This window comes from Lycium barbarum, chromosome 10 (genome assembly GCF_019175385.1).
Source record: "Lycium barbarum isolate Lr01 chromosome 10, ASM1917538v2, whole genome shotgun sequence".
NCBI classification, from domain to species: Eukaryota; Viridiplantae; Streptophyta; class Magnoliopsida; order Solanales; family Solanaceae; genus Lycium; species Lycium barbarum.
The window spans coordinates 113,970,898-114,115,076 of record NC_083346.1 but is presented as its reverse complement, the minus strand read 5'-3'; the positions used below and the strand labels follow the sequence as shown (position 1 = coordinate 114,115,076).

Genomic DNA, 144,179 nt, shown 5'->3' with positions numbered 1-144,179 from the left:
TCCTTGAGGGTGAAATAGTTCAGAAAGCTAGAATATAAGTTTGAAAGAAACAAGTGAGAATAGTAGATGAGCAAGAACATTTTTCTAAGTCACATTCATTCTCTTAGACCCCTCTCTCTAAGTGAGTTTTATCGGATTGGATAATTGTGAGTTCTCCAAAGTACAGTAACCCGAAGATAAGCAAAAAATTCGGAGGAATATGAAACGAGAATCATAAAAGAGTGAGAGTGTAGATCTGTACCATTTTTCCTCGAAATAAAATCTAGCTATATGTCTTATTGTCTCTATAAGTTCCACTGAATAAAAGAATAAGGAACAACAGTCTTCGATCCGTATGCAATTGGTTTCTTTAGGTGATCTCGTGTCTATCATATCAAGCTTACTTTTAGTATACATTCATGCCCTTTATGTAATCTCAAGAAGGTAGCATTCATCTTCACGTGGCTGTACAGAGCCCTTCAGGTCTAGTGAAAATGACAGTTTCCATTATGTTAGCAGTGTGTATGTTCTAACTGCATTAGTAAACCAGTTCCTCAAATGAACGGTAGTGTAAGAAGTAAGTTAAATTCTTTCCGAAGCCAATGGGTAAAGATTCCATAAATGCTTATGTCATATGAGAGGTCATATACATTTGTATCATGTTCATTACTTGTTCGGAGAGTATATGACCTATAGGCGGGTTACAAAATGCACAGGGCAAAATTATGGTTGACTGCGGGCGGTCCAAAATGAGGATACCTCATGCCTTGCAGAATTATTCGAAGGATGGGAAAAGTGGCGTATGAGCTTGAGATGCCGTCGAAATTAGACTAGGTTCACGCAGTTTCGTATGTCTATGCTACAGAAAAGTATTGGAAACCCTCATTGAGGTGTTCTAGTAGATAATATTCAGATTGCAGAGGGTTTATCTTATGAGAAGGTCCCAATTGCTATCGTAGATCAACAGGTCTGTAAGATGAGAACCAAAGATGTGCCTTTTGCAAAGATGTTGTAGAGAAACAAGAATGCTGAGGACATGACGTGGAAAGCTAAGAAAGAGATGAAATCTAAGTATCCTCGTTGCTCTGGACTGAAGGTTCTAGTCCCTATTTTATGACTAGATAATACTCGATTTGAGAAGTTATAGCGTGCCCAGAGTAAGAGACATGTATATTAAAGATGAGTTATAACTTCGTAGTTTATGTTTAAAAGACACTCGAGATGAAGCGACATGATTCGAGACAATGTTATTGATATCTGAGGTAAGTTACGGTTTATGACACTTACATTTGACATTGATGGTAGTGTGAGGCCAATAAGTTATTGTTTTTTGTTTATGGCCCTGTGTGGCATATATACTTTTTTTTTTGCTGCGTGACAAGTTGGATATTGTCGAGTTCACAGAGGAGACTTTGTCAAAATTTATATAGAATTCTTAATAGCCAGTTTCTTCCGGTACGCCCCTACATTTATACAATCAACCAATGAATTATAACTTAATTATTCCCTCGCTAGGACTCATCTAGCTGAAATAACTAAGAACTTCGGATTTAAGTAAAAAGATTATTGAATCATCAGAACTACTTCGATATATCTTTTTAACCTTTTAGCCACAGAGTCTTTGTGAACCTATACGACTTTTGTTCTTCCATTTCTTGTTCTTGGTTCGAACTGTTAGTTGAATTATTTTTTGATTTCATCCGTTTATTCATTCAATTCACAGTCACAAAAGGCCGGAAGGACTTATAGTCTATTAGAATCCCCTAGAGTAGTAACATATATCTTTAGTTCATTTCATATATAACTAGCACTAGTTAATATCTAATATCACATATACATCTGACGAATGTTCCTTAGGGGGGAGTGTTATACCCCATTTTAACCGAGTTGAAATTAGAGTACAACATATTGGAGATTCCTATTTTGCTTATTTTAAGGAGTCGCCAGCTAATTGATTTCAAGGTGAATTAGGGCACCTAATTATTAACTAAGGTAAAGCTAACTAAACCTCCGTTAATAGTCTGCTTAATCAGTGTGATTCTAGGTAAGGGTTCTATATTATCCTAAAGGGAAGGGGTTAGGCATCATTTAAAATCCGTTAACTTACGGTTATCTGGCCAAACTTAGGTTAATTAATTAATGCTAAATAAGGTGCTTTGAATTTTAAGAAAAAGGGCTAAGAAAGGTTGTTAAGGTTTTAAGGAAAATATAAGAATGTTGCTTAAAATAAGATTTAGAGAAAATATAATAATTTGCATAAAAGAAGACTTTAAATAATTTTAACATAAGAAACTGAAACCTAGGGAATTAAGTATTGGTTTCCCCTTCAAATTTAACTACCCGTTACTACTAACATTATCCCCACTAATCCGCTAGGATTCATCTAATGTTAAGAAAAAGAAACAAGGCAAAGCGTTAGTCATTCAATACCAAAGCAAAAATGCACAACGGAGCATAAAATAGAGGAGGAAAGGAATTAAATGGATCGGCCCATTTCAGGCCAATTGCTGTGCACTGTTGCTGCTGTTATGGGCCTCAACCCAGAATCGTTTTACACAGCTGATGGGGCTGACTCGATAGAATATTTCGTTGGGCTTTAGCCCAGCATCGAATGCGGAAGAAGACGAGTTCCTCGGACTCGCACGCGGTGGTCATGCATAAAAAACGAAAGGAAAGAGATTAGTATGTAATCGATAAATATGGCTAAACATATAAGATACATACTCAAAACAGATCGGTAAGTTAAATATATATACTGTGTATATTTAAGTATATATACACAATTCGGCCAACACACATTTATGACACATGGATCACCGGTAACAATAATTGCATTTGCAACTCGAGGGCCATCATTGTCGCACAATTTATTTTGTTGCACGCTTATCTTATCCTTTTCAATCATGTTCTGGATCTTATGCTTAAGTGCTGGGCAATTTTTTGTGTCATGACCTGGAATATTAGAGTGGTAAGCACAACTGTTGGACCAATCAAAATCTGGCGGTAGGCTTTTAGGGATCCATCCTTTCTTTGGCTTCAGGAGTCCTTTGGCTTTCATTCTCTCAAATATGCTAGTTAATGACTCTCCAAGAGCAGTAAAAGTGCGAAATTTTACGTGTTCTGATTGTCGTAAGCTAGACTGTGCTTGATCGGGTTGATATTGAAAACCTTTTTGATGAAGAGATATATGATCACGCGAAACTTGATAGTTCTGTCATGATTGCGGCTGATATGTAGACCTGACAGCTGAGTCGTTTCCTCTCTTTTTGCCTTGCAAATTGTTGAATGTCTCAGCTTGAAAAGTTGCTTGTACTGATGAAGTGTCAACAATTCTTCCTGCTCGAACGCCCGCTTCTACTTGCTTTCCAACTTGAATTAGATCAGAAAAGTCACGTAACCACGCACATAACAACTTTTCATAATATATGCCCTTTTGCGTTTGGATGAAAGTTGAAATCAACTCATTCTCGGGCAATGAAGGGCGTATTTTTGAAGCTTCCAATCTCCATCGGATGGCATATTCTTGAAAAGACTCATGTGGCATTCTTTCTATCTCACGCATATCATAAAGATTTGGACTAACCCCGATGTTAAACTTGAATTGTTCTACAAAGTCGCGGGCCATGTCCTCCCATGTGTACCATTTACAAAAGTTTTGTTCTGTGTATCAATCTAATGCTAACCCTAATAGGCTCTGAATGAACAATTTCATTCGTATGGCTTCATCTTGTCCAATTCTCATTAATCTGCTACAATAGTCCTTTAAGTGCGTAACAGGATTTCCTCTGCCATTGAAGGTGTTGAATTTTGGCACTTTGAATCCTGGCGGCAACTCAACATTTGGAAGCATGCACAAACTTTCATATCTTAAACTTTGGACATTTCTTGCCCGCATCTCTTCTTCGACAATTCTCCTTAAATTGTGAAGCACTCTATCTGAGTCATCCCAATTGATTGCATTCGTTTCATTTCTCAATCTCTTGTATGGGCATACCGCTAGCTGATTTTGCTGGTTTTCTGTGAAGGGTGCTGCAAGTGCAGGCTTTTGGACATTAGGCATCAACGTGAGTTGCAAAGCTTCTGGTTTAATAGAGTATCTTGGCGGTATATATGTAGGAGCTGGGTGAGGAGAAATAGTGAAGGAAATGTTTTGGGTTGAGCTGGAAGCTGAACTTGTGTTAGGAAGAAGGCTAAAGGTATTTCCTAAATTGACCAACACGCTTCTTTATACCACATTCTTCTCGCTATCCTCATTTTGCGCTTGCACCAATCCTACACCGATGTTGAATGATTCAAATCTTTTTGCCATTGTATTTTGTCCTTAACGCAGATTCGCAGCCAACACAATGTTCAATGCTAGACAACCTCTAAAGAATTAAAACTAAACAAGTAGAAAATAAATTCAAGTAATTCTCTTAGCATCAAGTAATCGCAAATAAATTCAAAAGCGAGCATATTACAAATAAATTCAAGTAAATCACTTAGCAAGTAAGCAAGCAAACGACTTACAAAGTTTTAACACCAGCATTAATAACACGTCCTAATATGCAGGGACCTCTTTATGCCAGAGGTAGGCCTAACGCCACATATTCGAGATTATGATAGAGGGATCCATGCCATTTGAATAAGACACTTGAGTTTGGGAATAAAAGGCCCAAGTGTAGCATCATGTTCAAATTAGGGTGTTTTTAATCAAGTGCAGCCTGAAACATATAGCAACAGCTATTTCTTCAAATAAGCATCTGTTCCTTTTTTAAATAGGCAGTAACTCAGTCACCAAAACATAACAGGAACTCAAGGGCGGGAACTGATTTTGTTCCTCATCTCCTATTGAAATGTCGCAACTGGACACTACGATACAACAAGTTCCTACCTTTAAATGCTATAATAATAGGCTTGGCACATCAGCTATCCGCCAACGTATAACAGTTGCAAGAACGCAGCAAAATGAGTTCAGAAACCATCAATTGTATACCTCATCAAGTGTAGTTATTTGTTCGTTTTTCAGCAAAAAGTGGTAACAATAGGCAGCCACAGACAGCAGCTGCTAGATAGCAGCAAAATGCAGTAATAAAAGAAACTGTAGGCAGTCACAAATGGCACCAAGGATAGCATTAAAACTTTGAGAGGACAGCCACTATTTTCATCAATATGAGGCCACGAGTTGACCCGAAATACCGCAGAGATGAGTCGGAATATAGAAGCAAACAACAGCTGAAAGTTTAGCACATTCCCTCAAAATGTTTACCAGAAAATTGATTCATAAAAAACTACCCAACCAGCTTGATATGCAGCAGTTGTTTCATCTTAACTGTAGCATTGGGACATCAATTATAACATCTGTTTCGCCTCATAAAATGCAGCAAACACACAGCAGCCATTCTAGCTAAATGAAACAACTCCGTGACAGCGAACTGAGGCTTGTTGTCGTCTCGAGTCTCCGAATCCTCATGACATCCGCTGAAATCGCACATAGAGCCCAGATCACAATACTTTAAAAGCATTGAAAAACGCAGCAGTCGTCGTCCTCAAATCACAACTGCAGGGAGTGCAACAAGTGCAGCAGAGTAGCAACAATAGCTAGCAGCAGTTTCCCTCGAAGGTGACAACAAGGTGACCTCAAAGTTTAGCCAAAATTCGGCTCAACAGTGCAGCAAATTTGCTTCAAGTGTAGCAATAACGAATAGCAGTAGTAGTTTAAGCGGCCCGACCACATTTCAAGTTTCAAAATATGCCAGCTGCTCAGTAGCACAATCAACAACCCAACCTTGGTAAGAAGGCAAGCAAAACAGTATAGCAGCCAAACACAACAGTCTTGTATAAATATGCAGCCACAAGTTGGCTCAAAATGCTGGCGATATATCACTACCGAACTGAGGTATGAATTGCCAAAATGCGGTGTCTCCTTGCCACAAAATATAGCAGCAATTTAGGTTCAAAGGCAGTAGCAATTCAGGTTTAGAATATAGTAACTCGTGGCCAAAACAAATCAACGGAATGGCCAAAATGCAGCTAGAGTAGTATCTGTTACTTTCATAAGGAGAAAGATGACATTATCAGAATATAACAGCTAAGGTGTAGCAGACTTTAGTGCAACATAGCAGCTCCAGCTTCAGTTTAACAACTCAAATGCAACCTTTGTTCTTTAAAACCCGAAACTCAAAAGGTAACAGCAACAGAGGGGTAAGTGCAGCAGCTGAACATGGCAATTGTCCTCACAATATATGATAACAACTTAGTCAACAAATCATGGCAACAAACGCATCAAGTAAGAAATCAAACGTAGCAACTCAAGGAGGTTTGTGGACTCCCCGGTCATGCAAAGAAGAAAGGGGTGAAGAATGAGTATCAAGAATTCCCTATCAGCTTAAAAGAATACTAAGTAGCCAATCACTGGAAATAATTATCAGAGAGTCAAAACAACCTCAACACTTTTCAAAAATAAAGTAAACCTAAAGACTGACCATGAACATCAAACTACATCATCAAACTCGAAAGACAAAAAAAGAAAGCAAAGGGTTTCACGTCAATTCCATTTATCATGACAAGGGTGCTTATTTACTACTTTACAGTAATCAGTGATACTTAACAGATTCCTTGGATAATAGGGAAAAAGATGAAAGAATCATGCATACTGACAGTTAGTAGTTTGATCCAACTTAATTCATGAAAATGACATTTTCACTGGTTTCAATTGGAGATTATCAAGGCGCACATAGCAGTCGAAGTTTATGCATATTGAGTGCAGACTTGTAATTTTAAAGAAGACATGATGATACTTGAGTCATTTTAGCACAATTCAGGCAAAGGGCAATTTCAGAGGGTCAGACAAGGCATGCTTCAAAGTATTAGAGAAAAGACAAGCTTCAGGCTACTTTACAGTCTTATATACAGATTCTAGGACATTATTTCCCAACACACCAATCATACAGACATTATCAATGTAGCTTATGTTTCTTTAAACTCAACAGCACCAACAGTGTATCTTTTGTAAAACAAAGCAATAACTCAAGTCACAAAAAAATGCATCTGTTTTTTCCAGAATTCAAAGTATAGCAAGTGTGATTTCAATGCTCAAGAACACAACAACAATTTTACCCCTAGAGCAGCACTGGTATCAAATAGGGTAACCACTTTTTTTTTTCCAATGTAGCATATGATTCCTTAAAGTACAACAGCAAGTCCATTCAAAAGGTGGTTAACAGGTGTTTTATCATAAATACCAGCAATCAGATAGCAACAGTCACAGAGAGCAGAAAACTGTCAATAATTCAACACACAACCCTGGTTCCTCAAAAGCAACCAAAGTACGATATTCTCAAAGGCAATGAAACAATTCGCTTCATCTTAGTCAAGTAATACATGGTGGCCCCTTGTACAGCCACAGAGAAAACAACAAGAACTAGTAGCAGCTATTCATAGCAAGTGCTTGCCTCAGGAGGACAACAACTTGTATTAGTGGTCCCAGGTTCAGCAGAAACTCATGATCATTTTGGGATTGGGATATTCCCCAAGTCATGCAAAGAAAGAGAGGGGTAAAGAAGGAGTATCGAGAATGACACATTTTTAACAAGCTAACAACAAGTGGAGTATCAAGTAATTCACTTTGAAGGATTTTCATGACTTAAACTAATTTTGAAAATAATTAAAATGACAAAAGGGGTAAACTCAGATTTCAAGAGTATCCAAGCAGGTTCAAAATATAGCCAAAATGATTAGGGACAAGAAAGAGTCTGGGAACTTATATCAAAAGAACAACTATTAAGATGCACCTTTATGCTAAACATGGGTTAATATTTTTTTTTGTTTTTTGAAAATGTAACATTAAAACATGGGTTAATATTAATGACAAGGAACCAAACATCTTCACACAATCACTCCAACACTTCAAACAAACGACATCTCTTAATCTACCTTCAAAGGAAATCACTCAAACAATTATTATTTAGAAGTGGAGAACCTTCCACCCCCTAGTCACCTTATCCTTTTTACATCCCTTGAGCAGTTTAACATAGGAGATAAGACTTATTATGTTGTTTACGTTTGGCCAGTGGAGAGTAAGCAAGGCATGGCTTAGACAAGTTTTCAAAGCTGAAGGAGGTATGAACAGACAAGATCAAAAATCATTTTTTTTATTAAACAAACAACCATACTATAATGCAATAAACAAAGCCAGCAACTATATAAAGGAAGAAGAGATTAAAAGACTAACACCTCTTATTGCAAATGATAGAGGCCAACAAAAATATAATGAAGTAGAAACTGATTGTTTCTTTTAACTAACATCATAAATAATTTTTCAGCCATGATACTTGAAATCAGAGAGGGAGGCATTGTAACAAACATTTGAGCATATACTGTAATGTCAAACAGCAGAGGTAACAACTTATGCTTTCTAGATGAACAAAACTCATTCAAACCTTCAAACATAGTTCAAATACAAATTTGAAACAAAATCTCAAACTTTCCTAAGAACATCAAACTTGATTCCTTCAAACTTAGATTCCCAAACTCGACATGTCATGATTAAGCTTGGATCCTTCTATCATTATCGCGTTACACATAATATGCTTGTTGGTCGTTGGGTTATGAAACCCGTCGACAATTTGGTAGGTTTCCTAATTGTGGAGTCGATACCAAGGACCGACCCACCTAAGGCTTATGCATGCATGACTTAATAAAATTGGTGGCAAAGCTCTATCTTAAGGTTTTCTAAGATTTGGCTTTCTAGACACAGGGTCCCGAGCGGACTACTCGAGTGAGAAGGCTACGCGATCACCGTTATTCGGACACCCCGCGCATACGCCAACTCTCCTAAAATTTGGATTCTACGAAGAAATTTGCGGGTGCGCTAAACACACCTCGCGTGTACGTGTGATAGTGTGAGTTTTTCAGAAATGGAGGAAATATAAACGGAATGCCAGTTTAAGGAAAGCAGTAACATAGAAAACTTGTCATAATAAAGCAGCCATTTAAAAGCACATAAGAAAACAACAAAGCAAAAATAAAGGCAAAACACCCAAAACATCCAATTAATTAATTATAAACCTAAGTTGTTATGGTTAAGAACCTAAGTTTCCCCAGCGGAGTCGCCAAGATGTTATACCCCATTTTAACTGGGTTGAAATTAGAGTACAACATATTGGAGATTCCTATTTTGCTTATTTTATTCCTGACAGATTAATGCTTCAAACAAATAACAGATTAATAGTTCAAGCTGCTCTGAACTACATTACTATACTTGAATAATAGACATAATGGGATAAAGACTAGCAGCTAAATATACATGAAACTAACACCTCAAACTACCTTAAAACATTAACACGAAACATGGAGGCAAATCATCTAAGCAGCTAACATGAGATCATACTGTTGAATACTAACCACTATATTAAGCGAGAAATCGAAACAAACGAGTAAGAATTAAAACACACATAGGAAAACAATAAAATTAAAAGGAGATGAAGATTACCAACTAAACAATACAATACGGCTGGACCCGAAACAATGCTAAAACGCTAATGCACCTAAACATGCTTGCAACAATTAACAAACATAACGAAATAAGAACGACAACCAACACACATAAGCAGATATTGAACTAGTAATTAAAAGTTACCACAATACCATCCTAGAACACAGCTAAGCGGGGAAACAACTATAAATTCAAGATAACTAAAAAAAGAGAAGCTTCACTAACCTTCTTCGGGTGCAGCGAAGTGGGTGCGGAGGGTTTCCAATCTACTCGAACACTATCAAATCCAAGCTTGCGATGTTCGGATTCAAAGCAGTACCAAAGCAAACGAAAACAACAATTGATTTGGGTATTCTTGACCCGATATGCGGAAGTAAAGCTGATGTACTAATATTGCTTAGGGGATTTTGCTACTGGAAAAACTTCTTTTTCAGAACTTTAATTTTCAGGGGGATTTTTGCGACCTCCAACCTCTACGATTCAACTAACCACTATTTATAGGGTTTTTGCTCTTTTGGCGTTGAAGAAAGAGGGAGGGGCGGGAGAGAGAGAATAACGGGGGACAAAGGGAAGTGGGGGATAGCGGGAATTGGGGGGAAAGAAGAGCGAGAGAGAGGCGGCTAGGGTTTTCGAAGGAGAGGAGAAGGGAGAAGAGAAGAGGAGCGTGGGGGGGGGGGGGGGGATGCGGCTCTAGGAAAATGAGAGGAACCCTAGTGGTTCCTTTTTGTTCAAATGGAATTGGGTCGGGTCAAATGATTTAATGGATTGGGTCGATTTTAAATGTGGGCTGGGGTGAATTAAAATGGGTAGTGGGCTATGAAAATTGTTTTGGGTTAATCCGAAAATATTGGGGGTGAATTGGGCTCGTATTTGGACTAATAATTTGGCTGATGAAAGAACCAATTTGGGTTTCTAATTTCAAATAAAAGATCCATTTTAATTAAATATATACTAAGTGTGTTAAAATATAAAATATGTAATTATTAGTGCTCAGGTAATAAAATTATATGACGTTGTAATAGCCGTGCAATAATGTTTTGAAAACAAATAAACGCTATCATTTAATTGTGCGAAATAAATGCGATGCGTATGCATGAGGTGGTAAAAAAAATGCTGAAACGCAAATTATGATAATACTGGTAATAATAATAACAAATAATAATAATAATAATAATAATAATAATAGTAATAATAATAATGGTAGTAGTGACGGTAGTAAAAGATAATGACAGGATAATGAAATGCCGGTATTAATAAAAGCTAATAATTATAGGAAAAAATGCATATAATTATTTTTTAAAGTTGCCAAAATATTGGAAGCGAAAAATAGGTATTTCGGAGGAAAGGTGGGACAAAATTGGGTGTCAACAGGGAGGATGTTACATTCGTACTTTTTTACGTTAAGTTTCATCGTAAGTTATTGACGTACGCTCAGAGAGTGAGATTATCTTTGAGGTTACAAGTGCTTAAACCATGTTTAACAAGTGTTAAACAAGTGTTGTGAAGATTAGAGGTTAAACAAATCAAAAGGATTAAGTTCCAACGAAGTCCTACGTTTGGTCATGAGTTACTACAGGGTTTGGCCCAACTTTCTGTGGGTGTATCTCCAATTGTATGAAGAGTTATGAGATTCTTGACCTATCCCAATTCAATTTCATCGAGTCTAGTTTCCAACACATCAAACCGTTCGCCAATCGCAGCCCTGTACAGAAAGTTATGCCTGTTTTAAGAAAACGCTGCAGAGCAGTCCCTATTTATAGCCAAATGTACGAACCGCGAATAAGAACTATGGCTCATAGATTTGGACGTGAAATTAAGGTATGGAAGTTGTATTTGGATGTATAAATTGGTGGTTCACCTTTCACTTCATTTTTCAAGTTTTCCAAATCTAAAACACTCCAAAATCCTCTCAGAGTGTCCCTATATGATCTAAGAGTAAAATCCAAGGTAAACAACGTGAATCAAACATCGGATATCTCGTGGTGCTAGTTAGATTATTTCTCTTCTTCTTGTGGCTGATTTGAAGGATTCTTCAAAGTGAAGAAAGCTCAAGTTAAGAGCCATTCTTGATGTTTTAGGTAAGATTATAACTCTTCTACATGTACTTAAGCTTATAGAGGTCGTAGCTACATTGTTAGATAAGAATATACGTGAGGACTTGTTTGGTCGTTATAGGTATTTTACCTCTTTTACCCTTATTGACCATTTCCCTACCTTTTTTAGAGTGGTTTTGACTTATGGGGATGGGTAGCGCTGTTTTCAAGGTAATCAGGATTGGTTTGAGGAGTTTAGAAACCCTTAAGTTGAGTAAGCGAAAAAGTGTTGACTAATAATTGACTTTTAGGTATTAGTATCTTTTTGGGATTTCTGACGGTTCCAGCGGGTCCGGATGGGTGATTTTGACTTGGTAGGATGGTTGGTTCAGTTCCCGAGCACTCGGGGGTATTTTAGGCCTTTGGTTGGAAAATTGGTTTTGGGAGTTTGGGGTTGACCGGGTCAAGATGACCTCTTTTGGAAAATTCGAGTACGCAAGCGGTTCGTAGAGTATTCTACGATAGAAATGCATATTTGGTTTGTGTGCGGGGGAAGAGGGGGGGGGGGGGCAGGGGGTCTTGAGTGATTTTCGCGTGTTTGGTTGAAATTCGAGGAAAACCAGATTTTCTGGTGTTTCAGGCATTTGGTTTCCTTCTTCGCGTTCGCGAGAAGAGAGACCAGGTGGGGTCACGCGAAGAAGGATCGATCTGAAACAGTAAATAAATCCCAACTTTGGGATTTAGACCTCATTTTCTCATAACTTCTTCTCTAGAGCTCGGATTTGGGGGGAAGTTCGGATTTGAGGGGAAGTCAAGTGCTAAATTGAAGAATCATTGTTGGGGTAAGATGCTAACCTTTATTTCATCTTTTTCCTTTGATTCAATCCATTAGTTAGTGATTACTTCATACTTGGGGTTTAGTAATTTGGGGGTTTTAGCCTTAACTTAGAAATTAGATAATTCTTGTAATTGGAGACTAAATCTTGTGGGGTTTTGTGTGATTTCCTAGATTTAGCTTGTTTAAGCTTTGAGTAAACTATTCTTAACATCAAATCTCCTAATCAATCCACGTTTTGATGAATTGATTTTTGGGTTTTATCACCTTTTGAGATTAAAGTAATTAACGGAATTGAAGGCCTATATAGGGTTAGAATTTGATGATATTAAGGATTATAACTAACTAGATTATGGGTAACGTAATTTTGCCCTTAATTTTCGATTTCTCCCTTAGGGCTCGGTATAGGTTATTTGGGGTTCCGTACTAAATCTTAGTAATATGGGTGTCATTGAAATTGTGTGACCGCGTAGAATCTTATTTGATATTATTAATCTTGGACTCTTGATAAATTATCGTTTTGACCCTCGGGGTTTAGAAAAGGGTTTCCGAGTTGATTTTTTTGAGCCAAACTTCTTCTATAGCTTTATGGGTACCTTTAGAATCGTGTGTTAACGTAGAATTCATGATTTTTAGACTTTGCTCATTCTGAGGCGCTTCAGAAGGGGAAGGCTCAGGTCTGATTGTTCGTAGCACCCACTCCACATCGAGGTAGGTTACGGCTTACTTTTGTTAGGCTCCAGTTAGAGAATCACATATAGTAGTAGAGATTGACGAGGAAAGCATGATAGGCCTTCGGGCATGGTATGGAGGTGAAATCCAATTAGGTTGGTATTGTCAGCTGTTATGTGGGCTTGTCGACATATGTGTTTATATTGTGATTATTGCTTACCCGTATCTTCATCTCATAATAACTCACTTATCTCATGAAAAGGAAGGTTAATACGAACGATTAAGCCGCGATCAGTACTATGACTTGTGTATGTTGATTTCATGATTTGTGGAAATTGTTGAGTGTTTAAGGACATAGTTATGTAAATCCATCTCATTCTATCATGTCATCGATTATGCGTGATTATTGATGCATTCACTCATACATTCATGCATGATCACTTATTTGGAAAATATTATGAAGGAAAAAGGGTAAGTTGAGGTAACATATTAGTGGATCGGGTTGCACGCTGCAACAGTGGATCGGGTTGCACGCCACAATAGGTACATGGACTTAGCGAGTCCCCTATGAGTCATAACTATTGATGGCGAGATTCCCTTAGCATGTGTGTACGTTATTTGAGAGAGATGGCCATTGCACTGCATCTCATACATCCATTCATATATCTTTGTGGAACTGATGATTTAACTGTTACTGGGTAGAGTTCATGCTTCATTTGATCCTTTATCTGAAATGTGACTACGTGGTTGTATCTGGTCGTCTTATCTGTTTTGCTTGTTGATTTTTATTTCTTATATGCGTTATCTAATCGTTGTCGGCCTATGACGCTTACCAGTACTAGTGTTGTACTGATATGCACTTTTGTTGAGTGTAGAGTACGATCCAAGCTCCAGTTCTATGGCCCGTGACTGATACGCAAGGATGACATCCTTCGGTCATTCAGTGTGAGCTACTTGGTCATCCGTGGCTCCTGAAGGACCCTCTTTTATTTACTTCTGTATTTGCATTCGACATTCAGTATATAGCCTTCGGGCACTTTCAGACTTGTATTCCATATTGTATTTAGCGCTCTTGTACCCCTTGACCAGATTTTGGGGATGTTGGGATAATTCTAGTTATGTTAAGTGTTTAAGACTTGATAACTTAATCTTATTTAATTTTTCCGCGTGTTTAACTTGTTTCTACAATTTGGGAATGTGGTTCGCCTACTCGGGGGATAGTATAGGGGCCACCACGACCCGCGATTTAGGTTGTGACAGTATTCGTCATTCTTTTAGTGTAAATATCAGTTATATGTATTTGACTGATTGTATTTTTGGGGAAAACCAGATGTATTTGACTGTATGTGTTGTTTGAATGATCTCTATACACATGTTTGTATACAATTTTTTCGAGTAAATACAGTGTATTTGAAATTTTGTTGTTTGTATACAAATTTACCCCTGTCATTGTTTGATATTGCCGATTTACATTTTTGAATACACCCGAATACACTCTATAGCAGTGAAATACTAGCCAGTGACAACACAAATACATTCAGATACAGTCGAATACATTCAATCTTGCAACATCCGGCAGCGACCTTGCTGATCGGAGCTCGAATACATTCAAATACAACCAAAATAAAATGATAGATCAATATATAAATACACTGGAATACACAGCTCCGTCGTGTATTTAAATGCATTGGAATACAATCATTTTGAATACAGATGTATTCATGAAATTAAGGTTGTATGTATTCAAATACATTCAAATACACGCAACATCAAATAAGGTTAGATACAATTGAACAATGTATTCAAATACACTCAAATACACACGAAATGTCCTGAACTAGCTATGAACCGTATATTTATAAAAGATAGCTACGATTCGTTAAGAGTTTCTGAAATATAGCTATTTGTGTAAGTTACCCTTATAAAATTTCGTTGATCTAAATGGGCCGGCAGTATTTAGGCCTGAAATTCAGTAGGCCAGACTCCAGAGCAAGTCACAAACTGGTTCTGCAACGTTGGTCCATAAATGGCTGAATTCGATAACATTCACACAACCATGTTTCTTTGATCAGAAATCTAGATGCTCACAACTTGGGGTGTCAAATATCCTTTCAATAAATTTTCAAACACTTGACAATTTATTTTAAAAAACTGGTCTAAAAAGTGGTAGTCTATACAATTTTTACCACAAATTTAAATTAATTGGAAAGCTAAAGCGGACGCCCACCAACGAATAAAAAATCAAAAAATATATCCCAATTAATTACTCTAGGAGATAATTAAAGTTAAAAGTACTTCACTAGTCATATTCATCTAACTAAAACCATTGATCTTCATAAAGATAAACATTCCGCATGAAGCCACAAACAAAGTCATGCAAATGAGACCCAAATAGGATAAACCCCACAAAAATCCAATTGAAACCTAATAACAATAATTGCATGATCCAAACATAGGGGTGAGAATCTAAATTCATCAAAGAGTTTTTTTTTTTTTTTTGTATGAATTGAATCTTTACATACTGTGACGACACCTTAGCCACTCTTAGTGATAAATCCACTTAATCAAGAAGTGCATTTGAGAGTAAAATGGAAAAGGAAAATGCATAAAGTTGGGAAAGTATGACGTATTTTTCCATATATTTTTACAACCAAACAGAGAATATGAAAGGGAAAATCACTAAGGAAAATCATAAGCTATCCATTGAATTTATATTTATATATAGGTAGGCACCACCATGTTGTTATTGTATCTTTACACATAATTTCAGCACCATGACCAAATTAAATTGGTATCCTTAATCTTATCTACTGGCTAAGTGGAAAATTATACTTAGGTTAATTTTGACTTTTAAAAAAAAAAAATTATGCACAACTTTAAAACGTGAAATATTTAATCTAAATGTGGAATTAGTTCTACTGGCTCTTGTTTTCAAGGGCCATTTGCAAGAATGGCTTCTTTGAACCCACTTAACAAAAATTTTAAAAATGGTATTTGTTGCTCATCGGGCATAAATTGTGGGTATAATTAGATTTGCAAGTTCGCAATATTTCAATACAGTGAAACCTGTTCTGTTGGCCACAAGTTATGCCTATTAAGCAAAAATTGCATGTGTTGATCAATTGTTATATAACTGAAACTCATGCCTTATAGGCAATACATTACACCATCTTCACTTTTGTAACTTTTTGTTTGGTACATTAACGTGTATCTAGAAAAAGAATGTTACTATTAGTTCTTTGGAAGCTTCTATACTTTAGGCATCTATATCTTTGGATATATCACATTCTATTTGTAAAGACAGGATTGGGTTTGACGGGTGGGAGGGGATATGGGTATCTGGAAAAGTAACACCCAATAAAGCCCACTTGCAAGAAATATTCATCACTTTGTCTAAGAATAACTAATTTATATGTAATTAAAGTAGATGTGGACCAACCTCCACACAAGCCTGAATAGCAAAATATCAACATGAGGAAAAGAACTGAAAAGAAAAAAGAAAAAAACAAGAGGAAACGAAAGGAAATTTATCAGACAATCAGTGTTTAAAGACAATTAGTGTTTAAACCAAACTAAGTTTAACTTTAGCATATAAAAATTAAAACGAGAATATAGATTGTTTGACCATACATAATTAAGTGTACATATAAAATATAGATGTTATCTTATATTTATTGATTTGATTTGAATGTCGTGTGCAAATTAATTTTTTCCCACTGTGATTATGGAGCATAAATGGAAAGTGACTTGTCAGAAATTTTTGTCAGATCTGCGCATAATATTACAAAAGGCCCTGTTGGACTAAACAGCTTCAATGTGGTGCATTGTCCCTATGTATTCCAACTACAAATCACAATATTATTATTCTTTTCTGTTCTAACCTTTATTTCCTATAAATAAATAAATAAATTGTTTAAAGCATGAGTTGTTCTTTGGTACCAAGCAAAGGACCAAGTATTGAAAACCAAGCTGAGCAACCCCAAGTGAGACAATCTTGAATTAGTTAGTCGCTATTAGAAGGCGGAGTCAGAATTTAAAGTTTATGAGTTTAGGAATTTATCTTTTTAAAATTATATATTGAGTTCTAAATTATTTTTTAAGACAAATACAATGCTTAGGCCAAGAATACTGAATTCGGCCAAACTCATATCTTGGTCTCCAGCTCCACCCTTGATCACCATAATTTATAATAGGGACAATACCACTTTTAATCTAAAGTTCTTGGTAAATTTTATTTTTAGTCCATGTGATATACGATTTTAACACATTTAGCTTTCACTTAGTTAAAGTGCATGAAGAAAAAAATATTATATTTGACTATTTATAAAGTTATATTTACCGTCAAATTTAAAGTAACAATAATAACTTAACATAATAACTGAGTAATTAGGTGGTGGAAGGGTAGTAATTATGATAAATTTGTGAATATTCAAAAGCAAAGGGGTTAAAAGGGCACAATTTAATTAATGGAAGGTTAATGTGTTTAGTTAGATATCATAGGGTCTAAAACCATACTTCACCAATAACTGAGGGACTAAAAGTTCTACTAACCCTTCACTATAAGAAGGTTGACGTAATTAAATTTAGAACTGCATGCACATATTGATTCATATTTTTAAATTAAAATTTACATATGTAAAAATTACACAAAATTATAATTAATAATTTTTTTGTAATTTAATTAATTAGTACTATCCCTGAAAGTATGTCGCAATTTCTTTGATGACTCATTGAAAGGTAGTAACCTCAATTATGTGACAACGTTGTTTGCAAAGTCCATATTAAACTTGACATCATTGTCTAAGTCATTATCATCACTTCCTTCACTTATGGAAAGGAAATTAATGGGCATTTTCACCAGGGAAGTTTCTTTCATTCTAGCTCTCTTAGCTCCACATTGAAAGTTTATAATTAAAAAAAAAAAAGTAAAGTGTAGTGATATTCTTAATGGTGGGAGGCTCTCTAGGAAAATCAAGTGAACTTGGCCAAACCTGATAATATCCCATTATATTAAGAATATCTTTGGGTTGGATAATTAACCCAAAACTACTAAAACTCTCGTTACCAAGGAATATAATTTAGGAGCTCGAATTTGAAACCTAATGACCGGACTCCAACCATCCATGGTGTAATAAAATGGAGTCATCTACACCTCTGAAAACTCAATATGAAACAAAAGGTATCTTAATATATTTCCACTGCCCGGATTGCATGTTTTGAGAAAAATTGCTTCAAAGTCATAGGTATCATGTCACGCCCCAAATCTGGAGTGGCGTGACCGGCACTCGATGCCAACCTAGGTCCGAGCAAACCACTCTAAATCTGAAACTCTGGGAGTAACACCCAACTTAAACCAATAAGGCTTACCTGCACACAAACAATACCAATAAGCCAGCGAGGCTGTAATCTGAATATATATATATATATTGACCATCTCGTTTGAACTGGGCACACGCACCTAAAATATAAATACACAACTGAGCAAGCCGACGAGGCTGCCATGTATGTTGTACAACAAAATGAGAGCCAACAAGGCTACATAACACCCCAACTACATACAACTGTCTACAGACCTCTAAGGAACACGAGCTATAGAAGGACAGGGCATGGCCCCGTCATACCCATATAAACATGTCAAAAAATCATACCACAAATGGACTGCAGCTCCGGACCAAGTGGAGCGCACAAATTCCGGCTGAGTGGAAGGCCTACTGAGCTGGATCGTCTGTCCGATTACCTGAACATGCAGGCATGAACACAGAGCCCCCAAGCAAAAGGGATGTCAGTACAAAACAATGTACCGAGTATGTAAGGAAAGATAACAACTGAAATGAAATAACAAACTATACTCTGGATATCTCAAGAAAGCATCTGGAGGTACTCTACCTGGGTTGCCTTTCACTTGAGGCAAGATAACATAATTCTATAGATATAACTCTGTGACTTGAAGGTCAGGCATAGATAACATAACTCTATAAATATAACTCCGGGACTCGAAGGTCAGGCATAGATAACTCCATGACTCATAGGCCAGGTATAATCAACTCCATGACCCGTTAGTCAGGTATAAGAAACTCGATGACCCGTAGGTCAGGTATAATAAACTCCATGACCCGTAGGTCAGGTAACAACTCCATGACTCGTAGGTCAGGTAACAACTCCATGACCCGTAGGTCAGGTAACAACTCCATGACCCGTAGGTCAGGTGTAATTAACTCCATGGCTCATAGGCCAGGCAACAACTCCATGGCTCATAGGCTAGGCATATGCAAACATATAATGATAACTTAAAGGCAACATAATAGCCTGTAAACAACATGTACACTAGTTATTGCTTTTATCATTCTATCATCGTATATAACCCAACTATTCTTATAGCCGTCCTTAACTGGAGAGAATTATTACAATAGGGTTATGGTAACCTGAGTATAATCTTCATGAATAGCACATCTTGGTGCGACTAGTCAAAGTGTCTCAATAGTAGAAATCATGCCAAAGAAAAGAAGGAACAACCTTAACATACCTGGGAGCTTATTTCTTGACTTTTCAACTTACTTCCCGTCTTGCAATCCACATAAGATCATTAGTGATCTCGTAATCTACACATAAAGCCAGTCATACTATTGTTAGGCTTATCGTCATATGTTTGTCTTAAGCCTTCAAATTAAATCCCCTTAAAATTTGCCGAAATTCGGGCAGCATCTCTCCTGTTTATATTCCTAGCCCGAAATCACAATACCAACAGCTAACACAACAACAACAACAACACTAACACTAACATCATCATCATCAATACCAAAATATTCCATAAAAAATCCCACACGATGTTTATCAATATACAATAACAATATACACTTCCTTTCTTCCCAATCAAGAAGCATAATCTCATCAACACACCAACAAAATTAGATACCATCCATAAACATGGAAATTAGCCCAAAAACACTGCCACAACATGCTCAAAATAGTCCATAAATTCAACAACCACAACATAACACTTTATGACCTTTCCTCCATAACTATTTTCACTTTTAAAACTTGCTAAACCTTCAAATCAGCTCAACATAAGAGACAGGATGAAGAACACACCTTATATTTGAAGAACTTTAGCCACACCAACTTTCTTCAAGACCAAACCCACCACAACATCAAGTAGAAACAAGAACAATCACTTTTTATGAACTAGTTTGGTGTAATCTTGTTGGATTCTTGATTTAAGAGGCTATAGGTGTTTAAGAGAAGTGTATGGAGGTGTCTAGAACTCCCAAGAAGTGTAAATGATGAAAAATATGGAATAATAGGGTATTTATACCCCTTGAGGGTTGGTTCCACCGACTTTCCAAGTGGGGCCCTGTTACACCTCGTAGTCTTGTACGTGAAATCTATTAGGCATTAGTTGTTTAAGTGTAGACGTGGAGCATTTCCTAGGATATGGGAGATTGTATGCATCTATATCATGGTTACGAGGGTTTAAGTTCATATAATAAGCTATGAAAGACTCTGAGACCAAGCAAATCAAGGAAAATAAGTTTGTCGAAAATTTGAAAAAAAAAACCGAATCAAGGATATAGAATTTTGGATCAACTTTGGAGGGGTATATCTCCATGTATATTAGGAGTTTTAAGGTATTTCAAAATCCTAAAATGAAGTTCGTAGAGTCTAGTTTCCAATGCAACAACCCGCTCGTCGATAGGACATCGAGTACAAAATTATGAACGTTACAAGTTAGGCTAACAGAGCAGAAACATCACTGCTACAGTGCCGCTACAGTACTACCGACTTTTAGCCACTATAAAAGGGTTAAAAACCCCATTTTTCTCCATCATAAACTTCTAAAAATTTCCAGAAAATTCGGCAAGTAAGAGACTCTTATATCACATAAAAGGTGAGGATTTTGAGTAAATTTCAAGTTACGGCGTATTAATCCAGGTCCGAACAATGTGTAGTCTCGATTATAATTTCATTCTGTGTTGGAGTTGGCTTGGAAACAAAGTAAATATTGAAGATCTTGCTACTCTAGTAAAGATAAGGTATGAATCATTGAATCTCTCTCTTTATTAACATTGATTTAGGAATATTTATGAGAATAAAAGTTATAGTTTGTTGTGTTGATGTTGTTGGCTTATGGATTGAGCTTTGAAGAGAGTTTTGGATGAAAATCTACATATTTATCTTGTAGAATATTGAGGATGTTGTTGTTGGTATTGTTTTGGTATTTGGAGGAAGTCGATGATATAGGGGAGATGCTACCAAATTTTCGTAACCCAAATTAGTCTTCCATAATTAGTGCTTATAAGTTGATGGAAATATGATGAAAGTATGATTAAAGATATATTTCTCGATATATAGGCTTAGGTGAAGGTCAAGCGTCGGTGTAAGGAATTCTTTAAGTTGTGGCTTGACGGATAAGGTATGTAAGGTGTCCGTTTCCCTCTTTCTTTGGCACGAATCCAACTAGAATATAAACACGAGCGTTCCATAATAAATCCACTCCATTCCCATGTTTTGTATTTCAAATCTTAATTTCTTGTTATTTTATTGATTCTTAAAATATTATTTTACTTATCATCATCGATTACTTCTTTGGACTCGATACGAATTCCATAAGCTATTCGGAGGCTACCGACCTTATCTCACTCCGAAAGGCCAAGGTCAGATCATTGACTTCTCATACATGGTATATACAAATAAATAAATGTATTGCACTATTTTACTACACCGTGCCGCGCTATAGTCGGTCGGGCATGGCGCGTAAATGCGCACACCACTGCAGTGGGCATGTTATGATATTGCCCCGGACGCAGGAGGACCGGACGCGGGCTAATGATGATAACACCGAGCCTTAATGGCCGGGCATGATTTTATACATATAACACCGAGCCTTACGGCCGGGCATGGATACTATCTGTTACGTACATATATATATATATATATATATAAGCATACCAATGATTTTATCCTGCATTGTATTTTGTGCTACTTCCAGATGTTCGGTTTTCTTTTGCCTTTATTAATGTTACATTATATCTTAATTATGAGGTTACCCTCCTGCCTTACATACTCAGTACTTTTATCCGTACTGACGTCCCATTGCATGGGATGCTGCATTTCGTGCTGCAGGCTCTGATAGAGTTATCGAGTAGCAACCGCAGTAGAATTTTTCAGCTTCAGCGGTGTTAGCAAGTGCCACTACTCCGGGCTTGCTATCTTTTGATACTTTTCTGTTAGTATAATATATGTTCATATGTATACTCTTAGAGGCTCATGGACATAGTGGGATATGTAAATATTATGTATGGCCTTGTCGGCCTTGTTTTGGGTTCTTGATATTTTCTGATAGCCTTGTCAGCTTCATGATATACGTTATGTTATGACGACCTTGTCGGTCCGCATATGTACATATGTGTTGAATTATCGGAGATTTCTATGTTGGGCCTTTTCTGCGTGCAGGTGTTCTCTAAGTTATGATATGTGATGTTCAAAGTAACTATTAAGTCAGGTGGTTTCGACCTACGGGTCGGAGCCCGTCATACTCCTCATTAGGGGTGTGACAGGCCCGCGGGGATCCATTTAGCAGCTTGGAGACTTATCTTGAAATGCCCATAACTCCTTACTCTGATGTCGTTTTGACGAACGGTTTATTGCATCGGAAACTAGCTTCCTGAACTTCAATTTAGGCTTTTGTTTCACTTCAAAACTCTTGATATACTAGGAGATATGTCCCTCTAAAGTTGACCCAAAATTTCTGTCCAAAATTCTGCCAATGTTTTTCTAAATTTTTGACAAACTTATTTTCTTTGATTTGCTTGGTCCGGAGTCTTCCGAAACTCTCCATACATGATATTTATCATTAATCATACTTGATAATGGTCATGTCCTTTGGTTCCAAGATTGTCCTTCCCGGTTACGACCTACGAGATCGTAATTCATCTTTACTTCATTGTTACGTACTTCCCATGGCTTGTACCTTTCAAAACTTCATGGGACGTCTCCGATACTCTATTAATACGGTGAAGTACATGGCGTGATTATGCTCTGAAAGTGCGAGGTGTAACATCCTTCCCCCATTAGAAACATTCGTCCTCGAATGTTGTAGCTTGCGAGCTTACGATGCTATCATTAATTTCTTTAAATGATTTTCCTCATTTAGTTCCTGATCTCCTAGTTCTTATACTATGAGCTCATTAGTCTTCTTTCATATTCTCCCAATTCTTTGTCGAACTCATTCATTAGTTCCATATTCTCATGTTCTTATGTATGTACCCAGTGGTCAACTGGTATCTAGCTACCGTCCTGGGACCTGTTGCCATTAAAATGGTCTTAATTCATGATTGCTATGGCTCCTTGCCAATTTGTGAGCACTCTTAATTATTGTACTCTTTTTCCTTGCTCCTTATTTTGCTACTAGTAAACAAATTCTCTTGTTCAGATATGACATATTTCCTTGCTTGCTTCTTTGGTGCTATTTTGAAATTATCCCTTTTTGTACCAGCCGACCTTATATACATAACATATCGTCTCCTTTTAATACCTTGGTCGGACCCCCCTTAATTCCTTACAATATCATCATATTCATATTTGAACTTTACCTCAAATTTCCTCTTCTCAATTTTAGCATAATTACAAAATAAACTCATAAACATGGAACTAAGATTAAATTCTAGTTAGTCATAATTTCCTTTCAATACGAGTATGCTTCCCTCCTTAAGTCCTCGGCTCTCTAATGCCGGTGACTAATTGAGACCTAAACTAACCTCCATTTTTCTCCGACTCCTTATCGTCGTTCTTGCACCATTCTGTTGGCCATCTCATCACGACGATTGTTTATATAGTTCTATGTCATACACTCTCACAATTGGTATAATCAGTAACTTGGAATTTCACGACTTACGAGGTACTTCCTAATCTCAGGCAAGACTGCTGTCTTGCTATCCATAGACACACTATCTTCCTTTCCTTTGAAGATTATTGAACTTCCTATAAATATTTCTCTTTTAAAGCTTTCATCTCTTCTAGTGCTACAAGTTCTTTTTAGTAATCCCGATTGTCCCTTATACTTATCCCTGATCACATGCGGCCTTTCTCACTCCTTCTGCTACCCCTTGGAGTACTTTACTGCATATCTAAATGTATCTAAAATTTCTTTGGCGCGAGCTATTCGAGTCATAGTCCGGAATACAACGTATCGCATTGGCGAAACTTATTCTCCTTCCCATATTGGGCTCACGATATACCCGCCTTTAATCCATTCTCACTTTTCTTTAGCACATTCTTGACATATCGGTTCATCTCGAAATTTGACTCCTTCAATCCAGTATATTTTCCTCTTTTGAGCTTAGGAATATTGTAGCTCATCTTAGAACTGAATTTGTTCTTCCCCCCTTTTAAAGGATTTTCTCATATACCCATAACCTTTGAGTGTTAACCGTCTTTGATAGTTATCTGGCCGACCTTAGCAATCCTTTAACTCCTCTATTCCATATAATGCCGAAGTTCTTTTCATCACATGGTTTACTTATGTCCTTTTTTGCTGGTTGAGTTCTTGTATCAAATCAAAATGCTTATACATATCGGATACAATTCATATGCCTTATTTATTGTCTTTTCACGTCTACCTTTCATAACTAGTAATCCTCTAGGCTAATGAATTAATGGGGACATCGGAATTCATTAGGCCTCTTTATGGAGTGTCCGACTATACCACGCTCCTTTAGCCCTAGTCTTTCTCCACGACTATCTTCCTTTATGATACTACAACTTGTACACACACACACACACACACACACACATATATATATATATATATATATATATCTCGAATTTTCTCAATTTTCTTCATGATCGCATCTTTGCATCTTCCACACAACCATTGTCTTCTAATTTCAATTTGTTTTCCTTTGGGTAAGCCTACTGACTTATTAACCTTCTCCTTGTTGTCGGCGACCACATAATTCCCTCTAACCATTTCGTTGACACCTCCTTCTTCATTTAGTCCTCATAGTCCCTTTCGTTTTCTTTTACTCGTAAAATGTATGTTTTCATTAGTCATCCTTTACTCTTAGGTTAGGAAACTTTGGAGTGTTTCGTTATGGGTGCGAATCCCTTTTGACGCTGAAAATCTCTTCTTGGGGTACTTTTTCCCCCCTTAAATATGTGTACCAATCATGGGTTCACATCCATCCTCCTAGTTAAATCTCAGGAGTTTAAAATTTCCTCGTCGCTCTCCTAAGACCTGTTTATTTCTTCTCAAGGATGCACCTTTGTCCATTATTTACAACCTTCTTGGTTCTGGTTATGAAGACGTATAGGTTGGTTCTTGGGTCCTCACGTTCACCCTTTGTCACGTACAACATTACTCTATCCCCCGTTGATTTATTTAAATTTGATCCTATCGATTGCTTTCCTGCTTTCATCCTAACCTTTTCCTCAAATATATATATTATCTGACCCTCAATGGGTATATTCTTTCCTTGTCCAAGTTTCTCTCCCCTTCATGATATCATAACCTTTTTTTTCGTAATGCTCATACTTACATATTTGGTCGTGTTACTGCTATCTGACTTTAATCCCCGAGGAAGCCCAATCCTGATTCTCTCTGTAGCGCTTGCTACCTCAATTTTGACATACATCACAATCAATACTTTTAACATGTCGTAAAATCAATCATAAGGGTATACATAATACTCGATGTAGCTACTTGTGACTTATCGTTTTATCGCTTTTTAACACTTTTTCTTATGAGATATCCCGTTGTCATTTGATTTTGTCCTGAATCTGTGGTTTTAATGCATCTCCCCTTTGTTTTTGCCCAGCTAGCCAGAGAATTCTAATTATAAAGCTCGTATGCTCCTAATTTCCCTCGGGCTATTCTGGTTTCTCATATTCTTTTTCGTATGTCTAAATCTGCAGGTCTTCCTAGCATACCTATCTATGTCCTAACTGTGAATCCTGGCGATATAACTTTACTTAAAAATCTTTACTCGTATTTGTACCCTGTCTCTTTGTCTAAGATAATAAACCTCGCATCCTTTACTTTTCTATAGCAACTGAATCGATCCATACGATATTTTATCTTCACTTGTACACCTACTCTCTTCTCTCCTTACACATAAGCCGACATCACACCTAATTTCTCTATCGTCAAATAATATTCACAATACCCGTCTGGAAAAAATTGAGGTAAGTAAAGCCTTCTTATAAGGATTAGCTAGAAATACACCATATATTCCTAAGGTTGATACAATCTCTACTTCCTTCGTCGGCCAAGTAACATCACATTTAGAAGTTATATATGCAATCCAGAAGACAATCATAATTGCAATCCAACTTACCTAACCATTTCTCATTCTTGAGTTTAAGGTCGTCATTAATACCCGAAGTAACTCGGCCATAATAATTCTCAGAATAGTACCAACTATCAAATACTCAGAATCCCCTTGAAGTTGAATGACTGGCCCAATGTAAACCCACATCATATAGGAAAGTTTGATAAATTGAGTCTGTGTGCCTGTCATCAAACCGTCCTGATCTTATGTATGTATATAAACTTCTAGAGTAAACCTTTCCCCTACTCGTTAACTTCCTTTCCCATGTCAGTATCTCTTACTCACCAATCTATAAATCGTAATACTGCATTTGAATTCTTAGTGTCAACTTTCCCTATATCTTCAATAAATCTCAATTCTCCGAAATCTCGAATGCAACTCATTCTAGTTCCTTTAATTACTAATCAGTTTTCCCTACAGGGTTCGTCCCTTAAATTAAATTAAAATCTCTAAAACTTCTCTTTGAAAGAATCTCATAATTGTTCATTCAATCATGACTTACCAAACATCCGATTGTCACATATTCCCTTAATTATTTCTCTATAGCATAGACATTCAAACAATTCAATTTGTAAAAATTTCGGCAGAGTTTCCTCTATACTTCTTACTGCCTCATTCCTGCACACAGCCTAGAAAACACATCTGATGCCTCGCGGAGTGATCTCTATTTCCCGTAATATCTAGCTCAAGTTCTTAGATCAAAGTCTATCAATATCAGTAAGGCAGGAAACATAACTTTCGGAGTATCAACATCAATTCTCATCAATTACCTCATAGCGGCATAACCAACTGAGTATCCATGATCAAAACATTTAGGGTTAGAATCAGGGACATCACATCCTATAATTTAGCTCTATGACAAGATCTAAGATGAGAAAGAAAGGTCAATCATTCCTAAATGCCCTGCAGCCTCTTGTTTATAAGTGTGGCGCGCTTCACACCCATAAACAAGACTTTACTGAACACGGTCTGTAGATAACCCTAGGACAAAAATGCTCTGATACAAGGTTTGTCACGCCCCATATCTGGAGTGGCGTGACCAGCACTCGATGCCAACCTAGGCCCGAGCGAACCACTCTAAATCTGAAACTCTGGGAGAAACCCCCAACTTAAACCAATAAGGCCTACATGCACACAAACAATACTAACAAGCCGGCGAGGTTGTAATCTGAATATATATATACTGACAATCTCGTCTGAACTAGGCACACGCACCCAAAATATAAATACATAACTGAGCAAGCCGACGAGGCTGCCATGTATGTTGTACAACAAAATGAGAGCCAACAAGGCTACATAATACCCCAACTACATACAACTGTCTACAGACCTCTAGGGAACACGAGCTATAGAAGGACAGGACATGGCCCCGTTATACCCATATAAACATGTCAAAATAGCATACCACAAATGGATTGCAGCTCCGGACCAAGTGGAGCGCACTGATTCCGGCTGAGTGAAAGGACGATTGAGCTGGATCGTCTGTCCGATTACCTGAACATGCGGGCATGAACGTAGCGCCCCCAAGCAAAAGGGACGTCAGTACGAAACAATGTACCGAGTATGTAAGGCAAGATAACAACTGAAATGAAATAACAAATTGTACTCTGGATATCTCAAGAAAGCATCTGGAGGTACTCTACCTGGGTTGCCTCTCACTTGAGGCAAGATAACATAATTCTATAGATATAACTCCGTGACTTGAAGGTCAGGCATAGATAACATAACTCTATAAATATAACTCCGGGACTCGAAGGTCAGGCATAGATAACTCCATAACTCATAGGCCAGGTATAATCAACTCCATGACCCGTTAGTCAGGTATAAGCAACTCCATGACCCGTAGGTCAGGTATAATCAACTCCATGACCAGTAGGTCAGGTAACAACTCTATGACTCGTAGGTCAGGTAACAACTCCATGACCCGTAGGTCAGGTATAATCAACTCCATGACCAGTAGGTCAGGTAACAACTCTATGACTCGTAGGTCAGGTAACAACTCCATGACCCGTAGGTCAGGTAACAACTTTATGACCCGTAGGTCAAGTATAATCAACTCCACGGCTCATAGGCCAGGCAATAACTTCATGGCTCATAGGCCAGTCATATACAAACATATAATGATAACTTAAAGGCAACATGATAGCCTATAAACAACATGTACACTAGTTATTACTTTTGTCATTCTATCATCTTATATAACCCAACTATTCTTATACCCGTCCTTAACTGGAGAGAATTATTACAATAGGGTTATGGTAACCTAGGTAAAATCTTCATGAATAGCATATCTTGGTGCGAATAGTCAAAGTGTCTCAATAGTAGAAATCATGCCAAAGAAAAGAAGGAATAACCTTAACATACCTGGGAGCTTATTTCTTGACTTTCCAACTTACTTCCCGTCTTGCAATCCACATAAGATCATTAGTGATCTCGTAATCTACACATAAAGCCATTCATACTATTGTTAGGCTTATCATCATATGCTTGTCTTAAGCCTTCAAATTAAATCCCCTTAAAATCTGCCAAAATTCGGGCAGCATCTCCCCTGTTTATATTCCTAGCCCGAAATCACAATACCAACAGCCAACACAATGACAACAATGCTAACACTAACAGCATCATCATCAATACCAAAATATTCCATAAAAAATCCCACACGATGTTTATCAACATACAATAACAATATACACTTCCTTTCTTCCTAATCAGAGAGCATAATCTCATCAACACACCAACAACATTAGATACCATTCATATACATGGAAATTAGCCCAACAACACAGCCACAGCATGCTCAAAATAGTCCATAAACTCAACAACTACAACACAACACTTTATGACCTTTCCTCCATAACTATTTCACTTTTAAAACTTGCTAAACCTTTAAATCAACTCAACATAAGAGATAGGATGAAGAACATACCTTATATTTGAATAACTTTAGCCACACCAACTTTTTTCAAGACCAAACTCACCACAACATCAAGTAGAAACAAGAACAATCACTTTTCATGAACTAGTTTGGTGTAATCTTGTTGGATTCTTGATTTAAGAGGCTATAGGTGTTTAAGAGAAGTGTATGGGGGTGTCTAGAACTCCCAAGAAGTGTAAATGATGAAAAATGTGGAATAATAGGGTATTTATACCCCTTGAGGGTCGGTTCCACCGACTTTCCAAGTGGGGCCCCGCGGGGAGCCATTTGGCAGCATGGAGACTTATCTTGAAATGCCCATAACTTCCAACTCCGATGTTGTTTTGACAAACTGTTTGTTTTGTTGGAAACTAGACTTCCTGAATTTCAATTTAGGCTTTTGTTTCACTTCAAAACTTTTGATATACTAGGAGATATGTCCCTCTAAAGTTGACCCAAAATTTCTGTCCAAAATTCTACCAACTTTTTTTCGAATTTTCGACAAACTTATTTTCTTCGATTTGCTTGGTCCCAGAGTCTTCCGAAACTCTCCATACATGATATTTATCATTAATCATATTTGATGATGGTTATGTCCTTTGGTTCCAAGGTTGTCCTTCCCGGTTACGACTTACGAGATCGTAATTTATTCTTTACTTCATTGTTACGTACTTCCCATGACTTGTATCTTTCAAAACTTCATGGGACGTCTCTGATACTGCATTAATATGGTGAGGTACATGGCGGGATCATGCTCTGAAAGTGCGAGGTGTAACATATCACCATCTCTTAATGGATCCAACATGATTTCTAAGGGTTATTTCAAGCCTCATAAGTACTTGTTGTAGAATTGCTCAATACATGCATGATACAGGGCTGGCTGGACTATAAGGTCAATAAATTGGGGTCTCATTTTTTCCTTAAAGATATACTGTATTTTATATATAAACTGTTGCCTCAACTGAAAGAAGTTTTTCAAAAGTTAAAATTGATCAAATCTTATTTAAGATTATTAATGTTTCAAGAGAGACTGAATGAATTTAAACATATTATCAATCGAAAAAGAATTGTTAGAACAAATCAATTATAAAATAGTAATTAATGACTTGTCATCTGAAAAAACTAGAAAAATAGACGTTAAATAAAAATATATATGACGATCTTTGTTTTAAAAAAATAAAATAAGATCTTTGTTTGAAGTTTGACTTTAAGCCTCTAATGTTATTGAGATAGCCCGGATACGATGATCCCTAAAAATAGTACTACAAATATGATTCTATCTAAGATGAACAGATAATGTACTTCAACAACTAATTAAACTTATATTATAATCTAACTCAAAATCTTTATTAAGTTGTGTACATTTACAGCAGGTTTATATAGTTTCTCTTTTTAAAACCATTCGCCACCCCATATCTTAGTTAACTTTTAATACTAAGAAATTAGGAAACCCAAAGTCCTTAACTTATCCACCTCTCCAACATAATCATTGGGTGGAATATTTTTGTCCACATATTTTGACCCTCGATTAATACGATGTCTGGTCGGGTGGAAATTAGAGATAAAGTTGGAGTATGAAAAAGTAAAATTAGGTGGGTAACAATTATTTCCATTGTTTGATAAAAGAAAATGTAAAAGAGAAGGAAAAGAAATGTAGATAGGCAAAATAAACTCTTCCATGTCAACTTTTTTAGCTGATCCTCATTTGGATGTTGTTATTGCAATATACTATCTCCCATTCATATTGTCTGAAAAAATACGTACTATCTGTGTATAATACTATCATTTATTCCTCCTCGAAGGCCTCGCTGAATTAACATTTAATTCAAAGGAAAATTATAAAAATACACGGACAACAGGCGGTTGAGTTCGAAAGATGGTTCACTGTGAAATTTGCATTAGGTGAATCTCACATCAAAACGAAACGGAAAAATTGTGGTCATATAAAGGCATGTTCGGGATCAACTTTAGAGAGGTCCTGTGTGTTGATCAAAACCTAAGGGCATAAAATCGCGAGGCTCAAAGTGGTAGGACCAAAACAGATAATACCTGGGCAGTTGAATTTGGAATGGTACAGGTAATGTCAGAGTGATCGATATAATACGTACATCTAGGGCTGTTCACGGTTTTGGTTAAAATCAAAACCAAACCGAAAATTTAACCAAACTGAATTAAAAAACCGACATTTGGTTTGATTTGGTTTTAAATTTTAAAAACCGATAATATTTGGTTTGGTTATGGTTATATTAAAAAATAACCGAATAAATAATCGAACCAAACCGATAAATTATATACATAAATTTTATAATTATTTATATGTATAATATTAGTTTTTCATAAATAATTATAAATATTTTATACCTTTTAATCATTAATTTGATTTCTGATCTACTTATTTCTAAAGTTTGGGATCATTACACAAACTTTTTTTATTTCATATATTTTCATTTTAATTTTAGGTAGTCTTTATGTTTAATTAATATGTATGTTTGTAACAACAACTAAAAGCTCCTATGCTCTACTTTATTTCCAGGTATGTATATTAAGATGACAAAAATGGTGCAACCACTACTTAGTTAGTTTTTAGCTTTATATGTAATAGTTTAGCAACTTTGGGTAACTTGAGTACGACACTATCACTAATAGTGAAAATGTTTCTATGATGTATGTTCCACCTTAAACTATAAATAAAAGATATCGATTGAACAAAAAAAAAGACATGTCTTTTTCAACTTTTTAATGTTTACTGATAAGTCTTATGGCTGCTAGTCATAAACCGAAAAATCCAACCAAACCGACAATAACCAAACCGGTGGTTATTATTTTATTTGGTTTGGTTATGGTTTTAGACATTTAAAAACCGACTAAATTGGTTTGGTTATGATTTTAATCAATAACCGACTCAAACCGAACCATGAACACCCCTACGTACATCCCCTAATATGGTTGTACGGCAAGCATCAGTAAGGACAATGTTGATCACTAAGGAGGGTGACTGTTGTTGGCAACTGAACTCAAAAGTGTTTGACTATGAAACTTGCCTTAATTAAACAAATCTCACATCAGAATATATAGGAAAGGGGAGGGTTAAAGATCATATAAGGGAAAATTTAGGATTACGCTTTTTGATGAGTTAAAGTCCAAGGGGACGAAATCGTGAGGCCAAGCCTTCAGTTGGTCATGGGGAGTCGAGTTAAAGCCTACAATACCTTGGCAGTTGATCTTGGACCATGACAAAAAATTATGGGCTATATGGAAAAAAAGTAATGCTTTTTATTTTTCTATAAGGTCAAATATTCTTGAGCCAATTTAATTTAGTGCGATGACTAATATTTGAGATCGAAGTGATGATTTTTCTTTTTTCACCCAAGAAGTATGGACTACCTTTTTTGTGGAAATTAAAATAGTACTAGTGTAAATCCTTTGGCTACTCGTCAAAAGTTATAAATGATTCGATTGGGGTCTATTTACTCAAATTAAGCATAATGCTTGCTGACGTAACAAAAATGCATGGAACACAAAACACCAGTGAAGGAAACTTTTTAGTGTTCGGTATATGACCACCTTAGAGCTGGAGGGTTACTAATGTTTATATGAAGACTAATTAAAACCTAATAAGAACTAAGAAGTACCTCTTCGTACATTTTCGAACACTTCTCTTAACTCAGAACTTACATATAATATCTAAATTTTGAATTCCTTGTTAAATATACCAATCTTTAAATATCTACTTGTTGCAAATTGCTTCTATAGAGAACAAGAACATGACATCAAATGTTGTGTGCAAAATTCTTAAGACGGGCGGTGTCGATATTTAAAAGAATAAATAAAGGAACAAATCATCATAGCTATCATATTTTGTGAAGTTGAGAAAATATTCAAATCAATTCCTACTAAAAAGCGGAAATAAATAAAAGGAAACTTTTTTCTTTGTTGGTCTTCGAGTGTTATTGGGATTTAGATCCTTTCTAGGAAAGGATTAGATCTAGTAGTATAAATACATGCTAGCTAGGATTTATTAAGTAGAACAGAACATATGACCTAAGAGTATTCAATCGTGTAACTTACCTTCTCCCTTGATATTAATAAAAGTGCCCTCCGCTCTCCGTGGACTAGGATCACATCAATCCGAACCACGTTAATTACTATGTTTTTTATCGTTTCCACGCTAACAATTGGTATCAGAAGCTTACAGGTCGTGAGATCTAGGAGACGAGGAGACTATGGAATCTCTGAAGTTTGAGGTAGCGAATTTTGATGGGCGAAGTATAACTTCAACATCTAGAAGATCAAGATCATGGCATTGTTACGGAGAGAAGGATCAGTCTATGCTTTAGATGACTTGTATCCTGAAAATACGAAAAAGGACGAGAAGCATAAGATTGAGATGGATGCGTTTAGCGCAATTCAATTATCCTTATCAGACAACGTGTTATATGAAGTCAGTACCGAGAAAACAGCTGCGAGTTTGTGGAAGAAACTTGAAGATCTCTACCAGAAGAAAGCAGTAACAACTAGAATGTTGTTAAGGCAGTTTACACACCTTCAAGATGAAGACATGTATAACTTTACAGGATCATCTTGATGCTTCTAATAAATTGGCTATGGATCTTACTCATGCTAATATTAAAGTGGGAGATGAAAAATAGCGTGCACTCTACTGTTTTCATTCTCACCGGTGTACAAAGACATAGTTAATTCAATTATGTATAGTAAGGAGGTGGTCACGTTACAGATGGTAAGACATGCATTGAATTCGGATGAATTAAGAAACCATATCAACAATAGTGAGAAAGAGGACCATGGTGAGGGTTTGACGGTTAGAGGTCGCTCGAGCCAAAGAGAGAGAGGCAAATCAGTAGCTAGGTCAAAGTCGAGGAAAAGGATAAGTAGGAAGGATGCTGAATGTTGGGATAGTCATCAAAAGGGTCACTTTGAGAGGGATTGCCTGAATAAGAAGATTGATAAAACAATAGCCAGTGCATCTACGGTTCAGGTAGCTCAGACATTTGGAGAAGATTATGTGCTAATTGCTTCAACAGATGACATTCAGACACACAAGTGGATTTTAGATTCAGTTGGTACCTTTCTCATGTGCTTCAGAAAAGATTGGTTTACTAGCTACGAGCAAACGAGTGGGACTATACTTATGGGTAACGATGCAATATGTGAAATAACAAGCATTGGTTCAGCCCGTATAGGGTGTCATGACGGCATCATAATAACATTGTCTAATGTTTGACATGTTCCTGATATGAAAAAGAATCTGATCTCTCTTGGTACTCTTGATAAGCTCGGATATAAGCATGCGGGTGAAGGTGGAATCTGCAAGGTCACCAAGGGTTCTCTGGTCATATTAAAGGCCAAACTGGAGGGTGGTCTTTAAGTACTTATGGGAAGCACCATTCTAGGTATTACGAATACTGCAACCTCACAGTTATCAAATAATGACAAGGCTAAGATGTGGCATATGAAATTAAGTCATATGAGTGAGAGGGGGTCGACAATTTTGAGCAATCAAAACCTTTTGAAAGGTGAGACGATTAATACACTTGATTTTTGTGAGTATTGTGTCCTTAGAAAGCATAAACGGATCAGCTTTAGCACGAGTAAGCACAAAATCGAAGGGGTACTTGACTACATTCATTCAGATTTATGGGGTCCATATCACGTTCTATCCAAGTGTGCAAAGAGGTATTTTCTTACTTTCATTGATGATTTTCACGCAATATTTGGGTATACTTATTAAAGGCTAAATATGATGTCTTTGAGAATTTCAAAAACTAGAAGACATTAATTGAAAATCAGTGTGACAGAAAGATTAAGTATCTTCGAATAGATAATGCTTGGAGTTTTGAAATGAAGAGTTTGATAATTTTTGCAGGATTCATGGTGTATTGAGACATAGAACTGTTAGGCGTACACCACAATAGAATGGAGTAGCTGAAAGGATGAATCGCACTCTTATTGAGAAAGCACGATGTATGTTGTCTAATGCCAAGGTGCCTAAGGAGTTCTGGTCGGAAGCAGTAAATACTGCTTGTTATGTTGTTAATCGTTCTCCAGCGTCGACGATTGACTTCAAAACTCCAAATGAGGTATGGTATAGTAAACCGTCTGATTACTCGTACTTAAGAATCTTTGGATGTCCCGCATATTATCATGTAAGTGATGGAAAACTAGAACCTAGAGCTCGATGCTGAAGGGGTAAAAGGATATAGAATATGGAGTTTAGATCCTCTTAAGTTTGTAATCAGTAGAGATGTTACTTTTGATGAGGCCTCTATGCTTGATCCCGAAAAGACTTCTATTGAGTTTGCAGACAGAAGTTCTTACAACAGAAACGGTGGAGGAAAATGTGAAACTCACCAAGCTGGAGGATTAAGTGACTCAGGTGGAGTTAGACAATGAAAAAGCTCACACAATAGTACCTGAAGGTGAACCATACAGTATAGCTGCTGGAAGGGACAAATAAACTCCGAAGCCTAATCCAAAATATTTTCCTCAGCCTTAGCAAGCTAATCTTGTGGCCTATGCATTAGCTACTGCCGAGGATGAAATAAAGGATCTGGAACCCTCAAGCTATACAGAAGCTACTATGTGGCATGAAGCTGTTCAATGGCGTTTAGCCATGACCGAAGAGATGGAGTCTCTGCACAAGAACCAGACACAAGATTTGGTGAGTCTACCAAAGGGAAAGAGAACTGTTGGTTGCAAATGGGTCTTTAAAAAAAAGGATGGCATTCCGGGTGTAGAAGATGCTAGATACAAAGCGAGATTGGTTGCTAAGGGATTTTGTCAGAAGGAGGGAATCGACTACAATGGGATTTTCTCACAAGTCGTGAAGCATAGCTCAATTTATTTGTTACTAGCTTTGGTTGCCCATTATGACTTGAAGCTTCATCAGCTTGATGTCAAGACTGCATTCTTACATGGTGAACTTGAAGAGGTAATCTTCATGAATCAGCCCGAGGGTTTCCTTATTGAAGGAAAAGAAGACCAGGTTCGTCAATTGAAGAAATCTTCGTATGGTTTGAAACAGTCACCACGACAGTGGTACAAGAGATTTGATGCGTTCATGATTATTAAAGGTTCTCGAGAAGTGCATTTGCTAGCTGCTTGTATCACATGACCGTATCTGGTAATTCAAATATTTATTTACTGTTATATGTTGATGATATGCTTATTGCTGCTAATAGTATGACACAGATAAATGATTTGAAGAAACTGCTAAGTAAGGAGTTTGACATGAAAGATTTGGGTGAAGCTAATAAAAATCCTTGGAATGGAGATTCACAGGAAGAACGGTGAGGTACATCTCTCACAGAAAAAGTATATTGAGAAGGTAGTTTAGAGGTTTGGCATGAATAAATGTAAACCTGTTACTTTACCATTAGCACAACATTTCAGACTTTTTCTTTGATGGCACCGCAATCAAAGGAAGAGGTGGAGTGCATGTCAAAAATTGCTTATTCTACTGCAGTTGGTAGCATTATGTATGCTATAGTTTGAACTCGGTCTGATATTGCTCAAGCAGTGAGTGTGGTAAGTCAATTCATGTCTAATCCGGGTAAGACACATTGGGAAGCAATTAAGTGGATATTGAGATATCTTAAAGGTTCTTCGAATATTGGTTTAACTTTTTGTAGGATGAGAAATGAAGGCTTCTTGGTTCTTGGTTATGTGGATTCTGATTTTGCAGGTGGTCTTGATAGAAGGAGATCAATAACAGACTATATCTTTACTCTTGCAGGTAGTGCCATAAGTTGGAAGGAAACTCTCCAATCTATAGTTGCTTTGTCCACAACAGAAGCTGAATATATGGTAGCAACAGAAGCAGTAAAGGAGGCTATATGGTCGAAAGGTTTGGTGTCAGAATTGAATAGGGTTCAACATGAATCAACTCTAAAATGTGATAACTAGAGTGCTATTTACTTGATAAAAAATTAAAGATTTCATGATCACACCAAACACATTGATGTTAGATTCCATTTTATTCGTGATGTTGTTGAACAAGGCACAGTTAAGGTCTTGAATGTTGACACAAAGGACAACGCAACGGATATGTTGACCAAGGTGGTTCCTCTTGTCAAGTTCAGTCATTGTATGAATTTGACAGGAGTTCACATTAACTGATGCATCGGGATGGAGAACGGCAGGGCAAGGTAGAGCTACTAGTATGTACAAGGTTTCGGTTAGTTTCTCTTGTTTCCTACACGGAGTTAGCTCACGTAGGCTTAGAGACATTAGACTGAATGACGTTTATATGGAAGCTCGAAATTCATCTCAAGGTGGAAATTGTGAAGTTGAGAAGATATTCAAGCCAATTCCTACTCAAAAGCGGAAAGAAATAAAAGGAAACTTTTTTCTTTGTTGGTTTTCGAGTATTATTGGGATTTAGATCCTTTCTAGGAAAGGATTAGACCCAGTAGTATAAATACATGCTAGCTAGGATTTATTAAGTAGGACAGAACATAGAACCTAAGAGTATTCAATCTTATAACTTACTTTCTCCCTTGATATTAATAAAAGTGCTCGCCGTTCTCCCTAGACTAGGATCACATCGATCCGAACCACGTTAATTACTGTGTTTTTTATCGTTTCTGCGCTAACATATTTCAAATACAAATTGAACATATCAGTGAAACATGTACAGTTCAATTTACGAACTAAATTTATGAACTAAATTTCATTTTTAAAAATTTATTCATGGAGACTTTAGAAATAAATTTTTTTCTTGTCTGAAACACCAAAAGAAACTTTGGCTTAATGTTGATTGATCCTTACGATTGAAGAAGCTAGTGTTCGAATTTTAAACCTAATATTCTTATTAACAATGAGGTTCAAAAATTTGAAACACATTTAGAACCCGAGCATACATTAAGTTTGTTATGCATCTGACTAGTTGGATTAAGAAGTGCTTGTCAATTTTGCGCTATGTATATGCTACTTTTAATATTTATGTTTTTTTAATACATTATTAAAATTTTCCGAACATTACTTGGCTTAACGTGGCTCCTCTCCTGCATGGCATCAAATTAAGTAAACCAATAAAGCTTAATTAGGTTATATCCATCTCTACAGAATTTGAAGAGGCATCATTAGGTGGGGGGAGGTTGACATTAGGATGACTAAAAGGCCATCGATCGATCGAACTACAAAGATCTGTTTATTAAAATTTAAAAATGCTATGACATCTATCTAATCTTAATCTTTCTTTTTTTTTTTTTTTTTAAAAAAGAGCTTTATCAGTTACTACAAAAGACAAATCTCAAAAGAAAAAAGAGATGCTAGTAAAAATGCATTGGAGCTTAGTGGATATGATGTGTAGTTTATTGTTTCACACGTTATCAACTTAGCCAAAGCCACGTCTTTTCATGCTCATTAGAGGATTAAAATAATAACAATATGGATTTAACTTATAAAAAAAAGAATTATATTATTAGTTTAATTTAACTCATTATAACAATTTTGTTTACCCTCTATTTTAAGTTATCAATCAATGTTATTAAATAAATTTATTTGTAATTACTTTTTACATGATCTGATTATATAAATATTTTAAAATTATTAGTGGATTGAACTTAAACTCTACGGATCGGACAATCGACACTTTCAATTTCTAGCTTCTTTTTGGCTAATAATCATTTGGTACTTGAAGTCAAAAGATCAGTGCTGAGCGAAGGAGGGAAAGACTAGCAAAATTGTTAAAAAAAGTTGCATGAGATATCAAAAACTTTTTCAATATATATGTACACACAAAAATGATCACCAGCTCTAGGTGGCTTCTTTCTACTGCCTTTTGAAAGCATTAATGTAGTTATAACTTCTTTTAACTTTTTTTAATCACCCACTAAGGATTGTTTGTTTGACCATGTGGTGTAACTAATTCACTATAAAATCTCACATAAAATAAAATTTATTTGATTGGTCGCGTAAAAAGAAGTTATCATTACATTATTCTGTAGAATATTTGATTGGCAGTATGATATCTGCATTAGATTATGTGAGAATTTATATATTAATTTATGTATGATAGAATAATAGTCACATATTCGTCGAATAAAGCCTCTAATGTTAATATACATTGACTTAACATGCATTAAGTCTCTCAAATTACATCAAAAACATTATATTATATAAGCACTAAGTCTTCCTTGTAAAAGTACAAATACGACATACAAACGTAACCTAGCTAAATTAAGGGGTTCTTGCACTTCTACATATTAATTACGATTTAAAATATAAACACATAAAGTAATTGCTTTGACTCATAATAAATTTGAAAGTCTTCTTTAACAAAAAAAAAAAACAATCATTTTCATGTATTTTACTTTGTGAGGGACGAGGACATTGATATCACGTCTCTCGTCATAATTTGAAAGTTCGTCACAATTTCATATATTTATTTACTTTGTGATTAGACATCTAAGATCCCAATACATAAGAATTACATCAAAGTAAGTTTCTCGTTAATTTCTTCTTGTGGTTAATTTTCTTTTCCCTTATTTTAATAATTCGAAACATCCTGTAAACAAGTTGAAGACTCGATATCATGTTGTAATTTTCCTAAAATCATTTTCATGTACTAATTTACTTTGTGATTAGATGAAACCTTAAAATAATAAAATATCTAGCTATATAAAGTAAGTTTCTTCTGATATTTAATTATTTTTCTTTTTTCCAAATTTTTATTTGTTAGACCAGTAAACAAATTTAAGATTTTGATATCATGTCATTGGAAATTTGTTTATTATTTTCATGTATTAATTTAGTTTATCATAATTAGACAAAGGCCTCAATGTCCTAAAGTACGTCAATATATGTAAGCTTTGCATTATTTTCTTTTAATCTTCCGTCCCGTAAACAAATTTTCCTTCTCCAAAGATAATTTTTAAGTTCTTTTATAATGATGGTGCGATTATTCACTCACCGGCCATCTTAGGAATAAAATGTGAGATTGTTTTATTACGTATTTAATTGAAATTTTGATTCAGCATAAGCAATTTCGGGATTATTCGTATCATAATTGTAATATTATTTTTATACCATACGCTATCTGGCTAATAATTCCGTAATAAAACAGTAAAATGATATATTTGGCCTCCTCCAAAGCTCATATATATAAAGTTCTTTTTAATAAATTCAAGATTAAAATTGAAAGTAAGAACTTATCCAAGCTTATCGAGTGTAACTTTATTCCTCACTCTTGTATAAGTTAACTTGTCTATTCCATCTTGTGGAACGATTCACTCAGAAAGACTGAAGTAGTCCTTTCATTAGCCGGAAGCTCACATGCTTAGAACCGAGCCTCACATAATCAAACACGTGTTATATTATAATTCATTTTTTCATACTCATAATCCAAAAAAAGCAATCTCTCTCCGTCTCAATTTATGTGATATATTTTCTTTTTTAGTCTGTATAAAAAAGAATGATACATTTATATATTTAGAAATAATTTAGCTTAAAGCTACCCCTTGTACGCTCAATGAAATGATTTGAAACCACACAAATATCTATGGTTCTTTAGACCACAAATTTCAAAAGTCTTCCTTTCTTTCTCAAACTCCGTGCCTAGTCAAACTGTATCACATATATTGAGACGGAGGGAGTAATTTTAATAAAAGTATATTTATAAATTATAATGTAATTACTTCATTTTTATATTATATATAATCCAGTATAGCTTATTCACAAACCAAATGACCTCGGAATGTTTAATTGGTCAAATATAGAGTCCTTAATTGAAATAACATTGTTTCTTACAGTTAAAATTGTTTCTTACAAGCCCCAAAATCTAATGTAATTTTATCTAGTGTAATTTTATTCCTCACTTGAGTCTAGAAACTTGGTCTACTCCATTCTTAGGGATAAGAACATTCACTCGAAAGACTGGAGTGATCTCTTCATTAGCCGGAAGCTCACAGGCTTAGAACTGAGCCTCACATAATCAAACACGTGTTTTATATTATACTTTATTATCTTTATTTTTAATCCAAATAAAACAATTATTTTTTAATAAAAATATATTTATTAAATAATACTCCCTCCCTCTCAATTTATATGAGGGTGTTCGGGTGGGACACAAAGTTTAAGAAAAAAAAAATGAAGACTTTTGAATTTTATGGTCTAAACAAGCCAAAGAAATTTTGTACTCGAAATCATGTCATTAACGATAAAAATGAAATTTTAGAGTATACAAATTGAGACGGATAGAATAACGTAATTAATTTTTATATTATAATCCAGTATCTTATTCACAAACCAAACGACCCCTCAATGTTTAATCGGTCAAATATATAGAGTCCTTAATTGAAATAACATTGTTTCGTACAAGCCCTAAAATCTAATTAAAAAAGAAAACCCGCTTTCCACGCATGAGTAGGTGTAATTAACGACAAAGAGTTTGCTTTCGTCACTTATCTTCCCGCGAAGTGACAACTACCATTTTAAATATCCCCTCAAACTTCTCAAGAGTTACACTCTTCTATGTACCTCGTGCTACCCACGAGCACAAGGCCACTTACCCAATTTTACGCCGAAAATAATTTGGGCAGTAAATACTTATTCACATCGAGTGTTTATATCAAATTAATGCAATTTATTATAATTAAAAGATTCTAAAAAAGTGAATATATACATTAATTAATCATAGTTAAGTAATAGTTGTATATATTTAAACACATGACATACATCCATTAGTCTGATATAAATACCCGATGTGAATAAGTTTTTACCAATTTAGACGAAATGCACATATCAAATTACATTAATTTATCATAATTAATAGATATAAAATAAAAGTAAAATTCAAATTTATTATATTGCATAAATTTGAATAAATAATAAAATATATAGATGAAAATGCATACCATCACTCATTAATTAGATGCACGTACGTAATGCGAGTAATAGCCTGTTTGGCCAAGCTTATTTTTTCCCAAAAAGTATTTTGTTTAAATAAGTGCTTATTTTAAAAAAAAAAAGTGAGGTGTTTGACCAAGCTTTTGAGAGAAAATAAGTGTTTTTAGAGAGTAGCAAAAGTAGTTTTTCATAAGGTAAAAAAATAGCTTTTGCCCAAAAATACTTTTTTGAAAAGCACTTTTGAGAAAAATACACATAGAAGCACTTTTCAAAAGTTTGGCCAAACACTAATTGCTGCTCAAAAGTATTTTTTAAATTAATTGGCCAAACACAAACTGCTTTTAGCCAAAAGTACTTTTTTGAAAAGTACTTTTAAAAAAAATACTTTTTAAAATAAACTATTTTTAGAAGTTTGACCAAACATGCTATAAGTGACGTTGCTACTTAATCTTCAAATAGTAGGATAAGTGTGTAACGACACATACTGAATAGTTAAATGGAATTATTTTCATCAAAATTGTATATTTGTGTCCAAAAATTGTACCAAATATATAGATAATAAATTACTTCACACACACACCCACACATCAAATCTCGAACTTTTTAGCAAATTTTTGTATGCTAGTGGGTAGGATTTTTACGTGTCATACAATTAATAAAAATGTGCTTTCTTTAAAATTGTCCTCAAATAATTGTCCAAACCAGTGTTTTAAAAGGCGGGGGCGTAAGGCGGGGCGTTTTACATACGCCTCGAGGCACGGGGCGTAAGCCCCATGAGTATTTAATTTTTAGTATTTCTTAAAATAATATAATTACAATAAATATTTTTAAATAGGTAAAATTACATAAAAAAATAAAAGAAAACTGTAAATAAATGAAATATGTATATATATATATATATATATATATATATATATATATATATATATATATATATATGTGTGTGTGTGTGTGTGTGCGCGCGCGCGCGCTTGATCCTCACAAAAAAAATGATCAAAGCAATCCATTATACACCGCTTATAACTTGTAATTATATATAACATAATTTTACAAGTATAAACAATACAATGAAATCAAAACTATTATGAAATGCAAAACAATTCTAACATTTTAACTTTCAAACACGAAAAAAAACACAGTTTCTTAAAACACTATTACTATCATACTATTCATTTTATCTCCCTATAAACAAATAATCAATAAAATTTATCAATATTACAATTAAAACATAACTTCTTCATGAACAAAAAATAAAATTATATGATAATTCTGATACATAGGACTTATGACCAATGACACGTGAAAATGTACAATTCCGCTATGTGTTTTTTTTTTTTTTAAATAAAGTGATATTCACCCTCACGACGTTCTCAAATAGTAAATATCCAATACTACGACTTGTTATATGAGTTACACCCAATCTTCTATTTCTATAGATGAAAAACTATTAAGTATCATTATTTTGTTAAACAATTATGAGGGTGAATGATTTTAATTAAAGAATTTAAAATATAATTTGTGTAAGAACTGTTAGGCGAGTCCTGGGCGTTGGGCGTTAGGCGTGTTTAGGGCGTACGGTTGGGCGCTTAGGGCGTAAGCCTCATAGGAATTAAGCCCCGCACGTTAGCCCCAGAGCGTTTTGCCACTGCCTTGCCCTGAGGCAAGCCCCGAGACGAGTCCTGACACTGTCTTTTAAAACAATGGTCCAAACTCCAAAGGCCAAATAAATCTATCTGGCTTAAGAGCATGCGGCTATTAGTGTTCCCACATTAAGGACCCAATGAGCAATGATAAATTTGAGTGAGAGTGACCTGGTGCGCAAATCTCAATCTCCTAGGGGGTGGGTGGTGAGAGCAAATAAATAAATTAAATCTGATCTAAAAATTTTTACAATCAAAATACTTAAAACTTAACGATGAGTAACTATAATTTATATCCGATGTGAAGTTCGTTAGTGAAGAAGGGCATATCTGCTCCGGTTGATTAACACATTTTTTTGTGCCAAAATTTAAACAGATGACATAATTGCTCTATTTTCAATAGTTTAAGGACATATTTATTCCATCTGGGCAATGATAAGAGTATTTTGTGGCAAAAAGTGAATAAAAGGGCATAACCATTCTATTTTCAATAGTTCACAAACATATGTGACCGTTTTTGTTTTTGTTTATTTCCATCCAGTATCCGGTATTTGTACTTTGAATATATCACCTAAGGCTTATAAATAGGAGAAACATTCCTATTAGGATTTTCTTTTTCCATTTCTAAAGCTGAAACATGAGATATTTGATTATAGATTTGACAAATTATATCCATCCCATCATAATCTTAAAATGGTTTAAAAAATCATTACACTGTTGATATACACAACTTAAATTCAAGCAAGGAAAAAGAGTTCCACAAAAACAAAAATAAAGAGAGTGGGTGTATATCACTCTTATATTATAGTAGTGGGAATATGACAAGTTATCATCCTAAAATTCTAATCTTGATTTCACTGTAGACACCCAATGATACATAAGCTAATAACACTAACATATTTATATATAATATCTGTATCTATATGGATACCATTAACTCCCTTTTCCAGCTTACCCACATAGAATTATATATATGTATATATAGTGTATGTGTATATGTGCAGTGTAAATTATATTAAGTTGATGGTGCACACCCCAGATTATATTTTTTTTGGGTAATATCAAGAACTGTTAATAGTATAGTAGGATTTTTCTTTCATTGATTTGATTCAAGATTGAATCTTGATAAGACTTTCTTCAAGTAGAGCTGAGAAATTGAGCTGTTGGCTATTAAGGTTTCATCTTTCTCTCTTCTACTGTTTTGTTTGGTTTATTTTTGGAAACAATTAAAGAGAAAGGTTATTTAGCATTAATTAAAAGTCAAAAGGGTTGAAAGTGAAGTTAATTTGATTGATTCTTGAACTTTTACTGAGGATTGGTACTTTTTTTCACCATTTTATTTGAAAAAAGTTGGGATCTTTTTGATGTTATTGATTAAAGTCATGTGCTAACTGCAAGAGTTTTGAGCAAGAAATTTATGAAATTAGTATATTGCTGATTGGTGTATATTGATATTTGGCTTATGTAATCTCCTTCCTGTAGGAATTTTGAGTCTTATATGTGATGTTTTGAGTCTATAATCTGAAAAAGATTAAATCTTTCAATAGTTTTTAGCTTCTTGATTTGGTTATTGGTGTTGTCAAACCTTGTTTTCTTCATCTGTTTTTACCCCATTTGTTGGTATATGCTAATAATACAGAGAGGTGAAGAGGACTAATAAAAGTTGTATGAAATGACTTGATTTCTCGAATTAGATATTGAAAAGCTACTTGAATCCGACGCTTACAGTTCTTATTTGTACATGAACTTGCTTATTTGTTGTCCTTTTGCAGCAAAATGTCATAGAATAAGAACATTAGGATTGCTTTCATTAAGGATCAGTCAATTTTCTTGGTCTTATGAACAAATCCATTTTCCATGTGGAAGCGTTCTAATGGTCAGATGGTCAGATCCTATTGAAATGCTTGTCACATTAGGATGAAAGTTGTTCTAAGAAGTGGCGCGTGATAGATTATAAGGCGTGTTCTTCACATTCATTATACCGGAGAATGGAAGAACATCGATTTTGATATCTCAAATGATAGAGATGCATTGATCTGAGTATCTATTTTCTCGTTCCAAGTACCTCCAATTCCTGTGATTAAAGACTATATTACAAGATGTATGTCTCATGGTCTCTAGTCCATAGTTGTCGTTACCAATTTCCTAGAAGTATTAGACACTTGTCTACACTAGTACCAAATTATGTATAGCAAATCAGTGTCATAGAAAAAAGTTCATTTCGTGCCATATAAGTTTCTTTTTTAGTTCATTTCATGCCTCTTTCTTGTGCTTTATATCAATTTATGCGCTGTTGCTTGTCTATTTTCATGTCAACAATAGCTGACTAGTTTCTTTTAAACCTCAGTCCATGCACAATGAATTCTTCAACATACACTCAGTTCGTTGCCTCAAGAAGGATGGGTATATGCGATCCGATGCATCAATTGGGCATGTGGGATGATTTCAATAGTAGTTGCCCTAATACAGCGGCAACCATGATTTTTGAAGTTGAGAAATGCCTGGAGGACCAGATACCGATGATGGATAAAAGACTAGACAATGAGGTATGTTTTTTTTTTTTTTTTTTCTCTTTCACATCTTTCTGTGTTTTAGCCTTATCGATAAAGAAAAAGAGATCTTTCTCTGTTTTAGTTATGCAGCATATTGCACTGATTAATATAGTTAATATGTCTAGACAGAAGATACTTCGCATGGAACAGTAGGGACTTCTAGTAGATATGAAGCCGAAACAAGTAAACCGATCGAGAAGGTAAATATATGTTCTTGTTCTTGTAGTCTTGTGTCTTCAATAGTGATCTTAAATGAAGGTTTTTTGATTCGTACTTTCAAATGTTTAGTCCCTTTTAGTAAAAACAGAATTCACAACTTTTGTAGCGGAGGTTTCTTGTTACAATGAAATGTTGAAGAATATCTTAAATATATGTCTTTTGCGGCTTCATGCTTTCAGGCAAGAACTTTTGTTTAAAATCTCTAAGTGCCAATTTATATCATCTACCTGTTTTCTTAAGGTTTTTGTTCCTTTTTTTTAGTATTCTTTTTCGGAAATGAGACCTCAAAAGTATAAATTGCTGTTGCAATAAAATTTATGTCCAAGCCTGATATGCAGGTACTTAGACGTCTTGCACAAAACCGTGAGGCTGCTCGTAAAAGCCGTTTGCGGAAGAAGGTATTCCTTGAGTTTTGCCAATTTTATCATGCAACATTCCTAACCAACCTCTTACTTTTCCATATTGAACCAGACAATTTGGTGTTTTGATCGAGTCACTAATTTTCGGAGTTTACATTGTGTTACTTAGGCCTATGTTCAGCAGTTAGAAAATAGTAAATTGAAGCTGATTCAATTGGAACAAGAACTAGACCGGGCCAGAAAACAGGTAAAGGGACAATTATTACTCTTATTTACGGAACTGAGTTTGTGATCTTTCTAGCTGATCAATGCAATGAATGTTCTAACAATCGACAAACATTTTGCAACAGGGTCTGTATGTAGGTGGCGGTTTAGATGCTAGCCAGCTAAGTTACTCTGGAGCTGCTAGCTCAGGTTTGTCGGTTCACTCCGTGTTTTCATGTACTTAATCAAATTTCACGCTCGGATCTGTAGGAGAAATTAAATTATGCTAGGATTTGGAAAGAATTCAGACACGAGCTTTATCTTAGTTTCATTATTGAGTACACAGTGAAACAAGCTTTTCCATATTTTTGTTTGCTGCTTACTTTTCATTAAATATTAAGATCATTATATCACCCTCAAATGCCAATTATTGGATCTAGTTAATAGATTAGATCACTGATGCTTGAGGATGCATTTTAATTGTGGATTAAGCATAAAACGGAATCATTATTCTGCATGATCTGTAAATTAGACTTATTGAATAGAGAAGCTATAGAAATGAATTTGGTTCTTTCCATATTATTTTGTATGATTTTCGGTCAGACACTCATTTCTTATTAATAAAGGGAACCGTTTCTACTTCTTTTCACCCACAGACGTTTACATATTACTCATTATGAATATATAATTATTTGGATATTATTTGAAGCATCTTTTTATTAGCATATTAATGGGGTCATTGATATCCTTATTCATCACCTTCATTCATCATATTTGTTTTACTTATCAAGTACTTCATGTTGCTCGGACTCTCCTGAAATACTGCCACACCTGTGTCGGCTCCTCCAAATATGCATTACTTTTGGAGGATCCGACACGCACCCGGTTACATTTTTGAAGAATCCGAGCAACATAGCAGTTCTTATCACAGTGGAAATCATTAGTAATGTGTGTCAGATAAGACCAAATTGAGAGCAATTCTAGTTTCTTATGAATTCTTATTTTTGTTTATTTCTTCTCTTTGAACTTTCTTTAACATCTCGAATCCACAGGAACTGCTGCATTTGACACGGAGTATGGTCACTGGGTGGAAGAGCAAAATAGACAAACAAATGATTTACGGAATGCTCTGCATTCTCAAATTGGTGAAGCGGAATTGCGCATTATTGTTGACGGTTGCCTGAACCACTACTTTGATCTCTTTCGCGTGAAAGCTACGGCTGCTAAAGCTGATGTCCTATATATCATGTCTGGCATGTGGAAGACATCAGCAGAACGCCTTTTTATGTGGATTGGGGGGTTTCGGCCATCCGAGCTTCTAAAGGTAATGAACGCTTCAGCACATTATTCAAAAGAAAAAGGAAAAAAATTAACGGATGCATCAAAGGTATAAATTCCCAAACCAACGTCCAATTCTCCTTCATGATTAAGCATGCTAGTCAATAGGAAATGTAACCTAGCCCCAATATTTGTACAAGTATATCTAATATCTGATTATATTTATGTTGAAGCAATGCGTTGCTAGTATATGTCGAGATAATGTTTGATCTGATTCTGCTTTGCATCTGTCGGTTTCATTTGCTTATCTTAGCTGACAACAATTTTTTTGTTAGATCTAAATCTGGACCAGAGTTTCTTACTATTGTATTGTTTGTATGCATTCTTCTTCTAATTCCTCTTGTGCTTTCTTGTGGATCTTGATTGCCTCAAAAGGTCCATAATCGGAAGCCCCATTAAAGCCGTATGCTTACATGTCTGAATCGGATCAACCCTATTAAGATGATCACCGCCGAACATAGTACTTTATCTTTCTGATCCTATCTCTGGAAGCCAAAAATATGATTTCTAATTTATAGTCAAGAGTATGGAGATCAAAACCATCTCTTTTCTTTTTTAACTACAAAAAGATTAAAAGGTGGTTATGTTAGAGTAAAAGTTGTTTCCACTTTTTTTTTTTTTTTAATTTTTTTTTTTTTAATCAAGAACTTGATATGAATGACTATCTTAATTGATGCTCGAGATCTAGTCCATGTGTCTATTGTCTTTGTCAATTAGTTGGAATTCACCACCAAAGCCAAACACATGTTCTTTCTTTTCTCTAAACTTGTGAATAATCGTCTTGTTCTTATTTGTCTTCTATTGATAACGGTGCTTAATACGAGATTTTTTTACAGGTTCTCACACCACATCTCGAACTCTTGACAGAACAACAACTTCGGGATGTTTGTAACCTCACCCAATCGTGTCAGCAAGCAGAAGATGCCTTGTCGCAAGGAATGGTAAAACTCCATCAGATTCTTGCTGAGGCCATTGCAGCTGGCCGACTAGGTGAAGGAAATTACTCTCTTCCGCAGATGGGGCCTGCCATCGAAAAGCTGGAAGCTCTTGTTAGGTTCGTAAATCAGGTAGTATCTCGTATTCGATTTTCATTCCTTTATATAGCAGTTCTAGCTTTCAAAGTGATTTTTATAAATTTCATTCATATGCACCCCTAGAAGCTTGTGACTTTACCCCACCCAATGTTCATACCAAGCCAATGTTTGTAAGACACGTGTCTTGCACATACACATTTACCACTTAACCATGTCTTAGTGATGTGAATTCTCACTTTCATTTGTAACTGCTAAGGTTAAATCTTTGGTGTAAACACGGAGTGGAGGTAAGTTTTTACTAGAGGAGAATTGTGGCTAAGGCAGAGGGGGAATTAAGACAACCGGTTAACCTGTTTGTACATTCATTTTATTCTCTGGACGTCTTTGATACGGATAGTCGAGTCATTCTCGTGATTCATTTCTGTTCCTTTTCTGGAAATAGGCAGATCATCTTCGCCAAGAAACACTCCAACAGATGTCCCGCATCCTGAATACGCACCAAGCAGCTCAGGGCTTACTTGCCTTGGGGGAGTACTTCGAACGACTTCGCGTTTTAAGCTCACACTGGGCTGCTCGTTTTCGTGAGCCTGCATAATGAAGCCCGAGAAGATCCTTTATACACCGTTCTAGGAGTTTTGCCTTCAGAAATGATACTGTGTAGTGTAAGCTAAAATCTACCACTTGTTCAATAAATCTTCTCAATATGAATATATTAGTTGTACATATCCTCTGCTGTACCGTGACATGGAACATCGCAATTGCATTTTTCTTTTCATTCACATTGGTTTGGCTACTGTAAACCAAAAGGTCTGGAGGGGATCTCGAATTACTTGTCCAATGTCCGAGGAAAGCTCACATAAATATTTTGTGATTTTTCCTCTGATTCAAGACTCTATAGTGGTATTACGTTACCGAGCAACTTTTGAACGTGTTGGAGATGAGAAATTGCTGTAAATAACATACGTTGCGGAACAATGGCATTGCCAATATCATGTTGTGATTTCTCATGAGAATTATGAATTTTAAAGATTTGCATCTAAATATTTACCTTTACTGGTTTTGGTCCAGAAGACTGTTGCTCACTTGCTGAGCCAAATCCACGATTTAAACTTAACGGGTTCAACCATGCAATGAACTCATTGTACTATTAAAATTATGGATTCAGATCTATCACTTGTTGAGATTTTAGTAGGTTTTTCATATATATATATATATATATATATATATATATATATATATATATAATACTCCGTACCGAAAGTTCTTGGTTCAGATGAATCCGTAGCCAAAAGGCTACATCTGCCTCTGCTCGCTTGGTAGCATGTGCATAACCAAGTCGAACGATGACTTACTCCAAAATATTGTTAAACTGTGTATAGTGCCTGAAGTTTTCAGATGAAGATGAAGGTACTGGGAACTTGAGTTCAATGTAAATGCTTGAGCCATTTCTTGCTAGTATTATCTCACTATGTTTTTTTTCCTATATTCATACACTTCAAGTTTGTCATGAATAGATATATAGGTGAATTCAGAAGATTGTTGATTCCTCTAATGGTGTCAGTTAATATTATAATAAAAGATGGATTCATAATCAAATATTTATAGAAATTTAGTAGATTCCGATATATACAAGGTCTAAACAAAATTTATTGGGTTCGCATAAACCCATAACCAGGTGTCTAAATCTGCCCCAAAATAGATATTATTGTTTTGCTACTTCTGACAGGGTCTTGAGAACTTAAAAGTTCAAAACTTGTCCATGAAAATTGTGATATTAATAAAAAAAATTAGGTCTTTTTGCCACACTATTTTGGCCACAATGGCCTAAATGGGGTAAATTCATGACTATTTAGGTCAAATTTAATAATTTATGCTTACTTAATGTCATTTCTATCTTTTCTTCTCAAAGTTTATCTTAATTTAATTTTTTTACAATAGAGGTTATGATGGTTTTTACATAAGTGTGGCCAAATTTGAACCAAATTGGTATGACAATTTAGCAACTCTCTTAATAAAATGGGGTGACAAGTGATCAACTCAAAATGTGCATTTTCTTTTTGTTGTTGAACTGAGATTATGCAATTCACAGGTCAAACTTGATTAGGGCAAACCTGGATAAGAACATATAAAACGGATGTACTTTATATCAAACTAAATAATTTAATTCTATCAGTTATTAATCGAAGTGTGAATATATATAATTTAACCATAGCTAAGTAATACATGTTTCTAATAAAGATGTGTCTTGCAATTATTGATTTAATGTAAACACCACAATGTTAACGCTAAACAACAACTACATAACATGTGCTTTTACAATTTTTATATCATTTAGTCATAATTAATTAGCTAGTAATATCTAGTTTCTTCTCAATCCGTCTCTTAATCATCGTATAAATAAGTGTGTGGTCATTGAAATACCATGTTGGTTCTGGGGATTAACTTTGGTTCCTGATGGCTTAAAAAAATTGAAATACCATGTTAGTAAAGACACGTGTCATGTATTGAGTGAGTATAAATATTTGGAATAAATTTTTATCTTATTTAAGGTCTGTACTTTGCATAGGAGGTGTTCCCATCATGTTGTGATCTAACATTTGGTGCCCCAATATGATATGATCCTACTTAGCACACTTCATTTCAAGACGTACATTCAAGGACGAGATATGAGACTTCAAGCTCTACAAGCTACATGGAAGATGAGGAAGTCGTTTGAGGCCTTTGGAGGCTCCTACAAGCCACACAAAATGGCTTATGATGTGTGGAAGGTGGCTTGGGAGTTGATTGAAGAAGAAGCTACTAGAAAGGGGACCAAATGCGCAAAGTGGCCAAACGTGCAAACAGGGACATTTCTGCAAATTGGCTACACTTGCAAACTTGGACAAGATTGGGAGTTGACTATTTGTGCAAAGAAGGTTATGCTTGCAAGAAGGCCTTGCATGCAAGGTTGATTAGAGAGTCATCTATGCAAGGAGGGGCGTGTTTGGCCATTGAAGGCCAATTCTTGAATTGAAGACTACAATAAGAAGACTAGCCAAACAAAACCCTTACTTGATTAAGGGTAGCATTGTAATTGCCTATTAGTCTTCCTTCTTTAGCTTGTATATATAGCTTGTCTTTCATTTCATTACTTGGATTATGTTGAATGATGAATTGAGAAACTCTTTTGGAGATAGACTGTTTAGCTTAGTAGCTTTAGGGTTAGTTATTATAATGGTGGATTCCATTGTTGGTCTTTGAACATTTAATTCCATTGATTTCATGAAGAGTTGTTCATTTGTGGATTCATTTGAATCACTCTTGTCTTGATTTCAAATAGTATAGGTTCTTTTAGGATTGAATTAGATTGGGATCAGTGTTGGATTTAATATATCCAAGGTTGCCGATAAATTCACCCTAATTGGGTCTTGCTTTTATCCTCTTTTCTTATCCCCTTTTCTTCGTATCTTTAAATTCCGCATTTTTGGATTGAATTGGTTCTTCCCCAATTCGATTCGTATCACAATATTAGGTAGCTTAAGATTAGTGATGTATATGATTTTGTTATTATTTAAGAAAATAAATCTGGAAGTCTATTTCAATCTTAACTCAAAAAATAAAATTATTTTAGTTAATACAAGGTAGGATCTTTCACTGCCACTGTTTAAATTTTGACCTCGTTCAAAAGATTGTGCAAAAATAACTTTTTTATTAGAATCATAACAAAATCCTGACAGATCGTGAGGATTTCTTATTTTATATTGGGCTTAACAACAAGTTATGGCGATTGTTAGGCTGGCCAAATCTGATGAATCGACATGATCTTTTCAACATTTGTGGCTATAATTCTAGCGATTCATCAGGATTTGTGGCCAAAATCCTAACGATCACCATGACTTACTGCGTAGAAATTCACCTACAAGAATTTGCATTTTGTCCCTATTTTATGCTGGTCATTAATTTTTTTCCTTCAAAATCAAACTTTACGCATTATAATATCCACAAGTTATGCCAACTCTGTTAAAGAACTTATGCCCCTCTAGGCATACGCTCGATTTTGAAGGGCAAAAATAAAGACTAGTCCATTTGAAGGGAAAATCGTCTTACTTCCTTCAAAATTGATTCAAATCTACTTTAAATGACTCCATATTTGATATCTGGTTTCTAATATCGGTCACGCCCCGAACCATGGCCTGGGCGTAACACGACACTCGGTACCTGACTGCATGTGACCGAGCGAACCACATGGCTTGCTAAATCATCATGAGGAATACATGAGCGGAAATATAACGTGAAGTGCATGATGAGCTTTTATAAAACATAGTAAGTCCTAATATTAAACATAAGTACTTGGTTAAGTCATGAATGCGGACAATATCATAAATGAGCCAAACGGGCTAACCAATTCTGGAAGTCTAACATGACACTTGTATTGTCTATGAAACCTCTAACATGAGTCTGAAACACGTAACATACTTGCTGGGACAAGGCCCCAGCATACCTTTAGATGCAAAACTAAATAAAGAAAGACAATGCCTAAACCCCGAATGAGATGGGGCTCACCAATAAGCTGGTATGTGCAGATCCTAACGAGCAGAGGCGTCGTCCTGTAAATCCGTACCTGCATCGTGAAATGCAGGCCCCCGGGAAATAAAAGGGGACGTTAGCACATTGAATGTACTGGTATATAAAGCAACTAAAAGAAATAACATGGGACATGGAATAACATGATAAGAACTGAAATTGAAAACCTGAACATGAACATGAGCATGAGCATGGGTACATATATATATATATAACATAAGTAAAATATGATAAGTAGGGTGAGCATTTCATAAACCGACAACATGATATCACCACGTGGATACGTGGAGTCTGGTACCTCGCCGGACCAGCAGAGCCCCCATACCTTGCTAGGGTATAAGGTGGTAACGTGCCTGATGGATCCATTCAGTGTAAAATTAAGGAATCGTCCTAACTGGGCGGAGCAATCCTTGTCCTATGGTGGCTACGTAGTTTCAGGCTATCTGAGCCTTCTCGGTAATTCGTGCAACTCCCAAAAACATGAACATGATATAGTTGGCTATGAAGTCCATGATTTTCGTGAATTAACTCGTAAATGACTTGTAATCATGATTTCACGAAATAACTTGTAAACATGGTTTCATGAAATAACTTGTATTTAGCATGTATGTATCTTGAATCACGGCATGAAGATAATTATATAGTACAATTGCATGAAAACTTGTAGACATGTAGGACATTCATGAAATAATCATTTTTAGCTAAAAACATGCATGCAAGAACCCATGGAATACAAGATATGGGTCTTCATGGATTACAGACTGATTCTCAATAATCATATGGAGTTATTAAGACACAATGATAGAATAATAGCAATTCATACATAATAGAATCATGGACATGGACCTAGGGTTGTCATGAGCATGATATAAAAACCCTAGTTTTCATAAGGATTCATACTTTATGGATTAAGAGGTGTGGGGAAGAACAATGATGTTCCCACACGTAGATAGCAACCCTACATACCTGGTAATGCTCCAAACTTGAATTAAAGACTTGAACTTTGAAGAAGATTTCCAAAATCTTGAATCTTGAACCTTGAGATGGGTATTCTTGAAAACCCTAGGTTAGGAATGATAATTTCTTGTTTAGATTACAAGGATATGTATTCGAATTGACATGGAATAATTAGAGTAGGCTTACCTTGGTGTTCTTGATGATAGAAGAGGGTAGGAGGTCGTTCTAAGGCTTGAAGGAATGAAAAATAATGATTTGAACTGATATGGACGAAAATATACTGTTCTGGAAAATTGAATTTTATGCTCAGCAAAATACTGGCCGTATTTTGAAAGACGGGCCGTATTTTGAAATACGGTTCGTATTCTGTGTGGACTAGACTGCGACTCTTCAGTAAAATGGTCATAACTCTTTGCACAGATGTCCGTTTGACCATCATAATATATACCATTGGAAAGGTATTTCAAAGCTCTACAACTTTCATCAAGGAAATTTTCCCAAATTCCAAATACGTTTTGAAATACGGGCCGTATTTCAAAATACAGTCCGTTTTTAACAATATAGCCTCCAAATGTCGAATTCCAGAATGCTCAGAAGTCTTTGGTACCAGTTTACGACTTGAAATATGGGTCGTATACTGAAATACAGTCACTGTTCATGGGAGTAAACCACCATCTTACAACTGAAGAGGAAATTTCAATTCTCACATTCTTTATCTGGTTTTCTAAGTCTAGGATCATGGTCAAAGCTTAGGTTAAAGGTACGAGGTGTTACAATATCTCCCCCTTAGGATCATTCGTCCTCGAATGATGAGTCATGGTTAAGAATATGGCTGGCCATGACTTGAATACATGAATGTGAAGAAAACATGAAATGAAACATGAGACATGAAATGATGTGATTACATGAAAACATGGATACTGAAGCATGAGACATGAAACATGAGCGCTGAATACATGACATGAGCGTGAAACATGAGGCATGAAATGATGTGATTATATGAAAACATGGATACTGAAGCATGAGACATAAAACATGAGCGCTGGATACATGACATGAGCGTGAAACATGAGACATGACATAACATGGACTATGGGAATTTACCTTGAGCGTCCTTTGCTCGCTCTTCGAACAAATAAGGGTATCTGGATTTCATATCCTCTTCTGCTTCCCATGTAGCCTCTTCAACTTTCTGACTCCTCCACAGGACTTTCACTGAGGCTACTTCATTAGTTCTCAACTTGCGAACCTGACGGTCAAGAATGGCTACGGGAATCTTCTCATAAGTCAAACCGTCCTTAACTGTTATAGTATCAACAGAAACAACCAACGATGGGTCTCCTACACACTTTCTCAACATAGATACATGAAACACTGATGTACAGCAGCTAACTCTTGGGGCAACTCAAGTTGATAAGCTACTAGACCGACCTTTCGTGAAATTCTGTAAGGTCCAATATATCTGGGACTAAGCTTCCCTTTCTTCCCAAATCTCATAACACCCTTCATAGGTGAGACTTTAAGGAACACCCAATCATCAACTTGAAATTCTAAGTCCCTTCGCCTCACATCTGTGTAAGATTTCTGGCGACTCAGAGCCGTTTTCAAACGCTCTTGAATCAACTTGACTTTCTCCATCGCTTGATAGACCAAATTTGGCCCTAACAACTCTGCTTCATCAACCTCGAACCAATCAATTGGTGACCTACACCTTTGCCCATACAGAGCTTCAAATGGTGCCATCCCAATACTAGCATGATAACTGTTATTATAAGAAAACTCAATGAGAGGCAAGTGATCGTCCCAATTACCTTTGAAATCCAAGACGCATGCTCTCAACATGTCCTCCAGAGTCTTAATAGTATGCTCTGCCTGGCCATATGTCTGCAGATGAAAAGTTGTGCTGAGGTTCACCTTGGTACCCAATCATTTCTGAAAGGATTTCCAGAAGTTCACTGTGAACTGAGCACCACGATCTGAAATAATGGACATGTCCCATGCAATCTGACAATTTCATTAACATACAGCTTGGCATAATCTTCTGCTGAATCTGTGGTCTTGACTGGCAAAAAGTGTGCCGACTTAGTAAGCCTGTCAACGATCACCCAAATAGAGTCATGTCTCCTAGCTGAACGAGGTAGACCTGATACAAAGTCCATATTGATCATTTCCCATTTCCGGACAGGAATATCAATATTCTGAGCCAAGCTACCAGGCCTCTGGTGTTCGGCTTTCACTTGTTGACAATTCGTACACTTAGCTACAAAATATGCTACATTCTTCTTCATATCATTCCACTAATAAATCTCCTTAAGATCATGGTACATCTTAGTAGAACCTGGGTGAATGGAATACCTGGAGTTGTAAGCTTCTGACATAATTCGCTCTCTGAGCCCATCTACATCTGGAACATATAATCTGTCTCGGTACCTCAAGGTACTATCATCTCCCCCTTATTCAAAAGCCGTTGTTTTATGTTTGTGAATCCCCTCCTTCAGCTGCAACAAGTAGGGATCCGTATATTGTTTCTTTTTAACTTCAACGACTAAAGAGGAAAGAACACTATTCTGAACAACCACACTACCATCCTCGGAGTCCAAAAGTCGAACTCCAAGACTGGCCAAACGGTGAACTTCCCTGGTCATAACTCTTTTATCTGAATCCACGTGGGCTAAACTTCCCATGGAACGCCGACTAAGAGCATCGGCTACAACATTCACTTTTCCGGATGATAAAGGATATCCACATCATAATCTTTAAGCAATTCGAGTCATCTCCTCTGCCTAAGATTCAACTCCCTTTGCTTGAAGATATACTGCAGGCTTTTATGATCTGTGAAAATATCGACATGCACTCCATACAAATAATGACGCCATATCTTAAGTACAAAAACTACAGCTGCCAACTCTAGGTCATGAGCCAGATAATTATTTTCGTGAACCTTGAGCTGACGAGATGCATAAGCTACAACCTTACCATGCTGCATTAAGACACATCCGAGACCAACTCCCGAAGCATCACAATAAACTACGAACCCTTGAGTTCCCTCTGGCAGCGTCAAAACTGGAGCAGAAGTCAATCTCTTCTTCAACTCTTCAAAGCTTCGCTCACAAGCATCTGACCATTGGAACTTAACCTTCTTCTGAGTCAACTTAGTCAACGGAGCAGAGATAGAAGAAAATCCTTCTACGAAGCGTCTATAATAGCCTGCTAGACCCAGGAAACTTCTTATATCAGAAACTGAGGTGGGTCTGGGCTAACTCCTTACGACATCAATCTTCTGAGAATCAACTTTAACACCTTCACCTGACATCACATGGCCTAACAACGCCACTGACTTAAGCCAAAACTCACATTTTGAGAATTTTGCAGAAAGTTCACGATCTTTAAGAGTCTGCAACACTATTCTGAGATGTTCTACATGATCAACCTCATTATGGGAATACATCAAAATATCATCAATGAAGATAATGACGAATAAGTCGAGATAAGGCTTGAAGATCCTGTTCATCAGATCAATGAAAACAGCTGGAGCATTTGTCAACCCAAATGACATAACAAGAAATTCAAAATGGCCATAACGGGTTCTGAAAGCGGTCTTCAGAATATCAACTTCCTTAACCTTTTACTGATGGTAGCCTGATCTGAGGTCAATCTTGGAATAACATTGGGCACCCTGAAGTTGGTCAAATAAGTCATCTATTTTAGGAAGAGGGTACTTGTTCTTAATGGTGACCTTGTTCAACTGACGGTAGTCTATACACATACGTAAGGAACCATCTTTCTTTCGGACAAATAAGACTGGCGCACCCCAAGGCGAAACACTGGCCTAATAAACCCCTTGTCAAGAAGATCTTTCAACTGGGCTTTTAACTCAAAGTCTACCATTTCTAATTCCGCTAGGTCAGCTATGGTCCTGCAGTGATAGACTAAAACTGGGCAGCCCCTATAAATACGTCTAGCTACGACTGATTCCCTAACTGAGGTGGACACCTCAAAGGGTTCATGAAATTTCTCTAGTTCAATACCTAACTTTTTAGCAACAAAAGGGGTTACATAAGATAAGGTGGATCCTGAGTCAATAAGGGCATATACTTCAAAAGTGAAAACTGTGAGTGTACCCGTGACAACATCTGCTCTAGTCTCTGTATCCTGACGACCTGTCAATGCATACAAACGATTCTGACCACCGCCTGTATTGCCGGACCTTGCCGTGCCACGCCCCTGCTGGGCCTGGTTGTGACGAGGAGCTGCTGAATTTATGGACTGTGTCACATTACCTCCGGTACCCTGTCTGGCTGATGGACAGTCCTTCTAAAAATGTCCCTTTTGACCACATCTAAAGCAGGCATCAGTACCCACACGACACTCACCTGAGTGTCTCTTGTTACACTTACCGCATATCGGATGGGTATAACTTGATTGACCCACACTAGCCTGAGAGTAAGAACTTGATGGCCTGAAATTCTGCTTCTTATCATTACGGAACTTGGGGACTGGGGCATTTGATGTGGACGGAGCAGGTCCTACTTACCTGTTCTTAAAGAATTTCCTGTTTCCGTTCCCACTGAACTGTCCGGTAGACTTGACCCTCTTGTTGAACTCCTTGTCTTTCTCTTTCTACAAGGCTTCCTCCTCCTTTAGCCTTGTCTCATTACCTTATACGAAAGCAACCATCTTGGAGATAGTCATTCCCCCGTTCTATGCAGCAATATTGGCCCCATCATAGAAATGGGAATCAAGTCCTCCAACAAACCTCCTCACTCTTGCCCTCATATCCGATACCATATGTGGATCATGCTTAGCCAGACTGACAAATTTCAAATAGTAGTCCTGAACTGACCTGCCATTCTGCTTAACCTTCAGAAATTGCTCAGCCTTAGCCTCTCTGACTTCTATTGGCATGAAGTGGTCCAGGAATGCGCTTGTAAATTTATCCCATGTAGCGTCAGGTGCATCCTCACCTCGGGATAATTCCCAAGATTCATACCAAGTGTTAGTAATGCCATGTAGCTGATGAGCTTCAAAAGTAGCTGCTTCGATTTCTGTAACTATCATAATCCTGAAGATCTTCTGGAGAGCATCAATGTAGTACTGAGGGTCTTCATCTTTGTTTGTCCCCGTAAAGACTGGGGGATTCATCCTGAGAAAGTCCTTAGTCTTAGAAGACTCTCCATTGCCTCCTGAACTTGACCCAGATTCCTGACGTTGGGCCTGAGCTGCTACCAGTTGTGTGAGCATGTTGATAGCACTCCTAACATCCCCATCCGAATCACTAGGAGGTGTAACTATAGGAGCGGTTGGGGCTGCTGTCTGAGTCGGAACGGTCTCTTCACGAGTTGCCTCTACAGTAGCCCCCTGGCTGGTGGCTGTGACCTTTCTGGTGTATTTACTTTTCGCAGGCATTTTCTGAAAATACGTACATGCACGAATTAGAAAGGCATCTTGAAAGTACTGCTCTAACTGCACGATCTAGAATATGAAGGAAGTGAGATAATCCTAAATGTCTTGGTGGTTAACTGCTTATATGTATGGGCCCCTCACACATATAAAAGTGACCCCACTGGACACGGTTTCATAGACTCCCTAAAGACACTTGAACCTAGGCTCTGATACCAAGCTTTGTCACGCCCCGAACCATGGCCTGGGCGTAACACGACACTCGGTGCCTGACTGCATGTGACCGAGCTAACCACATGGCTTGCTGAATCATCATGAGGCATACATGAGCGGAAATATAACGTGAAGTGCATGATGAGCTTTTATAAAACATAGTAAGTCATAATATTAAACATAAGTACTTGGTTAAGTCATGAATGCAGACAATATCATAAATGAGCCAAACGGTCTAACAAACTCTGGAAGTCTAACATGACACTTGTCTTGTCTATGAAACCTCTAACATGAGTCTGAAACACGTAACATACTTGCTGGGACAAGGCCCCCAACATACCTTTAGATGCAAAACTAAATAAAGAAAGACAATGCCTAAACCCCGAATGACATAGGGCTCACCAATAAGTTGGTATGTGCAGATCCTAACGAGCAGAGGCGTCGTCCTGTAAATCCGTACCTGCATCGTGAAATGCAGGCCCCCGGGAAATAAAAGGGGTCGTTAGCACATTGAATGTACTGGTATATAAAACAACTAAAAGAAATAACATGGGACATGGAATAACATGATAAGAACTGAAATTGAAAACCTGAACATGAACATGAGCATGAGCATGAGCATGGGTACATATATATATAACATAAGTAAAATATGATAAGTAGGGTGAGCATTTCATAAACCGACAACATGATATCACCACGTGGATACGTGGAGTCTGGTACCTCGCCGGACCAGCAGAGCCCCCATACCTTGCTAGGGTATAAAGTGGTAACGTGCCTGATGGATCCATTCAGTGTAAAATTAAGGAATCGTCCTAACTGGGCGAATCAATCCTTGTCCTATGGTGGCTACGTAGTTTCAGGCTATCTGAGCCTTCTCGGTAATTCGTGCAACTCCCAAAAACATGAACATGATATAGTTGGCTAAGAAGCTCATGATTTCCGTGAATTAACTCGTAAATGACTTGTAATCATGATTTCACGAAATAACTTGTAAACGTGGTTTCATGAAATAACTTGTATTTAGCATGTATGTATCTTGAATCACGGCATGAAGATAATTATATAGTACAATTGCATGAAAACTTGTAGACATGTAGGACATTCATGAAATAATCATTTTTAGCTAAAAACATGCATGCAAGAACCCATGGAATACAAGATATAGGTCTTTATGGATTACAGACTGATTCTCAATAATCATATGGAGTTATTAAGACACAATGATAGAATAATAGCAATTCATACATAATAGAATCATGGACATGGACCTAGGGTTGTCATGAGCATGATATAAAAACCCTAGTTTTCATAAGGATTCATACTTTATGGATTAAGAGGTGTGGGGAAGAACAATGATGTTCCCACACGTAGATAGCAACCCTACATACTTGGTAATGCTCCAAACTTGAATTGAAGACTTGAACTTTGAAGAAGATTTCCAAAATCTTGAATCTTGAACCTTGAGATGGGTTTTCTTGAAAACCCTAGGTTAGGAATGATAATTTCTTGTTTAGATTACAAGGATATGTATTCGAATTGACTTGGAATAATTAGAGTAGGCTTACCTTGGTATTCTTGATGATGGAAGAGGGTAGGAGGTCGTTCTAAGGCTTGAAGGAATGAAAAATAATGATTTGAACTGATATGGACAAAAATATACTGTTCTGGAAAATTGAATTTTATGCTCAGCAAAATACTGGCCGTATTTTGAAAGACGGGCCGTATTTTGAAATACGGTTCGTATTCTGTGTGGACTGGACTGCGACTCTTCAGTAAAATGGTCATAACTCTTTGCACAGATGTCCGTTTGACCCTCATAATATATACCATTGGAAAGGTATTTCAAAGCTTTACAACTTTCGTCAAGGAATTTTTCCCAAATTCCAAATACGTTTTGAAATACGGGCCGTATTTCAAAATACAGTCCGTTTTTAACAATGTAGCCTCCAAATGTCAAATTCCAGAATGCTCAGAAATCTTTGGTACCAGTTTACGACTTGAAATACGGGTCGTATACTCAAATACAGTCACTGTTCATGGGCGTAAACCACCATCTTACAACTGAAGAGGAAATTCCAATTCTCACATTCTTTATCTGGTTTTCTAAGTCTAGGATCATGGTCAAAGCTTAGGTTAAATGTACGAGCTGTTACAATATCAGTCCCAGTAATTTTAATTGTTAGATTCAACAACCTTAAAATATCACCGGAAAAGGGTCAATAATACTCCTAATGTATTGAAAATAGTTCAGAATTGCCCTATATTAACCTTTTGGTCCAATAATACCCTCAACGTTTTTAGACAAAAACGTATGGCATTTGTGAGCCACTTTTAATACGTTGGGGGTATTTTTGACCCTTTTCCGAAATATCAATAGACTCGTTTTATCTTTTTCAACATTCAAACTTAATAAAACTCATTAAAAGGTTTTCAAGTTTCTTCAACCAAACAAGTAAAAGAAAACCACAATGCGTAATACGTTTTCAATTTCAAAAAACACATATATGAGGATAATAACGTAGGAGGGAGAAGGACGAAAAGAAGAAGAAAGAATTCTGACGGAAGTCCAAAATTGCTAAAGTTTTATTAATGGGGACTAAAATTAAAGTCATTGTTGGGCTATTAACATATTTTTCATGGTCTGACAATGACAATGTTACGTCTCTATACATACCGTTGAGGGTGTATATGGATCGGGTTAGTTCGGGTTTTCCAAATACCAAATCAAATTAATTGTGTCGGATTTTTAAATTTATAAACCAAACAAACAAAAGTTGGGTTTTTCAACCTCGGGTTTTCGGTAAAGTCTTTATACAAAACATATAACTTGTGTTCAAATATTTCTTTAGTCGTAGTAAGATATAACTATCTAATAAGGTGTGTTTTAAGAAAATAACATAAAATGTGAGATGAGTGATGACATTATACTAAAATATTCAACAAGAAAGGTAATGAAATCTCATAAGATCATGTTTCCCTGGGGTGCTCCCATGAGTTCAATATATTTTTTTTGAAAGGTTAAAGCCAAATTTTGTAGTAATTACTGTAATTGTTCCAATTTACTCTTTGGTATATTTTATAGTTTGAAAGGTTAAGGCCTGATGTAGCCTATATGGCCAATGTGATTTAGCTTTTTATTCCTTTCTTTGACAGTAGAAAAATATTTTTTGTAAAGAAAGACCCAAAATAGATTTAAAGAATGAATGTATTTCCGTGTGATTATTAATGATTATTCAAATGACAAGAAGTGAATCTTTTATTAGCATTCTGGTTTTGATTTGAGTTACTAACATCTATAGACTATAAAACTTGTTTGGCCATTCAAGATTTTAAGTTCAAGTTTGAAAATTAAAATAATAAGCTAAAAGATCAAAACTATGAAAAGTTTAAAAAATCTTTATAAATTACATTTAAAATAACTTTTTATGTATAAAGTAATTTCGAAAAAATTGTATACGTGTAATGTCGGGTTGATTTGGTTCAGTTTGATTTTTTTAGTTAAAATCAAATCAAACCAATTATGGATGGTTGTTTTTTCAATACCGAACATAGTCAAACCAAATCACTAGTCAGGTTTTTTTCTTGGTTTGATTCGGATTATCTGTTTGATGCGATTTATCGGTTTTCTTTATACACCTCTACATACTGTTAAGTCATGAAATGGGACTATTTTAATGTGAATCGTCTAGAGATCAAGTTTCATGATCTTATTGTGAAACATGCCAAATTCTCTAAGCTTCTATTGCAAAATTAGAATTTTAGTTCAGGAATACAACTTATTTCGCATTGATGGTTGAAGTCACTTTAGATAAAAATTACCCTTTTTCAGATAAAAATTACCCTTTCATACGTACAATCAACCTCCTAGCTGAAATAAACTTAGAAATACAGTATTTAGCTTCTAAATCATTTCAAGTGATATCGTGACGGTTAAGAATGAGTTATAGCGGTTGAGAATCATTGGTCTTACAATAAAAGTAAAATGATGACGGACGATGATAGTTGAGAAAATGAAATATTCATAATTTCGCGAAGTTCAGGGATAAATATGAACTATTCACAAAGTCCAAGGACAAATTTGAGCCTTTTCTTTTGTAAAAAAAGAACTCGTATGTCATAAAAACATCCCGCCTTTAGTGAATAAGGGCATATTTGGACCAATTTTGTAACGATAGGGGCATATTTCACTCAAACTATTAACGGATACTTAAGCCATTTCCCAAAGTTCAGCGGCATATTTAGACCTTTTCCCATTTTTAAATTACAACTTTTATCAAATGTGAATGTGATATTTACTTACTAATTCAATTTTTCCAAATAAGCTAAATAATAATTATTGGTGAACAAGAGTACAAGACACATGTTACTGTACATAATTATGAGGATTTCATGATGGGTGTGTATCTTTTTATTTAATGAGTTTGGGCTACAGGCTGATAGTAGCATAGATATGTTGAAAAATGATCAGTTTATAATGGAGAGCACCCACTAGATTAAAGCTTTCAAGCCTAGAAGTATCGGGCTGGCTATGTTCCTCTTCTGGCTTAATCTAAGGCAATTATGCAACTGTATAATTATATTTTTAATTACTTAACACCAAATCCTAACAGATCGCCTTTCTTATATCCCTAAGAAAGATTAGTGATTCAAATTTGAAAATTATATATATTTTTTAATTACATAGGGTAGGGGAAGGGGTATGGGTGTCAATGGTTTTCAAAAAACCGATCTAACTAACCAAACCGTACTGTACCGAACTGATTTTTAGGTTTTCTTTTAATAAAACCGACGGTTTATATATAAATTTATATCCGTACCGAATAATTAGGTAGATTTTTAATTTTATAAAAATAAACGGAAAAAATATCGAACCGAACCGAATAAGCTTATATATGTTAAATATATTTTATCTATTAAATTTAAATATGATAAAATATTAAAATCGCTTTGGGTTTGAGATGATGAAAATGACTACAAGCCGACAAGATAATTAACACTTAAAGTTCCAACTCTGAAACCTATCATATTACTCCTATTGAAATTAAATTAGTTCTAGCATCTCGAGGATTAACTAGAAGCTACAAGGTATTTCGACGATCTTGGATAGAAAGCAATAAAGTATTAGATATCTTTCCTCTTGTATGATTTTAAATTCTCTTATTGGATACTCAATCCTAGTAGTCTCAATTCTTGAGTCTCATCTTCATTGATTTTCCCCCCCTTGTGTGATCTAAAATATATTTTTTGTTTTTGCTTACCATTATTTTACACTGCCATAAAATAGTGGGATCAATCTCTATTCTTGTCGTTTTTCATATTTTCTTGATTCATCACCTTTTAATCATTAATAATATCTAGAGAATTTTTGTCAAAGTCCTATTGAAGTATGTATGATATTCTGTCTTACTTTTATTAGTGACTATAACATGATGCTCTTAAAAAATAAAACCGAACTGTACCGATACCGAAGAGAAACCGACATGATGGGACGCTTTCGAAAAGTCTAATTTGGTTCTACAAAATGAAACAACCGAAAAATTTGTACGGTATAAATTTATAAAATAACTGCTCGAACCGTACCATTGACACTCCTAGCAAGGGGAAATGGGGGAGGGGATTACAATGTGGGAATTCGAACCCTCACCAACAAAGTGAAAGTTCAGATAACCAACCAATTGAGCTACTAGATCTCTATAATTTGAAAATTATCTATTCTAGGATGTGATGATATTTTATTTAAACTGCTTCTTAAAAATGTTTGTTTCGTTACAATTTCATTTTTCTTCTCAAGTATACTTGACAAAAAATGGAGAACGCAAAACATGGCTGACCTACCTAACTCGGCCTCACAATTCATTCTCTTTTTTCCTCCGTTCTTCTTTTTTTGTTTAATTTTTCAATATTTATAATCTATTAACTAATTAAAACTTGCATGGAATTGCTTATTAAAATTATATTCAAAATTTATTAATTCGATTGATTCATGCGTTGGATAAGCTTACTAAGAGAATTGCACTGCTGACAAGAAATTCAAATTTATAACCTCTAATTAATAATTAAAAAAAATCAATCATCTCTTTATAAATTGTGACAAGATATACCACCTTCTCTCAAGTCTCCCGATTCTACCATAGAAGGCAACAATAGATAATAAATCTCCTAACATTTTTGAAGCCTAAAATGTTTGGCCAAAATTTCTTACTAGAGGGCCATCTCCTAATGCTATACTTTGTAGTGTGGTGTAAAATTGGTGTGGCGTTGGTATGCCAAACTTATTTGTAGTTTAAGCAATACATTAATTAGTTCTTAATTTGAAAAATTTGGCACCGCTTATTACTTATTAGTCTTATTTACAGTTAAGAGTGAAGCATGACATGTATTATAGATGTTGATAAGGATCAAATCGAAATTACTCCTCCAATCCATTTTACTATCATATTTATTTTTTACACGCCCTTCAAAAATATAAACTAAGAATTTTTTGATTTTTATTTCTTCTTTGACTTTAATTTAATACTATTATTCCTTTCACAACATTAAAATCCTGTGTATTTATTAGAGTAAGGGTGACAGTGAAAAAAATAATTAATGTATTTTGATTTTTGAAATGACTAATATTTTGGACCCACATATTTTTAGTAACCATGACAAATAAAATAAACTGAAAAGAAGTAATAAATAAACAATCACATAAATAAGAAAATACTAAATTTTACATGGTTCAATAAAATTGTCTAAGGTTCACCAAAACAAAGTAATTATATTACTAAATTTTGTGATATAAAATTGTCTAAGGTTCACCAAAACAAAGTAATTATATTACTAAATCTTGTGATATATTTACAAAGTAAAGATGGTTCTGGTATAGGGTACCTACTGAAAATGAGGGTAAACTGTAAAGGAACAACTTTCTTATTTAACAAAGAGAAATTAACATACCAACTTAGAATTAAGAAAGGGCTAACATTTAAAAAAAAAAAAAAAAAAAAAAAAACTCATTTCGGACAATTAAACTAAGCTTCGACCTTATCTCTCTTTTGTTGGGTTTGGCGGCCCTAATCGCAAAGCTAGATTTAAATCTTCCATTTAAGCCATAGGTTATCTTTTGCGTCTATTTTTTATTTTAAAAAAAATCAGTGCAACTATCATCTCGATTCAAAATCTTTATCTTTTCTAACTAGGAAGTATGTATATTATGTTATACTGTTTAGAGGTTGTAATAGTTCACACATAACTACCCTTTTGATACAAAAGGTTGCAAGTTTAAATTTTATGAATTATTATAATGATCTCAAGTAAATATATAATAATGTAATTTAAATTTATAATTAAATATTTATAAACACACACACATAATCTAGGAAAAAATATTGAGTTCACGTAAATTCATAAATTACAGATTTGACACCTGATTTTATAGGCACACGATGGAGGAAAGAATTTTTTCTTCTATTTATCTTAACCTTTTTCCTTTTTTCTCCCTTTCACCATTAAATTTTTCCCACGTACATTTTTCTCATTTCTTTTTCTTCTTTTCTTTTTGTGTTCTTTTCTTTTTCTTTTCGCCGTGTGGAGGAATGGATATGGACCCCAACATAATGGTTGACGTTATGTGACAATAATTCATCATTCATTTATGCTTAAACAAAAGGGCAATTTGCAGGATTGACCTCCGCTGGGTAGGGGTGGGCATGGTACGGTATTTAAAATTTCGGTTCGATAATTTCGATTTTCGGTATTTAAGAATACTATACCATTACCATACCAAATTAATTTGGTATGGTTCGGTATTTTTAAGTTCGGTTTCGGTATTTTACGGTACGATAATTCGGTAACCATAGTTTGTTCGATTACGACTTACATATATACATATATAAAGAATTATGACTTCGGCTACTCAAGAAATATCTCAATTACATTATGCTAACACCTTACACATGTAAAAATATTCAAAAGAAAGTACAAGCAATGCCCTTCGTTAATCAATTACACAAAAGGGCATTTCGATCAAGATATATATAATTTGGTACACAAAAAGGGCATTTCAATTAATTATTTCATACTAACATCTTACACATGTAAAAATATTCAAAAGAAAGTACAAGCAATTCCAACGTCTAAACAATTAGTTTGTACTAATACTACTTATATATTTGTTAGTATTATATATATATACTAACAAATATATATATATATATATATATATATATATATATATATATATATATATATAATATGAATTGTATATGTAACTATCTGGAATACTTCGGTATGGTATTCGGTATTTTGGTATTTTCTTTATCAATACCGAATACCGTACCAAATACCAAACTTTTCAAAAATGCATACCAAATACGGTACCAAATACCATAATACCGAAACCGCGGTATCAAAAGTTTCGGTGTGGTAATCGGTATATACCGTATCGTGCCCACCCCTAACTGAGGTGGTCTTTAATTCTTGTCCTTCGCTAAAAGTTTCTTGGTTTCGGGTTCGAACCCCCACTAAGTTAAAAAAGAAAAAAAAATCGCAAGGCATAAGTTTGGATTTGCAGGGCATCAGTTGGATGGGTTTCAAACTTTGCCTTAAGGCAAAAAAAAAATGTTGAAATTTTGCAAACCTCTGCCTCAAGGCCTAATTTTGGGCAAAAGTTTGTCTTAAGGCATAAGTTGGGGTCCAAATATGCCTTGCGAATACCAACTTCTGCCCTGTGAATTCCAACTTATGCCTTGTGATTTTTTTTTACTGAGCCTGGGTTCGAATCCAGGACCTCTGGATGTTAAGCGAAGGGCAAATATTAAAGACCACCAATTTGAGGGGGAAAAATTAAAGACCACCCCAAAAGAAGGGAAATCCGCGCAAAAAAATGTAAACAAAACTCATTGTAGATGAAATAATAATTTTATGAAATTCTTTCTCACGAAACCCTAGGCTCTCTCCTCTTGCCTCTCTCCTTTGAGACCATGGAGATTTAGGGTAGCCATGGTTGCCACCGTCTCTCCCCAGCCTTTGGCTGCGGGAGAGCCTAAAACCTACAAACAACACTATAAACACCAATACAAACCCTACTTATGCCGATAGATTGAATTAAACAAAATCAACCGTTAACTTTTCTCAAACTAATTTGATACCTATTGAAGTTGTTCATGGCATTCATACATTACAATTTTCGTTGGATGAACGTCAAGCTTTCGCTAAGGAGGAGGGACTTCATCAAGCCATTGTGGTTAAGCTATCCATGGGATCATCGAATTTGCCAACTTTAAGATCGATTTTGCCTAAGTTCCTCGGCATTAAGGGACATGTCTCGTCGGGTTGCTTGCTCAAAGACAACTTCTTATTCGTATGGATCAATATGATGATTTTGTGGCTGCATTATCAAGAGGCGTGAATTATTTCATGCACAATGGCAAAGACCATCAGATTAGGATTTTCCCATGGACTATTGGATTCAACCCTAAGGAGGAGACTTCACGTGCGACAGTATGGATTTTGTTTCCAAACCTATCGACTGATTTGTTTGCTAAGAGGTCTTTGCTTTCCATTGCTTCATCAGTCGGGAAACCTATTGCTGTGGATAAGGCCACACAAGTGAGATCAAGACCTAGCACGACTAGGGTTAGGGTCATTCTTGACTTATTGGACAAACATCCGGATCGTATTCGACTTCAAAGTGTGGACGAAGTTATGGGCAGAATTATTGACGAGTTTCAGGAGGTTGTGTATGATAATTTGCCTCAATATTGCACCCCTTGTAAGCACCAAGGTCATGATGAAAAAAAGTGTCGATTGTTAATTGGAAAAAATGTAGTGGTTAAAAAAAAAATGTTGTGGCAATGGAGATTGAGGGAGCTTCGGTTGAGAAATTGCAAGGAAATGCACATGATTATCTAAACACTAAGAAGAAACTACAAAAGGGAGCTAACATGGGAGATATTCTAGTAGGTCGAGCATTGGCTAGGGTGTCCAAAAACCTCGCTGAAAGCTTATGGGTTGGAAAAGAAGCTGCTTCAGATTTGCGTCCTAATCCGAAAAGAAATGAGGGTAGTCCATCGGGTAATAGTAAATTTGAGGCAATTCATCCTCTTAATAGCAATGAAAATCAGGAGGTTTTGGTTGGAAAAGTGCAAGAGGTGGTGCAACCGGCCAAAATCAACGAGTTGCCTAGTTTTTGTGATACGAGTGTCGCAGTTGGGGATTCAGTTGTTTTCGAGTAGGCTATGGATTTGAACAATGCTAGAGATGATGCTGGAAGTGAAGGCTGGATAGTGGTCTCACGCAAACAATTTGTTAGTCCTCAAATTGTCAAAGAACTTGATGTGACAAAGGAACAAGGCATTGCAACAAAGGACATTGTGTGTCCTAACACTTTTGAGGCTCTTTCAGGTAGAGAGGAGCACCAATCTGCTTCAAGATGTTCTAAACATCATATTGCACATCCGGAATTGGCAAACATGCTAATGCAGTAACAAGTTGCAAGTTTGGTTTGTCCCGTCCCCGTCTTGAAGCCGTTGATGGTCACATTCAACACTTCGGCGTTTGAGATCCCTACTCAATCTATGGAGATATTTGGTGAGCAACATGATGACTCTGGGTAGCAATTAATGCCTGCAGGGAATGACCAAGATGTGGATAAGATTGTGGCCTTAGCTCCAGAACGTTTAAGTAATAATGTTGAAACGAAGAGTGACGAAAAGGTGATATGAGTGTGAAGAGTTGGGCGGACATAATGGAGGAGGATAGGCAGGTTTCATCCCCTTCAATGCGCAACAAGTTGAGTCCAGTAGCCCCGACATTTGTGCCAAGCCATGCAATGGTTCTTCCATATTTAGCCGCTAGTCAGCTTGTGGCTCAAATGAGTGCACCCTTGAATGTAAGTGTTCCGAATATTCAGTTGACCCCTACTAATGTTCTTCATGTTTTAGTGTCACACGATATGGAAAATTTGAATACTATGGATAATCCTACTAAAAGGAAGCCTATTGGAATTGTGGCCAAGAGGTATGAGCTAGGAGCTTTAGTGGAAGATTCTTTGGAAGCTTTTGATGTTGATTTGGGCTTTGACATATTTGATGAAGAAGATGAGAATGAAATATTAGATGAATGCTTTGCTAAGGTGGCTAAGGATGAAGATCTTTCACCTAGGCAACAAAGGAGTGGATTCAAGACAAAGAAGACTCATGGAAGAAAACATAGTCGGGATGGTAAAGTGTTTGATGAGGTTGTTCAAAGGTAACTACCAATGTGAGTGGCAAAACAGAAGGAGACAAGGTTAAACTACATCTACAAGGTCTAATAGATCCAAGAAGATTTGATGAAGTATCAAGAATTTTGAAGCTGTTGGAAGAAGAAGAAGACAAGGTGAAGAATCAGATTTTTATCAGGCTACATCTCCTTGAAGAATTCACAATTCCAAAAAAACAAGGGTCTGATTCTATATTCTTGCTTATTTTAATATTTCACTATTTAAGTATTATCAGTTGTAATATCATCATAGAGTGTATTATAAACTCTGTGATGATCATAGAATATTTAGTGCTTTCTTCTTCTTATTTTTTACATGCATGTTAGTTCGTAGAGGTTTTTTACGCCTCAATAGGATTAGTAAGGTAAGACCTAGCCCCTTGCTTGTACTTTTCCTTTGTGTTTCGCTTTTATTATATAAATAAAAAACTATCCCTAGGCATCTCGCCTAGTGGATTTGCATTAAAAAAAAACTTTTATAAATTAATTCTCAAATTTTCAAATGAAATTCATTCTCAAATAAAAGCTTAATATCAAAATACTCATCTTTAATCTCAACTTTAAATACCTTTTTTTCTTTTATATTAGCTTCAATCAACTATTGTTCAAACGTCAATTAGTTTTAGTAAATATTCTAAAATGAGGGTAAGGAAATAGGAACCTTTTCTTAATAGGCGAGGAGACTATATTTTTCTCCTATAAAACCTTTTCCCTATCACCATTAATTTTTTATTATTATTATTATCTTCTTCTATAAAAAGGTTATCTTCTCCTCTCATTTCGTATTTTCTTTTATTTTTGGTGGACCCCAACAATTAATATAGTTGTTATTTCAAGACAAGTACCCAAAGGGGTGGGCATGGTACGGTATTTGAAACTTCGATTTGGTAATTTCGATTTTCGATATTTAAAAATACTATACCATTATCATACAAAATTAATTCGGTATAGTTCGGTATTTTGCAGTACGGTAATTTGGTAGCCATTGTTTGTTCGACGATGAGTTACATATATACATATAATAAAAAATTATACTTCAGTTAGTCAAGAAACGTCTCAATTATATTATACTAACACCTTACACGTGTAAAAATATTCAAAAGAAAGTACAAGTAATGCCCTTCGTTAATCAATTACATAAAAAGGGCATTTCAGTCAAGATATATATCTTTGGTACACAAAAAGGGCATTTCAATCAATTATATCATACTAACATCTTACACATGTAAAAATATTCAAAAGAAAGTACAAGCAATTCCAACGTCTAAACAATCAGTTTGTACTAATACTAATTATATATTTGTTAGTATTATATATATATATATATATATATATATGGTATTCGGTATTTTGGTATTTTCTTTATCAATATCGAATACCGTACCAAATACCTTAATACTGAAATCGCGGTATCAAAAATTTCGGTTTCGATATGATAATCGGTATATACCATACCATGTCAACCCCTAGTACCCATAATTAGTTTAATTTCTTTAACACCCACCACTCTTAACTCTATTTAAATTGCAAGTTAGGAAGCCAAAAACACCATAATCTCCATCCATGGCTTCAATATTCTTACAAGTTCTTGCACTACTCGCAGTGCTATATTTTCTTCAAGAATTACACAACAAATTCATGAAAAAAAAAAAAACAAAACTTCCTCCTGGCCCTAAAGGGCTTCCAATTATAGGAAATCTGCATATGATTGGCAAAAATGTCCACCAAGATCTTCATCAAATAGCCAAAAAATATGGTCCCATAATGAGCATGAGATTCGGAGTGGTTCCTGTAATTGTTGCTTCATCTCCTCATGCTGCTGAACAATTCTTGAAAAACCATGATCTTGTTTTTGCCAGTAGACCAAATAATAACGTTGTTCAATTCGTCGTGTACAATCAGAAAAATTTGACATTTGCAAAATATGGACCTTATTGGAGAAATATGCGAAAATTGTGCACGTTAGAATTGCTTACTACTCAAAAGATCAATTCATTTCAAGCCATGAGAAAACAAGAAGTTGCAAATTTTGTGACTTTTATCAATCGGGCAGCTTGTAGTCATGTTGAAGTTGATATTAGTGCTAAACTTGCCACATTAAGTGCTAACATGGCTTGTTTAATGGTATTTGGAAAAAAATACACGGATGATGAATTTGATGAAAGGGGTTTTATGGATGTGATTCGCGAGAGTTTGGTTATAGCAGCAAAACCAAATATTGGTGAGTTTCTTCCTTTTCTTAATACGTTTGATCTGCAGGGATTTGTTCCTCGTATGAAGGAATTAGCAAAGATTTATGATGAATTTTTGGAGAGAGTTATTGATGAACATGTTCAAGATTCTAAGGACGAGAAGCAAACCAAGGGTATTGTTGATACTATGATGAATATCATGCAATCCGGCGAAGTTGAATTTGAGTTCGATCGTAGCCATGTCAAAGCTATTTTGCTGGTAACATTTTCTTCATCATAACATGAGTAGAGTTGCAAGTCAATTTAATTTGAGTTTAAAGAATATTTGTCGATGTGTAAAAATATTTTACTAGCAAAATCATCTTTATTTGTTATAGTAGGTAACTTATCGTATTTTCAAAATCACAAATTCCACTTTTATGTAGGGCTACTTGTAGATATTTTTGGATGACTTTGTCAATTCTTTTACTCCATCGCGCGATATATTTTTAGTTAAGTTTAACTTATATTCACTGAAGGATAAAATAAGTTTCACTCGCAGTTCATCTTGATTTGTTGTAGCAAGTTACTTGTCTTATTTTAAAGGTTACAAATCTGATTTTTTATGTGTATTACTTGTAGATATCCTTGGATGATTTTACATGCACCATCCATATTTTTTTAATAGTAATTAATATAACCATCATTGAAGGGGGTTGGGCCATGATCCCTACATGTATATTACAAGCCAATAGATAAAGACATGAAGAAGGGGCACCTAATAAAATAAAAATTAAAAATTAAAAAAGAGAAGGAATACATCATGACTAACCTCTCTATCTGTGTCAAGTAAGTTAGACATCCCTCACTTTGTGGGAAATTTGCTTCAATCCAAAAATTACAAGTAGTGTATACATCCTTATCTATGTAATATCCCATACTAATATTTGATCCTTGTGTGACAACAACTAGACATACACAACTAAGCTTCCCAAAAAAAAAAAAAAACTTCTGGGAGGACACCTTAACTATGTGCAAAAATATTAAACCAAAGTTTGTCCTTTTTTCCTGTCTCTTAATTCTAGAATTAGCCATTTGAATTTGGTCCATAAAAAGACCTTATTCCCTCTCTAATTTTTTTTTATGCCGTTGGTTTATATAATTTAAATTAAACTCAAATTTTAAGTATATACACCGTTAATATAAGGAATTTTTACAACGTCAAACCGCCTTTATCTATGATAGCAAGTAATCTGTCTTATTTTCAAAATTACGAATCCCACATTTTAAGGAGGCTTACATGTAGAAATCATTTGTGACTTGATAGTGTAAAAAGATCCTTATGATGATGATGTATATAACTTAAAATAAAGTATGTTAAAATTTTCTTCTTCTTATTTCTTTTTAATTAAAACCATCTAGCTGTGTGCTAGTGGTGTTTTATTCCATAAAAAAAAATCAAGTAAAGTTAAATTGTTGTTGCCGGGGAATGAACCCTCTTCTTCTAAATATATTTCAAATTGAACAACTTTTTCTGATACAAGATTCGTTTTGCAATTCTCAAATTTACTAGGTAAAAGTAATTGATAATGTACTCAACATGGAGTAACATACATGTGAATGTTATTAATTTAGCAACTGAAAAAGAGCTCTCTATGCAGGATCTACTAATAGCTTCAATGGACACCTCATCAACTGCAATTGACTGGATTTTTTCTGAACTTTTAAGGCAACCGAAAGTAATGAAGAAATTACAAAACGAATTGGAACAAGTAGTTGGCAAAAATAGAATGGTGGAAGAGTCAGACTTGGAAAAATTAGAGTACTTAGACATGGTCATAAAAGAAGGCTTTAGGCTTCACCCCGTAGCACCACTATTGCCTCATGAATCCATCGAAGATTGCATAATTGATGGCTTTGATATACCTAAAGGTTCAAGACTTCTAGTAAATACTTGGGCAATTGGAAGAGATCCAGAAGTTTGGTCCAAACCCGAGACGTTCATGCCAGAAAGATTTATTGGTAGTAACATCAATCTTCGTGGACGCGATTTTCGACTTTTGCCATTTGGCTCTGGGAGAAGAAGTTGCCCCGGATTACAATTAGGGCTCACAATCGTTCGCTTGGTGCTAGCGCAATTGGTTCATTGTTTTGACTGGGAGTTACCAAATGGTATGATGCCAAAGAATTTAGACATGACTGAGAAATTTGGTTTAGTTATGGCTAGAGCTCAACATCTAATGGCTATTCCTACTTATCGATTGCATGTGTAGTTGATATTAAAATGTCAAATGAGTAGGTTGGGCTGAGTTGATATTAAGATATTAAATTAAAAGACAACTTACATAAATAACTACCTTTTAATGCTTGCTTTCAATTCGTAGTTATCTTTTTTGAAATTACATTTCGTAGCTACTATTTGTAGCAACCGGTGATGTATTTGCGTGTATTAGAATACACACAGATCCTGTATCCAAAAAATAGAACGCTGTAAAATAGGAATTAAATGTGGAGTGAATCCGTTTAAATAAGGAAAACAAAATAATATCTTCCACAATTCACTCCTTTGTTATTAGCTTTCATAATTCTACACGTTTCTCCTTCCTCTTTTCTTCTTCAAATTACATAACGTAAATTCAAAATTCATAAACTTAAACTGAAGAGGAAAAGCAAACAATGCGTACTTTATTGAACATGTAATTCGAAATACATGATTTATGTTTCAAAATACACTTAAGGTTCAGTTGTATTTTAGAATCTTATTGATCACAACTTTTTTGTGAGGTCTTAACGAATTCAGTAGTGATTTTTGTTTCAGAAATCGTCCAACTGCAGTGATAAAAGGCTTTTTTCAGGTCTGAATTAGTTTGTTATGTATTGTATTTTACTTGATTAGTCGATTTCTACACTGTTAGTTGTAGTTGAATAAAAATTTCATATGAAATTTGATAATGTATTTCAGGTGGTAAGCAATTGCCTTGAATCTGTTTTTTTGAATTAAAAAAGGTCTAGTGTAACAGCGTTAATTCGATAGTCTGGTAATTGGAACCACAATACTTAATACGTTTTCAATTTCAAAAAACACATATGAGGATAATCACGTAGGAGGGAGATGGACGAAAAGAAGAAGAAAGAATTCTGACGAAAGTCCAAAATTGCTGAAGTTTTATTACTGGGGACTAAAATTAAAGTCATTGTTGGGCTATTAACATATTTTTCATGGTATGACAATGACAAAGTTACGTCTCTATGCGTACCGTTAGGTCATGAAATGGGACTATTTTAATGTGAATCTTCTAGAGATCAAGTTTCATGATCTTATTGTGAAAAATGCCAAATTCTCTAAGCTTCTATTGCAAAAAATAGAATTTTAGTTCAAGAATACAAACTTATTTCGCATTGATGATTGAAGTCACTTTAGATAAAAAATTACCCTTTCATGCGTACCATTAACCTCCTAATGCTGAAATAAACTTAGAAATACAGTATTTTGCTTCTAAATCATTTCAAGTAATATCGTGACGGTTAAGAATGAGTTACAGTGGTTGAGAATCATTGGTCTTACAATAAAAGTAAAATGATGATGAATGATGAAAAATGAAATATTCATAATTTCGCGAAGTTCAGGGGTAAATATAGACTATTCACAAAGTTCAAGGACAAATTTTGAGCCTTTTCTCTTGTAAAAAAAGAAGTCATGTGTTATAAAAACTCCCGCCTTTAGTGAATAAGGGCATATTTGGAACAATTTTGTAACGGTAGGGGCATATTTAAACTATTAACGAATGACATACTTAAGCCATTTCCCAAAGTTCAGCGGCATATTTAGACCTTTTCTTATTTTAAAATTACAACTTTTATCAAATATGAATCTGATATTAACTTACTAATTCAGTTTTTCCAAATAAGCTAAATGATAGTTATTGGTGAACAAGAGTACAAGACACATGTTACATAATTGTGTGGATTTCATGATGGATGTGCATCTTTTTATTTAATGAGTTTGGGCTACAGGCTGATAGTCGTATAGATATGTTGAAAAATGATCAGTTTATAATAGAGAGCACCCACTAGATTAAAACTTTCGAGCCTAGAAGTATAGGGCTGGATATGTTCCTCTTCTGGCTTAATCTAAGGCAATTATGTAATTGTATAATTATATTTCTAATTACTTAACACCAAATCCTAACAGATCGCCTTTCTTATATCCCTAAGAAAGATTAGTGATTCAAATTTGAAAATGATTTTTTTTTATTTATTTATTACACAGGGGTAGGGGAAGGAGAAATGGGGGAGGGAATTACAATGTGGGGATTCGAACCCTCACCAATAAGGTGAAAGTTCAAGTAGTCAACCAACTGAGCTACTAGATCCCTACAATTTGAAAATGATCTATTCTAGGTGTATACGGGTAAAATCGAGGATAAGGGCACGCTCGGTTTCCTGTTGTCATGGTGATGCTCGGGCACCATACAACCGGCTCATCGGGAACGAGGCATCGAGCTCGATCTGGAACGAGGCGATAAAGGAAGGGCGGTTAACTGCCATAAGGAGAAGGCCGAAATATCCGCCCTCAACCGGATATTTCGGCACTTGTCACACCCCTTTTTTGCGCCCCCGCGCTATAAACGCGCAGGTTTTTATTATCAAAGGGTTTTTCCATTTGGAGTGACGGTTTTGAAAAGGGATTATTCTATTTACAAAGTCGCCACTTGGAATTGAGTTTTGGTATTCCAAGTCACCTTATGAATCCCTAATCAAAAGGAAATGACTCTTTTATTATTGGTCTGCGAAAACAGAAGACCGAGTAAGGAATTCTGTTGACCGGGGAGAAGGTGTTAGGCATTCCCCGAGTCCCGTGGTTCTAGCACGGTCGCTTTAAATCATTTTTGGATATATTGCGTTACAAGCCTTGATTTGCTTGTACATTTATTGTTGATCTTTTTATTGGTTTTAACTCGGATGCGTAACCGCATTCCGGATCTTTTAAGCGTCTCAAAATAAGATGCATAACTGCATTCTTACTCGAAACAAGATTAATTATTAAAACGAGTTTAGCCAAGGTGCGTAACCGCATCCTCGAGTTATTAAAAAATGTCTCGAAATGAGATGCGTCACCGCATTCTTAATCGAAACAAACATCTTGAAACGTGCCTAAAGCTCATCTAGCGTCAAGAGCAATTATTTGTCTCTAAAATCCGAGACTTTAAAAATTATTTGGTTATTATTTCTTAGTCATTTTGCACTCTTTGACAACGGGTTTTGAATAAATTCGCAACCCATCTCGCTCATTTACAATTGATTTTTTCCGCTCTTTTCTTTTATTCTTGACAACGGGGTTTAAAATAATTCGCGCCCTCATCTCACAATTAATTAATTAATCGGGCCTTAATGTTTGATCTCGGCCAAATGGACTTATCAGTTTCTATTTATTCGAAAGTCAATGGATATCTTTCAACGAAATGATCCAATAATATCGCAAGAACAATCAACCGATTTATATAGTAAATAGTAATGTAAACAAAATGATTTGCAGGTACGATATGGCCAACCACATAGTTAGTTCCTAAGTAAAAATTTAATGAAACAAAGATATAATTTTATCCATTCAAGCATCTGTTTATCTTGAACCAATCATGAAAAGAAACAATTAAATTTCCACCGAGCAATTATATTCTAATAGGATAGCATTAAGTCTAATACGATGTTAAGTGACGTTATAAAACCGAATATCGAATGGCATAATGGACTCATAAAAATATCTTTTCTTTTTACAATCTTGACAATATGTAGCTAATATACCCAAACCCGTTAAAATCGATGAGTTTTCTTACAGTGGCACACCAACCCGATTCCTTCATATCCGTACATTAATAGCTAAATCATTTTTTAATAAAAAAAAAAAGTAAGTAAAATACCACAACGTTCTACTATCCATATCAATGAAACGTGAACCCGAACATAAACAACAAAAGAGGAGAGCAATAAAAAGGTTAAAAAGACTTCAACTTTAGCAGCATTACAGTGATTAGTTTAGACAATAAAACCTTTAATTAATATTGACCACAAAGCCCATATATCATTTCATTAGCAATTGAAGATATACGTATACAGCAAACATTAACCAATCCATAAACCAAGCTAACAAATTTTCCATAAAATATTACCAATGCATCTGATGAGCACGTAATCTTGTTTTACTTTTAACTAGACTACTTTTTTTCTTTTTCGATTTGCACTTAAAGAGATAGGAAAACTAAAGCTCACGATTAATATTGTTGACAAACAAACTTAATATAGCAACTTAGCAATTATATCAGACATGTAACTGAAATGAAAACACCTAAAGATTGACATGAATTAAACCAAAATATTCTAAAAGAATAGCATAAAAGAAGACATGGACCTTTGTATAGATGAATCTTTGTTTAAGTTACAGGAACTCGATGAAGCTATTGACCCGAATATTTCACCGGCAACATTGAGCGGAACCAGCGGCCAGAGACCCCGAGCAGGACTTCAAACAACAACCTCGACCTCGTTAACTCAGCCTAAGAACGAGATACGAGACCCGAAATCGTAGTGGATTCAAGGTACTCCGTTTTTCATAAGTTTTAGGTGTTTAAGGGTGATTTTCAGGTGAAGATGATGAGCTAATGGTGGAGCTCACATGGTGTTGGATGAAGGCTGAAAGTTCAGGTGTTGGAAGAGAAGTATGGTGGGCTACTGCTATCAAAAGAGTAGGCAGTCCCAAAAAAAAAAAAACCAAAATTCCTTTAGTAAAAGCTGCTCTCTATATTTTGATGATGCTCCTCTAGATTTTTGCGGCTGAATATGATATGTAGGTTTCTAGGTTTTTTAGGTGTGAGTGTTATGGAAGTGACCGCTGAGTATTAGGTCCCCCTCTTTTCTAGAGTTCTGTCCAATTTATAATATGTACGGTTTGAAAAATAATGAAAAGGTTTTTTGGGTTTATAGGCTTTGGAATGGTGCAGATGGATTTTTATAATGTAAACCGAATTTTTGTTTTTTCTTTTGTTGTTATTTTATAAAGGGTGCATGTGCTGAATTATGGGGTCCACAAGAACAAAATTTCCCTCCGATGTCCCTATTATTTTTTTTCATTTTTCTTTTTTCTACGGGTCCCACACCCAACAATATATCCCAAAATAACGTGACCCTTTATATATGGAACAAAATCACGGGGACCACCTAAAACAAAATTCCCCTTATATGTTGCCTTCTTCTTTTCTTTCTCTCATTTTTTCTTTTAATTGTGTGGGCCCCATCCCCTAACAGTAATATTTCAAAAAAACGTGACCCTTTCTCATTTTGATAAGATTTGTTATGAAACTTTGTCATTTTGTGGTGAGATGGTGTAATCCTATTTGCTCATTTTTATTTTTTATTTTAAAAGTGTAAAAACAAAAAATATTTAATAACTATTTCTAGATAACTAAAAAAAAATACTCTTAAAATAAATAACTGGCTAAGCAAAATTAAAACCTATAAAGAATTTTTTTTTTCTTTCTTTAAAAAACAAAATTTATACTCTAAAAATAGCAAATATTTTTGTTCTTTTTGATTTTCGCAAATAAGCCTACTAAATAAAAATAGAATGAAACTAACACGTCAAAATTTAAATTAAAAGAAATATTTAAAAATTATAAGGTGAAACACACGGGGAGGGTCAAAATTACGTGTCTACAGCACCGATCTCGGTAACAGCTGTCACCAGATTTCTTTTCTTTATTTAGAATTGTACTAGGGTTGGGACACCTCTACTATATAAAGAGGAGGCTCCCATCCATTATGCGGGGTTGGCAACAAAAACACAAAAGAATTCATATCAGGAATAATAAGAGTCCTTTGAAATCACTCCCATCTGTTCTTAAGTTTATTATTCACCGTATAAGTGTTCAACAGAAGTATCTACCTCGGTCTCTATACCCGAGGCTAGACATACTTGGTAGTCGGTCAGATTACTGCTTCTTCGTTTACTTATTGCCTTATTTCACTATTTAATCCGTAATTGAATTTAGCCATATATTTTTGGCTTCACGCATAAATTTAATTGTTCTCCGTTTTAAGGTTAAACAGTTTGGCGCCCACCGTGGGGCCCTAGATAGTAGTGGCGATTCAATACAACATTCTGGTTACACTCGATATTCTTCACTTGTTCTTTAAGGTTTGATTTCAGGTGTACCAGAATGTCAGGTTCCCATTCTGTCAACTTCCAAGTGGAACCAAGCCATCACGAGCACGACGACGGGGACGTACCAAACAACAACGCACCCCCCCGTTAATCCTGCTCAAGTCGGATCATCGGTGGGTAACATACCGGCCGGCGAGAATAATGGAGTCATACTGCAACAACTCCAAAACTAGTTAGACATGGCTATGGCACAGTTGCAGGCCCAGCAAGAGATCATAGCACAACTGCAAAACTGGGATCAGGCACCCGATATTGCCCCATCAGAACAGACCCAGGATACGAAGGAAAGACGCGTTCCGCTGGGTAACGAGAACAACCCCGGGCAAAGCAGCAAATTGATAAGAATGCTCGAGGAATTGACTAAACGAGTCGAGTCCGATGAAAAGAAGAAAGAGGCGAACAACAAGAAGGTGGAGAACTACAACTCGAGGGTCAATTAGATTCCGGGGGCTCCACCAGTATTGAAGGGACCGGATTCAAAAAAAAATTCTTCAAATACCATTTCCGCCAAGTGCGGCACCGATGAAAATCCCTAAGAGATTTCGCATGCCCGATATCCCGAAGTACAATAGGACAACAGACCCAAATGAGCATGTGACTGCGTATACGTGAGCTATTAAGGGCAATGATCTCGCCGATGACGAAAGGGAATCAGTGCTACTTAAGAAATTTGGGGGAGACTCTGTCAAAGGGGGCTATGATTTGGTATCATAACTTGCCCGATCACTCGATTGATTCATTTGCCATGCTCGCTGATGCTTTCGTTAAGGCCCATGTCGGGGCCATCAAGGTCGAAACTCGAAAATCGAACTTGTTCAACGTTAAGCAACGAGATGACGAGACCCTCCGCGAGTTTGTGGCTCGATTTCAAATGGAGCGCATAGACTTACCTCCAGTGACTCACGATTGGGCCATTCAGGCTTTCACCCAGGGGCTCAATTTGAGGAGCTCGATCACATCTATGGAGCTAAAACAAAATCTGATAGAATACTCGGCGATCGCCTGGGCTGCTTTAGTATCATGGCATTTCGGTAAACGGAGTGATCGCTCGAGGAGAGTGGTAGATCGAGATTCCAGATCATCATATGACAGGTACCAGCCTTACCCACTCGATCGAAGGGGGAACGGGCGCAACAGTGAATCAGGCAAGAATGATAGGAGGACCGATCGAAGGAATGATCGAGGCCAAAATAGCCGTGGTTTGATAAACAGAAATGCTGTCGATAGAGCCCCGGGAAACAGAGAAACTCCAAGGTTATCCGAATACAACTTTTGCGTCGATGTAGCAACTATAGCGGCAGCCGTTATCCGAAACAAAGAAACAAGACATCCGAGGCCAATCCAATCTGATCCAGAGAAGTGGGATAAAAGTCTTATTTGTGAGTATCATCATACTCACGGCCATCGAACCGAGGATTGTCGACAGCTGAGAGAGGAGGTCTCCCATCTGTTCAATTTGGGACATCTTCGAGAATTCCTAAGTGAACGAGCAAAAACCCATTTTAAAAACCTGGACTCCAACAAGCAGGATCGGCCGGAAGAGCCTCAGCAAGTGATACACATGATCATGGGAGGAAATGACGTCCCCATTGGGCCGGTTCTAAAACGCATAAAAATTTCCATAACAATGGAAAAGTGCATCTGGATCGATGACCCCGATGGCCCCATCACATTCAATGGCGAGGACATGGAAGGCATCGCCCAGCCGCATAATGACGCACTGGTAATATATGTCCTTGCCAATAAGTTTAGAATTAAACGTGTGCTAATTGATCCAGGTAGCTCGGCTAATATCATCCGATGGAGATTCATGGAACAACTGGGACTATTAGATCAGATCGTGTCAGCAGTACGGGTCCTCAATGGATTCAACATGGCATGCAAAACGACGAAGGGTGAGATCACTTTACCGATCAGTATGGCAGGAACTACGTAGCAGACCAAATTTTATGCGATTGAGGGAGACATGGGATACAATGCATTGCTGGGCAGACCGTGGATTCACCTCGTAAGAGCGGTTCCTTCGACTATGCATCAGGTATTGAAATTTCCGACTCCAGAAGGTATCAAAACCGTACGTGGTGAACAGCAGGCCGCAAAAGAAATGTTCGCGGTTGAAGAATCTGTTAAGACTATAAAGGCGCCAAATCGGAAAGAAGGGAAGAATGCTAAATAGTAATCACAGATCTCGATCCCGGAATCTTCGGAAGATCGGAACGGAGACACACCAGACGAGGAGTTAAAATTTGGGGTTCCGAGAACATTCGTGGTGCCCGATGATTTTGATGCCACTAAGTCCACAATCGAAGAACTCGAGCAAGTCATACTGTTCGTCCATCTACCTGAAAAGAAGGTATACCTGGGCACGGGGTTAACGCCCGAGCTCAGGATTTTTTTTATTGAATTCTTTAAAAATAACTCAGATTGCTTTGCTTGATCCCATTTAGACATGACAGGTATTCCACCAAACGTGACGACACACAAGTTGAGCCTAGATCCAAGTTTCCCTCCGGTCAAACAAAAGCGGAGGCCACAACCCGATGTAAAACATGCATTCGTCAAGGACGAGGTAACCAAGCTTCTTAATATAGGATCCATTCGTGAGGTAAAATACGCAGATTGGTTAGCTAACGTTGTGGTAGTTCCTAAAAAGGGAAATAAGTTCAGAATGTGCGTAGATTATAAAGATTTAAATAAAGCCTGCCCGAAGGATTCATTTCCTTTGCCCATAATCGATTGCATGATCGACTCTACTACGGGTCACGATACGCTGAGTTTCCTCGATGCCTACTCCGGGTACAACCAAATACAAATGGACCCGGAGGATCGAGAAAAAACCTCATTTATAACTAGGTCTGACACATATTGTTATAATGTAATGCCCTTCGGCTTAAAAAATGTCGGAGCCACCTATCGGCTTATATAGATGACATGGTCGCTAAGTCCCTGCGAGCAGAGGACCACTTGAAATATTTGCAGGAAACTTTCTGCATATTAAGAAAGTACAACATGAAGTTGAACTTGGAAAAATGTGCCTTCGAAGTCGGATTGGGTAAGTTTCTCGGATTCATGGTATCAAATCGGGGGATCGAAATCAACCCGGATAAGATAAAGGCGATTGAAGATATCACCGTGATCAACGACATTAAAGGGGTACAAAGATTTACAGGACGAATAACTGCCCTAAGTCGATTCATCTCCAGATCCTCAGACAAAAGTCATCAATTTTTCTCGTTGCTAAAGAAAACGACTGACTTTGCATGGACCCCCGAATGTCAGATGGCCTTAGCAGAACTCAAAAGGTACTTATCAAGCCCACCTCTACTCCACACGCCAAAAGCGAACGAGCAGTTGTATCTATACTTGGCGGTGTCCGAGATAGCGGTGAGCGGTGTCCTGGTTCGAGAGGAGAAAGGTACACAATACCCGATTTACTATGTAAGTAGAATCCTCGGTGACGCTGAAACCAGGTATCCACATTTGGAAAACTCGCTTTGGCTTTATTGAGTGCATCTAGAAAATTAAAACCTTACTTTCAGTGTCATCCCGTATGCGTCGTAACATCGTTTAGTAGAATTCTCGGTGACGCTAAAACCAGGTATCCACATTTGGAAAAACTCGCTTTGGCTTTATTGAGTGCATCTAGGAAATTAAAACCTTACTTTCAGTGTCATCCCGTATGCGTCGTAACATCGTACCCCCTAAGGAATGTGATCAGTCGTGAAATTACGCGATATTCGACGCTAATTCCTTAAGCTTTTGTGACTCCTTAAGCACTTTTGTTGTTACTTTTTGTGTTTTTATGTTGTTTTGTAGGAAAAGATGCCCGGAGAGCATAAAAGAGCAAAATGGATCAAAATGGAACAAAATAGAGCAAAACAAGCCAAGTAGCTGAAATGAGTGATCGGAAGATACCAAGTGAAAAGAAAGTCAAAAAGAGGTCAAACTGGACATTTTTGCAAAACTGTCAAAACTGGACAGTTTTGCAAAAACGGGACAGATTTGCAAAACTGTCAAAAGTGGACAGTTTTGCAAAAACGGGCAGAATTGCAAAAACAGAAATATAGGGGCAGATTTTGACAATCTTTTGGACTTGGAAAAATAGAGGGCAGCTACAAAAGAGAGATTTGGGGCATATCATTTTGATCTTTTGCCATTTTGCAAGCTTGGAGGCTAGGGTTCATCTACACCACACTTTGGGGTTGAAGATTTGAAGATTTGGTTGAGCATTTCTTAAACCTTTAATTCATTTCTTCAATCTCTTGTTTTGTATTGTATATCTAAGTGTGTAGTATTTCATTTCAATACTTGAATCTTGTTTATGAAAATATTCTTGATTAAAGTTTGGATTGAATCTCTTGTTATGCTTATGTATTGAATGATTTTTATTTCTAATGAAGTGGGTTTATTGTTTTTCTATTAACTCTTCATGCTTAAATATCTCCTAATGGTTGCAAACATTATTTGTGCCTAAGCACTTTTACTTTGCTTGAGAAAGAAAGTGAAAGTTAGGAAAAGAGTTTGATAGCAAGGATTTGGGTCATTAAACCCATCTAATAACTTGAGCTAGAGATAGGATAGTTAACTTGAGGTTGAATTGATTGTGTTTAACATCACACTCTAAGGCTTGAGAAAGCTTAGAGTGAAATTCATTGATTTGGTTGAGAAACTTTCAATGAGATTTTAGAAATCATTATCTATTAACATAGACCCGCTCTTAGTTGTAATATCATAAAATATATTGGATCGTTACTTGAGTGTAATTTCCTTTGTATCCATGCTTGTGGCCATTGATCAATTTACTTGCTTTCTAGGTTAGTTTATATATTTTCGCATTAGTCATAAATTTCTCAAAAACCCAAAATATCATTTATCGTTTGGCAGAGCTTAGTTAGTAAAAATTCCTTACTTTCTTAATCGCCTAGCACATTGTTCCCTGTGGGATCGACCCCGACTCATAGTTGGGTAAATATATTGCATACGACCGTGCCCATTCTAATTAATAGGGTGGATTTGGACGTTATCAAAAATGGCGCCGTTGCCGGGGAACAATTTGGCGTATTTAGGTTAGTTTGGGATTTAAGCTAACTTGCTTTGGTTCAAACTTTCATTGCTTTATTAAAAAAAAAAAAAAAAAACAATGGCATCATATAATGAAAATTGGTCGGATGGTAGTTATGCATACTTTGATGACCCTTGTCTTTATTGTGGAGGACCACACTCATGGCAAAATTGTTTGAATTCTCCCGGGGGCGGATTGTGCGCACAATCCCAAACCTATGAGTGGAGTATATGTGATAGGTGTGGTGGTCAAAATGGTCATTGGGATAATTGTGATTATTTGTCCTTCCCTTCCCCGAACCCCCACTATGACTATTCTAGTTTTGATTTTGATGATAGTAGGGATATGGAAATGGAAGAAGCCTCAAATGCTCAAAATGAGAAGATAATGCTCATGTTGGAGACCATCCTTGAAAAAGTTGAAAAACAGGACTTAGCGGTTAAGGACTTGAGGCAACCACTTGATGACTTGAGGCAAGCAATTAATTGCAATCACAAAGCTATTCACATCTTGGAGAATCAAATGAAATCATTGGTTCATACTCATAATGCTCAACAACTTGAGGGTGTTGAAAGTAGGCAAGAAAGTGGCCAAAACATGAATGTCTCCAAGGGTGGATTTTTACAAGCTTTGAATGACTCTCACAATGAAGAAAATCTTGACAAAATGGAAATTTTGAGCCAAGATTGGCTAATGAATCAAGCTCAACAACTTGAAGCCTATGGAAATCACCGTGAAGGCATTTCATGGATGATGGAAGAATTTCTAAAAGTACATGTTGAGCAAAGTCAAGAATTGGAGCTACTTGAAATTGATATCCGGAAATTGGAGGCCGAATTGAATGCAAAGATTGAAGCATGTAATGCTCAATATCAAAGGGCCATGGATTATAATTTTGAGTTGGTTTCCAAGGTAGAAGAGGTCAAGATTGATTTTGATGAGCTAATGGCGAATTGCCAACCTACCAACCCAAAAATAGTGAATGATGCCGAAGTTGAAGAAATGATACTAGAGTTGCATAAAAGAGTTCATAAAATGGTTTTTGAAGACTCTAGTTCATTTTTGGGTGAGGATGTCAAAATTCATGCAAATTTGGAATTTGAGCGCGTTGGACCTCATTCCAACCATTTTTCAACATTATGCTTGGTTAGTGAAATGGAAGTTGAACTAACCGAGCCTATGGAGAATTTTGGAGATGAAGATCAAAGCGTTTTCATTTTGAAGTTTGCTATGCCAAGAAAACAAAATGACATGCCTCACTTACGGGCCAAGAAGTGCAAAATGCGACACTCGAGAGTTGGCCTCCTCGTTTTTCTGCCACCGCCCCATGAGCGTCATCATGATCTTGATTCAAAGTTGGGGCGCAAATTCATATCTTCCAAATGGAAGGAAAAGTGGTAAAGGTAACCGTCGTGCCGCGACGTTAAATCAAGCGCTTGGTGGGAGGTAACCCATCGTTTTAAAAGTTTTTAATCGTTTTTGAAATTTTATTTTTTAGAATAGTTTAGTTTATGGTTTTTGACTAATCTGCAAAGTTTCAGAACTTTTGGAGTTATTTTGAGCATATCGGATACCCGGACAGCCCCCAAAACCAGTAAAAGCTGTAAAAAAATATTTTCTGGTGTCACAACATGCGATTCGCATGTCATACATGCGAATCGCATGTTGCGTCGCATGTGGTGACAGACACTAAAAAAAAAAAAAAAAAAAAAAAAAAACTTTTTTTTCTGGTGACATCACATGCGACTCGCATGTCATACATGCGAATCGCATGTGGGGTCGCATGTCATGCCAGTAAAAAAAAAAAAAAAAAAAAAAAAAAAAAATTTTTTTTTTTTTCTTCCTTTTCTATTTTTATGTTTTGTTTCGATTATGTGCAGCGAGGACACTGCAATGTTTATAGTTGGGGGTGGCACGTAGTAGCGCATTATATTTTGAAACTTGCTCAAAATTTTTTTTTTAAAATTTTGTTCTTTTGACATGTTGTGGATTAGTCACTCTTATTATATTATTTTCTTTCTTAGCTTCTTTCATTAGTCTTGTAAGTTTAGGTGTAGGTTCTCCTTTGAGGAAAAATGTGAAAACTCTTGGCTTGTTTGGTACTAATAGAGTTAGTCTCTTGCATGTGAAATTGAAATGTGAATACCTCTCCAAATTGTTGTGAAAGTTAAAAAGCAAGGTGCATAGGAAAGAATGATCTTTGTGACGACTTTTTGGCTCATTTTGTGACTCTTTACCTACTAGTGTGTTGACTTTGGATTATGAGATATTGCACTGGTTGTTCTTGCTTGGAAAGTGAAATTGATCCATCTTGACTAGTTCATATGCCATGTGTGTGAGTGTTTGTTGAATAAATTTTGTGTTTACTTTTATCATCTAGAACTTGCCCGGTTAGTCGTTCAATGCTAATTTTGATTATGTTGGTTGGAGAGATGACCTTGGGCTATCTTTGTGAAAAAACCTCTTTAGCCTTTCTAGCCTACCATTGCATAAATAATATCACTAGTAACCCCATTTGAGCTTATGACCTTTTCTTTGATTGCCACATTACAAGCCTTTACCATGTTTGATGAAAAGTCTCTCTTTTGAACCTTTCCCTCCTTGAACATGAAATTGTGAATTTGAGGCCAAAAGCCTAAGTTGGGGGTGTTAGTGTTGCTTGAGAGCGGTGAAGGTTGGTGTTGTGAAAAAGTCAAAAGAAAGGAAGAAAATTTGAAAAATACAAAAAGGTTGCAAACTTTTTGTGCAAAAAAAAAAAAAAAAAAAAAAAAAAAATGCAGGTGACACCACCTGCGACTCGCAGGTCAGACCTGCGATTCGCATGTGTCGTCGCAGGTGGTGCCAGCAAAAAAAAAAAAAAAAAAAAAAAAAAAAAATCTTCCTTTTCTATTTTTATGTTTTGTTTTGATTATGTGCAGCGAGGACACTGCAACATTTATAGTTGGGGGTGGCATGTGCTAGCACATTATATTTTGGAACTTTATAAAGGAAGTTGGAATAATTGGGGAAACTAGTATGCAAAGGAAGGAGTGTTGTTTTGAAATGAAGAGGAAAGTGGACGAAAGGTTTTGTGTAGTGTTCAAGGAGGGCGTAGTCACTTGTATCCCAAATACTTATCCTACCCTTCCCTAAGCCTACATTACAAGCTTAAAAAGTCCCTATGTGATCTCCAACTAAATGTTCTTGAGTTAGTGATGATTGAAAATAAGGGCAAGCTTATGGTGTGATATTTGTTAGCACTAGAATTCTTTGTGAGTGTGAGTGACTTTGTGTATTTGTCCCTTGTGTTGTTGTTGTGAATACAGTGATTTTGGGACTTTCTTTCTTGTGAGGGCATATGGATTACGATAGATTGGTGATGTTGAAAAATCCAAAGTTGAGTCAACTGAGCATATCTAGTAAGCTAGTAGTTTTGAGTCACTTATTGAAACTTGAGTGTTGTTGCTTGATAGTTTTATATCTTTATTGCATTCTTGAAATTGTATTTTGAAATGAGGGAGTTATTTGGTTGAAGCTTCACATGCTTGTAGTCTAATTGTTGGTACCAACCAAAGTCATGTTTTTGTGCTTAAAGTAGTTCCTCATTGAGATTTTTGTTTTAGTTTGCTTGAGGACAAGCAAAGACTTTAAGTTGGGGGTGTTGATCAGTCGTGAAATTACGCGATATTCGACGCTAATTCCTTAAGCTTTTGTGACTCCTTAAGCACTTTTGTTGTTACTTTTTGTGTTTTTATGTTGTTTTGTAGGAAAAGATGCCCGGAGAGCATAAAAGAGCAAAATGGATCAAAATGGAACAAAATAGAGCAAAACAAGCCAAGTAGCTGAAATGAGTGATCGGAAGATACCAAGTGAAAAGAAAGTCAAAAAGAGGTCAAACTGGACATTTTTGCAAAACTGTCAAAACTGGACAGTTTTGCAAAAACGGGACAGATTTGCAAAACTGTCAAAAGTGGACAGTTTTGCAAAAACGGGCAGAATTGCAAAAACAGAAATATAGGGGCAGATTTTGACAATTTTTTGGACTTGGAAAAATAGAGGGCAGCTACAAAAGAGAGATTTGGGGCATATCATTTTGATCTTTTGCCATTTTGCAAGCTTGGAGGCTAGGGTTCATCTACACCACACTTTGGGGTTGAAGATTTGAAGATTTGGTTGAGCATTTCTTAAACCTTTAATTCATTTCTTCAATCTCTTGTTTTGTATTGTATATCTAAGTGTGTAGTATTTCATTTCAATACTTGAATCTTGTTTATGAAAATATTCTTGATTAAAGTTTGGATTGAATCTCTTGTTATGCTTATGTATTGAATGATTTTTATTTCTAATGAAGTGGGTTTATTGTTTTTCTATTAACTCTTCATGCTTAAATATCTCCTAATGGTTGCAAACATTATTTGTGCCTAAGCACTTTTACTTTGCTTGAGAAAGAAAGTGAAAGTTAGGAAAAGAGTTTGATAGCAAGGATTTGGGTCATTAAACCCATCTAATAACTTGAGCTAGAGATAGGATAGTTAACTTGAGGTTGAATTGATTGTGTTTAACATCACACTCTAAGGCTTGAGAAAGCTTAGAGTGAAATTCATTGATTTGGTTGAGAAACTTTCAATGAGATTTTAGAAATCATTATCTATTAACATAGACCCGCTCTTAGTTGTAATATCATAAAATATATTGGATCGTTACTTGAGTGTAATTTCCTTTGTATCCATGCTTGTGGCCATTGATCAATTTACTTGCTTTCTAGGTTAGTTTATATATTTTCGCATTAGTCATAAATTTCTCAAAAACCCAAAATATCATTTATCGTTTGGCAGAGCTTAGTTAGTAAAAATTCCTTACTTTCTTAATCGCCTAGCACATTGTTCCCTGTGGGATCGACCCCGACTCATAGTTGGGTAAATATATTGCATACGACCGTGTACACTTTCTCTTTGAGGAGTGTATTTGGACGTTATCAGAATGTCATGCATAAACCCAAACTCTCAGGCCGACTGGAAAAGTGGGATATGGAGATTAGCGGGTATGATATTGAATACAAACCCCGAACTGCGATCAAGTCCCAAATACTGGCGGATTTTATGGCTGATTTTGCACCGACCATGATTCCCGAGGTCGATAAGGAAATGCTTCTTACCTCGAGGACTAGTACGGGAGTCTGGACTCTTTACACAGACGGTGCTTCTAATGTAAAAGGGTCCGGGTTAGGGATCATTCTTTAACCTCCCTCGAGTGACGTCATAAGACAATCTATTAGATCGGCTGATTTGATTAACAATGAAGTCGAATATGAGGCTATGATTGCAGGTTTAGAATTAGCTAAAAGCTTGGGAGCTGACATTATTGAGGCCAAATGCGATTCTCTTCTGGTAGTCAACCAAACAAATGGAACCTTCGAAATCAAGGATGATCGAATGCGGAGATATCAGGAAAAATTACAGGTTATCTTTCACCGGTTCAAGGAGTGGACGTTGGAACATGTACCCCGAGATCAGAATAATGAGGAGGATGCCCTGACAAATCTGGGATCCTCGGTAGAATCGGATGGGTTCAATTCCGGAGCTATGGTGTAGTTGACAAAATCTGTTATAGAGACCGGCCACTCCGAGATAAACTCGACCAGCCTCACTTGGGATTAGAGGAACAAGTACATAGACTATCTCCAAACAGGAAAGCTTACATCCGATGCCAAGGAATCAAGGGCCTTCCGAACCAAAGCAGCTAGGTTTTGTTTGGTCGATGACCAGTTATACCGAAGGTCATTCCATGGCCCCTTAGCGAGATGCCTAGGACCAGGGGAAACCGACTACGTTCTGAGGGAAATTCACGAGGGGACTTGTGAAAACCATTCGGGAGCTGATTCATTGATCCGCAAGCTGATCAGAGCAGGATACTACTGGAACGAGATGGAGGAAGATGCCAAAACCTTCATTCGAAAATGTAACGAATGCCAAAGGCACGCCCCGTCAATACACCAACCCGGGGAAGAGCTCCATCTGATACTCTCCCCATGGTCATTCATGAAATGGGGCATGGATATAGTGGGGCCTTTGCCATGGGCACTAGGTAAGACGCAATTTATTTTACTTATGACTGATTATTTCTCTAAATGGGTCGAAGCACAGGCATTCGAGAAAGTCAGGGAAAAAGAGGTTATTAATTTCATTTACGACCATATAATCTATCGATTTGAGGTAACCGCGGAGATCGCGTGTGATAACAGTAAGCAGTTCATAGGTAGCAAGGCCAGCAAGTTTTTTGAAGAATACAAAATCAAGAAAATCTTATCCATCCCGTATCACCCGAGCGCGAATGTCCAGGCCGAGTCTACCAATAAAACTATACTGCAGAATTTAAAAAAAATACTGGCCGGCTCTAAACACCGATGGAATGAGGTTCTATTCGAGGTTTTATGGGCCTACCGCACAACGGTAAGATCGAGAACCGGGGAGACTCCGTTTTCCCTTGTATATGGAGCCGAGGCCCTGATACCCGTTGAGGTTGGTGAGCCAAGCTTAAGACACCGATATGCCACTGAGGAGTCGAACCATGAAGCAATGTCTGTCAATCTGAATCTCGTGGACGATAGGAGAGAAACTGCTCATATCCGGATAGCCGCACAAAAACAAAGGATGCAAAGATATTATAACCGGAGGACCAATCTCAGGCATTTTCAGATTGGGTACTTAGTACTGAGGAAGGTCACACTTCATACCAAAAACCCTCATGAAGGGAAATTAGCCCCGAATTGGGAAGGACCGTACCGAGTCACTGGAATAACCGGGAAAGGTTCCTATCAGCTCGAGAACGAAGGCGGACAGCAGCTGAAACACAACTCGAATGTAGCACACCTAAAACGATATTACTGTTAAAGGTACGAATAACTTTTCTTTTGTTTTTCTTCTCTTTCGATATAACCACACAGGGATACAATCCGAGGGACACCAGAGCAGCACAATGGAAAACGGAAAGTCATAGATTTAGGACTGAAAGCACGTGCTGCACTCTTTTTCCCTTCGACCGTTTTGTCCCGAAGAGGGTTTTCAGCAAGGTTTTTAATGAAGCAGCGCTGAACAGCGTGCTACACGAATAGAGCATACCGACCAACACTACTAAAAAAACAGCGTTTAGTGACGGACGTATTCCGTCGCTAATCAACATATATCTGTTGCTAAACATGTGTTGCGACGGATTAGCGACGGAATGGCGTCTGTTACGATTTTGCGCGTTGCTAACCTATTAGCGACGGAAAATTGAAATCCGTAGCAAACTTAGCGACAGAGTAGCGACGTATGAGATCCGTTGCACATTATAGCAACGGATTATTTTTGTTGCTATTGTTATAAATTCCGTGACTAATTTCATATTTCATTTCGTCGTTTTAGTAAATTAGCGACGAAAACCATTGTCGCTAATCCGTCGCAAAATATTGAATTATTTGTGCCTGCATTTAGCGACAATAGAATATTTGTCCCTCTAGCAACGACCAAAATATGTCGCAAATCTGTCACAAATATTTTTCTTTTGTTTTTTTTTAAATACACCTGTTGAAACATACTAAATACAAATTAATAAATACCCTTAAAAATAACTGACATTCACATAAAATAATATTTATAAAAAAAAGTTCAAAATAGATAGCGAAATCCCAATCGTTAAGTCCAAAACACCGACAACACCAAGCTATCAACTACCAAAAGAACCCACACATCCATCAAGTATTGTTAGTGCATAAGTTTGTTCTTTCCAACAAAAAGCGGATAACATAAAAAACTAATGCATGGGTGAAGGACTACGATCACCATCAGAATCTAAAGGATCAACATCGTCATCGTTGGCAGTAGTAGGAGGAGGCACTATGGGTGTCACAACTGATGGTTTGTCGACAGGAGTATTTGGATGATGTGATGGTGAAGAAATCACTCTGCGTGCCTTCTCAATAAATAAAGGAAGCAAGCGATCAGTCAGTGTAGGAATCAATCGCATCACTAACTCCTCCATATTTTCTGTAGGTGCTGATTGAGAAGTTGAAGGTGCTGCTGATGCTGAAGCATTAAAGGAAAAATTGACGCAAAGATTCGGCCCATAATAACTTTGTGCTTGAGATCCAAGACCATATATTCTTCTCTTCCTTGTTCCCCCAACAGCTTCGTAATATGCTTCACATTGATCAATATCAGACTGAGACTGTGATTTTTCCCGTAATATTTCTTGATATCTTTCCTGTAATAATTAGTGAAATTAAAACATCAAGAATACTAACCATACAATTTTACCAAATAAAAAGAGAAATGAATTCCAAAGATAAGAGAGCAGATATTTATCCATTTTTCGTTGGTGTACAAGTAATACAGACTAACAGGCACAAGGTTGCATAAATGCAGCACTTGTTGCTGATGCGAGTCAGCAGGGGAACGATGAACATCAATTAACTGCACAATTATGCTAAACACAGTCTTTATGCTCATCAGTTCATCAGTCTTAACAACATCCTAAGCCAAATTTCTATTCATTTATATCCAGGATTTCTTTCACAAGTTAAGCAAAGGATCATGCTTCATGGTTCACATGCTTCAGGTAAGAAAAAGAAGTCAAATCTTGCAAAATAGCAAAAGGAGCATGCTAAGAAGCTGGTAGCCATCAATGAGCTCAAGAAAAAGAGAGAAGAAATGAAAATTCAATTGGCAAATAAGGAATTTTCAGAGGAAAAGGAAGAGACTTTCAGAAAATTGACTGAGAAGTATCAAAGTGAAGTTGAGTTCAGTCATTTTTCAGAACTACCAAGTACTGGAAGAAGGCTTATCAACATGGATAAGTTTCATATTCCCAACCTTAGCCATATTCCCAACCAAGTACTGCTATTGTATGGTTTTTAATGGGCAGTATTAGCTATGCTCATTCCTATTGAAAACTTGCAATATCTGGCTAAGTTTGACACATATAGTAATACAAAACTACATAGCATTACAACTACTGAGAGGAACAAGAAGAACTTACATATTGAGCTGGTTTGATGACACTGGTTTGTGGTTAACAGCAAACAAATGCATGGAAGCAAACCAAGTTCATATAGTGATAGGTGCTGGGCAATGATTCATAGCATAGAATTTGTTTATTGTTGTGCTTTTATTTTGACAGTGTTACTTGTACAGCTGATTGGTTTCGTTTGATATATAATAATAACCACTAAGCAACTTAGTCGTATATTTGACTGCAGAACACCAGACTATCTAACAGGATTCATAATGTATGCTTCACATATTAATATAGGATCCTACATAGCTTTACAAACATATCACGACCATCATACCAGTCTTTATGCTAAACACAGTCTTTAGTTATCATTAACCACACCTTTACGAGACGTCGGCAAAACACTGCTGTTTACAGCAGTTAGGTAAAAGATTCTCCATTAATTCTGAAATTCTGAAATTAGTTTACCACACCTTTACGAGTCATTAGTTTAATTCTGAAATTATAAAATTTTGAACTTACATGGACAGCTCGGGCACGCTCATCAACAAAAGATTCTCCATCATGATCATGTGTATGGACATGCAAATGTACCTCACCTGGTGTTGGATCTCGACCCTTTGTAACAGCCTATGCAAAAGTTACTCATTTCAGAAAATTACACCAAAAACAATAGCAGTATAACCAGCAATAGAAAAATCTAAATAATTCAAGAAAAACAACAACATAGTAATCAAGAAAATAGCAATATATATACCTAGGTAAACCAGAATCAAGAACTACAAAAAGCACCTTGAAAAACCAATTTTCAAGTAGTATTTTTCAAGTAGTAAATATAAAAAATTTAAGAGTGTATGAAAAGAAATATATATACTTACAAGTCTCTTGCGATGCTCCCCAATGCAGATAGAGCCACCCGTGTGAGTCCCGGCAGCAACTTCTTTCCCTCCACAACGATTCTTTGCATTTATCTCCGACTTTTCGACACACTTAGGATCCGCCCAAAGTTGCAACCAGCGTTCCCACACATTATCAGACACATAATCCGGCTTAATCCTTTTTTGTTTAATTTTGCTAATGAAATTCCTATACTTTGTTGCTGCCTTAGTATTCCAATGTTTTTTTATTACACTCTCAGGAATCGAAGAGTCCCAATGGTATGTCTTCTGAAAACAGTTTATAAACTAATATTATTAGTATCCTAACTATAAAAGCTAATACACTTATAAAACGAATTATGATGAAAGTTATACCTTGAATTCCCCAAAATAAAAATTTCTAGTATCTTCTGAGACACCTTTCCAATTGATTCCATTGGGATCAAGTTGATTTTTGAAAGATGCGGATATGATATTAGAGCATTCTTTAGAAGGTTCCAACCTGCATAAATTTGAAAATATTATTTCAAGTCCTACCACAAATTATATATAAAAAAAAATACATGCATGGACTAACCCTGCAGGAGTAAGAGTAACAAGTGTAAGTGTCCGCTGCCTACGACGACTACTGGACTCTTCTTCACTGACAGTGTTGCTCTGGTTTGATGTACCCTCATCTACTGGGCCGCTCAGATCAGGTGTAATGGGAGATAATTCAGGGATGGTTGGGTTACTACCGTGATCTGACGCTTGAACCGGTGGCGTACCTAAAGTTTGAACATGGTTTATAGAATCTGGCCCACCTATGGAACTCGTACCACCTTGTTGAGGACTACCTCGACCTTTTTCTCGAGCGATATCTACAAAAAAATATGGACGTGAGGAAATTAAAGCAACCATCAGTAAAGAGGTTTTTATACAAGCTGTTTGCAAGTCTACAAATATGACTAATCATGATTTACAAAATCTGCAGCTTGTTACACAAGCAAACCTACAATTTATAGTTTCTATTATGAGAGGCAGTAATAAACAGACCTGAGGCTTGAACCGGTGGCGTACGTAAAGTTTGAACTTGGTTTATAGGATCTGGCCCACCTATGAAACTCGTACCACCTTGTTGAGGACTAATTGTGGTGGGAATGGGAATGGTAGGCATGTTTGCACGACCAGTAGAATCACACCTTAATGAGGACTTTCCTACACGACCTCCGCTACCTCGACCTCTGCCTCGAGCCATATCTACAAAAAAAATGTGGACATGGTTAAATCCAAAGCATGACTGTCAAAATATCCAAAGCCGGATGTCACAGTCATGACAGTTTAGCATGCTTTGTGTGTTTTACAAAATTTAAACAACGAATAAGGATGTTTCAAACAGTCATGATGAAACAGTCATCCTTAAATAAATCCGGACAGTCATGATGCTACCCACTCAAACAAGTCACTTGCATTGAGATCAATCTTCAAACAAACAGACAAACACACACACACACTATATATACCTATTATGCACACATTCAGCAAACAACGGCAAAAATTTTAAATAGCCAAATAACAACACTAAGTTGCAGTTTTAAATCACAATCTATAGAGATCAACTTCTGTGGCAGCAGTAGCACAGTTACGAGAAAGCCTAATTTCTGTACCAACTTCAACAAAGACAGCAACATAGATCCAGCAACAACTTAACAAAACTGTAGCAAAAAACTAACACCAGCTTACAAGACTAGCAAAAAATGTTGCAAACTTGAGCACCAGCTTATAAAACCAGCAAACAACAGCAAAATTTCAGCACTAGCAATACACCAGAATAACACCATAAACTCATTGAAAAATATCATAAGAGCACCAAAATATAAGTGCACTAGCAAGTGAACATAAAAAATAACACTCAAAACAGTAACAAAATATCCAAATAACAACACTCAGGGGGAATATAGTTGCAAAAGGACCAGGGGTATTAAGAGAGGCAACAGCTCCTGACATGCTGATGCCTATCAGATATGCATCACATGAGCAACTTGATCAGCTTTGGTTTGGATGCTATGGGTGCACAAGGGCCTTTTTTACAGGATGTTGGGGTGATTTAATAAGGAGACATAAGGCTGGTGAGGTGGAGAGAAAGGGACTGTGCTGGTGGTGTATGTGGTTTGCTTGTACAGAAAAAAAAAGGGGTGAAGAAAAGGCTGGAAACAGACTGCTGGTGTGACAAACTTTACACATCACTAGGAATTGCATTAGAAAGCTGGTTTGGAGCAAGGAAAGTCAACAAAGAGCACATGAAGGACATCAAGCAGCAGCATGGGTATTATATGCAACAGTGGTGAAAAATGAGAACACACATACTTTGCTTCTTTGGTGTAGAAATGCAGAGAAGCTTGGAGGTGTTTTGCAGATAACTTGGACACAGAAGGGTGCTGAGTATACAACTCAAGGTGGCCAGGAAAGAAAATGGCATGATGTTAAAAAAAATAAAAAAAAAATCTGGTGTTTCTTGCAACATGCTACTGGTATGATTCAACATGGAGACACAAGGGTGGTGAGGTGGAGAGAGTAATGGAAAAATGCACCCTGGTAATAAAAATCACAAAGGTTTGCTGGATCAAACTAGAATTTGGCAAGGTTAAACTCAACACTGATGGCAGTGCATTTGGGAATCCTGGACCTACTGGTGCTGGTGAGATTATAATGGCTTATGCCATACCTTTGGGGATTAGGACCAACAATAATGCAGAAATTGAAGCATATATTAGAGGTCTTGAATGGTACCTAGACCCTCAGGTCATTTTAGAGAGGCAAATACCACTGCAGATGCATCCATTGCATAGCCTGGTTTTGCTGGAAAGAAGAAAAAAAATATGCACATAAGGCTGGAGATTTCTGCTAAACTCTATACTGGTGCTGATTCATGTGGAGAAAGTCACAAAAGTGACCTGGGCCAAACCTGATCTGGGAAGGGTAAAACTAAACACTGATGGCAGTGCTTTAGGTAATCCTAGAAAATTGGTGCTGAGGGCATACTAACAGATCATGAAGGGAGCATCATTGTTGTTTTCCCTTGGAGAAGGAAACAATAATTTGTTGTAATGAGAGACTGCTGTAGTTTGCTGCAATGTCAGCCTGCATTTGCAGTGACTGCTGTAGCTTTGCAGCAATGCCTGCAATTGACATCAGAATTCATGGAGAAATTCACCAGAAGTTGTGGCTTAACCTGATTAACATGATTTGGTGCATGTTGCATCTGATTTGTTATTTGACTGCTGGTGTGATGGCAAGGAGATTGCAGGGATTCCTTGGCATAACTCATGAAACTTAATTATGAAACAAGGAGATTGCAGGTTTGACTCAAAAGAACAAATCACAAGAACAAAATTTACTGCTGGTGTGAATCAGGAATCAGGAAAAAAAAAAGGGGAGGCTGCAATAAAATGTGCAGCAACTGCAAGGAATCAATGCAGAGCTGGGAGATACAACTTGCTGCATATCCTTAGCTGCATACTAAGAGACCATGAAGGGAGTATCATTGCTCTAATGCAACTATAAGAATCAGCTATGGAGAGATGCAACTGCTGCTACTGGATTTGGTTTGGGACTATGTTTATGCAAAGAAGGCTGATGTTTGGTGCTGGATTGGAAAGAATACATTATCATCATGTTCAAATCCTTTTGGAGGAGAATATGGTGATATATTTTTTCACTAACATTTTTTCTTTTTTGCAGGGCTAAGGTCTGTATGGACATTCAATTTCTTCTGTAAAGTAGGAAATGATGTGGTACAGGCTGGAGCAGTCTCTCTTTCCATTGATCCTACATCTATAAGAAGGGATATGGGAAGTGATGTTATGATAGCACAAGGGGAAACAAAGACTGCAAGCAGATTTCTTTCAACAAATAAGTCATAGGGGCACAAATTGTTAACTCAGGGCAAGCTTGAAAGGAACAAATGTCACATTCTCAAAGGCTACAGATGTGCAGTTCTCTTGAAGAACTGCAGTCCTGGTTTACTAATCTTGTTAAGCAAGTTTAAGACTAGTAGCAGCAGATGCAGATTTGCTACTACAGGTCACATAGCAATTTGATACATTGATGAGAATCTAGACTGTTACAGCTTCTAAGAAGATATTAACACCACAACAGAATCATGACAACAGAATCACATGGTATGGCACACATGATGAGTTAACAGTTTGCAGAATTTCAGAAAATGCAGAATACATGACAACACAAGCAGTAGTTTTCATCAAATTCAATTTTGGCCATACTTGCTCATCAGTTGTAGAAAAAATGTAGCAGTTCTTTGTCATCAACAACTACTATTTATCATTTTATACAAATCAATAGTCAAGTTACTGTACAGAGAGAGAAGAGATAAATAAACTTAAGTGAGAAGAACTTCAATACAGGCAACAATACCTCAACAACAACAGCTAAAATGCAGAACCTTCAATGAGTAGCACGTCAATGAATTCTGACCAGCTGTCCACTACGGATCTGTAATATAAATAACATCAGGAGGATTCTATCAAAGGTTGAACTAAAACTATAATGGCATTTATCAAACAACATAGTCGCATAGTACACTACAAGATTCAGTAAGTAATGATGAAAGTGGTAAAATAGGTTAAAGAAAACAATAAAGAAAAACTGTGGTGCAAATCAAAACACTCAACCATCCATCAGAAAATTTTTACACCCAAATCTTAAGCAAAATACAATAAAGATACAACAACACATGTTACTAAGCATTAGTCACTATCTGTTCCTTCTTCGAACTCTTCCTCATCCTTCGTAGTTTCCTCTGTTTCATACTCTTCTTCAGTTTCATACTCTTCTTCAGTTTCAAACTCTTCTTCTGTAGATTCATTTTGGATTTCATGATGCTCTGGCAATAACCTATCATCGATGGGTTCATCCATTACAATTGCATTCCCGTTTGGATGATATAAGAGTATATTTTCATCAATCGAAACATTCATATCTATCTCGTGGACTTCAACTTCTTCAACTTGGAATGGAACATTCAAATCTGGAGATGTCACCATTACTTCCTCATCGGCTAATTCAACAACATTCCGAGGTTTGACTTTTAACACAGCGACCCAATCATCCTTATCCTTTTTCTTGCTAGGATACGACACATAACACACTTGAGTTGCTTGCATCGCAAGAATAAAAGGTTCATATTTTTTATATCGGCGACGATGATTAACATCAACCAATTTGTACTGATTATGCTTTTTAACACCAACATCCATAGTTGGATCAAACCATTCACAGTTGAATAACACAGTTTGCTTTAAAGGATCTTCACGAAATTCCACTTGTATAATCTCTTTTATCCGTCCATAGTAATCACCAAAATTTGGATCCGAGATACAAACTCCACTGTTCATTGTTGATCTTGCGCTACCATGACTGTCTGTGTGAAATTTGTATCCATTAGTAAAATACACAGAATGACATGTAGCGCCTATTAGTGGTCCATGAGCAAGACTACGCAAGAATTTATTCTCAATATGGTTGCAGCGGACCTATTTGGAAAAATGTAAGACTTAGTTAAATTTTGAGAATTTAATAACATATTGTATAAAAATTAATGATTGTTGAAACTTACATATTCCTTGAACCATATAGAGAAATATGCTTCAAGGCTCTCATCTATTTGACCTTGAGATAGATTCGGGAATTCTCCTTGCAGACGTTGCACGTACATACTTCATTGCAACAAATTAAGTTCAATAGAAAGTCATGATATATATGGAGACATTTATAATAATAATTGAGTTTAACATTCAAATGCTACCTCACAAACGGTTCAACCTCTTTAAAATTTAGTAAAATGTAAGTTTGGGCAGCCTTGATTTCTTCAAGGGATAAATTCCACTTTTTTGCTTCTCCCCATAGTCGACCGGGATGGGTGAATATTGATAAATTTCCTTCAAGATCTTCTACAGCACCACCATCATCATTACGGTCCACATCGTGATTACGTGTCATGACATGAGGTTCAAAATAATGAGAAAACAAATGTGTTGACTCCTTCATCAAGTATGCTTCACAAATGGAACCCTCAACACTAGCTTTATTCCCAATCATTCTTTTAAGAGTTCCGAGGTACCTAAATACATAAATGGATGGACCGTTATATTAGAAAAGTTATGTTGGTCAAGGAACATTCCTTCCATGTTGTAATCTAAAGGATTGTGTTTCCTCCATACAATAAGGACATGCTAACTTGCCCGCAGTACTCCATCCTGCTAACATAGAATATGCTGGGAAGTCACTGATTGTCCACATCAAAGCTGCCCTCAGTTGAAAGTTTTGCTTTTTCGAGATATCAAATGCTTCTACACCTGTCTCCCACAACAAAGTCAATTCCTTTATTAGAGGTTGCAGATAAACATCAATTTTATGTTTGGGATTGTTTGGCCCAGGAACAATGACAGTTAAGAACATATATGCCTCTTTCATACACATTCCTGGAGGCAAATTGTATGGGGTGACAATCACTGGCCACGAAGAGTATTTCCTCCCAGATTGACTAAACGGTTGGAAACCATCAGTACATAACCCTAACCTTACATTCCTTGGTTCAGCAGCAAAAAAAGAATGAGTTTCATTGAAGTTCTTCCAAGCCTCAGAGTCTGATGGATGACGCATTACCCCATCCTCTTGTGTATGCTCATGATGCCATCTCATGTCGGCAGCTGTAGCATGGGATGCATATAATCTTTTCAATCTAGGAATCAAAGGAAAATAATACATTTTCTTGTAAGGGACCAATTTCCTCTTACGAGAGCCGACACGACGCTTATACCTCTGGTTACCACAGAATTTACAAGATGTAAGGTGTTCATCATCACCCCAATACAACATACATCCTGAATCACAACAATCAATTTTTTCAACTGGCAAACCCAAACTACGCACTAGTTTCTTAGTCTGATAATAGCTATCAAGCACTTTGTTATCTTCAGGTAAAGCGTCTTTCAACAATTGTATCATTTGGTTATAACCTCTCTGTGACAAAGTATTCTCCATTTTAATATTTAACATTCTAGAGACTACTGCAAGTTGAGAGTGAGAAGAACCGGGATATAATTTTTCATCAGCAGCTTGTAGCAAATTGTAAAATCATTGGGACTCGGGATTAGGCTCCTCCTCCATTGAAGGTTCATAAGGATGAGAAGAATCAACTTCAATATTGCTATAAGATTGCGAACTCGAACCCTGACCAAAGTTGGGTCCAGTTGCATCGAAGACCATTTGTCGGTATGGATTATCGAATCCCGATTCAGGTTGATAACCATCATGCAAATCATTACCAGAATCTATCTCACCGATCACATCTTTTTCCCCTTGATACTCCCAAACAAAATAGTCCTCAACAAATCCAAAATTAAAAAGGTGATATTCAACGATTTCAACATCCATATATTTAATGTTGTGACATTTTTTACATGGACATCTAACCTTGTTACCGCTCATGTAATTTCGTTGAGAAAGTGCAAATTGGATAAAATTATCTACACCGGTTACAAAGCTAGAGTTTATACCCCCTCGGCCATCCAACCTATTGTACATCCAATCACGCTCTAGATTATTCATGTTCCTATTAATGTTGACATAAACAAAGCAATCAAATTAATGTTCTGTCTTCATATCATTAATACAACCGAATGACCTCTAAATGGAAAAACAAGCTGAAATAACTTAGTGAAACAGACCATATCATTCACCTTTTAGTTAAAAAAAAAAATGACAAACTGAAATTAACAAAACTGAAACTGAAACAAAAAAAATCGAGTAAGAAACCCAGTTCACTAACACTGATTTCAAATCACAGATTATATAAACAATGTTGAGTTCTTCAAGCTTTTTCTCGACATGCAATAAATTAAAATAAACTTTAACCACTAAATAATATTATCCTACAAGATTTAGCACAAACAAAGGTCGAATTTCCATTTTCATCAGATTTTCGCCCAAATAGAGATTCCCAATACTTAACCTTCAAATAAATTATAAACCCAACAGTTTTCAACACACCCAACTTCGATTTTAGCCAAAACAAAACACTTAAAACACTCTGTCATTTAGATAATAAGCAAGAAAACACAGATATCTTAATTTCGTTTTAGATTTAATGTCAGAAAACACAAAGAAGGAGGTAAAGAAGAAAGAAACTGCCCATAACACATACAAAAATCAAAACATACCTTTCCTTTAGATAAAAGTTGCAGTAGAAGAAGAGAAAAACACAATGTAAACCCTAGATTCACATTATTTTGATCTATGTTGTGCTCTCTCTCTCTCTATGTTACCAATTTCGCACAGTCTATCTCTCTATCCGTGTTGGCTACTGTGTTGGAAATGAAAGAATGCGTAACCTAGCTAGGAGATATCTTTTGTTTTTTACATTTAACGACGGAATAGCGACGGATTTTATAATCCGTCGCTACATAATACATTGATTTCTTTTAATAGTTAATATTGCGACAAAATTTTCCGTTGCTGCACATATATAATTTTTTCTAGAAAAATTAAAGGCCTAGCGACGGATATTTCGTTGCTGAATCCGTCGCTAATTAAAAATAAAATTTGTCGCGCCTCTTCTGTTGCTAAATCTGTAGTAAATTTAAGGCGCCAAAAATTCGCGCTAATTATTAGTAACGAAACTCATTTTTCGTTGCTAATCCGTCGCTATATAATGAGATAAAATTTTAGTTTCTTTTTTTGCGACAAAATGAGGTATCCGTAGCTAATCCGTCGTTAATTAGCGACAGAATATGGTCTGTCGCTAATATTCCGTCACTAAACGCTGATTTTTTAGTAGTGCAAAGACCGGGGACTGCATATGTCGGGCTAATAGTACCCGAGCTCGCATACGTCGAACTCGAGTACTAGAGGACTATTATACCGAGAGCTAAGTGATAACTATGTAAAATCCAAGGCTTGAACGATAGGATCAGATGTAAGGACCAAACGATCGATTGAATCGTGTCCAAATTAGTTTGTTCTTGCTATGGCAACAACTGCGGACACATCTCCGGTCGGTATTTTACCGGGAGCTAAGTGATAACTATGTAAAAGCCAAGTCTTGAATGATAGGATCAGATGTAAGGACCAAACGATCGATTGAATCGTGTCCAAATTCGTTTGTTCTTGCCACGGCAACAACTGCGGATACATCTCCGGTCGTTTTTTTTTAATCAAAAGCTTACTTCAATCAAAATGATCCGATGTTTCCAAATACTGAAAGGCTATGGCCTAAACTGCTAAAGACTACGGTCTAAAAAACATACGCAAGCTTAAAAGGCTGCGACCCAAACGGTTGAAGATTAAACATATCGTGGTCCGACCTGTCTTGCATTTTATACATAAAGCTACGACTAAAATCAACACGGAATAAAACCCAATCACGAGCCGTTACCACTCGAATTTTATCCTGGCTGAAACAATAATGCAAGCTAAAACGATGGCATAAACCGGACAAACACAGAACCGAGGAACACTTTGCAAAATGCAACAAAAATCAATGAATAGGCCGAATGAAGATTTTCTTTTCATTCATGCAAACATGTAAGTGTATTTATAAAGGCTCGAATTAACGACCTTAAAACAAAAAAGAAACAAAAAAGAAACAAAAACAACAAAACAAAAAGAAGGGACATAAGGCCCACGAGCCTAATCTTCACCCGATCCTTCAGTTTTTTCCCCGGCTGACTCAAGGTCGATATCCGAATCCTAGGGGTCGAATAAAACCTTTGCTTCTGCTTCGAGTATTTTTGCCTCCTCGATCAGACACGATAAGTCCACTCCAGTGGCTTGGATTTCTTCGAGATTTTCTCTCCGAGATAAGCATCGCATGTACTCGGATCGTTTCGTACTGGCTTTCTCGGCGGCAGTCACGTCGGCCTTATATTGCTCTAACATATCGTCATAGCCCGAGATCTGGTTGAGAGCCTTCACATGTTCAGCCTGCAGACCAGTAATAATGTCACACCCTAACAGTGGTAGGGCATGACGGGCACCCGACTCTCATCAGAGTCGAGCGAACCCTTAGACATTTGCTCTATCAAAGCTTGTCATTTCAAAAACTTTTAAAAAAAAAAACATAAAACTTTTCCAGATAGAAATCATCATCTTTATAACGATTATGAAAACCTTCAATCAAATAAGTACTTTAACCAATTGAATTCATCTAAAATACATACTCTTTTAAAATCCACAAATGACCCAACTAACATCACTTTGTCGACATCTCGACAAACATACCACAGGACACTGTCTGCAGAAGTCTCTAAGAAGTAAACTGAACATTATGAGTCAGGACAGGGCCCTGACATACCCATAATCATACATATCGATATATGACTCAACACAGCTCCAGAATGAGGTGGAACTTGCCAATCCCAGCGGACGTCCAAGCATCCTAGCTATACACTTAACCTGCCAAACAATCTGGGGCTGCGAGCATGAACGCAGCGTCCCTAGGCAAAAGGACGTCAGTACGGATAATGCACTGAGTATGTAAGGTGGTCACAAGTCATAATCATAATTTGACTTAGGAGAGAAGAAAACGCAACCTCACTTAATACATGCAGCCTTCGCTGGAAGAAATATAAATGTGCACACGAAGTCTCAAAACAATATTTAAGTAAATAATGCAATCCAACACATATGCCGCTTCCGACATCTTAACAGAATAGTCCATTCGGACAACCGCTTCCGGCTAGTATCACAATAGTCCCTTCGGACGGCCGCATCCGGCATAATATCACAATAGTCCCTTCGGACGGCCGCTTCCGGCATAATAATGATGGCCCCTTCGGGCAGCCTCTTCCGGCTTAGCTAGGGTGGCCCCTTCGGGTAGCCGCTTCCGGCTTAATATCAACACAAACTCAATACACAAATATCAATTTCAATTCATATCATAAGTCACTAATCAAGTCATCACAATCCAGTTATTAGCCTTAGTCTTTCATAAGAAGTTATCAAATTTGTATCTCACTAGACTTAGGAGGACATACTTCCAGGTTTAAGGGTAGAATTGTTATGAAATTTTTACTACTTATATTCTACTCAAATTCATCTTATTGCCCTACCCAAAGGATAACTGATCATATCAGTACAAAGGGATGATTCTATGGAATGTGACATAAATCGTAAGTGAAATAAAGTAGTAAAATCTCGCACCCCCTTCGGAATGGTTTTGAAAACCAAACTTTATTTTTCCTTTAGTATAAAACTCATTTCCTCGAAATCATTAGTAAAACCATATACACAACTCAACTTGGCACCTTATGGGTGTTCCCTTTGGAACAGAATAGGAGTACAATATCAATAAGCCATCACAAGAAACATTTAGACCTTATTTGTCTAAGAATGGAATCATATGGAGTATATATAGAATGAATAACAACAAGAATCATGCCAAAGGAAGAAAGGTTTTCCTTACATACCTTGTCGCTTACGTGATTAGCTTAACTTATGCTTCCAAACACTGGCCAATCCACAATCAAGGTAAAGGAAACCCCGTAGACAACTTGAAAAAGGTTCATATACTTCTCTAAGCTCGTAATTAACTTTTGTAAATTCGGGCAACATTTTCCCTGTAATCTTCGCTTCCCTCTAATTCCAATTCAATTTAACTACACAATCAGCAACCAACAACAACAACAACCATCTCATATAAGTCTCTTTAAACTCAAAGCATCAACTCCCAAAGATATACACCAAAACAACCCAGTATACGCTTTGTATACGATATCTTCATACACTTTATTCTCCCACATTCAAGAACAACAACTTATCAACAACATATCAACAATCATTTTATATCAATATCCAGCTAATTCTATCCATTTAATCATATCAAAACAGCCCTTAAGTCATTTGATATCCAAAAATTATAACCGAACTTTCAACGTCATTTTCTCTATTCTAACCCGTATAATATATCAATGATCATGGTAAGAATATCATTAACATCTTAAACATACCTTATATGAGCAGCCACCACGAAAACAACATCCCCCAAGTTTAATTTTTAGCTTAAAACGACGGAAACAACTTGTACTACACTTTACTCTTCACGAGCCTCAAAATTCGGGACCTCGAACATGATCAAAACTTGGTTTCTCCCTCCAAGGGCTCTCTTCCCTCTCTATAAAATATTCTGGACCTTTGGTATGAAAATGAGGCAGATAAGGCTGAAAATTTTCCTTAAATAGCAAGGGAAGTGGGCCTGACCCGACTTGGAATCGGGTTAGGCCGAGCCCACTGCCCAGCTTGACCTTTCTTCCTTAAAACATCCATAACGTTTTATCCCTATGTCACATGCAGTCCCACGACTTATGGTTGGAAAGGTATTTCAATTATCTACAACTTTATTTTAGGAGTTTTCCAAAATTCCCAAATAATGATGGGGTTATGGCCTCCCGAAGTCAGATCACCCGAAAACGTAACTTAAAAACATCTTTTTGGAGGGCTTCCACTTTGATTTGGCTCAAGGGTCCTTCTTGAGTTGTGTTTAACTTCACATATATTGTCCATATAACTTGTCATATATCCTTTATAAAATCTCAACATGTGGACCCTACCTCAGCTTACGATTACGAGGGCTATATATCTTTTAACGTATCATTCCAATCATATTGTACGAATTCCAAATATAATACTCATGCTATCCTCATGCTAATACAGTAGAATTTCACCCTTTATACTTGTAATATTTGCTCCTCCTTGAGCTCACATTAAGCCGTCTACAGCCTTAGTAACATGAAATTTTCTGGGGTGTAACAGATAACCCGGCTCAGTCTATCTCGTTCAGCTTCTGCCGCAGCAAACAACGAGCTAAGTCCATTTACTTGCTCCACCATAGCCTGAAGCTGCTCTTTGAGAACATCCCGCTCGGCCACAGCTCCGACTGTCATATCATGGAGGGCGTTAAACTCGGGCTTGATCCCATTAAGCTCAGCCCAAAGTTGATCAATCTAGCTGGCATATGCCCGGGCCTGAGAAGCAAGGGCATTAGTATCGGCTATTAAAGATTTATTGTAAACTTCAAAAGCATTTACCTTCTCTGCCAACTGGTCACGTTCCCGTTTAGCCTCGGCGACCTCGTTTTGAGCCGTTGTTAAATCCGACCTAAGGATAGAATGGTCATGGAGGGACGAGATATATTGAAACTTTTGCTCATACAGGTTCATGAGCTCGTCCACCTCCTGTTTTTTGCTTTTGAGCTCCTCCTTGAGCCGGCCCACCTCGGGCTTGAGTCTGTGGAAGCTCGCATGATGAAGTACGGAGGCCTATAAGGGAAAAGGGAACGGTTGTTAAAGTGAGGCATGAAATTAAAGCTAAGTGAAAAGAGCATAAGAATAAGACTTACCCGGTTCAATGCCTGCTGAGCCTCGTTGAAAAGGCACGATTCGTTGACTTTGGTCATTTTCTTACGGTCTTCTTAAGACACCAGAGGGTACAGATAGTTGGACACCCCGACAGGCCCCGATAACATATTCATATCGGCCGGCACCTTAAAAATGATTAGCCTCTTCCGATTCGGCTCGGTACTAGGGGCAGGAAACGATTTCTCCAACCTGGGACCGGAATTAACCCCGAAATGATTGGCCACGGGGATAGCAAATGCTCGAAACCCAACATACCCGAACCGGGTACTTCATTACCTTCATGACAGGCTGCCCCTTCATCGGCCATCTTGCCTTTGGCTTTTTCAACATTGGCGAGAATATCCACCAATGGCGGCGGAGAATTTTGTATGCAAATTATTTTTTCAGATGAGGCCACAGCTTATATCGGAAGGACGAAACCAATACCGTACAAAGGCGGAATATTAGGTACATTTGGGCATAATACCGATGAAGTTACCTTCGATCCACTGGCTGCGGCTGGAAGTTCTTCAATACTTTGAGAAGGAGTATGCTCGGACGCCCTGACCTTTGACCCGATGCTCCCTGCGTCCGTCGGCCTTGAGATGCCCCTCGATCCAGCTGGAATTCGACATGAGCTTTCCACCAATGGTGGAGTGATTGTAACAAAACCGGTCAGATCATGAGGAGCTCATCAAAAAGACATGCCCACCCAATGCCTGATCATCATCGTCAGAATGGTCCAATAGTTGACCAACAACCTCAGCATCCAAAGCACGGGCTGAGACATCTTCCGATGAGGTCTCTCGGATATTGATCCTTGATCTTTTCTTGGCCTGGGAAGGAGCTCGAGAAGATTCAGAGGATCTTCTTTTCCTCCTTTCAACTTGGTCTCCCTGATCAGGAGCTTCGATATCTTGCTCGTCAGCTGAGGCCTCGGCAGTTTCCTTTCCCCGAATTTTGGTGGCCTTTGATAAGTCTGTGAAGCAAAAAGAAGAACAGTCCTTACCTATCTAACGTGGCATATTGCGTAGAAACGAAAGGACGATGCTCTAAAGGAAGGACTTACCATGGGTACTGGCCTCTCACCGGGACCGGGATAAGCGTCTCCAGGTACGTTCGGCATAATTGAGTTGGGAACAAATTTTTCCGACCCACTGATCAAAGTTAGGAACCGCACCGAAGGTTCGTGCAAGCGCTATATACACACAAGCAAATAATGATTCAGTGCAAGTACAGGCATATGATCATATCGTATCAAAATAAAGATTACTTACGATTTGAGTTCCACTGCTTGGGAAACGGCAGCTTGTCAGCGGGAATCAGATCTGTTGTCCTGATTCAGACAAACCTGCCCTGCTAGCCTCGGTCCCTATTTTCGTCCAGACCAGAGAAGGGCGCCTTTCTGACTCGTTTTGAGAGTTTAATCATGCCCCATCTAAAGACACGGGACTATGTAGCCTGAGTAGATGGTGCACCGTGAATGGAGCATTCACGTTTAAAGTAAAATAATGGAGGAGAACAACGATCCTCCAAAACGACGGGTGAATTTGGCCGAGGATAAACTCAAACTGTTTGCAGAAATCCACTACCACGGGATCGAGTGCGCTAAATGTGAAAGGATAGGTATAAACACTTAAATACCCTTCCACATGGGTCGTTATGGCTTCATCCTGGTCGGGAATAACGACCTACTTACCCTTCCACTCGCAATCGGCCTTGACTTGCTCGAGTTTAATCTGGGGTATCGTGCACAAATAAGCCGATATTTCAACACCTCGATCCCCCTGTTGAGAAAGTTTCTCGACTTTGAAATCCCGGATAGTCGAGCAATCTTGAGGAATGAAGTCAGTCAGTACTGGCTCCGGTTATGGAGCCGAGGAGGTCTCACCGGTTTTAGCCTTTGAAGATTTTCTTGTCATCTCAGAGGTATGATGGTAAGAAGGTTTGAATGAAGATTTGAAGGTTGAGTAGGAAACTGATAAGGAGATATAGAGATTTGAAGGTATGAAGGTTTGAAGATATGAAGATCAATATGCACGAAGGTAAAACTCTCTTTGATAAAAGTCAGAAAGTGAAAAATGAAGGGGAAAACTTGCTTTTATAGAGTGGGGCCGAGACGGTTAGCCTTCCATAACCGTCTTCAGAACCAACAGGGCCTTGACACGTGCCGATGTCAGATGGATGTGACCTTGATCTTATCCAACCACGGGGAACGTATGCGAGAAGGAACCGGGACAACTGCTCGATCAACAGATCGTACTTAAGCAGATCGACCTTCCGATGAGACCTCGGTCGGGCTCTTACACGAATGTCACTGTGATCGAGTAAAGATTCTGTATCGGTCACAAAAGATGTGGTCTCAAACTAATTACGGTTGAATTTTGAATAAAATGTTCGAACTTGGGAGCCGGTAGCGAAACATTTCAAATTTTTGTAAATTATAGAACTACAGATTATTGATCAAATATTGCAGGGACATATACAAAAATTCAGGTACAAACAATGCACATGGAATGCTCAATCAAGTACAATATAAACCAATTCGCAATGTCCCATTAAAGGTTGTTCCATTCCACAAAATTCTGACTATATCGGATACATCAGTATGACAAAAAAAATGGGAGAAGCCCTACTCTACTGTAACTAATGGGAAAACGAAAGTAAAACAACAACACCCCTAACCGACCCAGCGACGTCGAAGGTTGGGATCTTTAGCTTATTCCACGGGATGCGGCGATGACGCATGATACCAGTTAGATATCCCTATGACTTGCACCGGAGGCGGATGAACCGGGGATATTCGGCCCGGTAGATTTTCTTCATCAAGCACTATTGTTGGCAGAGCTTCGCCAAAAGGCATTTCTCGACGGGTCTCCATGATATAACGGGTTCGAACCCGAGATCCGACCCCCGAATGCCTAACTGGGAAGCTTCCCGTCCTTCTTCGCCTAGGTGCCCTCGATGGCGCAGATGCTCTTCTTCCCCGAGTAACATTCTCGGCTACCAACTTTCCCTTGGAAGCCCTCCTCGTCTGAAGTCCTAAAAATTGAATATATTGGGTTAAGACATAATACAGGGAAATGAGGGACAAAACAATCAAATTAAGAGACTACCATGGTCTTTGCCTTTCCACCCTTAGGGTGCCATCCTTATCCAAGAACGACCTATGCTACGGGAAGCTCTGAGAAGGGCAATCACCCATTCGAAAATAGTCGTAACAAGCTCGGGTTCAACCGGATTTGGTGAAGGGTTCCACACCTCAGGAAAATTGACAGAGGATGGACGATGAAGTTGAGCTGTGTGTATCATCACAAACCGATGAAGCCACCCTCGGTCGTAATCGTCTTCGGGATCGATCAGGCTTCGACTTCCTCTAGGAATCATATGAACAATTCCCCCTCGTATCACCCGAGGTATATATATGTGAAGCAAATAGTCAAGGGTGAAGGTGACTCCAGCCACATTAGCCAACCTCTCAATACAATACACAAGTCTCCAAACCTGTGGAGCGATCTGCCCGATGCATATCCGATACCGGCGACAGAAGTCCTCGATCACTCAGTGAACAGGGAGAGTGAACCCTATAGCAAAAGGATACGTGTATGACAATGAGTAACTGGCAATGTGGTGATTCATTTTCACACTTTCCCCAACAGGGCAAACGTCAACATCTGCGCTTAAATTGCAATCTTCTCTGACCACGATAATGACACCATCATCAATACAAGATTCAAAATTCTCCACCGAATCATAATGGTGAAGAATTTTGCAGTCATTCGTATAGATAAGACCCGACGGGAGAATACCAGCAGCAAGAGATTCTAGCCCCGGGTCAGGACCAGCGGCTCCCGTTGAAGACATAAACGAGTGTTGATATTCACCTTGAGTCAATAATGGGATGTGAGCCATGATCGCAGAAGGTTTTTAAGGAGAAGCAAATGAAGAAGTGCAGATGCGTGGGAAAGGAAGAAGGCATAGGCTTTATATAGAAAGAGAATTAAGAGGTCCTGTAGCGTATCAAGGACTCTGATACAAGGAGGATTCCCCAAAAAGATTTGGCGGCTGGGTAATGATGACCTAGCATCGGGCAGAGTGAGATCTTGACTGGAAGGTCTTGGCTCAGGTAATTGGAGGCGGCTGTTCAGCTTTATTCGGGTCCATTCCCCGCCGTCAATAATTTTACCTCGGGAAATGGGGGGACTATCTGTATACAGGTAAAACCGAGGATAAGGGCACGCTCAGTTTCCCGTTGTCATGGTGATGCTCAGGCACCATACAACCGGCTCATCGGGAACGAGGCATCGAGCTTGATCTGGAACGAGGCGATAAAGGAAGGGCAATTAACTGCCATAAGGAGAAGGCCGAAATATCCGCCCTCAACCGGATATTTCGGCACCGATCTCGGTAACAGCTATCACCGGATTTCTTTTCTTTATTTAGAATTGTACTAGGGTTGGGACTCCTCTACTATATAAAGAGGAGGTTTCCATCCATTATGGTGGGTTCGCAACAAAAACACAAAAGAATTCATATCAAGAATAATAAGAGTCCTTTGAAATCATTCCCATATGTTCTTAAGTTTATTACTCACCGTATAAGTGTTCAACAGAAGTATCTACCTCGGTCTCTATACCCGAGGCTAGACATACTTGGTAGTCGGTCAGATTACTGCTTCTTCGTTTACTTATTGCCTTATTTCAATATTTAATCCGTAATTGAATTTAGCCACATATCTTTGGCATCACACATAAATTTAATTGTTCTCCGTTTTAAGGTTAAACACTAGGATGTGATGATATTTTATTTAAACTACTTCTTAAAAATGTTTGTTTTGTTACAATTTCATTTTTCTTCTCAAGTACTCTTGACAAAAAATAGAGAACGCAAAACATGGCTGATTTACCTAGCTCAGCCCTACAATTCATTTTCTTTTTCCTTCGTTCTTCTTTTTTTGTTTAATTGTTCGATATTTATAATCTATTAACTAATTAAAACTTGCATCGAATTGCTTATTAAAATTAGATTCGTAATTTATTCCTTTGATTGATTCATGTGTTGGATAGACGTACTAAGAGAATTGCACTCCTGGCAAGAAATTTGAATCGGAAACCTTTAATTAATAATTAAAAAGTATCAATTGTCCATCATAATTCGATGTAGATAAACCACCGTCTCTCAGATATCCCGATTAATTATTATACCATAAAAATCCAATGATAAACAATAACTCTCCTAACACTTTTGAAGCCTAAAATGTGTGGCCAAAATTTCTTAAGCTAAGCTAAGTCATAACGAGACATGATGCATTGCAATATTGCATTTACCTAAGCTGTAAGTTCTCTTGCATCAAAAAATCTGTCTTGATATCCCTTCCCCTTGTTGCGAATCTCATCTCATTATGATTAGGATATTTCTCTCAATAACTATCGAGTTTTAGTGTAACAAATCAAATTAATTATTTATCTGTGTTTAGCATTTAGGCATCAAATCAACAGATAAGAAGGGGAAGATTTCGGTTCTAAGCATAATGAAAAGAGAAATCCAACTTATAATCGAATGGATATTTTTTCTGAAAATATTGAAATCATCGAATTTGTAAATTTTAATGGAAGATGGAAGAATATTTTATTATAAGGGAATTTTATATAAAAATATGTGCAAAATAAATTGAACAAAGAGTATATTAAACCGGGCAAATTAGTCCTACTATATATTTTTTTATTTAATAATAAATGGGTTAAAAGTATTGTTACAAAAAAATCAAAATAAGAGAGGTAAACGTAATATTATAAATCATAAGAAAGGTCACTATAATTAAGGCAAACGTGAGGTGAGGTCTCTAAAATTATCCCTAATATTTTTTCCTTTTTTCTCCCTTTCACCGTTAATTCTTTCCCACGTACATTTTTCTCATTTCTTTTCTTTACTAGTTATGTGAGGCCCGTGCTGAGCCCGGGCCCAAACTCAAGATATAAAAGTAGATATTTTAACTAAAGAAAATATAATTTGTGTACAACAACAACAACAACCATATACCCATTGTAGTCCCGCAAGTGGGTAGTTATATGAAAGCAAAATTTTCATTCCACTCCTTTAATATTTTAACTTCCATTTTGATGAAATTATTTACTTCAAATCAAATGTGGAGCCAGAATTTGACATTTATAACTTATGTATCCTAATTTTCTGAAGTTATTTAGTTCCAAATAAATAATCTATACATAGTTAATGAATTTTTAAGACAAATACATGCTTTAACTTGTGCAGCGGATGGAGCTACTTCTCTCTTAATTAGGGATTAGGGGTTCGAACATGGATATGGAAAAAATCTTTGGAGGAAGGCTCCTCCCGATAAGCGCAATACAATGCGAATTATTTGGATTAATTGGGCTCAAATGCGGATATCAAGCACCAACCAGAAAACCAAAGAACATGAAAAATGAGGTAGGAGGTTCGATAGCATTTGAAAAGTAGACCTTAAAAACAAAAAAAACAAAAAAATTGACTTACATAAATAAGATTAGGACCTAAAAGTAATTAATTAAAAAGTTTTAAAAATTTTGAAAATTATTGTGAGGACTACAAAAGTCCCCAGGTTCGATAGCTTTTGAAAAGTAGACCTTAAAAATAAAAAGCAAAAAATTTGACTTAAATAAATAAGATTATGACCTAAAAGTAGTTGATTAAAAAGTTTTTAAAATTTTTGAAAATTATTGTGAGGACTACAAAAATCTCCACATTTGCTCTTATATATAATAGTAACAAAAAGTTAATTTGAGGGATCATGTATTACCAAAATAAGTTTGGAAGTGTCTAGATTTATTGAAAATATACTTTAATATATATGCAATAAAAATCAAATACAAGGGCAAAATTGAAATTGCAAACCATTTGGTTAGCAAACTCTCCAACAAGAAAGTTGAGAACTAACTAAGGCCTACAAAATTCATTACATTGTCACTTATTATATATAGTAATGCGTTCTTTTCTTTTTCTTTTTCTTTTCCTTTTCCCCGTGTGGACGAATGGATATGGACCCAACATAATGGTCGGCGTGATGTGACAAGAACTCATAGTTCATTTATGCTTTAAACCAAACTTGTTTAAGGAATATTTTAGATGAAATAATACTTTTTATAAATTAAATTTTCAGATTTTCAAATGAAATTAATTTTCAAATAAAATTTTAATACCAAAATACTCATTTTTAATCTCAACTTTAAATACTTTTTTGTTCCTTTACATTAGATTCTATCAACTATTGTTCAAACGTCAATTAGTTTTAGTGAATATTCTAAAATGAGGGTAAGGGAAATAGGAACCATATTTTTAGTAGGCGAGGAGACCATATTTTTCTCGTCTAAGATCTTTTTCCTCTCATTTCTTATTTTCTTTTATTTTGCTTTTTGACTTTTCTTTGTCTGTCTTTCTGTCATATGGGAAATGAAGATGGACCCCAACAATTAATATAATTGGTATTTCAGCGCAAGTACCCATAATTCGTTTAATTTCTTTTAACACCCACCACTCGTAACTCTATTTAATTTGCCAGCTAGGAAGCTAAAAACACCATAATCTCCATCCATGGCTTCAATATTCTTACAAGTTCTTGCAGTGCTATATTTTCTTCAAGAATTACACAACAAATTCATGAGAAAGAAGAAAAAACTTCCTCCTGGCCCACAAGGGCTTCCATCCAATTATAGGAAATCTTCATACGATTGGGAAAAATGTCCACCAAGATCTTCATAAATTAGCCAAAAAACATGGTCCCATAATGAGCAGGAGATTTGGTCTGGTTCCGGTAATTGTTGCTTCATCTCCTCATGCTGCTGAACAATTCTTGAAAAATCATGATCTTGTTTTTGCAAGTTGGCCAAATAATAGAGCTGGTCAATTAATCTCATATACAACAACAACAACCCAGTGAAATCCCACATCGTAGGGTCTGGAGAGGTTAGAGTGTACGCAGACCTGACTCCTACCAAGGTAGGACGGCTGTTTCCGAAGTCAATTAATCTCATATGATCAGAGAAATTTGTCATTTGGAAAATATGGACCTTATTGGCGAAACATGCGAAAATTGTGCCCGTTAGAGTTGCTCAGTACTCTCAAGATCATTTCTTTTCAATCCATGAGAAAAAAAGAAGTTGCAAATTTTGTGACCTTTATCAAACGGGCAGCTTCTAGTGGTGTGGAAGTTGATATTAGTGCTAAACTTGCTTCATTAGGTGCTAACATGGCTTGTTTAATGGCATTTGGAAAAAATACATGGATGATGAATTTGATGAAAGGGGGTTTAAAAATGTGATTCAAGAAACTTTGCTTATATCAGCAACACCATATATTGGTGAATTTTTTCCATTTCTTGATGTGTTTTATTTGCAGAGAATTGTTCCTCGTATGAAGGAATTGGCAAAGATTTTTGATGAATTTTTGGAGAGAGCTATTAATGAACACGTTCAAGATTCTAAGGAGGAGAAGCAAACCAAGGATATTGTTGATACTATGATGAATATCATGCAATTAGGTGAAACTGGATTTGAGTTTGATCGTCGCCACGTTAAAGCTATTTTGCTGATAATGATTTGTTCATCATAACATGAATAAAGTTGCAAGTCAATTTTAGTTAAGTTTGACTTCATTTTTCGATGCGTAAAAAGATTTTACTAGCAAGATCATCTTTATTTGTTATACGTAACCTATTTAGGGCTACTTGTTATTTAGGGCTACTTGTTGATTTTTTAGGATGACTTGATAATTCTTTTACCCCATCGCGCAGCACATACCCTTATCTATGTAATATATCCTATACTAACATGTGATCCTAGCGTGAGAACAACTTGGTATACACAACTATGCTTCCCAGAATAAAAAAAAAAAAATCTGGGAGGACACCTTACCTACGTGCAAAACCAATAAACCAAAGTTTGTCCTTTTTTCTCTCTTAATTTTAGAATTAGGCATTTGAATTCTGTCCATAAAATGAGCTTACTCCCATTCTAATTTTTTTACGCTGACTGTTTATATAATTTAAATTAAACTCAAATTTTAAATTATATGCATCGCCAGTATGAGGAATTTTTACAACATCAAGCCACTTTACATGTTATAGCAGTTAACCTATCTTATTTTCAAAATTATGAATCTCACATTTTAAGGAGGTTACCTGTAGACATCCTTTTGAGTGACTTGATAGTGTAAAAAAAAACTAATACTGATGATGTATATAACTTAAAGTCTATTTAAAAAGTATGTTAAAATTTTATCCTTCCTAATATATTCCAGATTGAACTATTTTTTTTTTTATACAAGATTCGTTTTGCAATTCTTAAATTTACTAGGTAAAAGTAATTGATAGTGTACTTAACAAAGGGTAACATACACGTGAATATTATTAATTTAGAAACTGAAAAAGCTCTTTATGCAGGACCTGCTAATAGCTTCAATGGACACCTCATCAACATCAATTGATTGGATTTTTCTGAACTTTTAAGGCACCCAAAAGTAATAAAGAAATTACAAAACGAATTGGAACAAGTAGGTGGCAAAAATAGAATGGTGGAAGAGTCTGACTTGGAAAAATTAGAGTACTTAGACATGGTCATAAAAGAAGGCTTTAGGCTTCACCCAATTGCACCACTACTAATTCCTCATGAATCCATTGAAGATTGCATAATTGATGGATTCGATATACCTAAAGGTTTAAGAATTTTAGTAAATACTTGAGCAATTGGAAGAGATCCAGAAGTTTGGTCTGAACCCGAAAAGTTCATGCCAGAAAGGTTTGTTGGTAGTAACATCGATCTTCGTGGACGTGATTTTCAACTTTTACCATTTGGCTCTGGGAGAAGAGGCTGCCCCGGATTACAATTAGGACTCACAATCGTTCGCTTGGTGCTAGCACAACTGGTTCATTGTTTTGACTAGGAGTTACCAACTGGTATGATGCTAAAGGATTTAGACATGACTGAGAAATTCGGTTTAGTTATGGCTAGAGCTCAACATTAATGGCTATTCCTACTTATCGATTATTGCATGTATAGTTGATATTAGGATGCCGAATGAGTAGGTTGTGTTGAGTTGATATTTAATTTGGGGCTCATTTAGGCGTGTCAAAATGGATTAAGTAAGTGAGCTAGGTCAGTGACGGGCTAAACAATGAGTCATAGCCCGACCCACCCTACTCTTACCAGATTTATTCTCTTTAATTATGTTCAATTATCATCACACAAATCTAATGAAATAATCTTTATTATAGCTATGTATAACATATCAAATATGAAAATTATTTTAATATTACCTTTTCAAGACTTTTCTTGAGTCAACTTGAATTACTTATTTAGCTCAAGTCCACCTCAAATTTTAGATGAAAGAATTTGACCGAGTTAAAATAAATTGAGGTAATAAATTATTCAAGATTTTGCGATTGTATTTATATGTTGTGTTTTTAATCTCTATTTGCTATGCATGATTATCGGTATGATTTCTTACGGTTCATATCTGAATCACCATAATTTGAGAATAAGATCAATACTTAATCTTAAATTTGAGCATACAAAATTATGTTTGCTGTAATTTTATCGTTAGCAACAACAATTATTTTTGGATGTATATTTTTCCAATTCCAATTGTAATGTGGGTTAAGAAAAAATTAAACAGAAAGAGGTACACGATTGTATGGAAGCAGAAGAAGCCTCAGGGTGGATTTTATCCACTGTATTGCAAATTTGCATTAACTCGGTTATGATTTATGAATTCAAAATGTTGCCTGTTAGGTCAGCTATTTATTCTTGCAAAGGTCGGTCAAGCTAAGTTACTAAATGATCCACCACTGATTTTATATATAGGCACAGGAGGAAGGAGACATTTTTTTTTTCCTTTTATTGTCTTAATCTTTTTCTTTTCTTTCCTCTCACTTTTACCGTTAATTTTTAATTTAAGCTAAGCTTTATACACTGAATAATATTTTACATGATCAAATTATTCAAGTGAAGTGATAAAAAATATTTAAACCGGCAGAATATATTACTTAATAGTTCCCACTTGCATCTCTCATTTGTTCTCTTTCTTCTTTTTTGTCTTTTCTTTCTTGTTCCTTTCAACATTAATTATTTTTTATCTTCTTCTCTAGAAAATAATATTTTCTCCTATCATTTCTTTTCTAATTATGTCTTGACGTTTTTTTTTTTTTTTTTTTTTTTTGTTTCTTGATTTTCCCCCCTCATTTAGACAAATGAAGATGCACCCCAACCAATTAATATGATGTTGATGTTTACAACACAAGAACCCATAAAATTCATTTATTTCACAACTACCACTCTTTAACTTCTTTATCTTATTTCAAGTTGGGAAGAGAAAAGCACAGCAATCTCATTTCATGGCTTCACTATTCTTACAATTTCTTGCACTACTTGCAGTGCTATATATTCTTCAAGAATTACACAACAAATTCATGAAGAAAAAGAAAAAACTTCCTCCAGGCCCAAAAGGGCTTCCTATTATGGGAAATCTCCATATGATAGGCAAAAATGTCCACCAAAATCTTCATCAAATAGCCAATATGGTCCCATTATGAGCATGAGATTTGGTCTAGTTCCTGTAATTGTTGCTTCATTTCCTCATGCTGCTAAACAGTTCTTGAAAAACCACGATCTTGTTTGTGCTAGTAGACCAAATAATAGAGTTGCTCAATTAATCACGTGCAATCAGAGAAATTTGACATTCGGAAAATATGGATCTTACTGGCGAAATATGCGAAAGTTGTGCACGTTAGAATTGGTTAGTTCTCTCAAGATCAACTCATTTCAAGCCATGAGAAAACAAGAAGTTGCAAGTTTTGTGACTTTTATCAATCAGGAAACTTCTAGTGGTGTGGGAGTTGATATTAGTGCTAAACTTGCTCTCAAAAAATAAGTTTAAAACATATAATAATTAATATTATATTATGATTTCCATAATATTTAATGATTTATTAAATAAAAAAATTATTACTTATTATAAAATGGTAATTAATAATTAGTAATTTAATTATAAAAAATTATATTTCTAAAGTTTTCCTCTCACTTTATACTAACCACTACTTGGGCTAGATATTTCATTGTCTTGCATCCCCACATGTGAGACACTGACACGCCAAAATTTCGCCATCAATCACATAGACAAATGAAGATGGACCCCGACAATTAATATTGTTGATGGTATTTCAACACAAGTACCTATAGAATTCATTTATTTCACTGGTACCACTCCTAACTTCTTCATAAATATTTGCAAGTTAGGAAGCAAAAAAAAAAAAAAAAACACAATAATTTCCAAATCCATGGCTTCGATATTCTTACAAGTTCCTATACATTTTTCAAGAATTACACAACAAATTCATGATAAAGAGGAAAAGCCTTCCTCCTGGCCCAAAAGGGCTTCCAATTATAGGAAATCTCCATATGATTGGCAAAAATATCCATCAAGATCTTCAACAAATAGCCAAAAAGTATGGTCCTATAATGAACATGAGACTTGTCCTGTAATGAACATGAGACTTGGTGTAATTCCTGTAATTGTTGCTTCATCTCCTCATGCTGCTGAACAATTCTTGAAAAATCATGATCTTGTTTTTGCCAGTAGACCAAATAATAGAGCTGTTCGATTTGTCGTGTACGATTAGAGAAATTTGACATTCGGAAAATATAAACCTTATTGGAGAAATATGCAAAAACTGTGCACGTTAAAATTGCTTAGCACTCAAGATCAATTCATTTCAAGCCATGAGAAAACAAGAAGTTGCAAAATTTGTGACTTTTATCAATGGGGCAGTGGTGTGAATGTTAATATTAGTGCTAAACTTGCGCGCGTTAAAATAAATTGAGTTAATAAATGATTCAAGGTTATGCCATTGTCTTTATATATTGTGTTTTAATCTCTAACTTCTATGCATGGTTATCGGTATAATTTCTTACGGTTCGTATGAGAGTCACCATAATATGAGAATAAGATCATACTTAATCTTATATTTGAGCATACAAAATTATGCTTGCTGTAATTTTATGGTTAGCAACAACAATTATTCTGGGATGTAGATTTTCCAGTTCAAATTGTAATGTGGGTTAAGAAAAATTAAACAGAAAGAGGTACACGTTTGTATGGAACCCGAAGAAGCCTCAGGGTGGATTTTGTCCACTGTATTGCAAATTTGAGTTAACTTTTTTATGATTTGCTATAATAAATATTTATACTTAGTATATAACTAGCAAACTATGCCCATGCGATGCACAAGGCCCAACATGATAAATTTAGTTAGTTTTTATGGTTTGTATATTTTGCAAACGATACCGCGATTCTTCTTAGTGAGTCTCCATATTTTTTTTCTTTTCGTCTTATTTTTCCCCTTAATTTCTCAATTGTTGTTAAAATTTATCTTATTTTGGTTATGTCCGCCTCTTTTTATATTTAGTAAGTTGATAATTCAAATATCCTACATGTCAAGTTTATAATCACAAGATTCAAAGGATATTTTATTATATTATACACATTTTTAATTTAAAACCACAAGATTTGAAAGTTTATCTTTATTTCTTAAACTCCATGTCTAGTCAAACATAGACACTTAAATTGAGACAGAGGGAGTATATGCCAAATGAAGTAAATGAAAGGACAATTAAGACACTGCGGACCCGTGGGGACTTAAAAAGTAAATACACAAGAAGTAAAATTAATGTTCAACTTCTGAAATGTACACATGTCAATCCCCGCTTAGAGTACAATTTCAGTTGCTTTTTATACAACTTATTGTTGTTGTGTTCGTCCACCTTGGGCGTTATATATAAGAAGAAGAAAAATGTAGAATAGATAAATAGACATATATTTTTAGTAATGTGACCAAATAATATGGGACAAAGGGAGTACTCCATTTATTAATTCTTAAAGATCGTGAAAAGTCAAGTATAGTCATGTGGCCAAGTAATATGCGACGAACGGAGTACTTTATTTATTAATTCTTAAAGAACGTGAAAAGTCAAGTATAGTAATGTGACCAAGTAATATGGGACGAAGGGAGTACTTCATTTATTATTTCTTAAAGAATATGAAAAGTCAAGTATAATAATGTGGCCAAGTAATATGAGACGGTGGGAGTACTTCATTTATTAATTCTTAAATAACGTGAAAAGTCAAAAGTGAACAAGTAAAAATGCACGGAGGAAATAAATGTGTCAGAGAATTAAAATTGAAGTGCATGCATGTATACATGAGAAGAGAATAAATATTCAGCAATAACGTGAAAAGTCAAAAGTGAACAAGTAAAAGTGCACGGAGGAAATAAATATGTGTTGGAGAATTAAAATTGAAGTGCATACGTGTATACATGAGAAGAGAATAAATATTCAGTACTATGACAGATCCATGTGAGATTTATTAATTCTTAAAGAACGTGAAAAGTCAAAAGTGAACAAGTAAAAGTGCACGGAGGAAATAAATTTGTGTAGGAGAATTAAAATTAAACTGCATACGTCTATACATGAGAAGCGAATAAATATTCAGCAAGTACGTGAAAAGTCAAAACTGAACAAATAAAAGCGCACAGAGCAAATAAATGTGTCGGAGAATTAAAATTGAAGTGCATACGTTTATACATGAGAAGGGAATAACTATTAAGTACTATGACATACGTCCACGTGGGATAAAAAAATAGTTGGATAAAGTGTACAAGTTATATAACATATGATATAAGCATTCATTGCGTATACAATTTGTAAAGCTTTTGGTATAAGTATTTGATGCTGTGTTAGTCCTCCTTAGAGGCTCATATATAATAGAAATATATAGGATCACAGGCAAATATATTAAATTCGTGTAAATTCACTGATAACATATGATCCACCACTGATTTTATAGGCGCACGAGGAAGGAGATATTTTTTTCCCTTTTATTTTCTTAATCTTTTTCTTTTCTTTTCTTTTCTCTCCCTTTTACCGTTAATTTTTTAGTTTAAGCTAAGCTAATACACTGTAATATTTTAATCTTTTCTTTCTTGGGTTTTTTCCTCATTAGACAAATGTAGATGGAGTCCGAAGCCTAAAGGACACTAAAATTCTCAAAATAAACCAAACGGGGTGCTCCTCTCCACAATATATCAAAGGGGGTATAACGTGGAGGGGCCAACGTTATACCCCAGAAAAAATTTCACCCTGTTAAACTAAAAAAAATAAAAATATTACATTGGTAAAACGTTGGCTAGACAACATTTTACAAAAATCAATTCTTGTAAGCCAACGTCTTACAACAATCAATTTTTATAAAACATTGGCTGGCCAACGTCTTACAAGAATTGATTTTTGTTACGCCAGCCAACGTTTTACAAAAAATAATTTTTGTAAAACGTTGGCGAGTCCAGAACCAAAATACCTCAAAAAAAAGTGGGTTTGAACCAAAATACCAAAAAAAAAAAAAAAAACTATGACAAAAGTACCTTTAACGAAGTAAAATACTGCGTTAAAGGACTTAACCGTAACGGCGCGATTAAGTCCTTTAACGCAGTAAATTACTGCATTATAGGACCCAATAAAAAAAAAAAATTCTATAACGCAAATACTGCGTTATAGAACCAGTAAAAGAAAAAAAAATTGCCACCTTTTTTTTTTTTTTTTTTTTTTTTTTTGCAACACTTAGTGTTTTTTTCAATACTTTGACCAACGATTAGTCGTGTGTCAAGACTCCGAAACGTCAATATTTTATATAGAACCTGATATTTTTTTTCTGTGTACTAATGTAGGTTCAATACATCAAAGATACGTAAATATTCGGATCGTCATTTTAGGGGTTGAAAAGGTGCCCGAAGTAATTTTTGTTTGAAAACTTTAGGTTTTAGTGTTCTATTTTTATAAGATTATTTTAGTTAGCTTTATATGTCGAGAAAATTAGTTAGCTTTATTTCGGAAAATTAAAACCACAAAAGTAAAATTGACATTCACAGCTACATTGCCCCTGGATTTTTACATTGAAATCTATTGCGTATCATCATATTATAAGTAAAGAAAACTAAAAACATCACGATAATTTGGGGGAAAATTGAAATTAAATAGGATAACAGGTGTTTTTTAAAAATCGGATATTTATTTCCCTTTTATTTTCTTAAACTTTATTTTTTTTCCGTTTTAGTTTCTTAATCTTTTTCTTTTCTCTCCCTTTTATCGTTAATTTTTTAGTTTAAGCTAAGCTTATGCACTGTATTTTACACTATCAAATTATTCAAGTGAGAAAAAATATTTAAACGGATAGAATATATTACTTTATGCCACATGCATCTTCTATCATTTCTTCTTTTCTTTTTTCCTTGTTCCTTTCAACATTGATTAGTTTTTATCTTATTATGTAGAAAAGAAATATCTTCTCCTAACCTTTCTTTTCTAATTTTGCCTTGTCATTTTTCTTTTGTCTTTTCTTTCTTGGGTTTTTTCCTCATTTAGACAAATGCAGATGGAGTCCGAAGCCTAAAGGGCATTAAAATGCTCAAAATAAACTAAATGGGGTGCTTCTTTCCAAAATATACCAAAAGGGGTATAATGTGGAGGGGCCAACGTTATACCCCAAAAATATCACCCTGTCAGACTAAAAAAAAAAAATTACATACAAAAATCAATTCTTGTAAGCCAACGTCTTACAACAATCAATTTTTGTAAAACGTTGGCTGGCCAACATCTTACAAGAATTGCTTTTTGTTACGCCAGCCAACGTTTTACAAAAATTGATTTTTGTAAAACGTTGGCGAGCTCAGAAACATAATACCCCTAAAAAAGTGGGGTTGAACCAAAATACTCAAAAAAAAAAAAAAAAAACTGTGACAAATGTACCTTTAACGCAGTAAAATACTGCGTTAAAAGACTTAACCGTAACGGCGCGGTTATGTTATTTAATGCAGTAAAATACTGCATTATAGGACCCAATAAAAAAAAATTATATCGCAAATACTGCGTTATACAACCATTAAAAGAAATTTGGTCAACTATTTTTTTTTTTTTTTTTTGCAATACTTAGTGTTTGTTTTTCAATACTTTGACCAACAATTAGTCGTGTGTCAAGATCTGAAATATCAATATTTTATATAGAACCTGATATTTTTTTCGGTGTACAATAATGTAGGTTCAATACATCAAGGATACGTAAATGTTCGGATCGTCATTTTAGGGGTTGAAAAGGTGTCCGAAGTAAGTTTTGTTTGAAAACTTGAGATTTAAGTGTTCTATTTTTTATAAGGTTATTTTAGTCAACTTTATATGACTAGAAAATTAGTCAGCTTTATTTTGGAAAATTGAAACCACAAAAGTAAAATTGATATTCACAGCTACATTGCCTGGGAATTTTTACATTTAAATCTATTACGTATCATCATATTATAAGTAAAGAAAACTAACAATTACACGACAATTTTGGGGAAAATTGAAATTGAATAGGATAACAGGTGTTTTCTTAAAAATCGAATATTTTTTTCCCTATTATTTTTTTTAATCTTTATTTTTTTCCCTTTTATTTTCCAAATCTTTTTCTTTTCTTTTCTTTTCTCTCCCTTTTACCATTAATTTTTTAGTTTAAGCTAAAGGTCATACACTGTAACATTTTACACAATCAAATTATTCAAGTGCTAAAATATATTTAAACGGATAGAATATATTACTTTATGCCACATGCATCTTCTCTCATTTCTTCTCTTCTTTTTTCCTTGTTCCTTTCAACATTGATTAGTTTTTATCTTATTTCGTAGAAAAGAAATATCTTCTCCTAACATTTCTTTTCTAATTTTCCCTTGTCATTTTTTTTTTTTTGTCTTTTCTTTCTTGGGTTTTTTCCTCATTTAGACAAATGCAGATGGAGTTCGGAGCCTAAAGGGCACTAAAATCCTCAAAATAAACCAAATGGGGTGCTCCTTTCCACAATATACCAAAAGGTGTATAACGTGGAGGAGCCAACGTTATACCCCAAAAAACATTTCATTCTGTCAGACGGAAAAAAAAAATCAATTCTTGTAAGCCAACATCTTACAAGAATTGATTTTTGTTACGCCAGCCAACGTTTTATAAAAATTGATTTTTGTAAAACGTTGGCGAGTCCAGAACCAAAATACCCCTAAAAGGTGGGGTTGAACCAAAATACCAAAAAAAAAAAAAAAAAAAACTGTGACAAAAGTACCTTTAACGCAGTAAAATACTACATTAAAGTACTTAATCATAACGGCGCGGTTAAGTCCTTTAACGTTGTAAAATTCTACGTTAGAGGATCCAATAAAAAAAAAAACTTGGTCAACTTTTTTTTTTTTTTTTTTTTGCAACGCTTAATGTTTTTTTCAATACTTTGACCAACGATTAGTCGTGTGTCAAGACTCCGAAACGTCAATATTTTATATAGAACATGACATTTTTTTCTGCGTACAATAATGTCGGTTCAATGCATCAAGGATACGTAAACCTTTGGGTCGTCATTTTAGGGGTTGAAAAGGTTTCTGAAGTAAGTTTTTTTTGAAAACTTTAGGTTTAAGTTTCTAAGTTCATAAGGTTATTTTAGTCAACTTTATATGTCGAGAAAATTAGTCAGCGTTATTTTAGAAATTTGAAACCACAAAAGTAAAATTGACATTCACAGCTACATTGCCCCCGGAATTTTACATTGAAACCTAATGCGTATCATCATATTATAAGTAAAGAAAACTAAAAACTTCACGGCAATTTGGGGAAAAATTGAAAATGAATATGATAACAGGTGTTTTTTTTTAAATTCGGATATTTTTTCCCTTTTATTTTCTTAATCCTTTTCTTTTCTTTTCTTTTCTCTCCCTTTTACCGTTAATTTTTTAGTTTAAGCTAAGTTTATACACTGTAATATTTTACACTATCAAATTATTCAAGTGATAAAAATATTTTAACGGATAGAATATATTACTTTATGCCACATGCATCTTCTCTCATTTCTTCTCTTCTTTTCTTTCTTGTTCCTTTAAACATTGATTAGTTTTTATCTTATTCTGTAGAAAAGAAATATCGTCTCCTGACATTTCTTTTCTAATTTAGTCTTGTCATTTTTTTGTCTTTTCTTTCCTCATTTAGACAAATGCAGATGGAGTCCGGAGCCTAAAGGGCACAAAAACGCTCAAAATAACCCAAATGAGGTGCCCCTTTACACAATATATCTAAAGGGGTATAACGTGGTGGGGCCAACGGTATACCCCCAAAAATAATCTCACCCTTCAGAACAAAAAAAAAATTACATTGGTAAAATGTTGGTTGGTTAACGTTTTACAAAAATCAATTCTTGTAAGCCGACATCTTACAACAATCAATTTTGGTAAAACGTTGGCTGGCCAACGTCTTACAAGAATCGATTTTTGTTAAGCCAGTCAATTTTTACAAAAATTAATTTTTGTAAAGCGTTGGCGAGTCCAGAACCAAAATAACCCTAAAAAAGTGTGGTTGAAACAAAATACCCAAAACAAACTATGACAAAAGTACCTTTAACGCAATATATTGCGTTAAAAGAGTTAACCGTAACGGCGCGGTTAAGTCCTTTAACGCAGTAAAATACAGCATTATAGGACCTTCTAAAAAAAATAATTAAAAAAATTCTATAACGCAAATACTATGTTATACAACCAGTAAAAAAATAAAAAATTGGAAAACTTTTTTTTTTTTTTTGCAACACTTAGTGTTTTTTTTAATACTTTGACCAACGATTAGTCGTGTGTCAAGACTCCGAAACACTAACATTTTTTATAGAACCTAATATTTTTTTCGGCTTGCAATAATGTAGGTTCAATACATCAAGGATACGTAAACGTTCGGATCGTCATTTTAGGGGTTGAAAAGGTGCCCAAATTAAGTTTTGTTTGAAAACTTTAGGTTTAAGTGTCCTATTTTTATAAGGTTATTTTAGTCAACTTTATATGGCGAGAAAATTAGTCAACTTTATTTTGGAAAATTGAAACCACAAAAGTAAAATTGACATTCACAGCAACATTGCCTCGGGATTTTTACATTGAAACCTATTGTGTATCATCATATTATAAGTAAAGAAAACTAAAAACTTCACGGCAATTTGGGAAAAAATTGAAATTGAATAGGATAACAGGTTTTTTTTTTTTTTTTTAAATCGGATATTTTTTTGCCTTTTATTTTCTTAATATTTATTTTTTTCCCTTTTATTTTCTTAATCTTTTTCTTTTCTTTTCTTTTCTCTCCCTTTTACCGTTAATTTTTTAGTTTAAGCTAAGCTTATACACTATAATATTTTACACTATCAAATTATTCAAGTGATAAAAAATATTTAAACGGATAGATTATATTACTTTATGCCAAATGCTTCTTCTCTCATTTCTTCTCTTCTTTTCTTTCGTGTTCCTTTCAACATTGATTAGTTTTTATCTTATTCTGTAGAAAAAAAATATCTTCTCCTAACATTTCTTTTCTAATTTTGTCTTGTCATTTTTTTTTTTTGTAATTTCTCTCTTGGGTTTTTTCCTCATTTAGACAAATGCAGATGGAGTACGGAGCCTATAAGGCACTAAAACACTCAAAATAAACTAAATGAGGTGCTCCTTTCCAAAATATACCAAAAGGGGTATAACGTGGAGGTGCCAACTGATACGCCCAAATTACACCTTTGAGAATACAATGAAGAAATATACTCGATAAGTGTAACACCCGACTGTTAGTCTATATTTCAAGGGGAAAGGAAATATAATAAAAGTTTGATTGTTGTTTGTTCATTAATAAATGAGAATGTTTATAAGATGTAACCAATTGGTAAATGAGACTAAGGTTGTGGTTCCAATGGAAAGTAATGCGATTGGGTATCAATTTAACTTATTTACATGCCTAGGTGCATTAAGCCAAGGGTCACGCGATTCTTGCCAAAAGTTTTCCAACCAAATCAGCAAATTTCATCCTAGGCTTTTCCAAGCCCTAGAATGTTTTATAAGAGAACACCCATGTAGCCTCAACTAGCTTTCCTATTCCTAGCTCAAGCTATTAGATGGATTTATTGACCCACATTGTTGCTATTAACTCTTTTCCTAACCTCTACTTTCTTTTCCAAGCAAAGTAATGGTATTAAGGCACAAGTAATGTTGTACACCATCACAAGACATTAATGCTTGAAGAGTTAATAGAAAACACCATTAGCATATAAATGTAGTATGAATATGAAACCCAATCACATAACTAACACATTGAATCCCACAACCTTAGCTGAAAGATTAGCTAATGATATTCATTAAAAGTAAATCAATCAAGTAAAATGTATTCATAAATCTTACAAAAGTGTTGGATAGAGAAGATGACAAACCCAAAAGAAATCTCTTAAATACTTCACCAACCAACAATAAATGAACTCCACAAGAGTCTATGCTAAAAACTGCAGAATAATGCAATCCAAAACCCTAGCAATCTATTTATAGCATGTCCAAAACGGGAATAATTTCCAGACAAAAATGCCCCGGTGCATAGGGTGCGAATGGCACATCGTGTCGCATGTTCAACCTGCAAGTCGCAGGTTTCGCCATATCAGCGCAGGTGTTGCATCTTCATTATCTGTTGAGCAGCATCCGCGACACCAGATGCGATTCGCATGTGCCACCTGCGACTCGCATGTGGTGTCGCATATGGTGTCACTTGTGGTGTCTTCTTTTATCATCTCTGTCAACAGGTGCTGCACCACTTGCGACTCGCATGTAGTACCTGCGATTCGCAGGTGGTGCCCTGGTTAAGTTCTGTTGGGTTTTTGCTTCATTTTGCTTCGTTTTGCTTCAAATTGCTTCAAGTTGCTTCTGATACATGTTATTCTACAAATTGACACAAAAACACGAGAAACGACATCAAAAGTACTTAGGGATTTACAAAAGACTAAGTAGTTGGCGTCAAATGAATCGTAATTTCACGACTCATCAACACCCCCAAACTTATACTTTTGCTTGTCCTCAAGCATTTAAAATAGAACTATAAGATATGCCAATTGCTAGGTACTACAGTGATGATCGTGATCAGTCAAAACATAATCATTCAAAATACGAGTTCCCCTCCCTCTTGTTGCGAGAAATGGTACCTTTCCTCAAAAGGAGAGCATTAACCAACTGGTGCACTTGATGACACAATGTTATTCTATCTTTAAAAGAATGACTTCAAATGAGGCGTCAAGAAGTAATCCTTTCGTTGAGCCTAGTAATCCACATGCCCTCACAATAAGACCAAAGAAAGTCCCACACACACATATTCACGAATATCACTTGGGACAAAAGACGAATAAGAGAGAAAAGAAAATGTACAAGTACAAAAATATGTGGTGCCATAAGCTTGCCTTTTAAGTATTTCTCCACTAATATAAACACACTTTGTTCAAAATCAATTAGGACTTGCGGGTCATAGTTAAGGTTCGGGGTTAAGGTAGGGTGAAATTTGGGTAAGAGTGACTTGACGTCTCCCTAAGCATTTTCGAATACGCTTCCTTCACCTAATCCGTTCCTTCTTCATCGTTTAAGCATTATCCGCCAATTCGTGCCTCCTAGTTCCAATATCATTATTTATTCTCTAGTTTCCCATTTATTTCTTACATCACAACCATTATTCACACCTTGGCGTTTTATATACAATTTATATGTAAATATACACACCTTTCTCTACACAAATATCTACATATACATATTTATTTATTTTTAGCTACCACCCCCAAACTTAAGCGCTTAGCCAATTGTAGCGTATTCCATTTGCTTAGGGAGATAGGATGCAAAAAGGTGGGTAAACAAGGGCAAAAGGAATGGGGCCTGTCATAATGTTGCAATGAAAGAAAAGAAAAACGAAGTTACGGCTCAAAAATGGGTTAACTAGGATATCAATGCAATGGGTAGGAATTTTTAGGTTTAGTGGCGGTCCAAAGAGAGCCTAATATCCTTTTTCAAACAAGTGTAGTTTAGTATTTCGCCTTGAGATACTTTTCGGGCAAGTTCTAGATCACAATTATGCACAAGACTAAGACAATAACCTTTCACACACATGGCACATGGATTACTTTGCTATCTTCTAACTACTTCTCAACCCATCATTCTAGGCTTGCAAAAATTTGTGTGTCACCAAATGAGTCATGTTAGTGTTGCTCCTCCCCTCTGAGTACATATGCAAGAATTTTGGGAGGGGTGTTGTCAAAATACGATGGAAAAACGAACCAAGAAAAATTTATAAACCGATCAACCATCACTATTATACTTGGCAATGACAACTACAAGTGCACAAACTTAAACATGAGCTATCTTAAAACAATAAAAACAAACATATGACCTATTTTACAACAATAAAAACAAACATATGCAGCGTGAGCTGTCCCACCCCCAACAGAAGGAATATGCAGAGTCCTCAATGCATCAAATGTAGTACAAGGGATGAATAACTCACGATGGACGCATCAGGCGTCCGATGGTGACTGGTCAGTAGAGAGGACCTCCAACGGAGGGACTATTAATGGGAGAGGTGTAGTATCACCCTCCGGCCCGGGTGTCAATATCTCAGGCCCCACAGACGGGGGAAAACGTGTGTCAGCTGGAGGAGCGGTGGATGAACTGGCCTCACCCGCCCTCGGGGGTCGAGAAGCCCCCCTGGATTCTCGCCTCTAGGGACTGCTGCATGTCTACATATGTGTCAATCTCATCCTCAGCGATACCAGCAGCCCGGGCGGAAGTACGTGCCTCCTCAACAGCTGGGTCAACCTCCAGCTCCTCGTCAAACTCTTCATCACTTTCTTCCTCCTCTTCTTCCTCAGTGTCTTCCTCCTCCACCCTTTTTCCTCTAGGCATGGCAGGCACTGTGGGCCCAGTGGAGAATAAGGAAGCACCAGATGGTAGAATGGGTGCACTGAGCTCAATATCGGGTACTTTCAATACTCGAATGTCCTCCTTGACCTTAGATAGGTCCGCCCGAATGGCAGGAAGGCCGCCTGCACTGCCCCCCTCAATCTGTTCCAACCGACGATCAATGTGGCGAACATGCTCCTTAATTTTGTCCTGCTCTTTCCGAATATCTGTGATCGCCTGAGTGTAAGGTGCCATGGCTGCCTCAATTGCCTCTTTCACAAAATTGGGAATCCTCTCAACCAGCCAATTAACTTTTGCATCTGCTGCCCGGAGCACTCGCATACCCTCGGTAGACACTCCACGAGCTGCTGTGGTGGATGGCGGAACCGTGTCAGTGGGAACTGTAGTGGAAGAACTGGGAGGGTCTGACCTCGGTGCTCGAGGGGCAATGCTGGGAGCTGTCTCCTTCTCATCGGTGGCCAAGTCTTCGGGCTCAAGAATATGAGTATCAAGTATTGTTCCCGAAGCTCTGGGCTCTGTGCTCACCCGCTTTCGCTTCCTAGTCCCCGGTTCTAATTTGGTGTAATCAATCATTTGATCAGCCGGTAAATTCCTGTCCACCCGAGGAATATCACGAACCTCTTTCCGGCGGCATAATGTAGTGGTCAAACAAGGAAAAGGGAGCGATGTGTTCTTCTGAGTGGATCTATTCTTGATCTCGTCTCGGATAATTACCCCCACGTCGACAAGGTACCCGGACATGAGTGATGCAATGAGAATACACTTTGTAATGGGTATGTCAGTGTTGTGCTTGGAAGGGATCACCCGCGATGATACTAGGGATAGCCAAAACTTGGCTTCGCGGTTGAAAGTGTTCTTCTCAATCGGGACAGATGGATCCAGCCATGGTGGAGTCCCTGAGGCGATCACTGAAGCAACCCAGTGTTGATGTTCCTCCGGGTTTTCCATCTTCAAATCATATTCCGAACTCACCGGAGGCCAACCTTCAACAGGGTCTGTTTTGCTGCGTTACTCATATAGTATAGATGTTATGGTGTCTGCAGCACAATCAATCTCCTTCCCCCGAACCGGAACCCAACAGAGGTGCTCCATGTTTTTATTTGGTGTGCGGCGCGTCCTCTTTGCATTCAATGTGGCCGCATAAGCTGCATAGAATTCCATTACCAGGGCCGGGCAGTATTCAGCAGGCTGCATGAAATAGGTCCATCTCAAGGCCTCAAGCTTGCGAATGATGCCCGGGCATTGATCTTGCAGCCCCTGTAGAGTGACTCTCTTTTCTACAATGAGGCCCCGGACTGGATTCCCATCAGGTTTAATTGTGTTCCAAGACTTATACAGTTCCCTGGATCCAGGCACGGTGAACCGTTGCTCCATTGCCTCCCTTCGTTGACCTCTGGATACGGCATCCTCGGGCTCAGGAGAGGAAGCCCTATGTGTCCCCTCTTCAGACTGGGGGACGGGATCAGCCGGTGCCTTTTCAGTTCTTCTAGAGGTGGAGGTTTGTCGTGTTGCTCGTCTTCCCCCACTTTGAGGTTGATTTGATCGAACCATCCTGCACACATACAAAAAATATACCCATTATTTATGATGTTCGTTTAGCAACAATAAAGAGGTATATAAAAGAAAAACAAAAACAAAACATTGAAGGGTGGCACCACCTGCGAAACATAACATGCGAGTCGCATGTGTGACATGCGACTCGCAGGTAGTGTCGCGGATGATGTTTGCACACTTGTTATTCACTGGCAACACTTGCTGCAGTAGGTACGATTCGCATGTCAAACATGCGAATCGCGGATGATGCTCGCAGGTGAGACACTTGATCAGATTTGTTTTTTGTTTTTTTACACAACACAAATGAACACACAGTAGAACATATTTACGTAACTTTCTCCTTTAAGCGCGTTGTCACCCCGTCAATCATTGGAAAAATCTATTCAACTACCCGCACCTATGTTCGATGGTTGTCCCTCACAAAGGACAATGACACTTCGTAACTCAGAAGGCATCACGGGTCCTATTTTACAGGTAATGTGCCATGGGTACTCAAGAATTCCCCATATTGGCGAATGATCCTATTTGCACAACATTTAAACACTCACACAGTCTTTTAGGCATTTCGTCAAACACGTGGCGAGCGTGGGTCAACTATTAGTTCTTACAACAAATGGATGCCTCAGAATTACCTAGTCGCCATCTAATTTAGCGTCAGCAACCACTTCCTAGAAGGACTACACAAGCATGGGTACTCAAGACTTCCCCATTTTCCATTAATTTCCAACAACCCACACAGTACATAAGGGAAACCTAGTCAACTAACTAATTACATCAAGTGTTAAGGCATGATAATACATGGGATTGAGCAGTTCGTAAGTTCCACATAATGTAAAGAAAAGCGAAGTTGACATACCTTGAGAATTAATGGAAGTTGGAAACCTGGAAAACTTTTTCAGGGTAAAAGGAATGGGATGACTATTTAAGATTTGGTGATGTGAAGTAGAGTGATTGGAGTGAAATGGAATTATGGGATGATGTAGGAGAGAAGAGGGAGAAGGGGGGAGAGGGAAACTGAAGGTCGTAACTGATGTTATTCATCAGTTACGATTCCTTTATTTAAAATTGAACCGATTCGAGTCGGGTCGGGCAACCCGCGAATTTTACTTACCTGCACAACATGCGACTCGCGGATGATGTCGCATGTCTAACATGCGAGTCGCATGTTGTGCCATTCCATCGCAGATGCTGACAGAGAGTTTGGCTCTCATGAACTTGGTTTTGGCATCACCCGCGATTCGCAGGTGAATTCACGGACATGACATGTGAATCGCAGGTGATGTCTCATGTCATGCTAATTGGCATTTTTCAAACTCTTCTTCTTTGTACACACATTTTATTCCTACACACTTGGACACACATAAAAAACATCACAAAAGTAAAAATAACAATACATGAAAATAAAACTTGGGTTGCCTCCTAAAAAGCGCTTGATTTTACGTCGCGGTACGAAGTTGATACCTGTTCAGCCCTTTCATGGCTCATTGAGGAGGAAGACCTCAATAATCTTTGCTTCATTCTGAGATCCCCAGTAATGTTTCACCCTTTTCCCATTCACTTTGATTTTATTACCACTTGGGCAAACAAGTTCAATTGCTCCGGATGAGAACACTTGTGTGATTTTAAACGGGCCAGACCATTTGGATTTCAACTTTCCGGGAAACAACCGGAGCCTGGAGTTGAACAACAATACGCGATCCCCGATGCTGAACTCTCTTTGCAAGATCTTCTTGTCATGGAAGTGTTTCATGCGGGCCTTGTAGAGTGCAGAACTCGCATATGCTTTTAGTCGAAATTCATCGAACTCGTTAATCTGCTCCAACCTCAAGTTTAAGGCGTCACCCCACTCTAGATTCAACTTTTTCAAGGCCCACAACGCCTTATGTTCGAGTTCCACCGGAAGATGACAAGCTTTTCCAAATACCAATTGATATGGAGACATGCCAATTGGGGTCTTGTAGGCTGTTCGGTATGCCCATAGAGCATCATCCAATTTCTTCGACCAATCAGTCCGGTTAGCATTCACTGTTTTGGAAAGTATGCTCTTGATCTGTCTATTTGAAACCTCAACTTGGCCACTTGTTTGGGGATGATACGGGGTGGCAACTTTATGCTTGACCCCATACTTCTCAAGAAGAGTATTGAATAATCGATTGCAGAAATGAGAGCCCCCGTCACTAATGATTGCCCTCGGAGTTCCGAACCTTGAGAAGATAACTCTTTTTAAAAATGCAGTGACGCTTCTTCCTTCATTGTTGGGGAGCGCTACGTCTTCCACCCATTTGGACACGTAGTCTACTGCCACAAGAATGTACTTGTTGTTGTAGGAGCTTACAAATGGACCCATAAAATCAATGCCCCATACATCGAACAATTCAACTTCGAGAATTGGTGTCATTGGTAGCTCATGCCTTCTTGATATGCTCCCATGCCTTTGACATTGATTACAAGCTTTTACAAAGTCATGAGCATCTTGATGAATTGTCGGCCAATAAAAACCACTTTGAAAAACCTTGGTTGCCGTTCTTGAGCTACTATGATGTCCACCAACCGGTGATGAGTGACAGGCTTCGATGATGGGCATCATTTCGACTTCGGGTATGCACCTCCTTATGATGTTGTCGGCGCAAACCCTGAATAGATATGGCTCGTCCCAATAAAATTTCCGGGCATCACTCAAAAACTTCTTCTTTTGGTGGAAGTTCAAATCTACCGGCATAATGTCACTTGCATGGAAGTTAGCAAAATCGGCATACCATGGGATCATGTCATGCGACCCTGCCATTACTTGTTCATCCGGAAATGACTCATTGATTTTTTCCTCATTTAGACAAAAGCAGATGGAATCCGGAGCCTAAAAGGCACCAAAACGCTCAAAATAAACCAAATGGGGTGCTCCTTTCCACAATATACCAAAAGGGGTATAACGTGGAGGGGCCAACGTTATACCCCCCAAAAAAATTTACCCTATCAGACAAAAAAAAAATTACATTGGTAAAACGTTGGCCAGCCAACGTTTTACAAAAATCAATTCTTGTAAGCCAAAGTCTTACAACAATCAATTTTTGTAAAACGTTGGCTGGCCAACGTCATACAAGAATTGATTTTTGTTATGCCAGCCAACGTTTTACAAAAATTGATTTTTGTAAAACGTTGGCGAGTCCAGAACCAAAATACCTCCAAAAAGGATTGGTTGAAGCAAATTACCAAAATAAAAAAAACTGTGACAAAAGTACCTTTAACGTAGTAAAATACTGCATTATAGGACCCAATAAAAAAAATTCTATAACGCAAATACTGTGTTATACAGCCAGTAAAAAAATAAAAAATTGGTCAACTTTTTTTTTTTTTTTTTTTTTGCAACACTTAGTGGTTTTTTCAATAATTTGACCAACGATTAGTCGTGTGTCAAGGCTCTGAATCGCTAATATTTTATACAGAACCTAATATTTTTTTCGGCGTACAATAATATAGGTTCAATACATCAAGGATACATAAACATTCGAATCGTCAGTTTAGGGGCTGAAAAGGTTCCCGAATTAAGTTTTGTTTGAAAACTTTAGGTTTAAGTGTTCTATTTTTATAAGGTTATTTTAGTCAACTTTATATGGAGAGAAAATTAGTCAACTTTATTGTGGAAAATTGAAACCACAAAAGTAAAATTGACATTCACAAATACATTGCCCCGCGATTTTTACAATGAAACCTATTGTGTATCATCATATTATAAGTAAAGAAAACTAAAAACTTCACTTTAATTTTGGGAAAAATTGAAATTGAATAGGATAATAGGTTAAAAAAAAAAGTCGGATTTTTTTTCCCTTTTATTTTCTTAATCTTTTTTTTTTCCCTTTTATTTTCATAATCTTTTTCTTTTCTTTTCTTTTCTCTCCCATTTACCGTTATATTTTTAGTTTAAGCTAAGCTTATACACTGTAATATTTTACCCTATCAAATTATTCAAGTGATAAAAAATATTTAAACGGATAGATTACATTACTTTATGCCAAATGCATCTTCTCTCATTTCTTCTCTTCTTTTCTTTCTCGTTCCTTTCAACATTGATTAGTTTTTATCTTTCTCCTAACATTTCTTTTCTAATTTTGTCTTTTCATTTTTTTTTGTAATTTCTTTCTTGGGTTTTTTCCTCATTTAGACAAATGCAGATGGATTCCGAAGCCTAAAGGGCACTAAAACACACAGAATAAACCAAATGAGGTGCTCCTTTCCACAATATACCAAAAGGGGTATAACGTGGAGGTGCCAACGGTATACCCCCAAAACAATTCACCCTTCAGAACCAAAAAAAAAAAAAAATCATTGGTAAAACGTTGGCTAGCCAATGTTTTACAAAAATCAATTCTTGTTATCCAACGTCTTAGAACAATCAATTTTTTTAAAATGTTGGCTGGCCAACGTCTTACAAGAATCAATTTTTGTTACGCCAGCCAACGTTTTAAAAAAATTGATTTTTGTAAAACGTTGGCGAGTCCAGAACCAAAATACACCTAAAAAAGTGGGGTTGCACTAAAATACCCCCCCAAAAAAAACTGTGAAAAACGTACCTTTAACGCAGTAAAATACTGCATTATAGGACCCAATACAAAAAATCAATAACGCAAATACTGCATTATAGAACCAGGCAGGCCGACGTTTTACAAAAACCAATTCTTGTAAGCCAACGTCTTACAAGAATTGATTTTTGTAACGCCAGCCAATGTTTTAGAAAAAATGATTTTTGTAAAACGTTAGCGAGTCCAAAACCAAAATACCCCTAAAAGTGTGGGGTTGAACCAAAATAGCCAAAAAAAAAAAAAAACCTGTGACAAAAGTACCTTTAACGCAGTATTTGACTTAACAGTAACGGCGCGGTTAAGTCCTTTAACGCAGTAAAATACTGCATTATAGGACCCAATAAAAAAAATCAATAACGCAAATACTGCGTTATAGAACCAGTAAAAGAAAAAGATTAGGTCAACTTTTCTTTTTGCAACACTTAATGGTTTTTTCAATACTTTGATCAACGATTAGTCGTGTGTCAAGACTCCAAAACATCAATATTTTATATAGAACTTGATATTGTTTTGCAACAGACAGTAATGTAGGTTCAATACATGAAGGATACCTAAACGTTCGGATCGTCATTTTAGGGGTTGATAAGGCGTCCGAAGTAAGTTTTGTTCGAAAACTTTAGGTTTAAGTTTCTTTTTTATAAGGTTATTTTAGTCAACTTTATTTGTCGAGAAAATTAGTCAGTTTTATTTTGAAATATTGAAACCACAAAAGTAAAATTGACATTCACACCTACATTGCACCCGGATTTTTACATTGAAACCTATTGCATATCATCATATTATACGTAAAGAAAACAAAAAACTTCACAATAGTTTGGGGGAAAATTGAAATTGAATTGGATAACAGGTGTTTTTTTTAAAATCGTATATTTTTTCCCTTTTATTTTCTTAATCTTTATTTTTTTCACTTTTATTTTCTTAATCTCTTCTTTTCTTTTCTCTCCCCTTACCGTTAATTTTTTAGTTTAAGCTAAGCTTGTACACTGTAATATTTTACACTATCAAATTATTCTAGTGATAAAAATATTTAAACGGATAGAATATATTACTTTATGCACATGCATCTTCTCTCATTTCTTCTCTTCATTTTCTTTCTTGTTCCTTTTAACATTAATTAGTTTTTATTTTATTCTGTAGAAAAGAAATATCTTCTCCTAACATTTCTTTTCTAATTTTGTCTTGTCATTTTTTTTTTTGTAATTTCTTTCTTGGGTTTTTTCCTCATTTAGACAAATGCAAATGGAGTCCGGAGCCTAAAGGACACTAAAACACTCAAAATAAACCAAATGAGGTGCTCCTTTCCACAATATACCAAAAGGGGTATAACGTGGAGGTGCCAACGGTATACCTCACAAAAAATTTCACCCTTCAGAACAAAAAAAAAAAAAAAAAAAAAAAATTCATTGGTAAAATGTTGGCTGGACAACATTTTACAAAAATCAATTCTTGTAATCCAACGTCTTACTACAATCAATTTTTTTAAAATGTTGGCTGGCCAACGTCTTATAAGAATCAATTTTTGTTACGCCAGCCAACGTTTTACAAAAATTGATTTTTTTAAACGTTGGCGTGTCCAGAACCAAAATACCCCTAAAAAAGTGTGGTTGAACCAAAATACCCTAAAAAAACTATGACAGAAGTACCTTTAACACAGTAAAATACTGCGTTAAAGGGTTTAACCATAACAACACGGATAAGTCCTTTAACGCAGTAAAATACTGCATTATAGGACCCAATAAAAAAAACTTCTATAACGCAAATATTGCGTTATACAACCAGTAAAAATAAAAAATTGGTCAACTTTTCTTTTTGCAACACTTAGTAGTTTTTTCAATACTTTGACCAACGATAATCGAGTGTCAAGACTCCGAAACGTCAATCTTTTATATAGAACCTCATATTTTTTACGGCGTACAATAATATAGGTTCAATACATCAAGGATACGTAAATGTTCGGATCGTCATTTTAGGGGATGAAAAGGTACCCGAAGTAAGTTTTGTTTGAAAACTTTAGGTTTAAGTGTTCTATTTTTATAAGGTTATTTTAGTCAATTTTATATGGTGAGAAAATTAGTCAGCTTTATTTTGAAAAATTGAAACCACAAAAGTAAAATTTTCATTCACAGCTACGTTGCCTCGGGATTTTTACATTCAAATCTAATGCGTATCATCATATTATAAGTAAAGAAAACTAAAAACTTCACGGCAGTTTGGGGGAAAATTTAAATTGAATTGGATAACAGGTTTTTTAAAAAAATCGGATATTTTTTTCCGTTTATTTTCTTAATCTTTATTTTTTTCCCTTTATTGTCTTAATCTTTTTTCTATTCTTTTCTTTTCTCTCCCCTTTACCGTTAATTTTTTAGTTTAAGCTAAGCTTCTACACTGAAATATTTTACACTATCAAATTATTCAAGTGATAAAAAATATTTAAACTGATAGAATATATTACTTTATGCACATGCATCTTCTCTCATTTCTGCTCTTCATTTTCTTTCTTGTTCCTTTCAACATTAATTAGTTTTTATCTTATTCTGTAGACAAGAAATATCTTCTCCTAACATTTCTTTTCTAATTTTGTCTTTTCTTTCTTTTAAGCCAACAATTTTTTCTTTTTTACTGGTTCACACTATCAAACTATTCAACTGATATAAAATATTTAAACGGATAGAATATATTACTTTGTGCCACATGCATCTTCTCTTCTTTTCTTTCTTGTTCCTTTCAACATTGATTAGTTTTTATCTTATTCTGTAGAAAAGAAATATCTTCTCCTAACATTTCTTTTTCTAATTTTGTCTTGTCATTTTTTTTTTTTGTCTTTTCTTTCTTGGGTTTTTTTTCCTCATTTAGACAAATGTAGATGGAGTCCGGAGGCTAAAGGGCACTAAAACGCTCAAAATAAACCAAACATGGAGTGCTCCTTTCCACAATATACCAAAAGAGGTATAACGTGGAAGGGCCAACGTTATACCCCCAAAAAAAAATTCACCCCGTCAAACTAAAAAATAAATTACATTGGTAAAATGTTGGTCGGCCAACGTTTTACATAAATCAATTCTTGTAAGCCAATGTCTTATAACAATCAACTTTTGTGAAACGTTGGCAGGCCAACGTCACACAAGAATTGATTTTTGTCACGCCAGCCAACATTTTACAAAAATTTATTTTTGTAAAACGTTGGCGAGAGCAGAACCAAAATAACCCTAAAAAGGTGGGGTTGAACCAAAATACCTAAAAAAAAAAAACTGTGAAAAAAGTACCTTTCATGCAGTAAAATACTGCGTTGAAGGACTTGACCGTAACGACGCAGTTAAGTCCTTTAACACAGTAAAAATAATGACCGCAACACTTAGTGTTTTTTTCAATACTTCGATCAACGATTAATCGTGTGTCAAGATTTCGAAACGTCAATATTTTATATAGAACCTAATATTTTTTTCTGCGTACAATAATATAAGTTCAATACATCAAGGATAGGTAAACGTTCGGATCATCATTTTAGGGGTTGAAAAGGTGTCTGCAATAAGTTTTGTTTGAACACTTTAGGTTTAAGTGTTCTATTTTTATAAGGTTATTTTAGTCAAATTTATATGTCGAGAAAATTAGTCAGCTTTATTTTGGAAAATTAAAACCACAAAAGTAAAATTGACATTCTCAGCTACATTGCCCTCGAAATTTTACATTGAAACCTATTGCGTA

The 144,179-nt window shown here is 36.2% G+C and overlaps 4 protein-coding genes and 1 pseudogene across 7 annotated transcripts; 4 read left to right on the top strand and 1 right to left on the bottom strand.

The window, feature by feature from the left end:
* The first annotated feature begins 44,499 nt into the window (after positions 1–44,499).
* LOC132614170 (TGACG-sequence-specific DNA-binding protein TGA-1A-like) lies at positions 44,500–50,499 on the top strand. 4 transcript variants are annotated; one of them, XM_060328552.1, is made up of 9 exons: positions 44,500–44,915; positions 46,088–46,286; positions 46,418–46,492; positions 46,850–46,909; positions 47,040–47,117; positions 47,221–47,284; positions 48,127–48,398; positions 49,249–49,466; positions 49,889–50,499. In XM_060328552.1, the coding sequence occupies exons 2-9, from the start codon at positions 46,098–46,100 to the stop codon at positions 49,935–49,937; spliced, it is 1,005 nt and encodes a 334-aa protein (XP_060184535.1). In that variant the 5' UTR covers positions 44,500–44,915; positions 46,088–46,097; the 3' UTR covers positions 49,938–50,499. The 4 variants fall into 4 exon arrangements, with proteins under 4 accessions (XP_060184535.1, XP_060184534.1, XP_060184537.1 ...); XM_060328551.1 differs by having other exon boundaries at positions 44,509–44,915; positions 49,249–49,479; XM_060328554.1 differs by lacking the exon at positions 44,500–44,915 and adding an exon at positions 46,618–46,690 and having other exon boundaries at positions 46,148–46,286; positions 46,422–46,492; positions 49,249–49,479.
* Positions 50,500–73,262: 22,763 nt separating this feature from the next.
* Positions 73,263–76,558, top strand: LOC132615388 (cytochrome P450 71AU50-like). Its single transcript, XM_060329993.1, has 2 exons — positions 73,263–74,277; positions 75,659–76,558. The coding sequence occupies exons 1-2, from the start codon at positions 73,390–73,392 to the stop codon at positions 76,268–76,270; spliced, it is 1,500 nt and encodes a 499-aa protein (XP_060185976.1). The 5' UTR covers positions 73,263–73,389; the 3' UTR covers positions 76,271–76,558.
* Positions 76,559–82,849: 6,291 nt separating this feature from the next.
* Positions 82,850–84,148, top strand: LOC132613344 (uncharacterized). Its single transcript, XM_060327361.1, has one exon. The coding sequence runs from the start codon at positions 82,850–82,852 to the stop codon at positions 84,146–84,148; it is 1,299 nt and encodes a 432-aa protein (XP_060183344.1).
* A 10,896-nt stretch (positions 84,149–95,044) lies between these two features.
* Positions 95,045–98,359, bottom strand: LOC132613343 (uncharacterized). Its single transcript, XM_060327360.1, has 6 exons — positions 98,158–98,359; positions 97,700–97,982; positions 97,498–97,624; positions 97,123–97,410; positions 96,767–96,874; positions 95,045–95,494 (listed from the first exon to the last, which is right to left on the bottom strand). The coding sequence occupies exons 1-6, from the start codon at positions 98,357–98,359 to the stop codon at positions 95,045–95,047; spliced, it is 1,458 nt and encodes a 485-aa protein (XP_060183343.1).
* Positions 98,360–118,033: 19,674 nt separating this feature from the next.
* LOC132615826 (cytochrome P450 71AU50-like) lies at positions 118,034–120,577 on the top strand (annotated as a pseudogene).
* The last annotated feature ends 23,602 nt before the right edge of the window (positions 120,578–144,179 follow it).

Excerpts from the sequence above, each read along its gene's own strand:
- LOC132614170 (XM_060328551.1), top strand. The coding sequence starts at position 46,098 with ATGAATTCTTCAACATACACTCAGTTCGTTGCCTCAAGAAGGATGGGT. Across the intron at positions 47,285-48,126 it reads CTCTGGAGCTGCTAGCTCAG|GAACTGCTGCATTTGACACG; the intron begins GTTTGTCGGTTC and ends TCGAATCCACAG. Across the intron at positions 48,399-49,248 it reads GGCCATCCGAGCTTCTAAAG|GTTCTCACACCACATCTCGA; the intron begins GTAATGAACGCT and ends ATTTTTTTACAG.
- LOC132615388 (XM_060329993.1), top strand. The coding sequence starts at position 73,390 with ATGGCTTCAATATTCTTACAAGTTCTTGCACTACTCGCAGTGCTATAT. Across the intron at positions 74,278-75,658 it reads ATGTCAAAGCTATTTTGCTG|GATCTACTAATAGCTTCAAT; the intron begins GTAACATTTTCT and ends CTCTCTATGCAG.
- LOC132613344 (XM_060327361.1), top strand. The coding sequence starts at position 82,850 with ATGACGAAAGGGAATCAGTGCTACTTAAGAAATTTGGGGGAGACTCTG.
- LOC132613343 (XM_060327360.1), bottom strand. The coding sequence starts at position 98,359 with ATGGCTCGAGGCAGAGGTCGAGGTAGCGGAGGTCGTGTAGGAAAGTCC. Across the intron at positions 97,411-97,497 it reads TTTATTTTGGGGAATTCAAG|AAGACATACCATTGGGACTC; the intron begins GTATAACTTTCA and ends AACTGTTTTCAG. Across the intron at positions 96,875-97,122 it reads GGGAGCATCGCAAGAGACTT|GCTGTTACAAAGGGTCGAGA; the intron begins GTAAGTATATAT and ends ACTTTTGCATAG.